We start from the raw sequence: 142,496 nt of genomic DNA, 5'->3' as shown, positions 1-142,496 counted from the left end.
CGAATCAGTTTATGACACAGCGATACCCGGTGCATGACTTCATTGTGTCTGGACTTTCAGCCAATGTTTGCTCAACCTGATTGACTAATAGGTGAGCAAACTGCAGGAGAAAGCAGCATGAAGTGATGCAGAATGCTTGTCTCGGGTGATTTATGAAGCTTTCATTGTGTCGTTTCTTTGAGATGCATCTTCATCTAATAGCTAACGTCACTTCCGAAACTGGAGCTAACTTTGCTCTTAGATATGTCAGCAAAAGTGAAAAAACAGGAACAATTTTCTCCCTGAAAGGATATGCCTACTAATAATTGAATGAAAGAATAAATATGGCAAACAGGAAAAGACGGCAGAGCTTAGAGAGAAAGCATACTGTACATCAAAGTCAGCTTTATTGTCACCTTGCTAGAGACACACGGACAAATTGAAATTTTACTCCTCACGGAGTCACAGAGCAACACACGTCTAAAAGAAAGAACTAGAACAACAAATGCAGGGGTGTTCCCAACATAGGAAGGCATATCAATTTATCTTCTTCATTGAAGACAAAAACGTACCAAGTATTGCTACTTTTGCTAAAAAATAAAATAAAATAAAAATCTTAGTTGTGCCCCCCTGAAACTATTACTGGCCTTATCTGGCCACCTCTATGAACATTTTCTGGGGGTGCAACTGAACAAATGGGCAAAAAAACAACCAAACAAACACATAAAAAATATACATATGGGTGACAGTGATTGAATAAAGAAAGAAGTGAGAAGGAAACAGAAAGACAAGCTCAAAAAGTGCAGTTATTCTAGAAATAGAATAGTAGAACATTGTAGATATATGTCTTATTAGTTCAGTGGGAGCCAGGTGAGAGAGCTGGGAAACAGTTGAACTTCCTCTCACTGTGGATGAGACTGATTGTGGCTCAGAGGTTTCACAGCATCCCAGCAGGCTCTAGACATTTTGGGAAGGGAGGGTAGGGTATGAATGTGGAGGATAACATGAGCAGTGATTATTTTTGATATGGGTGGCATGAGTTTCTGCACTCGGTGAACACACTGGAGAGTGCCACAAGGCCAAACTTAAATAAATTTTAAAAAGTGTTATCAGTGGCTTTTGATGGACTGGTAGCCTCTCCAGGGTTTATGCTGTCTGTTGCTCAACAACCAGTGGGGACATGACCCTGCGAGGGGCAAACGGGTATGGACAGATGGACACATGTTAGCTGTAAGTTGTTTCTTTCATTTGTCTAACTATCTAGATAAACTTATAACAATTTTAATTGTAAATTTAAAAAAATATGTCTTTTGGTGTTTTTTTGGCCAAATTGCTTCACTGAGGGACAACTACTATTAATTTCCATGTAGGCATTTTCAAGACATAAACTTGGCCAACAAACAGGATATGAGTATAATTGTTATATGTAGAAATATTTCACATAAGATATTTATTCCTTATTTGTTTCAACCCATTACATTTTTGCACCAAATTCTAATCATTTGGTTTCCGAATAAGTCTCTTCTAATTGCGCGCTGGAGGAGGTAAACACGCGGACAGTTCGAACATGAATCTGCAATCGAATCATGCTGAAAGCCTACTTTGAAACAGCAGTTTCCTGAACTCTTTGTGAAACCACTGAGAGCAACAAGCTGTACTGCAGGTTGAGAAATGTGACTAAGAAGTCTCGAGATAAGCCCTGATTACACCGAGCAAAGCACACAGCTGATAACGCTAAAACTACTGTCTTTCACAAATCCTCATGTCATGTTCCATCTGAAAATATCACAATCAGGAGACTACACAGAGATGCATTTTATGCTTAAAAATATGAAGCAAACAATTGTTAATAATGATTTTTCTTTAAATAACCAGTGTTTCCAGCTGATTAGAGCACTGACCTTTGAACTTAATAACTGATTAGGTAAGAGCTCCCATTGCTGCCAAGCAGGTTTTCTGCAAGTTTTTTTTTTTTGGTATCACAAATTACTTTCATCATATAGTTGTTGTTTTCTTTTTTTTTGACTGATTATGAATAATTTCAATTTTGTTTTTCAGCTCTTCCGTTTTAATTTTCTGCTTTTATTTTCATCTGAAGCCGCTGCCAGATTTCACAAGCTGATTGCAAAAGATGTGAGCAAATAGATCGGCTGTTTATAAAATCCCCTTGGCCTGATAAAAAAAAAAGCAGAAGCAAAGAGCAGGTTTGCTGCAGTCTTTGAAATCACAACAAAGAAAAAAAGGTCGAATGCTGAAATAAGTCCAAATTTTGATGAAAATAGGTGTTTACTGAAAACGAATAGTGCTTCTGTGCATATATATTTACAGATGTCCTCTGCTTTTGATTTTTTTTGTCACTCTTAAACATTGAACGATTTGTTGTTATACATCAATATTCATTCACCAAGGTTTTTAGTTTTTTTTAAAAGGGGAAATTGTAAAATCCATGATCTGATCAATTTCATCAAAGCAGCTCCAGACATGGACGTTTGTCATGTTTGGCTAGAAGTCTGATGTTCTCAGCTTATGAAATGATGTCATGTTTTATGCCAGATGAACTGAGATAGACAAACAACAAAAATGTGCACTTTGTCACAGAATAAAATATTTTCCAAAGTTTTGGAGATCATAAAGTTGTTGTTTTTTTTTGTGCAAATTTCAGAAAGACTTTGTTCTTTTCGGTCAGCAGTCATTTTTGCCCCATTACTCGTACGTGCACAAATTCCACTACAAAGGTATTTCAGAGAAGGCACTTGCATATTTTCGCATTACTGCAGAGCCGTACCCAGTCCTGTTTCCTTTTGACACTAGAGGTTTTTCTCAGTTCCAAACTGTTCTTCATTTACCAGGGCAAATCCAAACCTCAGTCAGTTCAACTGAACTCCATTCGGGTCAGCAGAGGAAAAAAAGATTGATTGCAAATCCATACTCATGTCTCATAAACATGCTTGCTTACAAAAAATATGCAGCTTTTGATAAAAAAAATAAATAAAAAATATGTTAGTTATAATGTAAATGCTTTGAGCAAGTTTAGACTATATATATAGCAGAGAACAATCAGTAGGAGTAGTGAACAGACCTGCACAACATTAGAATATCATGCACATTGTGAATTCCCAACAGAGGAGAGCGAATTGCTCACTGAATAATTTATCCAGTAAGCAGCATTAGTCTTAGGCACAGTCAGAGCTAAAGAGAAAAGTACATCCTCTTTCTAATATATGGCTCATGTATCAGGACATGATAAACCTGTCAGTGTTAAGTGTGCAATACCTTACACCACACCTTTTCTCACCACACTGCTGCTATTTATCAGCCTTTGCAGTTTATCTATCTATCTATAGCGTACAAGGCTGTGTTTAACACCAAGGCAATGCAAAAAGACATCAGAGAAGCAACTGTTGCTGCCATTCTAACAGAGAAGCAACATAAGATCTTTTCCAAACACACTGAGGCCGATCATCCTGCAGTGTTAAAGATTATTCACCTGATGTAGAAAATTTTAAGCACAGTTGCTAATTTCCCCATGCAAAATCAGTCCAATATCAGCCTGTACAAGAATAGCAAAAGAAAGAGCTTCCTCTCACTGCAGAGACAAATACAAAATTGCTTGGATTTACAAAGCCGCATCTGAATGAACAACAAGCAACAAGTGGAATAGCAAATGTGAGCACATCTGTCTGCTAAAGCTTGACTACAATTTGGAAATTCAAAGAGCAGATGAAAAGTTATATAATAGAAGTTTCTCCACAACAATGTCAGAGTTAGTCAGACAAAAAAAACAAAAAAAAGATTTTTGGTTATTGCTGCTGAAATGGGATTTAATAAGTCATTGAGTCATGAGGTTCTTTCTCTATTACACACTATTTCTACCTTATTGTGTCCTGATAGAGTAAAGTCCCAGATTTAAAAGTCTTTGTTTTTCCCCTCTGACAGTTTGTTAGTTTGCTACTAAGAACTAATATTGTTATTGGAAAAAAAAAATCCTCTTTCTTTACAAATAGTGAACATTTGTCTGTGTCTGCTAAAGGCGAAAAATTTAGTGAAGATTGTGTTGGCAGTCACTGCATCACTCTTTTGTACAGACATCTAAAGATAAAAACGCAACTCATCATTGCATAACATTCAGATTGAGAAACAGAAAAAGTCACCAAAAGAACTAAAAGTAAAGAACTCTGTGACCTCTCAGACATTGCGTGGCCATTTGAAATGTGTATTATAAGACGCAATGAAAGGAACAACTTAACAGTTTTGTGGGGAAAAAAAAAAAAAAGCTGACACAAATAAAACTGTCGTCCCAAATTCTAACAGCAAATCGATGCATGCATGGACTTCTGGGTATTTGTTGATCAAAGTCTCAAAGTTCATCTTCTTACTCCCCAAAAAAAGTTTGGTAAATGTTTTCTCTGTCTTCACTGTTGGCAGTGGAAAAGGAACAACAAGCAGCTGACTCTTGTACCAGAGACAAACGCAGTAAGTACAACATCTGAAATAACTTCTTTTTTGTCTTGATAAGCAATAATTACATTTGAAAGTCTGTGCGTGATTAGTTCTCAAATATCCTTTTAAAAAATGTATGTTAAATGGGTCACAAATGTTAGTGTTTAATATACTAACAACAACACTGATTAGGTAGATCAATAAAAAAAAAAACACTAAATGACCAACTGAATGTAACATAATTAAGAAAATAAATCCAGAGTAATAGTTATTCTTCAGAGGAATGAAGTTATGAAGTTTTTGATAAGATTATATTTTCCCACTAAAGACTGCAGGGACTTTGTGTCTAAATCATGCTTTGATCACAGTGATCACCAATATGTGACCTAATTCAGACTGCAGCATCAACCTGGACAGACTGAACTTTGATTTCTGCAGCAAGACTGACAATTTTTGTTTTTTTTTAAATGCTTCATGGACTAAATCTAGTCTCTGCAGTGTTGCATTACAATATTTCACTAAATCAAATGAAATTCTTTTAATCTAAATAATACAATAGTTAAATAACTTTCATTGACACGAAGCATATTTATCTTTTTGTGTATGCACATTTGAAAAATAGAGAGCACTAAGAATAATTTTAAAGCATAATTTTAAAAAAGCTAGAAGCAACAAATAAAATTAGAGCATTTCAGTAACTTTTAATGTCCTCACAAAGAAAAAAATATATATATCTCATTTAACTCAAATAAATGAGATATATAATAAAATTGATATCTAAAATAAAGTACAAGAAGTACCACTTATCAGTTTTTGTAAGCATGCTTCGATCTACATTCCCAAACCTTTTGCCTTTGTCCCTCCACACAGGAGTGTGCAGTGGACTTTGAGCGTTCAAAGCACTGTCTGTGCTTCGAGGCCCTCTGACAGAGTCCAGGTGTTGGTATAAAACATCCGAGGTGAGACGGAGACATCAGTCTCGACTGAGAACTCACCAACCCGGGAGGAGAGAGCTGCAACGAGCCCGCCATGGGGGTCTCTAAGCTCTGCCTTTTGCTGCTCCTCAGTATATCAGCCTTGGCTAGTGAGTACCTTTCAACACATCTAACATCATAGGTCTATGGTTAAATGTGCTCATATTTAAACAGTAAAATACTTTAACTTGAATTGCAACTATTTAATGAGTTTTTAAAAGTATCCCAGTGTTACTTTAAATTTATGTTCAAAACATTATTTTGCAGATTGCAAGTCTTTCAGTCAAGTCTAAGTCAAGTTCAAAGTCAAATCTTTGATTTCTAAGTCTTAAGTGACTAAATGTAATTTAAATATATAATTTAGATATACTAATACTTTCAAAATATAAATAATTTTGAAAGCATGCTGCCTATTTATTTTCTAGAATAAGGCAGCATGTGCCACTGATCAAAAACAATCAGCGTTTTTGTTACTATGCATTTCATAGTAAATATGAATATTTATTTATTTGGAGCCGTCTCTTATTAACAATGTATTTTTATTAAAAGTACATTTTCTGTAGTAGTATTTTAATCTAAGGTGATGTTTTATTTTAATCTAAAATAAATAAAAATAACAACATAGTTTTTTTTACAATTTTACAAATTGTAATTTAAAAACCATTTAACTTTTTTTTTATTTTATTTTTTATTTTTTTTACCATTTTTTAAAAACTACAATTTTTATTGAGTTAATCTTTTGTTCACTGTTTTCATTTTTTATGAAGTTGACCATAGATAGCTTTGCTGCTTGTGTTGCACAAACTAATCCTTAAACTTAGACTTTTCATCTCCAAAAAGTCTCTGCTCCTTTACTCACTTGCTGACCAACTCAGTTTTGTTATTTAATCTCAATAAACCTTCACTTCAGACAAAATTAAGTACCTTTTGCCAAACATTGACCACGTCTCTCGTATCAATGTTTTCCTTTTTGTATTGGTCTGAGGAAGAACCCTTATGAATGGCTAAATTAAAACTCCCTGAAAAATGTGTTTCCATGCCTAGGATGAAAATAACTTGATATTTGATGACAGATTTTGATATACAGTAAAGCTGGATATTAGTTAGATTAAATGGTTTACAGTATTTGTGATGTAGTCTAATTATTTATAAAATAAATTATGCTTAAGGCCACAAAAATACCAAATCAATTTAAGGTTTAAACTGTTCAACATCTGAAGGCATCACTTTGGACCAGAGGAACTGTGATGACGTCTTTCTGTATTTGCTGACTTTTTGAACACAGACAACCAGTGAATTAATAAAGACTTAAGCCTTATCATTTATAACTGCACTAGTACAAGTCAAGTATACATCATTATTTTGTTACCCCTTCGGGGAAATATTACCCCCAAAAAATGCTAACTAATCTGATTTTCCATTAACAGTTGCCCAAGATGAAATATTTTCAACCTGTCTGCGTAAGTTGCTTCTGGCATTTTGTTCCTTTAGAATGTTCAAACATTCATGATACAGAATCAAGATGCTTCACATCTTTATTTGATCTCCTCTAGTGGCCCAAAGGTACAAGCCCCTGCACAAATATGAATACCGATATGAAGCTGAATCTTTGAATGCCATCAGTGGAGCCTCAGAGCTCAAGAATGGACCCAAGGCCTCCTGCAAGGTAACATTGTTTTATAATCATCCGATTTCTTTTTTTTTCTTTTCCTGTTCATTTTGTATAAGACAGAATAGAAAGCTTTTGTTTGTTTTTTTTACACAGGTTGAGATCGAAGTTCCACAGATGTGCAGTTTCATCTTGCACACCACAGGCTGCAGTCTGAGCGAGGTGGTGGACACGGACGCGAATGGCAACCCCGTGTTCCTTCCAGCCGCCAGCTCTGACAGCTTTGCCGCCGAAATGGAACGGTAAGATAATCCACCTGAAGTACGGATGTTAAAAGGAAGAAATGAAAAACTTCTAAAGAAGAATTGATTTATAAATAAGTAAAAAAAAAAAAACATTACACATTTTCTTTAAGGTATCCTCTAAAGTTTGCTGTTGAGGGTGAGTATGACGTGAAGCTCTTCCCTGCCGATGGCGAAACAACAACTATTCTGAACTTCAAGAGAGGCATTGTCTCCGCCATGGCTGTGCCTCTGCTGGGGGAAGAGAAGAACCGCAACATGGTAGTGGAATTTATTAAGAAAAATGCTAAACTTAATGGCACCCCTTAAAAATGTGCAAAAAGCCTTAAAATAAATAAAAAATAAAACACACAAAAAATAAATAAAAATGCACTTTTTTTTTTCTCCAGGAAATCCTCTGTACCAACATTGCTGGCTCCCCTGCAGCAACTTCCTTTTAGAGATTTTTTATTATTTCCTTCAGATTCATAACTTTACAGAAACGGATGTTGCTGCAGCTGTGATCTTATTAATATAACTATTTATTAAATTTCACGTTTTTACTTATTTTAAAGGCTTTTCACAGAGCCTTACCGAAGCTGCCATTAAGCACGAGGAGCTCTTTAAATGAATGTTTCCAATTTCCATCATGCATTTATCTTCTCTAATTCTCCATCTTTATGTTAGCCCACCATCCATGGCAAGTGCACGACTTCCTACACGAGCAACGCCAGAGAGGACATTGACACTGACATCAGCCTGCACAGGGATCTGTCCACATGTGACAAGTTTGTGCCCATAAAAGATCACAGCAGCCCTCTGGCACTCCTCACTGGCATGGTAAGACTCCCTAAAGTCATGTTGCAAGGAGATCACAGGAAATGCTTTGGCACAAATAAAACATGTGAAAAATAAAAAATTTTATTCTGGACAGATTTAATCTTATTCATGTTTTCTGTGTTGAATCTGTGCTTAAATATGAGATTTAGCAATGCAGTTTCATAAAACCTTGATGTTATGCGACGACACAAAGATTTCTCCTGTGTCTTTTTAAGTGGTCAACGTTACTAACTTCACACTGTCCTAATTCATAGCACTATCCGTTGGCTCAGCTGGTCAGAAGCTCCCAAACATGCAACTACAAATTTGATAATGAGAAAAAACACATGACCTCCGGTTCCTGCACCGAAGAACACCTCGTCATTCCTTTCTCCCACAAGTAAATCAAATCCTTCAAGAGTTTTATCATTTAATGAACGAAGATTCATGATTAGATTTCTGTTCACTTATGTTTATATGTTTTGTTGTTTTTTTTCACAGGGGAAAATATGGATTTACCAATGTTGGAAAGCAGGAGTTGACTCTGGTCCAGGTTTCTTCTCACAATGACAGAGTGTTTGAACGTGGTAAGTCCTTTGTTAAAGGTCGCTTTTCAGAAATCATAAAAAATTTCCAGTCAGAATGTTGTAATTTAGTGACCATGGTAATTTAATTATTATCATTTATATAATAAATAGAAATCATACAGGTAAACGGTAAGAATGGTGTCAAAAATCTACAGAAAATGAAGTTATGTTAGTATATTTGTGATTACTTATATGCATAAACTACCAGCATAAATAAATACACAAAGGATAAACACTTGGTCTGTTGAAGGGTAGGAAATGGGGGTACGCTAGAATGAATTGACCATTTCAATCTATGAAATAGTAGCATGATGTGACTGGCAGCCATTTGTTAGCTGTTTGTTTCAATTTCACAAAAAAGAAATACAACATCCAACCAGGAGACACTCTAAGCGCTATTTTTTTAAATGTTTTTTTGAAGATGTTTTAAGAATATGTTTTTGAACAAGCGCTTCGTCCAACCAAAATGTGACTTAAAAAAATCTGTTGTTCAGTTCAAGTAAACCATGGACATTACCAAGAGTAAATACAAAATGGAACTTTTCCATGATGAATGAAGTGTCAATAAACACATTATTTGAACGGCTGAGTTCAGTCTTACTTGGTTTGTAGATCAAGAAAGTCAGTCTGACAATATGAAGGTCAAAAAGTCTCAGAAGACAAAACATCATATTTTTGATATAAAGGAAACAAGTCGGTAACATTGATCAGTCTGGAAAAGGTTCCAGATCCTTTGGGACTCCAGAGAACTGCAGTGAGTTTCATTATCCTCAAATGGAAATAATATTGTAACAGTGACTTTCCCAGTGGAGGCTGGTCCACTAAAATTACTCCAAAAAGTGCTTTGAAGATTCACTCAGCATGTCAACCAAGAAGCCTGAACAACATCTATAAAATATATTAGATTTATACAACAAGGCTGAGACTGAAAATAGAACAATGTGAGTGGAATGATTACTAAGTAAAAGAAAAGAAACAAAAAAGAAAGACAAATGTGTGGAAATTTTACTTTGACATATAGAGTCAATGTCAAATGTATTTATATAGCACTTTTAAAACAGGTTTAAAACTGCGCCAAAGTGCTGTACAAAAATGATAAAAGTCAAGTGGGTTTGACATGAGAGCATTATTTTGTATTCACTCTGGCTATATTTTGGTCTTGTTGATATTATTCTGATGATATGAAAGTCCTTAAGTGTGAAAGACTCTGAATGCTAAGAAGAAAATATCTGATGTCATGTATTATTTTTAATAATACTTACTGTGGAAAGTTTTGAGGATGGTATTAAACATTTCAAGCAATCTTTTTGGAAACTACATTGCGGTTTGCAGATTATAAGAATTAACACAGATGTCTAATTGTTTTATATTAAGACAATAATGTCAAGGATCTCAACATGGAGATTGTCGAGGACAAGAGCAGCATCCAGGATAAAGACGTGGCTGTGAATCTCATGAGACAACTGGTCAATTTGCCCGAGAACGAAGGAGAGAGGAGGGCACATCTCTTCCACACCCTCATCTCCACAGTCCGTGGAATGAAGACTGAAACCCTGAAGGCTGCCCTTCCTGAGGCCATCGCCTTGTCCCGCTTCCTGACCTACCAGGTTCTGGCCCAGTGTGGAACCCCCGAGTGCAGCAGTGCAATCATGCATATCCTCAGGACGTTCGACACCTCGGACCTCGAGGTCGACGCTGCTGTTTTCGCGTTGGGACTGATGTCCAATCCATCTGCGCTCCTGATTAATGATTTGCTCGAGATGGCCAAATACAAACCTAGTAAGCCCATCATGTATGCTCTGAGCAATGTTGTCAAACGGTAGGTGACCATTTCTTTGTTTTGAGTAAAATTAATCAGAAATACTGCTATTCTACCATGTGTATGATTTTACTCTTCTGCATTTATTATTGTGTCTTTTCTACAGATTTTACAAAGTTGAGAAAAAAACTATTCCAGAGATCCACTCTGTTGCCGAGTTCATGGCTTCCCAGTTGGGCGACTGTACTGGGGCGAAGGACCACACATTCATGACACTCAGGGCAAGTATCACAGCTGCTACCTCAAAATACAAACAAAAAGTCCAGAATGTACTGAATATGTAATGAAAGTAACATGTGGCAGGGGGTATATTTTTATATAAAATCTATTAATTTGAAGTCTACACAAACCATTGTCTTTGCAACAATAACGCTAAAAGATGCATCTTATGTAATACCTAGTTTATTAGAAATCTTTTCATAAACCATCAATTATATTATTGGGACAAAACCGTTAATTAGCACTGACTGGTAGCAGGATTGCTTTCCAAACGCTGACAGATTTTAGGTGTTTTTGGCTTTTTGCATCTTCTCTCCATACACTCAATATGTCCTCCATGTGTCATTGTACTTACACATACATTTATATCGGTATTGGTGCAGATTTTTTATGTGTGGATTACTTCTGTAGTTACTGACAAACAATATGAATTTACATCAGTAAGAGTCATTTGAAATATATTTATTGAGAAAATGCTTAGGTGCTAATTTCCTAAGTTTAAATCTGCATCGCGTAAATTTTGGGCATAAAAGTCTGAGCTGTCAAACTTCAGCACTTCTTCATCTGAATGTGTTTTTAAGAATCTCCAGAGTGAGGTAATCCCAACTGAAAATTGGCTTGAATTTGTTTTCAGGTGATTGGAAATATGGCTCCCGCTGTGATTCCTGTTAGTCCTGCACTACGGACTGCTGTGATCCAGTGTGTGAAGGAGCCTGCAGCCTCCCAAATAGTGCAGCAGGCTGCTATTCAAGTATACAGGCAGATTCCAGTCCCAGATGAGGCAAGCAAAACAACTCTGGTCAGTATTTTTATTTTGTTTGTCAGTATTTCTTTACTAATCTTATTTTTTCACTGACGTCCGTCGATTGCAGACAAGGGACGTGTTTATGCAGGTGCTTTTGGACAACAGCAACCCTGTCCAAGAACGCATTGCTGCATATCTTATAATTATGAAGGACCCACAGCCAAGTGAGCTCACACAGCTGATCAATGCTTTGTCCAGCGAGGCTAACCAACAATTCAGGAGCTTTGTGATCTCCCACATCACCAACATTCTGTCCTCATCTGAACCAGAAACCGAAGAGTAAGATCGAGCAATGCCACAGAATAAAATGCCGGCACATTTATTGTCATTCTTTTAGTAGAGTGTGTTTTCTTCCTACAGCTTGAGGCAGAAGATCCAGAATGCCCTGCAAGGCAATGAAATCGGACCCACAATGGACCCAATCAAGTTTTCGCGCAACTACAAGATTGGATCAGTGCAGGGCAACATGATTTTTGAGGGTGTTAGCTACTTGCCCAAGGAAGTTATGCTTGAAATGACTCTGAGGGCTTTTGGCTTTGAGATTGACATGATGGAGGTGAACACTTTAAACTATTTAGCATCTTTTGTGCCCTAAGGAATTTTGCTAAGATAAAACAGTTTCTTTGGAATAAAAAAAATCTCAATCTTTGCAGATTGGTATGACAGGTGAAGGATTTGAACCAACAATTGAGGCCCTGTTTGGAGAGAATGGTTTTTTCCCCGATACTGCCCTGAAGACAATGTACTTTGTCTCTGAAAACATGCCACAAGCAGTCAATGAGATCCTGGAGAATGCCATACCTGCATTGAAGAGGAACAGGATGAAGAGGGAGGTACTTCAAGCAGCATTCAATACTCACATATATTCATCTCATGTTTTTGGGGAGGTGGGGTGGTTGTGTAGAGCAGGCAATTTTAAGAAATTTTGCACATTTTCATGTAGACCTCCAACAACCTGGTGAGCGAGGTCAGACAAAACCTCGGGAAGCTGGTCAATGATCTGAAGACTGCACAGTCTCCGGAAGCAATGGTTTATCTGAAACTCTTGGGGAATGAGCTGGGATATCTCAGGACTAATGACATCGAGGAGATGACCTACTCTGCGGGCAGGCTGATTGACAAGATGCTCAAGATGTTCCCACAGGAAGTGAGTTCAAAAAAACAGAACCAAGCAGTTCTTGTTGAAAGTTAAGTTTTTGTTAAAAATCCATAAGTAATTTGCTAAATATCCTTTGTGGACGTTTTTTTGGCACAGATACTAAGATCCCTGATGACTAGCCCTGACAACACAATTTTTGCCCACTACATCTTCATGGACAATGAATTCTTCCTTCCAACTGTTACTGGAGTACCTCTACGGATTGCACTGTCTGGTACTTTCACCCCAGGCTTCAAAGGCGGACTTCAGATTGCTCGCGACATGGTGATTATCTATGGCTACGGTAACAGGATGCTTATAACTTTTTCACAGCATCAACTCAAGTCTTGTTGCGTCAATCTTTCTATTGTGTTTACCAACAGAGCACAGCGACTTTCATGCCATTTGGTGGCATTGAGTTTGTCACTCAGGTTGGATCCCACATCCCTGAATATGTCAATTCTGGACTAGAGATGCACACCAACATCTTCCACGAGAGTGGGATGAGAGCCAAGGTCTCAGTGGGACGTGACCACGTTAAGCTGACTATCCCAGCCCCAACAAACCCCGCCAAGCTAATCCAAATAATGTAAGCTATACAAAAAAAAAAAAAAATGCTCAAACATTTTTTTTTTAAGTTTTAAGTTTAAGTTTTAATCTTTCAGGCATACTTAAATTCTTGCTACTTTTGCAATTTAGAAACTCCTTTGTGGCAGTTATCGGATCAGACGTGAAAATGTTACCTCCAGTGGTGAAAGACAAAGTTGAATTAAATAAGTGCACTCCTGCCTTCATTGGCATGAAATACTGCTCTGCTCTGCAGTACGCTGATGCATTCTCTCATGAGACTGCACCCTACTTCCCCCTGACCAGTGACAGCAAGTAAGTTTGAAATTCCTTACTACCAGTAATGTCAAAAATAGCATGTGATGAGCTAACAGGTTCTGTCAACTTAACAACACAGATTTGTTGTGGAGCTCCATCCCACGGGAGAAGTTACGGAGTACACAGCCACTGTTAGATATGAGCTCCTCAAGGAGGGAGACAAGGGCCAGCAGAAGGTTGATGTTTTGAAGTTTATCTTGAGAGCTGAAGGTAGGGATCAGTATAAATGTTGCTTTAATTGGATAAATCAAGAAGGATTAAGTCGCCATTGCATGATCAACAACAGGAGCAGCGCCAACTGAAGCCCAACTGGAGATGAAATACAACAGAGAAAAGAATGTCATCACAGCAGACGTTCAGATCCCTGACTTTGATGTGGAGGCCGGAATCAGGCTCGGCGTCGTTGATGGGAACGCTCAAGTCAAAGGAGCTCATTCCATCTTTCTTGATCTCATCAACAAGAACGTCCCTCAGGTTTCCCTGATTGCACGTGCTAAGTAAGAAATGCAACATGAATACGTAAAATAACAATAACGGGGCCCTAGATTGACTGGCTGATAACATTTTTCAGTTTGAAGGAAAAAAAGGAAGGCATGCTGCAAGTCCAGCTCCTGGTGCCCTCTATCAGCGCTGAATCCACTGTCACTGCTAGTTTGAAACATGATGATCCACTGGAACTGGAGCTTGAGAATGAAATTAAGGTCATGGATGTTTCCTCTGAGCAGAAAATTAAAATGAAATACGGTAATCCCATTTTACTGTCATCTCTTTTTCTTATGTGCAAGAAAGTTTGACTGCAACTAATTCTACTTTGGTGGTTGTCTAATTGGAAATAAATTGACAGCAACTAGTTTGTGGCAGAATGCACCGAACAATTGATTAATTGAGCTAGAAAAGTTCAAATCTCTTTGAACTTTTCCCTTTTCCAAACTCTTTTTAAAACTGAATCATTAATGAATGACAGATGTTTTTAAGGACATAATGCAGGTATTGAATTATGTTTTCAGATGGCAGCAAGATTGAGCTGGAGTTCAAGTCTGATGTGGACACAAAAACCACCTCCTTGCCTAACGGTGACATCATCCAGCAGTATGGCAACGAGATTCTTGACATGCAAGTGGCACAGACCGACATGAAAGTTCGCCATATCTTCAGAAAGTTTGTGGAGGTATACGTCCTTCATCAGAATGTATTTGTCAGAGATGTGAACAAAGCAAAAACAACAACAACAATAATAAAAACGTACCTGTGATTTCTTTAGGCGGCAAACAACTACATGGAAAAGTATGGTGCTGACATACTCCCTTACATGCAAAACTTCAGATTGCCCGACATACCAGATATTTCCTTGCCAGAGAAACTCTTCCTGAAAACGTAAGATTAGTAAATCAAAGCTAATTTTAATAGTATATGTTTACATAATCAAAAACATTTATATATGGGACTTGCTTCTTTTTTTTTAACAGTGATGCAAAGGCTATCTTCTACTTCAACGATGATCGCTTCACATTTGTAATCCCGCTGCCTCTAGGAGGAAAGACACCAGCAGACCTAAATTTCCCACCAGCTCTAACCATTCCTCAGCTGTTTATACCCCAGTTTGGATTGGAAATTCCCGCCAGAAATATCCCGATGCCCGACTTTGCTGTTCCAGACAGCTTCGCTGTGTCTGTTCCTGTGTTTAACAAAGTTGAACTTTCAACCTTGATAAAGAGCAATCTCTATGATGTGGAGGCAACACTTGCAGCTGGAAAAGACATTGTAGAACCACCTAGCTATTCTGCGAAGTTTGATGCAAAAGGAACTTCCCCGATTGACATCCTCTCTGTAGCAGTTGAAGGTATTTTATGATTGTTAAGCATGTTAATCATTTCCGTCATCCTTCATTCAGTGAAGAGATACTTTGGTCTCTTTTGTCAAAATATTCTGGTTAGTTTTTTACTACAACTATTTCTACAGTAATGAAATCATTTGGGATGCTCTGCAACAGACTGGCGACCTGTCCAGGGTGTACCCCGCCTCTCGCCCGGAACGTTAGCTGGAGATAGGCACCAGCATCACTCCCGATCCCACTAAGGGACAAGGGTGTAAAGAAAATGGATGGATGGATTTGGCCACTTTGCATAAGATTATTTTTCCCCTGAGTGTTACCAATATGTCAGTATTTAAGCTGCCAATAACAAAACAGCCTCTTTTTAGAATAACGAATAGAAGTTTCCCAGGAAACTATTTTTAAAGTTTTTGAATTGTCTCGCCTTGAGATATTGTAGAAGTTTTTTTTATATAAGCATACTTAAGGTTAGGAGCTAACCTTAAGTATGCTTAAGGTATGCTTAAGGTTAGCTCGGCCTGACCAGATTAGGCCTGACCAGTTGCTGACATTTTTTTGGGAAAGCAGAGACACTATGCTATACATTTTATGGGGATTTTTTTTTTTTAGAAATTTAATTTGCTTGGTTGTACATAATTATTAGGGCATCATAATTAGTAGGTCATCTTGCTATTCTTCACATATGTTTTTTCTCTTTTCTTTTAGGCTCTGGGATGGTGTCCATAACCGAATCCATCAAGGCTCATTTGAGAAGCTCTTTTACCCATAAATTATTCGAAGCTAGTTTCAGTACTGAAGAAGATGGAGTTATCTCAGACAAATTCACTTTGAAATCAAACACCAAAATCGAAGCCACAAGTCAATTTGGCATTAATGCAAAACTACAGCACACTAGCATGACTGAAATCAACACTCAAGAAGTTCAAGTTGACAACAACTTTGAGGGATTGTTCAAGGCTGGACCAATTTATGGCACAACCACTTCAGTCCAGGCAATTTCTGTGTTCCCATTCAGGTCAGAGGGCACGATTGATTCTAAAATCCAACTTGATTCAACCATTTTTAAAGCCGAGAACCAAATTTCAGGGTCCCTTAGCAATGGTGAATTTTTCGTTAAATCAAACACCAAAGCCCTGGAAGACGTCTTCACACATGTCGCAGAAATTTCTTTCAAAGAGAGTCGGCTGATGATGAAATATGACGCAACGGCTCATGCTCTTGGGCTCAAGATTAGCAACCAGGCTGAAGGCTCTGCTGGTGCTGGTAGAGCCACTATAAGAATTGAGACAAATGGAGACTACTCTGATAATCGCGTTTACTCCATACTTATGTCCACCTTCGATGACAATGGTCTGACAGTAAGCTGCAATGCCAACATAAAGCTTTTTGAGAATGAAGTTACACATGAGGCCAGACTGAAAATGAACAAAGATGGTTTAAGCACAAGTGGAACAACTTCTCTCCAAAGCCCACTCTCTTTAGAAAACACCTTCAATGCTGGAATCGATGCTTCAAGAGCAACTCTGTCCATTACCAACAAGGCTGCAATTCATGATATCAAAGTGGATAATTCTAACACTCTGACCATCACTCTTTCTAGTCTGGACTTCAACTCAAAGGTGGAAGCTGGTGCAAGTGAATATGCCTCTTATAATCACGATATCATCTTTGGCCTGAAGTCTCACACTGCCTCTGGAAAAATTAACAGCCACCTGAAACTTTTGGATGCCAGTTTTGATAATGATGCACAGTTACTGGCAGAACTTTACAAGATTGACTTGACTGGAAAACTGACAGCCCAATATGGAGTAGATGAAATAAAGCACACATACCAGATTAATTTTGCAGATCTAAGTGCAAATGCAAAATACAGCACCACTGGAAAGGTATTTGGTACTCACATGAGCCACAACGCCGAGCTTGAAATTGTTGGCCTTGCTGCACGGTTTAGTAACGATGTCCGCTTTAACTCACAGACTATTCGCTTTGACCACACCATGCGCTGCAATTTTGTTCCTTTTGATTTCAACCTTGATGCCATGTTCAATGGAGACGGGGATATTACCTTCTATAGACAGCACAGTGCCCAACTTTATAGCAAGTCCTCTCTGAGAGCACAACCCCTTGCTTTTGTCAGCTCCCATGAATGTAGAGCATCGGTGACCCAGAAGATAGATAACCGCCTTTCCTTTGAGACCACATATCATAACAACATAAATACTGTTCTAACACCCCAGGAGCAAAAGACAAGTTTTAAAATTAAATCTAAAATGAATCAGCATGAACTTAGTCAAGGCATAGAGATTTATAACACTAAGGAGAGGGTTGGAATTGAGGTTCAAGGCATAATCCTTACAAACATCATGAACACAGACTCCACAGAGAACCAAGATTTCACCATCTCTGGCTTCCTCAAGTATGACAAGAGCACACAAAGTCATATTATTCATGTCCCCTTGATTGAAAGTCTGCCCGTCTTCATGGAGAGCATCAAGAAATTAATTGTGGTTGTAGCAGAATCTCTGCAAAATTTCCTCAACAAAAGTGAGGTGAGGGCAAGACTTGAGACTCTTCCCCAGGAAGTAAGTGAACTTATTGCTCAAATTAACTTAGAAGACAAAGTGAATCGACTGAAACAGCTTTTCAGTGATTTTAGCCAAAGTTTTGCCATCACCAGAGAGAACATGGATGCAGCTTTGAAAAGTCTCAGGAAAGCCATTGAGACAGTTTTCATTAATCTCTCATCTTACATCCAAACCTTCGCAGACCTACTCTATCAAAACTTCAGTCAGGAAATAGAAAATGTTCTGGAACACTTGAATGTGCTCAAAGCTAAAGTTGTTAATGGGATTGAAACTATAAGTGAACTGATCCAACAAATTGACCTAGAAAAACTTAAAGGCAGCAATATTGAATTCCTGTTTGATATCGAAACCCGATTTCAGATCAAAGCTATAGTACAGGCCATCATAACTAACGTTAAAGATAGACTTGACTGGCTTGACTTCTCACACCTAATGATGTCATCTAAACACATGAAAGAGGCAATTGATTTATTTGTTTATGTTATTCCAGTACACATGCTGAATAATACAATGGAAGAGATTAAGAGTAAGATTTATGACTTTGACCTTGCTGGCAAAATTAAGGTAATTTTAACTAAGATGAAAGAGTTAGTTGCATATCTTCAAGTTGACCAAAAGGCTCATGCTGTCTTGGAAAAAGCACAAGACCTTATTAAACAACTGAGAATTCAGGAAACTATCCAGGCTGCTGTAAAAATTGTGAAGAATTCACAAATTTCCAACAGATTTATAGAAATCTTTCAAGCCACTATTAACTACTTAAAAACAACTGAGGTTAACGATATAATTGAACAGTTCAAAATGTATATTGAAACCATTCTCCAAAAGTTAAAGTCCATGAACTACAATGACATTGTGGACAACACTAATCAAATTATTGAAGAGTATAGAAATTACTCAAATGAGATAATTAGGACTCTCAAAATTTCGGAGAAACTTGAGGCGACACGTGAATTTGCCAATGTAGTGCTATCATCTATTCGAGACTTTATAGAGCATCTGAGAGAAATAAAAATTGCAAAAATAGTTAAGTCTGCAACAGACATCTATGAACATGTCATCAAGACATTTGCTGAATACATAAAAGAGGAAATCAGAAATCCTGACATCAGAGAACAACTTAACGCGTTTTTGAATGGGATCAATTTCTTATTCGGAATCGGAATAGATATTATTGTAAACAACATCATTGATGTTATTAATAAAATAAATGAGGTGTTGCCTGATATGAAAATTGTTCGTGAGATTTCGCAGATCATTAAAAGTCTTTTGAATGAAGTGAGACGAGCTGAAATCAATGTGCCATCCTTCACCTTCCCTCTCACAGATCTTGTTGTGCCTTCCACAAAGCTACAGCTCGGTTCTAAGTTTAAGATTCCAGCAGAAATTAACGTGCCCGAGTTTACCATCTTGGGCATGTACACTGTGAAAGCTTTCACTCTTTCATTTGATGACATCAATCAGAAGATCATTGAACTCATTGATTTCATTGTAAACATTGAAATCAAAATGCCTGATCCAGATGCTTTCTTTGGAGATCTGACTTTGAATTACCTCCCGACGCTTCCTGAGATCACCTTGCCAGAAATCCCTCTTTCAGAATTCACATTTCCCAGCATTCCGCAAGTAGATACAGAAAAGTTTGCCAAAGCTCTGGAGATTCCAGAAATAAAGCTGCCAACAATTCCAAATGAGATTATGCTTCCATGCTTTGGTAAACTTTATGGTGAGATTAGATTCCAATCCCCCATGTACACTATAAAGACATCTGCCGAGTTCCAGAACTCCACTGTGAACAACATGTCACCTTTATTCACTGGATCCTTTAGTTCTCAGGGCACATCTCCCACTTCGGAAATCCTTAATTATAAGCTTGACAGCAACACTCGCATCGCAATCCCTAAGATGAACCGTGTTGTCCTTGCAGAAACTTTAACATTCAAACACACTTATCTAGGTGTCGACCATCAGGCATCTGTGACTCTGTATGGTCTTTCAGCTCAAGCAATAGCCCAAGCACAAGCAAAAACCGCAGTTATGGTTGAAACTGCACCCTACTCGGCCAACTTGATTAACACAGCTTTCGTTGCGGTCGCAGGGGGAATGACCTCTACTGTTGACACAACTTACAATCATGTAGTAAATGTACCATTTGCTGATATTTCAAGTAACATTACTGCAAAACAGAAGACAGTTGTGCAGCAAAATGGCTTAACACTAAATTTGGGGGTAGAAAGTACAGGAGAAGGGAAAATGAACAGTCATGATTGCAATCACAAGAGCAAGTTTGAGCTTTCTCTCAACCCCGAGACTGTCAGCCTATCCTTCACCGGTGACACACAGTCTGAAATCCTAAAAATGAAACAGCTCATAACAGTTGAATCTGGCACTTTTAAATTTAATGTTCAGAATGAGGGAAGGGCACTATTCATCAAGAACAGTGTCCTTGAGGCATCAGGTCTTGTCAGTCTTTATGATATGAAGATTGAGATGAAAGCAAAACATGACACTGAACTGTATGGTGCAGATAGTGGAGTGGTCTCTAACACAGCCAATTTCAAAGTCTGCCCTGCTGAAGTTTTCTTTGAAATACAAAACAAAGCAAATGCCAAGGTCAACATTTTCAAATCTCTGAATGCCAAGATAGACCTGCAGAATGATTACTTTGTCAACATAAGACCTGACTTTCAAAAGGTGAATGCAGCCTTTCTGGCTCGCCTCAACCAGTACAAATTGTTCTCCAACTTCACTGCAGACAATACCAGAAATCATGCTGGTGTCTTAATTGAAATGGATGGTCAGACTGATCTGTCCTTCCTGGAATATCCAATTAGCATTCCTGAACTCGACCTACCCTTTGTGGACTTCCATTCTCCACCTATCGATGATTTGAACTTGTTTGAGAAGTCTGGACTCAAAAATATTCTGTCTTCTACTGAGCAGACTTTTAATATGGATGCCAAGATCCTTTACACGAAAAGCACCACTGCCCCAATTATTGATGTGATGGGTCTGATCCAGATACCCTCGATGGGTAGACTGAACTCAGAGTATTCTTTTAAGTCTGTGATTATAAACGTTAATGCTGAGACTTTGCTTTTTGCTGAAGATGATCTTGTGTTCCGCCTAGGAGCTACCACTACATCTGTGTTTGAAGGGCTGAACACAAAACTCAAAGGAACCACCAACCTGAGCATCAAGAGAGGAATTAAGATAGCCAATTCTCTCTCCCTGGAAAATCGTTACATTAAAGGCACACATGACAGTGCTTATAGCATGAACACTGTCTCTGTATCAACATCATCAATTATTGCCCTGCCTATACTCAATCTGGAAGCAAGACAAAATCTGGTTGCAAATCCATATTCCAAACCCAATGCCGAGTCCACTCTAAAGCTAAAGGGTGATTTCAACATTCCCAGTATAAACGCTATTGGAAAGGTTGAGGCAGAGCACACTGTGAAAGTAGAAAGAGACGAAGAGTACCTTTCAGTGGAGTCATCCTTTAAGTCAAACATTGACAGCACAGCATTGGAAAACTATCTAGTTTTAGGTGTTCTGGACAATGAGGCTGTTGTGTACCTAAATACAAACACTGTCCGCTCAACTTGCAAGTTTATTGCCGATGCCAAGCTTAATCATGGCACCACCAAAGTTCTCGGCATAGATGTAAACCAACAGCTGGCTGCTGAAGCCTCAATGGGCCGTCTTTTTGTAGAGCTTACCTATTCAAGCAACAATGGAGCAAACTTGTTAAGTTTCAAAACTGAGGGAAAACACAATGCAAAGGCCATTATTGACTTTGAACCATCATTACTGAAATCTGACATTGAGATTGATATAAAACAGCCAAGCAGCCTGGGTGACCTTGCTTACTTTGTTGTTGTTGCTGTTGTTGAACTGAACCCATCCAAGCAGAAGATTACTTCAAATGTCAAGTTTGCTAGCCCAGTGTACAACACAAACATATTCACTGAAGTGGAGTGTAGTGCTTCTACCGTCAAGATCACGTATAGATCCACTGCCACTTCTCCTATTGAGGATTTGCATTATGGCATAGAAGGTGAGTTGATAAAAAAAATTCTAATATACCCATTACCATCCCATAACTAACACACTGCTGACCTCAGAAGTGAATATTTCTATTCCTTCTCCAAGTTTCCACCACTGTAACGTTTGAGAATGACCTCCTGAACATGGTCAGCAATCTTGTCCTGACTAAGTTTCTCCTCAACTTGGATATCGAATATGCCGCTGTTCAACCTTTGGGGTAATATTTTAAATTTTTTACACATTTTAGATGATAAATAATAACATTCAATATAAGTAATAAATATTAAACTGCTTTTCTGTCCTGTTTAAGGAGGAAACACCAAGCTGATGAAAGGTAAATATTCTTTGCAGATATTCGTGCTGGTATTTGAGAATTTGTTCATATTATTATTATTTTTTTATTAAAATGCTTGTTTTCTCTGACAGTGCTGCCCAACTGAAGTTGAATCTTGGCATCACCAGTCCTATTTTCACTGATCTGAGGCTGCAATATGTTGTAGAAAGAGACCTTGTTAACACCTCTGTTTCTACTCCGTCGTCTGGCTTCTTTGGCCTTCAATTTGATTGCAGAGACCCGTCCCAAATGAGTGCTAGGTTCTATAGCCGTTCTCCTGTAAGTTTTTTACAAAACAACTACCATTTTGAGACTTAAAAAAACTGAGTGATTTAACATCCCTTTTCTCTATGCAGATGTCCTCAGAAATTGACTTTGACGTCTTGCTGATCAAATCCTCTACGACCAACACCAACATTGTGTACATGCAGGCACCTGAGTATCTGATTGCTCACCTGAAGACAAATTTCCCATCAATTATCTCTTCTGTTGAAGAATTTTCTGACAAACACCGAATCACAAGCAGCTTGGAGATGCTCCAGTATTCTGCTACTAACCGTGTCAGCGAAGCCTATAATATCGCAATCAGTTATGATGATCAAATGAGCCAGATATCCATTTTCTTTAAGAACACCACTGAATGATGACTTGACCACTCTTCCCGAACTCCTAAAGAAGCTAACCGGCAGCATTGCTAATAAGATGGAGGCAACCAATTAGTTCATCCATGCAAACGTGAAAGTGTACTATGACTATTTTCTTGAGAAATTTAGCAATCCTGAAGTGCAATTGCCAAGTGGTGAGGTGATTATTGGAAGACAGATGATTGAGCTCAAAGTAAGTATAAAAAAGATATTTGATGACGTCATAGATTTTGTGAAAAATATCGACAGTCTTGACATGATGCTGGAAAAGTTAGATGACACCCTGAAGGCAGTGATTGAGAAAACACAGGAGTTTGTTGATTCTAACAAGTCTGGATATTTAGATCAACTTCAATCAGGTCTACTAGGAGGTTGTAACATGAGTTAAGAAAATAGTTGACCAGACTCCTCCTTTCAACTTGGATGAAATCAGCAAACTGTATGAGCCCATTGTGGACAGGATCATTGAACTAATTCATCATCAATGCAATTTATGGTCTTGTGCAGCAACCTTCAGAGGAAGTACAAACCTGCATGAGGACAAGTAATGGCAAGCTTGAGATTGACCTTCCATTTCATTTCCAGGATTAAATACTGGAAATGAAGTAAAGTCTGCATGTTACAATCTGTTCACCACACATATTTGGAAAGAGGGTGAACAACTCAACTGTATTTATAGGTGTGTTTTATAGAACACCTGTCACATTCTTTTAATTGTAATCGGTTTTTACTGCATAAATTCTGACCTTGTAGCATTTTACGGGAACTCAAACAAAAAAATAAAAGCCAGTATTACAAACTTTAAGTGACTGATTTACTCCATTTGTTTGTACTTGCATGAAGGCCAATAAAACCCTAGGAAAAGATAAATTTTTTTGAATAATTTAATTTAATGAATAATTTTGGGCCGAACTTTACACAGTCTTTTGGGCTTCACGTTGACAGTTCGTTGATTGGAGTCTCTCCTAAAATGCTTGTCATTAATGAAAGATGTTAAAGGACGTTGGTAGGACTTCCTTCAACAGGTGAAGTAGTAGAGTTGTTAGGACTTTTAAAGATGGTTATGTCAGCAGTGATGTCAGAACGCATAAATTCAATATACCACACTTTTTTACTAACAAGTAATCTAACACATTACTATTTTCAAACCAACAATCAGATTAAGATTGTTTATTCAACAAGTGTATTTGCATAATTTATTAATTTTGAAGAAGCAAGACTGTCCTTTATTAAAGAACTCATTTCTTCACATGAAACATAAAATACAAGTAAACTGAACTTAATTTTGTCACATAGACTGTAGGTCAAAAGCATGGGGGGCCATTTTAAGTGTTTGCTCACACACACACTGCTACATGCTCACACACTCACAAGACTGAAATTGCACAAATACACTATTAAAATATCACACACACATAAAATTTTTCTCTCTCAAAAAACACTTTAAAGCTAGGATTATCAGTGCAGCATACTGCACTCATTATTAAGTTATTTCTTCTTCAAAAGTAGAAAAAACAATCTATTTCTCAGATCTATATGAACCTAACAAACATTTTTTTCAAAAATCTGAGGTACTGATAAATGTATCTTCTGCCCTCTAGTGGAAAATTTAAGTAAAAGAAGAATACAGGTACTTTCTGAGAAGCAACGTCTTCTTAATCCATTATTTTTTGTTGTCAGAAAATATTTTAAAATATTTTTAAATAGAGTCTTAAATACATACAACAAGATTTAAAATTTTTTGTTACATTGCGGTACTTAATAATGTCAGTCTTTGTTTAAAAGTTGCAAAAATTATGAAAATCTGATCATTTCATGTTTTTGCAGATTTGAGATTTATGATAAAAATTTCACCAGAGAAAGTAACTTTTTCTTTCATGGATTTGATTATGTGATCCCTGTAGTCAATCAGCTGCAATCAGAAGACAATAAAATTCAAACATCAACGGAACAAAATTTGCTTAGCTTTACCTGGAAATATGAATCATTTATTTCATGTGAAGAAAATAGGGTGCATATGCTTTGTATGATTCACATAATCTCATTCAGTGTTCCGTTCCTCTATCTGTCCTTGATTCTGAAGCAAAATGACTTCCTATAATGAGTATATTGGACATAAGGCTGGAAAACCTCTGCTAAGTTCTGCAAGGCAGCCATTGGCTCTTAGAGATGGAATTAGGTCAACCCCCTTTCCTCAATCATACTAGTATCACTATGACTTGCAATGTGATGTGATATTCACACACACACACACACCCCCACACACACACACACACTGCAGGGTTTCACTGTCACGTCCTGCCAGGGCAACATTAAGCAGTCCTGTCCTCTGTTACAGATCAGCTGCTGCCTCATCGGCGCTGTAACTCACTTAATGGAATTAAATCAATCTGTCTGTATTTCAGCCGGAGTCAGCAGCGGTTTCTCTCCTCTCTATAATGCAAATGGCCCTGACGGGAAATCATTCATCTCCGCTGAAGCAGGATATGATGCCTCAAAGGTGTTAGTTGTGTGTGACTCCCACTTGCATGTTGTATGTGACGTACATCTCAATTTAAGACCTATAGATCTAGTCTTTGAACCGCGTAATGAAGTTACTCCTGCTGTCATCTGTAAGAAGGGCAATATTTTTTATCTTAATCAGAGTTTTGTATCCCCGGAAATCTTCCTTGAAAAACTTAAATATATGCACTGTGAAGAAATATCTGTACTCTTACAAATTTATTCTATCTTTGCTTATGTTTTTGGTGAGCAAAATTCTGTAAAGGGGCAGTATGATATAAAATTGACTTTTTCTTATATCGTGTTACTATGTTATTCCCTTATCAAACACATACCTGGAGTATTGCTTTGATTCTTTCATGCATGAGAAATCCTTTAATATCCCGGCAGTTATTTGGGAATGCCACCTTTTCAACACATCTCCTCCTCGGAGCTGCAGCCAAGTTTCCACCTCACAGAGCTCCAGGTAGATACATATCAACAAATTAACTTTTTTTTTAATGTTCCTCCTTGTTTTTAGCTCAAGTTTTTAGCTTTAGTTTTGTGTTTCTGGGGATTAACTGTAAGGGATGAAATGAAAAGGTTCGCAACATCTTACATGAACACATGATCAAGTGTCGTCTTCAAAAGAACAAACCTTCAGAGGTCATGGTCAGTCTTTTTTAAATGAACCAGGCTAAATGTTTACCTTCATTCGTTTTGTCAAGTCAGGCAGAAATTGTGAGCTGGAAGGACAAATATGAACTCTTGACCTCCACAGCGAGGACATCCAGCCGTAAGTGGGAGAGACCTTTTTGGTATGGTTTAATACTCATCCCTGGGAGAAACAGCATGTTGCAAATCAATACAAAAGCTGTCCTGGATAACCAATCATTTAGGACTCAAGGAAGTTGAATCGTTGACTCAGGGTGGCTGAAATGGACGACACACTTTTTAAATGTTAACAGCCTTTTTCTACTACTTCACAATTGCGCACTACTTTGCGTTGGTGCATCACTAAATAACCATTTAAATGCAATTTTGTGACAGTAATATGTGAAGAAGTTTAAGAAGCATTGCAAATCAGGAGCATAATCTGCTAACTGCACAGATTTGAGCAGCATGGGTGGAACTATATCAGTCAGTTCCTGAATCGATAGCCCAGTAATTTAAAATTTAGTAGCAGATTCTGATCAATTATTCAGCTGAGATGACAAAAATATGAAACAAACCTTTCCACTGGTGAAGAGAAGGCTTAATTTTGTCCATAATAGATATTGTCTTTAACCTTAATATGGATGAAAAGGTGCAATAAAACATAGGGATAGAGATCAGCTAAGAAAATGAAGTTATACTTCATTTAAAAAAAAGACTAGCCAATAGCTAATGCAATCTCTTTCTCAATGGATTATAATAAGGTGAAAGTGCTTTCTTTGCATAGACTTCATAAGTGAAGAAGCAAGTATTTCAAAACGCGATATAACTGATCTCTGATATGAGCCGCTGCTCAAGCTGCCACGGCAACAGCATCAGAACAACCTGCATCCAGCTGACGTGGCTCATAAATTACTGGATCCTTCCGTCTGCCCTGACTTGGCAAAAAATAAAGCCTCTTGAAATGCCACATAGCAGAAACTTGAAATAATCCATGACTGTGAAAAGTTGTGGCTGCAGTCCTGCCAAACAAACTCACTCACGGTAAGTGCTCTCAATTTCAGACTCATTTCCTGGCCCGTGCCCATCTCCTCAAGAGAAAACAAGAGCGTTTGGCCCACCCTGCCCGAGCCTTAACAAAGACACTTTCATATACAAGGACATATTTATTGCTGACACTGCAGTGAAGCAGGATTTCCTCTAGGCAATTGTAACAAGGACACTCAGAAGCACATTTTTATTTAGTACTAACCTTGTGTAAAGTGATTCTAAGGGGTTCATAGCTGTAGGCAGTTAGGAAATCACATTAATCAGAGTTGCCATGAAGTGTGGAAGCACCCAGAATGACTTTCAAAGTCATTTTAGCGCCATTAATGTTGTACTTTGACATTGTGTCTTTTGATATTAGATGGGGACATGTAGTGCAGTAGCAGCGAAAGTAATTTCACCTTCAATGTGCCAATGTGAACTTTTTCCTAAATAAACTGATGAATACGTTGTTTTTTTCTGGATGGGGTTTAAAATTCCAAGATGAGTCACCCCGGTTACTTTGTGATCTTTAATTGAAAATAAGCAACAAAAAGAAAAACTAAAGTATGTTATTCATCTTTAAACACTTTCACATTTGGTGACATTACACACACCTAATTTCAGTTTGTAAGATTTGATGTGATAAGGTGTAACATGTTTGTAGTCAAACTCATTAACGAATCCACCTTATCTTTGGAAGTTTCATCAAAGGCTTTTTATTTTTGCCACTCTTGTAGATTTTTTGGCGTTCATGTCTAGAGGCCGTCGAATCAGAGGACCTCAGCTGCAGATCTATGCAGCTCTTTCACAACATCTTTTTGCTGATTCACTGATTAATACTGTCCTTACCTAGCTTGTCGTACTCCTTTCATTTTTAAGTGATGGATCAATCTGTGCTCTCTGGGATGTCCAAAGCTTGGGACAGTGTTTTATATCCTAACTCTCCACAACTTTTCCCCTGACCTGTGCAGTGACTTTCGTGGCTCTGAATTTTCTCTACCAACCCCAGAAGCCCTCAGAGAGCAGGTTTATTCACATCAAGACAGCATAATAAAACACACTGAAGTTTGTTGCCCTGCAATGGACCGGTGACCTCTCCGGGGTGTAACTGCTTTTCATCCAATCACTGCTGGACACAGACAACAACCCTACAAGGACAAGCGGACGATTAATGGATGAATGGATGGATGTGCTTTTGGTGAAAGCACAAACTTTGAGGGGTATGAACAGTTTTGCACGTGTTGAATCTATGACAAGGCAAGGTTTCGTTTGAAGGAATACGTTTTTAGATGTTTAGGAAGATATAGATAAATCTACAACTGCTATCCATAACCTGCATCAGCACGTTTTCGTCTTCTGTGACAGCCCGTCTCACAAAATCCCTTAGCCGACAGCTTTGGCTCAGTCAACATCCTCTTAAATCCTGCTGTGATCCATCACTAGATGTGAACGGTGTTGAATCAGTCATCCATCAAAAAGTCATCAACAGGCAGCCTTCTCCTCTCGGCCAGCAGGTGATGTATTAGTCAGGATGGTCAGATTTATGTCTTTTATTCACTGTTTTCTCTGTTGACTCAGCGTTTGGCTGCTTTGTTTGTCACACCTCCACCTGCTCCACCCCTCCACCACCACTGTGATTAACCATCTCTCCTGACGAATGACGCGGTGTCACTCTCAGCTAGTGTGTAATCAAGAGGAAGGCTCTTGATTTTTTGAAATCAGAACTTCTCGTGCATTATGGCCAGGTGATCGATCCAGGCGAGAAGCCAGAGGTCCATTAGTGAACATGCTGCACACTGAGAGCCTTAGTGAGATGCTCATAAAGGATTTCCCCTGATATTGTAACTTTTTTTTTATAGCACTACAGGCAAGAGTTAGAATGAAGCCAACTATGCATTGTTTAAATTATGCATGAGCCGTTTTACCATTTTTAATCTGAATAGATTAAAGTGCAGAATGGATGGCGGTGCTGTTTTGTGCAATATATTTTAGTGTAACGAGTGCAGAACTAATTCTTAATCTCATAATTCCGCTAGTAGAATCAAAAGCACAAAGATATTCTGGGTTTGAAACTAATTAAAATGGTTTTCAATATATCTGTATTCAAATTCACGATATTGGTAAGGATTTAATGTCATTTCTTACATTTTCCATATTAAAATTTCAGATTTTTCCAAACTTGTTTTAGAATGAAGTGTGACAAATAGTAACAGCTGTGGTTTTGTTTAAAAGTACCATTTGAGACCTAAACTCTGAAAGTAAAACCAGTATGTTTAAACGTTTCAGGACTTTAACTTGATCATGTTGTTGTATTTCCTTTGTTGTTTTTTACCTTAGAAAAACAAAGCAAAAGAGTCAAAAAAAAAAAAATATATATATATATATATATATATATATATATATACAGACAGATCCCAAAAACAGATCCCAGGAACAACATCAGACATCTCAGTCCAGAAATGTGCAGTTCTAGGCACAGCCAAGATACTGCGCAGAACCCTCAAGCTCCCAGGCCTCTGGTAGAGGAACCGAGCTCAGAGGATGAAACAGACCACCCGCGGAGGGTGAGAAGGGAATTTTTATATATATATATATATATATATATATATATATATATATATATATATATATATATATATAAGGTTTTTTGAAAATATAAACCCTCCCGACCCCACCCAGGGACAAGGGTGCAGGAAAATGGATGGATGGATGGATGAAAATATATGCTGTGGCATTCTACACCAAGCAGGATGTGGCTAACAAAAAGTGTGGTGAGCCTCAACTGCATCCATAAGCTCAAACATAAAAGCAATAAAAAGTGTCTTCAGTGTGAATGTGTGAATGTTACGACTCTTTCTGTCTTGAAGTTTTCGTCTCCATTGTTCATTCACTCACATGTTAAGCACAAATTAACGATGCAGAGAAAACTAAGTTCAGTTTGGGTCCAAAAGACAAAATATCTTCTTTGATTTTATTTGTGCACAAAAAGCAAATAATTAAAGCAACTTTTCTACAATGCAGTGTAAACATTGATTGCTTTATTTCATCTTTTTATATTTATCCTAGTTTAGCAGTTTTTCTTTCAGATTTTATTACCGGGAAGTCTAGCTATGATAGTTGATAATGTGGATAAACAGTAACTACCAATCAAGAACTTTGTTTAATTGTCTTTGGAGCAAGCATATTTTATGGAAATACATCTACAATATGCTGATGTTTGAAAATTAGCTCATTGGCACTGCATATTGATTAACCCATTTTTCCTTGAGCTTTGCCAGGATTCCTGCTCTAAAGTGACTGACCTCACACTTTACTGAGGTAGAGTTTTTATTACCTGATTCTGCGTTCTACCTTAATGTGAGCCAGCCAATATCAAGGCTGCTGAATCTCGATCGTCCTTTTTAAAATGTAAAAACACAGCTGTCAGGTCAAATAATCAGTTTTGTGTGGTTACACATAAGCAGGTCGTAAAAGTAACTAATGTCCTTACCAGAGAAATCTGTCGCTGTGCTGCTGCAAAGTCTGGAGAAAACAGACTTTCTTATAGCTTAATGGCCTTGGTTGTTAGCTTGAAATATTATGTGAAATTATACAGACAAGACTTACGCACTCCTCGTTTTGCTCAAATAAATTGTTTTGTTGTTTTTTTTAAGTTCTGAATAAATCACTGAATTATTTTCTATTTAGAACATATTTCTCATCGAAAATCCAATTTGTGTTGACACCTTTATATGCAAAGGGAACCTCAAATAAATTGTGTTTTGGTAACACTTTATTGTGCAATCAATCTGTTGGCACATCTTCTCAGGCGCCGAGGAACACTCTAAATCAGACCATTACTGTCTCTTAATGACCAGGCTGACCGCTGCTGTTTTAGTCTTTCCTTTGTGGCTTTTCCTGCACTTGTGCTTTCAGGTAGCTTTGCAGACCATCATCCAAGTGCATTCTATCCGGTTTTTTTTTGTCAGATAGCAACACAGAAAAAGCAGATGAAAGTTCAGTGATTTTACAAGGAATGCAGCAAGAGCTGATATATTTAGAAAGATACCATTAATTAGTGAAGTTATTATCATAATCAGTGGTGGGAAGTAACGAAGTACAAGTACTTCGTTACTGTACTTAAGTACAATTTTCGTGTATCTGTTGTTATGTGCTGCGGGCACATTATTATTCTGACTATTTCTTTTCCTTGTTTTCTTATAGATTTTAGTTGAATGACCTTTTGTTAAGCTAGTTTGGAGTTTGGATAAATTCCTTTTTGTTCACGTAATTGTTAATTCGTGGCGCTGTTGGTCCGCCTATAAATAGGCTGGCTTTCGGCATGTTGGGAGCGCCATCATCTTTTCGAGCTCCGCCTTTTCCGCTCGTCCCACTTGCTCCATCCGTGCGGTGCGCGCACGTCCAGTCGCTGTGGGCCGCAGCTGACTCTCCAGACAGCCATGTGGTATTTTTCTTAGCTTTTGTTTGTCTTTTTGGTGATTTTGGCCTGGTGGGACCGGTTGTCCTGTTTTCGATCTTTCTTTTGCTTAGATTCTCTTTTTGCTTTAGTTCGGTACCAGTAGGGGCTTCGACGGCCCTGTATAGGGTTGGCCCCCTGCTGTACCGTTTTGTTCAGTTTGATCGGCTCACCAGGTCCAACTTTAAGTTAATACTTTTGGGGTTTTGTTTTTTCTTTTATTTTGGGAACATGGGATTTGAGGGTTTTAACATTATTTTCTTCACCGAAAATCAGGAAAAGCTGAATTAAGAACATCAACAAGAAGAAAATTTATAAATAAACCTTTTTGTTAAACCCTCACTTTTGTTGTCTCGTGTCCTAAATATGTTGTGTCCTTGGTGGACGTAACACTGTACTTTACTTAAGTAGATTTAATAATGGATACTTTCTACTTTTACTCCACTACATTTTACAGTAAGTATCTGTACTTTCTACTTCACTACATTTCTATAAAACTGTCGTTACTCGTTACATCCAAGTCGCGTTGTGCTTTTTTCCGTTATAATGTGAAGTTCAGGGATTTAAGGTGGCGCCGTAAAATCCAAGCAATAACGTGACTTAGTGTCTGTTGTCATCCATCGCCTCCACCTTTACTCGCACGCGGAGCTCCAAGACATGCGCAGTGGTTTCCTCTGAGCGTCAGTAATATAATAGCGCTGCAGAAATCATACAATAAAATCAGCAGCGCTTCGCTTTCACAGACGGCGGGACTTTGTCCAATTTTTAACGTCACTTGGAAGGAAAGCTTTAAGAAAGGTAAGCTCCGTGGATGTGATGCTAGCAAAGCTAGCTGTATTGACTGAGACGTGTTGCATCTGCGATGAAAAAAATTTGTCACTCATGCGCTGAATTACTGTGTGGAGGTGTTGACTGAGGTGTTGCATATATGGGACAACGCTGTGACCAAAGTGCAATATAGTAATATGACATTCATGGATGATCCGATTCTTCTGGACGGATCTTGACTAAAGTCCTATAGTACTGAAGCCTCACTGAGAGCCGTTCTTTGTTCTTGTAATGCTCTGCGTACACTGCAGTAGCTATTTTATTTCATTAAAATATCTTTATATTTAATTGGCAAATAAATAAAACAAGAACGCAGAGCATGCTCATTGCTCTTTGTTTTCGTCACCTGTCATGGTGGCAGACTTTGCAGCAGGAGGGAGGTTGAGAACAGACACGGTGCTCCTCCTGCTTGGTTACTTCTTGCTTTTTGGGCCTTGGACAGTGTTCATAGTTGAGCGTTGTTAATTGCTATGTTTAATGGTGCAGACAATTATTATTTCTGACATTGGCAATATGGGCAACCGCCCAGGGTTTTATTTTTTTAGGGATGGCAGGAGACCTCTGTGTATTGTGGCACAGAGATGAAAGCAAAACAGAATGAAGAAGAGTTTGATTTGTCACTGGTTAAATTTATTTCACCTCCAAGTATTTAATATCTAGGTGTTTTTATGGGAAAGTGAATCTTTCAGATCAATTTGAGAAGCAATTTTGATAGGTGCACTTAATGTTATTGTCATGTAGCACGGGGTGCTGGTTTTGATTTGGTCTTGGGTTCGGTGGTCTAGACTACAACTCTGCTACGAGGCTCCTTGGTTCCATGTCCTCCTCTGCCAGTTGGATTTCTTTCAAAATAAATGTGTGGCAAAGTGAAGTTCATGCTATGTTAGGACAGGAGACCAGATGTTTCCATCCCTGAAATTATGATGCATAGAATCACATATCTAAGTCTAAACTGTGTTACAGAGTAAACAAAAAAAAAAAAAGCTTTATCTGTGGCTTTGTTCATTAAAATGGCACATTACTGATGTATTAAAATTAAATACGATTGGTACACTTAATGATATTAGTGATTAGGCAATGCATTCTGCAAGTACTTTTACTTTTAATACTTAAGTATTTTTAAAAGCCAGTACTTTTTTACTTTTACTTAAGTAAAATGTTAATGTGGTACTTTGACTTTTACTTAAGTACATTTTTGTCTCTGTATTTGTACTTTTACTTAAGTAAATTTTTTGAGTACTTTCTCCACCACTGATCATAATCAAGGTGAATTATTGTTGGTGAATGGCTTCAGTTGCTTACAAGAGTAGAGAAATCTGATCCAAATGAGGTTTTGTGTTGTCTGTGGAGGCAAGTGAGAGGCGAACTGCACTCCAAATGACGATGATGGAGGAGAACATCTTAAAGGAAGAACTTTCAACAATGCCACTTCATCATGTGGCACCCTGCTCACGTTATTTTTTGAAGACTGTTTAAATTCTTTAAAACTTTAAAGAAACATTAGGTAGTTCAAGAGTTTTTATAGTAGTCCCATTTGTTAATCTTTATATCATAAATATTCAAGCTCACATTTTTTGTATACTATTTTATTTTTAACTGGAGTTAATAATCAAATGTTAAATCCTTATATCGCTATTTATGCAAGTTAAAACTGAACCTGTTTGAAATGTTTTAGTATATTTTGTAGTTAGTTAGTTAGTTAGTTAGTTGGTCACTTTCTCCTAACTGATGTTGAATTTCACTCAGGCTTCTCTGGAATTTAAGATGATTTTTTTTGACAAATTGACTATATTAATCAAAAAGACGGCAGTTACATTTAGGCAAAGAAGATTAAGACAAGATCATCTTAATTAATCACTCTGACAGAATCCTGGTGAATAATTTTGTGGATCATCAGAGTGGAACCAGAAGGTCTGGAGCATGGCTGTTTTATTTCAAATGGAATTGCTCTTGTCTGCTTTTCTGTCCTTTTAAGAGGGACAAATATTATCAAATTAAAGTCAGAATTAGATTTTTTTTTTTAAAGCACCAGGATGAGCAGAAGGGCATTAAGAGGATGCAAGCTGCACAAAAGTAATGGTTGTCCTGCATGCAGGCCTTTTCATGATGTTAATCACCCTGTGGGAAATTTAATTCTCAAATCAGTTGGGTCATTTTGGGTTAATCAAAGTAATTGCTGAGATGCAATCCTGCTAAGCAATGTAGTGGCCAGTTACTCACCAAATAATGTCATTAAGGCTTTGTTAAGTGCTTTTGGACTCACACTGCAGCAGAGTCGATTTCCATTTTAATGTCAATCGACATCACAGAATAACTGATGGTGGAACACAGAAACCTGACCTGCCTTGTCACTACAAACCGGGAGGAAATGAGAGAGAGAGACACGAAGAGGTGGGATCCAAACTGCTCTTCGAAAGAAACTTTTCTGGAATGATGGAGTACTTCGCCTCATTTACTGTTATTACCGTGGTTTATTGGGCGGAGCAACAGATGCATCTGGTCATTTATCTTCATATCTGCAGACAGATTGAGTCACTCTTGAATTACTACTGCGTGATGTTTGTTTGCCTGCGTAAACATTTGCTACAGTATAAAATAAATCTCCATATTTTTCACTCTCACCTCCTACTAGGCAAATTCTGGGGCTTTGCATTTGGTAGGTCCGTATTTTTTAAGCTATTCTTTTAGGCTTGAGGGCAGTTTCTGCAGCGTCCATCTAATCTATGTCGAGTTTATTAGCTGGATGTAAGAATCCATCCGTTTTATTGCCTCTCCATGCCTAACACATCAGCAAAAAAAGTCTATGCGGTCACTCATTTTACGGGCTGCAGTAATGAATATATCAAAATCCTCATAATTCCTTTTTTCATAACTCAACTGGAGCTGAAATAACATCACAGAAATTATGGATTCTGTTTAATTCTCAATTTAAGTGGCGTTTATTGATACGTTGGAAGGCTGAATGGTTATTACTTATCTGCAATTCATAGAACCAGCTGTTAACTTTAACTGCAGGAAAAATCCTGATGCAGCAGCAAATTCTTTAACTAGTCACAGTCCTGCTAGATTTAACGACTAAACGGATGCATTTTATGTTGAAAGAAATGAAATGACAAGTCTAAGTGGGTGCATGAGAGCTTTCTGTGTTTTTCTTCCATGCTTGTGGAATCGCTTTCGCACAGTTCTTTAATAAACCGGAAAAAATAAGTAAATAAAAGTTGAATATTATTTACAGGTGGAATTTGGAGTGTAGCTGGAGAAAGTTTGTTATTCTTATTAATATTATCAGTTGCTACAGGGTCTAAATGCTGATCCAGCTGTTCACAACAAAAGCTTTCACTGCCATTTAAAGCTGGACAGGTAATTTGTCAGAGCTGGAAGAATAACGGGAGCTGTAAACAAGAAACAAAGCGGTGGGGCCATTAAACTCAACCACTCGGCTAAAATGGCTTTGTCACAGTCAGTCAGATCAAGAGATAATCTTTCTTGCAGCAGAAACGTCATCTAAAATGTATGTTTTACACACAAACACACGCACCCCCCCACACACACACACACACACTGGCTCTTAATATTGAGTTATTGATTTCTGTGTTCCATTTTCTAACATTGCATTTAAATCTTGTAAAAATCCAATAATCAGCCAAAGGAGTGAGGCACTCTTTTGCAAATGTGAGCAACAAGTCCATGGTAAATTTAAAACAAAAATGAATACCATTTAACCCATGTATACTTATCAACAATTAACAATGTTATCTGAAAAATGATAGATCAATTTGACTTTGATGTTTCTTTACTTTTAACATTAAAACAATTTAGTTTTGTTTTTTAATGACAGAAAATATCTCCAAACAGCTGATTTTGTCTGTCCTTTAAGCAATGGAAAGATGCTGGAACTTTCGGCAGCTGATCGGCAGTGCACAGCAATACGTGGAGCCGCCTTACTGTAATCTGCATGTGACCAGCAAAAGCTCAGGTCTCTCCTGATCTATTTCCAGCATCAAATCAAAAGATCTTGAATTGTAGGAATGATTGACGTTTTCAAAGTTTAACTAGCCACTAAATAATTTTTTTTGTTGATAAAGTGTCCAAATAGGTTACCTGTGGTTCTTTCTTTATATTTCTGTGCACATTTTGACATTTCCGTGTAAGTTTGTTCAGTTCTGCATTATTTTACCTGAAATCGGCACAGTGGTGTCCTCCTTCGGTTTAAAGGTGCCTGAGCCCTGACCTGTTTGTTTAAAACATTATAGCTTTTATAGCTACCAAATATAAAAGCATCTCACTCAGACAACACATCCTCAACATCTTCACTTCACAAGCTGTGTTTACTTTTGCTATACAGAAAATCAATCATGCCATCCGCTATATGCATAAACTAAGAACTTTTATTTTTATCACGACTTTTTGCTCATTGTTTGTTGCATCAAGAACAGTCTGATAAAACAAATCCAAGAAACATTCTTAAGTCTGGCTTCATAATTTAATAATCCATGCACTGATGTGAAGCACTGATGTGAACCAACTGGGTTTCAGGCTTTACTCATCGCACTGATTCGGATCTCAGACTGATGCTACGTCGGCCATGTTTCTCCACACCCCAAGATGCTCCGACCTGGAAAGTTCATTTAATAATGGAGACAGAAACAACCACTTAGACTGCAGTTGCTTACAGTGCAATACAATACTTTTGTGGAAAACAGGCAGACATTGAATTAGATTTGCTCAGTGCGGTCGGCATTAACCCCTATTATGGCAGTAACCTTGATACGCTTTTTAGATTTTTTTTTTTTTCAGTTTTGTTTCATAACAATGAGCTCAGTGTTCATGTGCATTTAATACTACAGCCTAATGAAAGTCTTTATCAATATCTAGCTCAGCTATGCATTTCTGCACATACACACAGGGCAGGTGGTCATTTTATTCTTCACCCTTATTCTGTCCTGTTTTACTACCATGCTCATCCAATCCTCTTCTGATTCATTAGCAGGACTCTGAGTCCTCTTTGCCCTTTACTGCCTCCATTAAATCTTTGCTCTTTTTATTATAGCTCTCCATGCATGGATAGATAGTGAGTCCGTTAGTTCGTCCAAGCTGAGAATCATGCAGCTGACATTTTTTCACCCTGCCCTTCATTTGTTGTTTGGCGCAGACCTGCCCAACGTGGCTTTCTGTCACTCTGAAATACGTCAGATAAATGTAAATGCAGCTTGTATGAAGCCAATCAGACTGTGACAAACAGATTCAGAAGGTGAAACTGATATACATATGCTTTACTTGTACTGCTGGATTACTGCTTGCAGAGACATTAAAGTGAATAATGGGGCAAAGCTACAATTTTTAAAGTTTTGTGTTCTTAGCGATTTATTTTCAGTTGTTGAGTAAGCAGTGATGGGAAATTTCTGAAGTGACTGCAATATTGCGTTAGTATTTTTTTATAATGTCATGCAAGCCCTTTGGACTTACAGATACTTGAAAGCTAAAAACATTGTGTTAGTTTGATTTTTGCCTTTCAGAACAAATGAATATATGCTCCAGATGATGTGTCTTATGTAAACTTTTCCAACTTAAAGAAAAAGTCTATTCACATAAAATGAAGCAATAAACAAATTTAAATAGAGGACAGTAACATTGGTGATGCTGTTTTACAAATTTGTCATTAACCATGGTGATGTTATCAGAAATCTTGAACTATTCCCCATTTCACCCATCATCATTTTTCTTTTAATAAATCCATTTTGTTTTGAAATTTTCTTGCCATTCAGATTAGTTGATCTTGGAGACTGAAGCTAAAGGTTTGATCTGTGCTCTGCTGTCTTCAAAAAGCAGTTTATATGAATGGTGTTTTACTAATATTTACATGAGGCCGTTAGCAGAGCTCTAATATTTTGAATGGGAAATGGAGGAGAAAGTAGAAATAAAGGCGTTGTACAACTTTACTTTTATATATAAAAGTTACTTTGATCGGAAAAACTTTCTTTTCTGAGTATATTTTACAAAGTAAGATTATTATTGGTTGCCACTTGTATTTCTAGATTATACATGAAAAAGGTCTAATTTGAAAAGAATAACAGTTCAAAGTTCAATGAACCACATTAAAATGTTAAATAGACTCAAAAACAATCATGTTTTTGAGTTTGAGTTGTAATGCGATAGATTTCGATCCCTCTCAGACAAACTGACGACCTCGGGAACCAGCTGATCTAAATTCATACTTAACTACTGACACTTGACATTTTCTTGTAAATTTTCAATATATTTAAGAGTTTTGTCAGAAATATTTTGATATATATACCAAGAACAAGAAGAAGAAGTAAGGAAGTATTAAAACCACTGGTGTTGCCCGCCTGCCGTCCAGCATTTGATCTCAAGCTTGCAGCTACAGGGTAGAATCTGTATGCAGAACATTTATTTATCCCAAGAACAATCAATTGTTGGATGCTGGAAGCTTGAATCAGCCTTTCGTGTTTTACCATCTAAACTTCCCAAACAGAATTGAATCCGCAGGCAAAGGCAAAGAGGTCACAGTGAAGCTGATGCTGCAGTGTGCAGTAAGCTGAGCTGAGTTCTGGTCCCTCTGAGGCGGACACAAGACCACACAGGGGACCCTGGAGTATCGGACTACCTCTCCCTCTATAATGACTGTTTCTGGGCATTAATACAAGAATAGACCAGGCCAATGACCAAAAGGCCTTTCTGAAATGCTTCAATGTTGAAGTGTTTACAATTGGATAAGTCACACTACAGTGTCCCAGGTGAGGTGAAGGTGATTTATGGCCTTTGGTGTGTTTTTTTTTTTTATCGTGTGTTGATAATCTATTTGACATTTCCTTGTTTCTGTGTTGGCCTTTATGAGTACATTGTGCTTTGGCTAGACTGTTTTTAATAAATGTAGTTCACAAATGATGTCGTTTTTAAGCATAGACTTCATCTGCAGAAACTATAACAACACATTCAATATTCTTAAAGTCTTTTCTGATGAGCGTCGACATCTTATCTAGCTATTGATTGCATGTCTTGGATCGGATGGTTAAAATATGAAGAAATAAGACATATAATTTAACATTTTATTCAATTAACAAGCATACCTCAGTAGTATGGCGCAATATTAATGCCAAAATTAAGACTATTATGCAGTGGTTATTTCTTTTTCACAAAAGGCTATAAATATTCAGAAGTCAGTATACTAATCTGATTAATGTACAATTGTTTGTACATTTTAACCCGGACATCTTCAACATAAGTGTCAATAGAGAGTGTGCTGTATATCTATGTGTAATGCATACAATGAAATTATAGGCAGTATTTATCCTCTAAGATCTGGCACTACAAAGTTTGGTACAGCTGCATTTGCTGTTCTTAACATGGAAAGCGTTAGACAACTCTAAACAAAATGAAGAAAATAAAAATAACCCAGTTTATTGAACCTGTCTGGATTAAAGCCACATGATTGAAAAAACAAGAAAACAGAATGCAAATGTATTCAAAGTGGTTCCCTTGTTCTGTGTGATGCAAGCTAAAACCACAAAGATGCTGGTAAAAGCTGAGTGGACGTGACCTGGCCACACTCTGCAGAGAGGAACACCATGTACCAGCTCTGATCCAGCACACTGTGTTAAGAGCTGAAGCTACAGGACATGTCTGGACTGTTTTTCACAAGGAAGGTCTGGAGAAACATATCTTCTAACATATCTCTCCATATAGATCCACATGCTTAATAGCTACTACTCATCCCTGGGAAAACACATCTTTAGCTTGGCGATAAAAGTGTTAACAACTCAGCTTTTAATTTACTAAAGCACATCAATCCTATGAATGAGGTGAAAAGAATAAAAATGGACCAAATTGAACTATTTGGAAAAAAATGTGGATATATCTAAAAGTGATTTTTTTTAAAATCCCATTTCAATGTTGTTTCTGAGATTCAGTGGCTGCTACTCTGAACTAACAGCAACTTGTAGCAAGAAAACCTGAAGCAAATATGTAGAATGCATAAATTAACCAAAAAGTTGACACTATGCACTACAAGACCCTATTTTCCTCATATGCACGTTCATCGTTGCTCACAGTGACCTTTAATTTTGTGTGATGTTCAGAGACCCTCGGGCATTTCTGGACTGCACAAGTTCATAAACCTTACCTTAAAAACAAATGTCAGAAGCTTAACAGAAAAAATAGTTTTCTCCTCAAGCACTTGAGGAGAAAACTCAAGTGGTTGAGTTTTCTCAGGGCACTTTATTCACATGTGGCATGTGAATAAGGTGCCCTGCAAAGGTTTTAATACATTTTAAACATGTTTGCAATTTTGGTCACATTACATCTACAAACTTTAATGTAATTTTGGCATTTCGTGTGATAGACCACACAAAGTAGTGCATAATTGTAAAGTGACAATAAAATAAGATCTGGAAGGCTTTATGATTAAAATCTGAAAAGTGTGGCATGTGTCTTATATTGTCAATATGTTGCACAACCGTTTTCTTACCTCATTTCTTGAGATTATGATGTTTGACATCACACCCAATGTCACAGCATTCCAGTTAACATAGTCAAATATATGGTGACCCCAATAAATGCTGTTTGCCGTACCACTTACCAACGTCATATTAAACTTTACTTTCCATAAGCAAACACCACTTTTAATTTGTTACATTTAGAGTTGCAGGCGCTACATTTAACGTTGATTTTAGACGAACTCTTACGTGCTTGTCTGGTAAAATAATTGTTTCTCCCTCAACATACTGTTGTTCATGTGAGGAGCAGTCATTCTGAAATCTAAAGTCGGTCTTAAAAGTCGGAACTGAGTATAGTTGGAGTTGCTGGGAATATGGAATTTCCAAGTTCTGACCACAACTGGAATGCAGCATAAATCTCTATAAGCTTTGCAGATCTAGAGACTGAATTTCCTCATTTTATGCCCTTAATGATGTACATTTTAAAGAAACAAATGGATTTAAGTCTTGACATTGACTGGGTCGCAGACTTTGTTCTGATATTCTATACACAGTTTTGTAAAGGATTTACAAACTCTGTGTGAATAACAAGGTTCTGGTGACTGACAGAGTAAGTAAATGTAGTATTATACACATAGGGTACTTGTCCATCTTAGATTGCAGAGCACCAGAGGTCGGTAGGGTACTCAAAAATTGCAATTGAGTACTAGTGGCCGACTGTGTCTGTGTGGGTAGAGCAGTCGTCTTGCGCTCAGAAGGTTGTAGGTTTGATTCCAGCTTCCTCCTGACACACGTTAATGTGCCTCTGGGCACTTAACCCCAAATTGCCTACCAATCTGTGTATTGGTGTATAAATGTGTTTGAGTGCAAATGGGTGAATGTGATTCTAGTGTAAAGTGCTTTGAGTGGTCAAAATGACTGGAAAAGCGCTGTATACGTTCAGTCCATTTAGTTCTAATGTACTTATATTGTTTGTGAATTAGATAGAAATGATTCAAAAGCTAGTTCTAAGCTTGTTTATTGTTGTCATACCAACTGCATGGCAAATGCATATCAAGATGGCGGTCAGCTACGAAGTTCTTGGAAGTGTGGTGTCACATGAAAACTATAAATTGTAGCTCTGGCTGCGTCTTTTGTGCTGTGTTCCTTAGTCTTCATGACGCTCATTGTTCATAATGTCATCTAACAAACATCTGAAGGCTTGACAGAACAGCTGAATTTATACCAAGGTGATATTACACACCAGTGGTCTCTATTTACTTGTTACATTTGGTGATTTCTGAAGACAATCTTAAATATAAAGATATATTTTAATATATGTTTACATTGTAAAACATAGGCGAGAAAGGTGTATGAGTAATTTTGCAAGATCCTGTTTGTGAAAAAATATATATATATATACAGTTTTACCGTTATTAACTATTGGGACTTTATGTCAAAATTGTCTGCAGGCTCTGCAGTCATGTGCCTCTTCATGACATCCCTGTAACCTAGATGTAATTACCATCTCTTTTCTGTGTGCAAACATTTCCCATTAAACAAATGTGAAATGGATTGAAAAGCAATTTCTCACATGGGACTAACAAATATAAAAAGACAGCTTAAATAAATGTATTGATTTTTCCCCTTATAAAAGTGATCACAATGTTTCAGACAGGAATCCAATTGTCCAGAGACATCTTATATCCTGGCGCTTTAGTGCTCCACCACATCCAGTCGGTGAGCTTTACAGCTTCATTTTTTTTCCACAAAACTATTGGGGTAAGCAGCTTCGCTTCAGCTGTAATGTAGTAAAAGAGGTTTCATTTCATGGGTTATAAAAAAAAAGGCCAAAAGGTAAAGCACATGAAATAGGAACCTATGCATTCTCTCCGCAGCAACATTTCTGCTGACACGCTTGCTGTGACCTTTACACGTAATTGGTATTTTTCTAATATACTTTAACAACACCACATCTGAAAGCAATCAGCTCACAGGGCTTTGAATAGTGATTAATTAATACAGGGTCAGGTATGCCTACTGGGAAAACTAAATCTGAGTTGTGCTTTTATTGTTAAATTTCATCTACAACTATCCACCCTAAATAATAGCTTTTATGTAAATTGATAACTTTTTGTCACCAATTTTGATGTAATTTTAAACTAGATATTTTGTGTCAAAATGAATGTGTGTGGGTTTTTTTTTTGTTTGTTTGTTTGTTGTTTTTTTTTACATAAAACACATCTAAAATGCCTTTTGGAATGCTAAAGTATCTAGGCACAATGCTTCCTGACAAGAGCACCATTTATTTTCCTTAGTGCTGATTGGCTGTACCCCCAAGAGCAGAGAATTTATGGTCTGAGTTAAATATTGGGGTAATGCAAGAGGCTTTTCAACATAAAAAAAATTATGTGTTTATCACCAAATGAAATCATAGAAACAATGTTTGAGCAATAACTCAAGTGGGGGAGGAATATAGGGGCATCTAAGATTATCCTGTCCTGGGAACAGTCAAAACTGTCTGAAGAAAACCTGTTAGATACTGCAAAATACTTGTCAGGTTTCTATCTATTAAAAACCATTAATCACATTCTAACAGTTACAAAATTGGTGTGAATACTTTTGCATGGCTGTGTATACTGTGAATCCCTGTATGTCAATTTATAGATAGTCAAAAAGTATGTGGATTATTTTCTGTCTGCCAATCTTACTAAAGTCAAGCTAAGACAACTGAACACAAAATGCGAATCAAGCAATATGCTAATCTACAAAGTGATGCACATCTGACAGAAACACCAAGGATCGAAACTCATTTACTAAATTCAATGAATAACCTGGGAGTAATTGGATTTATCTATTTATGTTAGTATGAATGTGAAAAACACAGTGTGCAAGAAGACACCTGCCTATAACCGACATTTATGACCATTTCCTTTTACAGTTTTTTTATATTTACGCATCACTTTATAGCAATATAAAAGAAAACCAATTGAACTTTAATTTCAGACAGAAAATGAAGGCTTCAGGTAACATCTTGCTGTGTCAGAAGATGCTTCAAATCAACTGCATGACTGCACTGAAGCCCCTGCAGAGACCAGATTTTTGGAAATTTCCTTTTGTGGTGCAGCAGATCATCCAAGTGGAAATTACAACAGAGGACAGGCGATCAATACTCTGAAGAGCAGAGAAGGGTGAGCAGATAAATCGAGCTTCTGTGCATCTCAATTGCATTTTGTCAGTTAAATGGGATACTTTTACTTAGATTTGAGAGCATATTTTTTGTCTGAGGGAAAACAAATGAAGGTAAAAATCTGAATCCAGATAAGAATAAAGTTTTATTTCATGCTCACAGGAGCAAAATAACAACCTGTGCTTTAACAGTGCTCTGAGAGAGATGTGCATTATTCTCCCGATCGGCTTTATCTTACTTTTTCATACAAGCATTGTAATAATTTACTTTCCAAAAAATGCATTTCAATTCGGGCCATGCAAACTGCAAACTGCAAACTGTGCTGCTCTCACTCGGGGCTCTCGCATCTGGCAAAGTCTCCGTCTGAACTTTCAGCGAGCAGAGGAAATCAATAAACGACATTACTTTGAAAAACATTAACATTACGGGCTCCTACATGCATCATTGCGGTTTCCTCGAGCAGAAAATGGGCTTTCAAACCTCTGAGGAGGACTCAGATAATTCCCTTTAGATTTTCTAGTTTTAGTCACACAGTGTATTTTACAGGCGCACATACAGATGCGGGGAAAAAAATAAAAGTTGTGGCCCAACATATTTCTCTGTTGAACCTCATGAGGAAGGAAGACGGTAAGGTAAGTGATGGTACTCGCTGTCCCCAGAGGCACAGAGTGACGTGCTGTCATAAAGGGAGTGATGCTCTGTGAAATGTCAGGAATCTCATTTTGCTGGCCCATTTTCACAAGTGTCATTATCACACATCTCAATGTCCTGGAAGCTGGAGGCATCAGTGTCGTCCTCTCTGCTGCTCACACTGTTCCTGAACGCAAGGCTTCCTATGAAGGGGTACACGCTACCCGTGAACAGCTCTTTGATATTATAATGCGGGAGTTCAGGGTCTTGTCTTTCAGGCTTGGTGATGCACCGTACATCCATGGCTTTGTTCCTCTGGTAGTACTTTGAAAACTTATTAAAGATCACGGTGATGGGCAGAGCCACCACCAACAGGCCACAGATGATGCATAAGGTGGCCACCATCTTCCCTGCTGCCGTCACAGGGCATGTGTCACCATAACCCACTGTAGTCATTGTGATCATGGCCCACCACCAACCTGAAGGGATGGTCCCCAAATCCGTGTGCTTTTCCTCCTTCTCCGCAAAGTAGATGAGGGCAGAAAACACGGAGATTCCCACTGAGAGGAAGAGAATGAGCAGACCCACCTCTTGGTAGCTGTGGCGGACGGTTGCACCCAGAGCTCGCAGTCCGATGGAGTGCCGGGCCAATTTGAGGATTCTGAGAACCCTCATGAGTCGAAGAACCTGGACTACCCTCCCCACGTTTTCCAGGTCTTCGCTCTCCTCCATGCTCTCTTCGTCAGATTTCTCCAGGGCTAAAGTGAAGTAAAACGGCAAAATGGAAGCAACGTCGATGATGTTCAGAGGGTTGGCAAGGAACTTCCTTCTGGATGGAGCAACAACGAACCTGATGAAGAACTCTGCGGAAAAGCAGGTGATGCAAATCTCCTCCAGGATGGTGAGGACAGGGTCCTCGATGGGTCGGTCATTGTCGTCCACCCGCTGAAACTCTGGCATGCTGTGGATGCACATGGCAATGATAGAGGTCAACACCACGCTAAGGGAGGCAATGGCGATAATCTTTGAAGCTTTGGAGTGAGCGGGATCCTCCAGTCTGAGCCAGATGTAGCTCCTCACTTCTCCACACCATGCCCCTTTGAACTTAGTCAGGTCCTTGTCAAGAGCGGACAGTTCCTCAAAGGAAGAATCGAAGCTAGGCTCCTGTTCTTCGCTCCGGATGTCCCAGTCTCTGTCCTCGATGTATTCCTTTCTCTCATGGTACCAGGTGTTGCAGCAGGGGCTGAGGTACACCTCATGAATGCCCCAGTACTCGATTTCCTGACTGAAGGAAAAAATGCAGAACTCCTCCATCATGTGGATGCGACCCGTGTGATAGAAGTTGAGCACACAGAGGAAAACGCGAGGATTCCTGTCGAAGTAATACTCCCTCTCGGCCGGGCTGTAGTCATCGCATAGCTCCAAGATGGCGTCCTCACTCGGACAGCGCAGCAGACGTGCCAGGCGTGTCTGAGGGAAGCGGAGCAACATGTCCGGGTCCACTTTGTGGCATACGCCTCCCACGTTGAGGTTGACCTGGTCCTCCTCTTTTCCGTGTTGGTGGAGGATTTGGCCATACCCCATGGTCCTAAAGCATCATGAGAAAAGTATTTGCAGTAAAACTCGGAAGTGGTAAAAGTATTTGCCCTGTTAGACTTTTCTTCTGTTTGTCATCTCATCTTAGTATCAGGCAAACATAATTTCAGAAGATATTAAATAATAATGTCATACATATATTTAGGGGAAAAGACTCATCCAAAGGTGTTAAACTCATTTTCATTTTGGGCCATATCAAGATTATGAATGTGTTTGTGCCAGAAAAAAAAACTGGTTTGATTTTATTGATACAATGGTATTAAAGCCGCAACAGTTTTTTGAAGATTCCCTCTAGAGTTCAGAGGGCCATATAAAACACTGTGGTAAACCAGATTTGGCCCCTTGGTCTTGAGTTTCACACATGTGAACCTGACTCCTTTGTGAAAATACTACTTTCCACCTTGTTAACCACATTATTTGGTTTCATTCGACACACCCAGGCATGACTTCTGCCAGACCTGTGGAACCAAGAAATCCCTAAACAGAACCTGTCTGACAAAATGAAGTAGGCTTAAACATCTCAAAAACCAACATGTCATGTTTTGATCTGAAGAAAGTCAAGAAAAGAGCTGAAACAAAGTTGTTGATTATCAATCACTCTGAAGGGAATGTCTGGTCTGAAGGGAATCACATTAAGAACTATTGTTCTCAAAAGGGGAAATTGGCCAGCAAAATTACTCCAAGTGGGCATTAGTGACTCATTCGTAAAATCACAAAACAAAACAGAAAAACGTCCAAAGCACCACAGGCCTTATTTATTTTATTTTTTTTTTACCTCAGCTAAGCTCAGTGTTCATGATTCATCAATAAGAAAGAAAATAGAGAAATACATGCATTGGAGAGAGCCAAGGCAAAACCCTATGCTGCCTACAAAGAACAAATCGTCGGGACAATTTGTTTGACATTAAACTAACAGTATTTCAGAGTCAACATCACAAAACGTCAAACTTATTGTTGGTGGTGCGACTGTCTATACGGCAGTGCTCGGCTTGAGACCACTTGGATTATGCAGCACAATAATAATCCACGACACACTAGAAATTACTTCCCTAAACAGCTGCTAAAGTATAGATTTAAATCAAATTAAGACACTTCTGCAGGACCCTAAAAAGGGTATTAATGCTCAAAAATCTTACAAAGTAGTTTAATTAAACCTGTTCTGTGAAACACTCATTGACAATGTAATGACAGTTATTGCCACAGGTAACTAGGTTTAAGTGGCGATTACATGTTCACATAGGGGCCAGGTTAGTTTTGGTAGCTTCTTTACCCTAAGAAGTGAATTTCTTACTTTTGTTTTAATCAGCTTTTCTTGGACTGACAATAAAATATGTTTTATGATAGGAAACATTTAAATAAAAAAAAATAATAAATTTGACAGGATGTTTCTTTACTGGGTTACTGGATTATAATGAGACAAGGGGAAAAAACAATCTCAGACAACAGGTTAAAATTAATTACTTTTTTACATCTTTACATGAAATACTATCCTCCAACAGTTCATCCTGCTTCTATCCATGATAAGTTTTTGCTAAAAAAAAAAAAACAGAAAAAAACCCCATCAAATTTAACAGGTTTTCCAACACTTTTCCACTTGAACTAAATGCAAAACAAAAAAGATAAAAACCTACCTGTAGTTTCAGCCTTTCTTTCCATTAAATAACTTTTATACAACTGGTTTTGTTCCCTTGTTCCACTGATTTGGTGCTGTCAGGATGATGTGGGGTGAGAGAAGCAACATGAGGAGAAGCAGCCGGGCAGTACGCTGCCGCAGCCTCACGGACGGGACAGGAGGAGCTGGAGCTGGGACAGCCAAGCGGCAGCAGTTTGTTGCCTTTTACAGGGAGCAGGGAGGGGCAAGAGGACAAGGGAGGAGAGAGAGAGAGCCTGCAAAGATGAAGAGATGCAGAACAGAACAATCTTTGTAGCTTCTTTATAGGCTTTTGATGTTCCTGAATATTGACTGCGCTTTTCCATCTGATAAGGCTGCACCTGCAACCCCTTAATGTTTTATTGTTTAAAAATGTGTCTTGGCTTTTGCTTGAATGCTCTGTAGCAGGAGCTGACATCGGCTTGTGCATGAAGGACAGAGAGAAGTAGTAACATCAGACATTTTAATCCTCTCTGAGAAGGTACTGCTGTCAGGCTGACCGCCAAGCAAAAACCTCAGACTCTATTTGGCAGCAAAAAGGAATTACAGCACACTCCCCGAGAAAGAATAGCTTTAAAGTGACTTCCAGAAGCATTCACATTTGAAAACATTTTTATATAACAAACATTGATTATTTAAGTATGTAAAAATCTCAAAAGTGTGGCATACACATTCTGCTATCTTTTATGTTGATGTCATTGAATTAAAGTCAGCTAGAGGTAGCTTAACTAGTAAACAGAAGAGTGAGTTGATGATATGAAGAAAATAAAAAGAAAATTTGGCCTGCATGCACAATTCAAAACTAGCACTCCACATGACCCTAAAAATATTATCCCGATGGTTGTGGCAGCATCAAGTTCTGGGTTGCTATTTTTTAGTGGGAGCAGGATAAGCTGCCCAGATTTGATGATGTTCTGAACTAAATAAATGTTTATGATAAAAATAAAATTTGTCAAATGATGCAGAGGATTTGAGACTGGGGTGGAGGTTCATGACACATACAGTTACACCGGAATGGCTTAGATCAAAACGTACTCTTTTTGCATGACCCAGTCAAATTCCAGATCAAGTCAATCAATCTTTACACCTAAAACTGGCAAGAACTCCATAGACACTCATCCTTCAGTCTAACTAATCATTAGCTATTTGGCAAAAAAAAAAAAAAAACATATTGCGAAATAGCAATAATTTTCAGTTTCCAGGTGAGCAAATCTGTTTTGTATTTGCTCACATGGAGCCAAATAAATGCATTTATTCCATAAAAGTTAAAATTAGAATCCCAAAGATTCAGAATTTAAAATAAAATAAAAACTCCTTTTAGTATTTTTTAAAAGCTGATGAGCTACAAATATCTAAGCATTTCAAACAACTTGCTTAAGCATTGTTTTGTAAGCGTAGTCTTTGTCTTGGCAGCACTTGATCTTATAGATCAAGGCAAAACGCAGAAACCAGTTGGCAGGAAATCAACATTAGTTCAGGCTGTCCACACAATTATCTCCAAAAGGTTGTAATTGGATCCACCTGTGAGCGGCTGTATCGAGGGACAGGGACGCTCTCCTTAGACTTCCAAAGGGCTTTGACCTGCAGAGTTCCTTTTTCTTGACAAGTTTTTTATGAAGTGGCAAACATAGGAACTCTGAGGTTACCAGTCTCCCACAGACTGCACAATGGGGCATCTGCTTTTATTGAGGTGTGATGGTTTTTCATCGAATCAAACTTGATTCAATGATTTGGTGTTTCATGTTTTTAATTCTTATTCCCAGGTGGATTCTCCTCTTGCTAGTGGCTGCAAGCATAGAGGCTCAACGGAAGCCCCCTATAAGTAAGGCTATCTGTCTTATAGTGGCATATCTTAAGAGATTTGCCAACTCTGCAGGTTTTTCTTGCATGTGTAGCTTTTTTTTCTTCTTTAAATGCAGATATCAAAGCAAAATGCTTGGGGAATATTATGCGTGTGGATGTTGGCCCTCTTGGAGGAAGCCTTTTGGATGTTGCCGTTATCATGAGTAAGCTCCTGCTTGTTTTGGCTCTTGCAAAATCAAAATTTTACACCCAAAACTGAAAGTGTAAATTTTCTTATCCTAGATAACACGGCAATTGTTGTTACACAAAGTATTGCGGCGCAGTGTGGCTTCAGCATGAAGAGTGACTCATTTGGGAATGCCTTAATTTATATCTCCCTCCAAAACTGTTTTGCTCAAAATGTGGTAACAAGACTAAAGCTCTCTAAGCAATAAATGCATTTCCTTAAGCCTCTTTACCTGATGAGACACTCTTTTTGTTTGCAGGATGATGAACTGTTCACAACTGCACTACAACTTCGCCTTCAAAGGAATCAGTTTTCTCAAGAAGAGGTGTATCAGGTGGCTGAAACCTGCCGGTATGATGTCTGGGCCTCCAGAGAAGTCATCTGTGACTATAACTACATGGAAGTGAGTGAACTTAAATCTAGGCCCTGAGCTGAATAAATGTTCCTTGTAGCTAATGGCCTGTTTCTTTCTTTTTTTTTCCTCTAGGTGTCAGTAAAACGTGCAACTACAGAAGACTTTCCTCTGCCTGGACATCCTATCCACCCCTCAAAGCCTTCAAACCCTCGTCGAGCTGCAGAGGTGAACTTTAGAGACTGTCAGACTCTGTGTGGAATTAACTTCTGGATGCCTGAATAAAAGTTGCCCTCTTGTATCCGAGTTGCAGAAACGGTCTATGGATGCAGGATTCGAAGCTACAACCGTTGTGTTTTTCACACCAGAGGGAGAGAAACCTATGAGTGTGACTGCTGCACAGCAATGTGGATATGGCATTGGAAATACTCCTACAAGGCTGGTTTTGAGAAGTCCAATAATTGCACCAGAAACTTTCATGCAGACAGTGAGTAAAAGGCAATTACTGCCTGAGAACCTCTTAATGTGACTTGCTCACAGTAGGTCAATAGATGTGAAGTAAACTACTAACTTCATAGTAGTGCTAGTGGTCTGGATCACTTCTGTTTTCAGCATTTTTTTGTTTGCATCTTTTTTTGTTGCATGTGTTTTCTTGTCTTTGCTGGGTGTTTGCACCTGTTGGCCACCGTAAAATACAGTGGTGAAAGTAAATATACCTTCAAATACTGGCGTCTGTAGGTTCCAGTATTTTTACTGTAAATCTAGTTTTACTACTGCATTCACTTTGAGTAAGCTACTGCAAAGAAAACTTGGCCTTAGTTTTACAATGGAACATTAATACCTGACCCAGTGTAGGCTTCTTAGAAGTGCTACAATAGGTGCAGTTCTAAAATGCATAATCTGAACAATCAGAACTTCACATAACACAAGAGGATGCAATAAGTAACCTTCAGAACAGTAGTTCTTGTGATCATGGGTAGTTACTTAGTTGAGTCTCAAAGACTCAACTGAGTCTTTGAGATGTGCTAACTCAAAGACTCAGTTGGCACATCTTGACTTGTGTAATTATTGTACTGTTGTTCTATGATGTGGTTCATATTTGCTTGTCGCTCAATAATGTTCTATATTTTTGACACCCAGGTAGTAGGGGTTCCCATGAGAATTTTCAAAACTTCAACAATCTTTGAAAAGAAGTGGCTTGCAACACAAATTGATGCTGCAGCTGCTTGTCCAATCCAGGAGGGTAAGCAGACTTTCAATAACATTTGCTTTGTCTAAGGAGTCTTGACATTTTATGGTGTTGAGAGGCTGCTCTATGGCTTCAACATCTATGCCACGGAGTTGCATTATTTGCATACATTTCCAAAGACTCAAATAATGGCAAGCTTAATTGCAGTAAATGGCCAGCTTCTGCTCACAAGGCAAGGACTTGAGCACAGCTTTGTACGTGCCAAAATTAAAACTAACTGTTTGTGTAATGCTCTTAATTGGTCTTGTGCCTAACTTGCAGGTAGTGTCTTCTTCACTCAAAGCACAATCACCTGGTACCTGCCCCAGCAGATGGACCCAATGACTTCTTCTGGACAATTTAATCTGTTGGAGGTGCACTTGGGTATAAATGGCCAAAGGCTAGACACTGTTGAGATGCAGGCCCGAGAATACTCTGTAACACTCAATGACTTCTACATTGTCACTGAACTTCCCATTGGGGGTGTTGGTGGCTACTACAAGGTGACCTGGCTTATGACATTTAATCTATGAAGCATGCTGATGGCAAGTTTCAAATATCCTTAGGCTTGCAAAATGTACTCGGATAGGCAACGCTAGCTAACCTGTCTTTCTTGGCCTTTGCATAAACTGAAACACTCCTGCAGAGCCACGTTCAAGGTGATCTGTACTACGTCTCTTATATGATTGAGCCAATGCTTGAGCTGCTCTGGACAGAGGATGCCACTCATGAACAAACGAGATACAAAGTCTTTTTTCATATCGCAACACATCTGCTACCACGACCCTTAGAACTTATCGACAGTGAGTAACTGGCTATGTATTTCTTTGACCATTTGTTTGCAAGCCTGTCTCATTCCTTTATCTTCCTGCAGATACAGTTCCAGGGGAGAAGATGTTCAGGATGACGCTTGGCCATTTTGCTGCTGATGTGGCTCTAATGAACATTACCTTCTCTGCTGAAATTCTATCCATGCCAGACTGCAGTGCCCGAGGCTTTAACATCTTGGAACACATGTCTCCCAACACCAGCTTGAAGGTCTTTACCCTCCAAGTGCCCTTTGCAGACCCTGCAGTCTTGCAACAGGTAAAGATTTTAGATGGATGAGAAATGTCTTGTTTGGCATGTCTTCTAATGTTACCTCTTGATCAGACTGGAGAGGGAGTCACAGTCTACTCCCTTTACCTGACCTTTGGTCTGCTGATCCTGGATGAGCTTGTCGCATTCTCTCACAAAGCCTACTTGGAAGCTGTCGTCCAGGATACTGGTCTGCATTTATAAAGATTTGAATAATTCAAATTGCACTACTTGAACACTCATGGTTTTTTGTTTGTTTGTTTTTTGACAGTCCTGCCCTCTGTCTCTGGTGGCTGTGATAACCATAACTTCTATGTCCTTGTAAAATATGGAAGCGAAGGCTACAACTTTCAGACCATGGTGGGGAAGCGCTACATGACCCCCAGTTTGGCTCAGCATTATGACTATATGGAGAACAGGACACACTTCAGTTTTGTTGTGCCATTTTCAGCTCCTGATGTTACAGTGGAGGTATGACTCTGAAGGGTTTTAATGTTTAAAGCAGGGGTGCCCAAAGTCGGTCCTCAAGGGCCGGCATCCTGCATGTTTTAGTTCTCTCCCTGGTTTAGTGCACCTGGATCAAATGATGGTTCTTTAGAAGCCCTAAGAGGAACATTGACAAGCTGAAAAGGTTGTTGCTACCACCAGGGAGGGAACTAAAACGTGCAGGATGCCGGGCCTCCAGGACCGACTTTGGGGACCACTAGTTTAAAGGGACAAAGTGTCTAATTTCAAGCAACATTCCTCCTTTCAGGCCATTGAAGCGTCATCCATTAGGAGCAGACTTGATGTAGTTTTAAGTAACCCAGAGACTAATTCTCAAATTCAAGAATTTTCTGTAGCTTGCAATTTTCCTTCAACACTCACAGGTAAGTTACCTTTATATCCACCCTAACATTTGGTGACCTTGTTGAACACTGGTAAACATGTTCTCTTCAAGAATGCTTTCCAAATGGCACAATGACTGCTCTGGCCTTAAAACTGGAATCGGTGCCCTTGCTGAACCCCAGCCAGCTCTCCCTTGCGGATCCTTCCTGTGGCCCCGTCCATAGTGATGACCGCTATGCTTTCTTTGTCTTCGCAGTGAATTCATGTGGTACAACAAGGAAGGTACGTTGGCACTCAATGATTACATGATGTCTTTCTAAAACAGATGAACCTGTAACTTTTTTTTTCAGTTCATGACAAATGCCATGCTCTATGAAAATGAGATCTCACTGCCAGATGAACTTTTAATGAAAAAGAGTCCAACATCAGAGGAACCAGAGTATCAGTAAGACTCGGCTTTAAACACTTAAGAACTGACTGACAACTTGAAGGGTGGGGAATTAAAACTTTGCTTTAAATTCTCAGTTTAAAGATTTCCTGTTTCTACGACATCAACACAAGCCAGGCTGTGGCCTTCAACGCAAGACCTCACAGGAGTGAACCTTATGTAGATAACTCTAAAGGCCAGTTGCAAGTTGTAATGAGGCTTGCTTTGGGTAAGGATTGACTACAACTCGATGTCAGATTTGAGAAGGCAACTGATATAAGGGACTACATGTCATCTTGATCTCTTAGATGACTCCTACCGTGCATTTAAAAACTTTGAAGACTATCCCATAGCAAAATATCTACAACAGCCACTGTACTTTGAGGTGGAGCTGCTGAAATCTACCAACCCTCTGGTTTCACTTGAGTTGGAAAACTGCTGGGCAACACAAGAGGAAGACAGAACATCCCAACCCAGATGGCATCTGATAACTGATGGGTATTTTATCAGTGACACTTGACATAGTTTGTCAAGGTGAAGCTGTTGCAAAATGAAGTATCTAGAGTAGTCTAAGATTCATTAAAAACTTGACACCTTCTGCAGCTGTCCAAACCCAGCTGACCCTTACCAGGTAGTCTATCATCCTGTCTGGACTGATGGCAGGGTTAGGTATCCCTCCCACTTCAAACGCTTTGAGATCCAGATGTTTGCCTTTGCTGATGGCAAAGATGACATGAGTACCAAGGTAGTTTATGTAATTGGGTTGCATGTATAAATCTTGTTGCATTTGAAACGTATAGCTAAATGACATCTTAATCTTGCAGCTTTTTGTGCATTGTGACGTTGTGATCTGCGATTCCAAAAATCCCCTTGGTGGCATTTGTGGAGGACAATGTTCAAACCCAAAGCAGACAAAAGGTGAGATGGAGGATTTCAGCTTTGTGCTACAGCACTCTGAAGACTTCTTCTGTTTGAGGAAAGATTAATCTCGTCTCCTCTTTGCAGGTCGAAAACGTGATGTTTCACAGGTCTATGGCTTTGAGTATGTGTCTCTTGGCCCAATAAGATTTAATTAAACAATTTAAACTGGTTTCAGACTTTTCAATCTACCACAAATTAAGCTGCAAGCTAGTCAATACTTGCTTTCTTTTTGTGAATGTAACTCAGCCATTTAGCTTAGTTACTTTAGAGGACATGACACCTGATGGGTTTTAAGCAGAGATGGTGAAGTTGAATTTAATCACCTTAAACTTGACTGTAAAGCTGAGAATTTTAAAACTCAAGCTATGCCTTTAATGTTACTGCTAGTTCATGGTTTAGACTAGTTTTAGGAAGGATCTTGTAACGTCTAAAAGGTGTATGCAGTAATACCACTTTGAATCAGTGGCTGAGATGACACCCAAGTTTTCAAACTAGACACTGGTATTGACAGTACTCCATAGTTTGGGGTCAGCAGGTACTTGGTTTGAGGGTCATATTGGAAGTCTCCAATTTAATTGAGGGCAGAATTTAGTGCTTTAAACCTTGTTTAATTGTAGAAAATACCCTAAACTGACTTGATTTCCTAAATGGATTAGAAAGTGATACTTTACTTGGATGTGGGCTGTACACTAACGTACAAGGATCATCTTTTGGCTCATTGACCAATTAAAACCATTTAAACTGTTCAAAGGCCATATACATGCCCCTCCCCCTTACATATCAAACTGGAGATGAATGTATGAACTGAACTCACATTTTGCTTGCACACTTAATCTGCAGTTAACCCCTCACATCAAGCACCCAAACAAAATATCACAAAAACTAGGTATAGATATGAAGGTATGCTGAATCCAAGTACCCTTAGTTGGTTCCTGACCGTAGATGTTTCACTGCCCAACAGGTCCTACATCGTTTGCACATACTCCTATGACGGCAAGATAAAATATTTCCCTCCTTACAGATTTTACTTGATCAAATTATATACCAGGAGAAAGGAAAAATCAATTGTAAAAACCAGGATGTTAAGTTGTGTGCATGATTGCTGTGTGGAATTTGACTTCAAGGTGTACCCATACCCCTTGCAAAGGCTAGAGATGGGCAACCCTCCTGTATGGATATAAATTACAATGACTTGTACTAGTATGTTGAACCCTTGGCATTTTATTTCTCAGAATAAAATGTGGCTCATTTGCCTGAAGATTTTAGTTTTGCTCCTATTTGAGAACTCTCCAGATCAAGTTTTTGTTCCCCCACAAGTGCCAGATTTAAATGTCAATAAAATTGCCACTTGGTGGCTAAACCAATAAAAGCTTCAAAGATTAACTATAATAATGGATCAAATTGTCAAAGGCAGGAATATTTTAGAATTTATTGAAAACTATTCAGTGTAATGGGTCCAAAGGAAATCTGCTTGTGGGTTGAGGTTGTGCTTTGTCCTGCAATAGACAACAGGATTAGATGAAGTTACCATTTTAAGAGTATGTCATTTTAACTAGACAAACTTACCCCTTCTCATTTGTGTTGGAGTACCTTTCACAGCAAGATTAGCACATTGGCCTTGGCAGATACCCTCTGCAGGGCTGGTTGTATCACAAATTACCAAGTCACAATGGACATAAACCTGTAAATTAGAGCGTTAGTTTTCTAGTACTCTGATTTTTAATCCTACAGTCAAGTTAAACCAGTGGTGCCTCAAGTTGGCCCTCGAGGGCTTGGCATCCTACATGTTTTAGTTCTTTCCTTGGTGGCAGCAACAACCTTTGAGCATGTCAAGGATGTTAGACCTTCTAATGTGCCATCATTGATCCAGGTGCATCAAAACATGCAGGCTGCCAGCCCTTGAGGATCGACTTTGGGCACCATCGAGTTACACTTACCTCATGCTTCAGAACCTGCTTTTCCTGAATGAAGGCAAACATCTTCATTGAAAAGCGTTTGTAGTGGGAAGGGACAGAAACTCTGTCATCCACTGAGATGGTACTGAAGACTGTTGCATACCCATCGCCGGAGTATGCACAACTGGAGCAGAAAGTAAAGTTACTAGACCACAAATGTAAGGATTTGAAGTTTCTTAGATTGTTTTACCTGGCCACAATAATGTCCCAGCTGGGGAGAGAGGTCCTTTCTTTCTGGAGAGTAGCCCAGCAGTTATCCAAGATCAATGCCAAGTGAGGATCAGTTGACTGCACCAACTCAACTTCAAAGTACAGTGGCTCCCTCAGATATTTCTCCACTGGGTAGTCTTCAGCTTCATAGAACTCTTGATATGAAGAATCTAGAGGGGAGTGTCCATTTTTTTTTATTTAATAGTCAGAAGTCTAGCAGCAAGTAGTTATGACATTTAGATCAAGCATCCTAACCTGTTGCTAGCCTCATTTGGACAGTCATTTGTCCAGAGCTGATCTCTGCTTTTGGTTCATATAGTCTTGACTTGGCATGAAAGGCAATTGTTTGCGTGTCATTGACCATGTAGTAGCAGGAGACAGTTTGCCTACAGAAAGACAAAGTTAGCAAAAATCCCACAGCAGATTAAGATGTCAGTTGGTCTTACCTGTATTCAGGGTCAACAGGTGATGTGTGGGTAAGGCCCTTCTCAGCATTGTACAGGCCAATCTCATTTTCATACATCATGTAGTGGTCGAAGAACTAAGGAAAAATGTATACAAGTTAAGTCTTGGTCTAAGTACCAAGTAGTTAAATATTGACTTACTGTTCTAGTTGTTCCACAGGAGTCGGCACTGAAGGTAAACTGAGCAAAGCGATCATTGCTAGAGACTGGCATGCAGGACTGGTCCTTCAGAGTCAGCCAACTTGGGTCAAGATTGGGTACAGATTCCACTTTCACAGCCAAAGCACTGATTGTTCCATTGGGGTAGCACCCTACAAGGAAAATAGGAAGTTTTAGGTTCACGGCGATAGAATTTAGTAGCCTTCTACATGTACTTACTGGTGGTTGTCAAAGGGAAGTAGCAGGCCAGAAACAAGTCAGAAAGAATCCAGTTGGTAACTGGGTCCCACACAAGCACATCCAGTCTGGCTCGGATTGAATTTGTTGTGATCAACTGGAGGGAGAATAAGCTATTCAGTGTTGCCGTCAGTCTGCTCACCGCACAGTTCAGACTTACCTCAAAAGCGGAGCTGGTAGCTGTATATGGCACTTCAATGCTGCCATGTGTGGCATTGCCTTTGAACTTGTAGGCTTCTGCAAACTCTGGTGTTAAGTCCAGACCACCAACCATTGTGTTGAAGTTGGTCCCTTGGCTGCCATATTTCACAGTAATATAGAACTGATCCTGGTCACAAGTGCCAGAGAGTGTAGGCAGCACTGGAAGTAGTAAAATCATTTAGTTACCCCCCCACCCCCCTTTTAGAGCAGAGGGAAGTTTGTGTGCAGGTTTTACAAGACTTACCAACATCCTGAAGAGATGCCTGCAATTTCACTGCATGGGCAAATGAACTTCCCTCAGGCAGAATGACAAAGCCAAATACTACACTGAGGGTGTAGGTAGTCACCAATACTTGTGGATTCTTAAGGAGGAGAGTTTAGGCTTAATTAAAAATGGACCAATAAGAAAATACCTACAATAGCCAACATACATGTTTGAAGACGACATCAGTATCAAAAGGAACTTTGAGAGACAAGACTGATGATCCATTGGCTTCAACATGCTGCTGAACAGTGAACCCTCTGGCATTGCTCTCCTCTACAGTAAGGACTCCAGTAGCAAAAGTGATGTTCCTCAGCTCCACATCATGAAGGAATGTGCCAACGTAAAGGTTGAATTCCCTCATTTCTGGCACAGTACCTGAGAGACCAGACATGTTAAAAATGTGCAGCATACCACTTTGAGGTTCTTTTTAGCAAAACGTACGGTCATCGGTGTAGGGAGGACGAGGCATTGGTGGGGTTGTGATGGGGAACAAGATCTTATATCTTGTGTTTTGTTGAGTTTGGTCTGCCCTCCAGAAAACTTCCAGCATTGGCTCAATGGTATAGGTGATGTGGTACTGGAAGTCTGGAGCATGGCTCTGCAATTGAACATGCAGATTTAATATTAGAAAGTTACAATATACTTTTATTCAGAGCCAACCACCAACCTTGTAGTAGCCATCAGGTGAGCCAATTGGGATCTCCACAATAATATGGAAGTCTGTAATAGATAGATAGTACCCCCTTGCAGCCATCTGAGTGCTATCCAACCTCAGGCCATCGATTCCCATGTTCATTTCTACAAGTCTAATGCGTCCATCCAACAAAGGAGTCACACGGCGAGGTACATGCCAAGAGATTAGGTCCCCAGTGAACAGGACGCCACCTAGTCATACAACAATAAGTCAGACAATCGATAGTCAAATGTCATGTAAAGCCAGATTTAGAGACTTGCCTGTGGGACAAGCAGCTGCCAAGTTGAAGATATTCAGTCCATCATGAGCCTTGTGGTAAATGCTCACCTTCAGTACTTCCATGGGGACTCCAGCAACCTATGATTATATTTAGTGTCACTTACAGCTCAAGCAACTAATGTCAACAGTTCAACTCTACTTACAGCCTCTGAATAAGTCTCAGCTGTGTTGTAAGGACTCCTTACAACCACACGGGTAGCTGTAGTCATGGCACTGTAACCAGCTTGTTGGGCTTCTTTCAAGACCATTGACATGGGCTCAGGAGTGAAAAATGTCATCTTCCAGATTCCAGACACTTCTTCAGAGGTCTGGGGAGGGAAAAAAAAAAAAAAAAGTTAGCTGGAAAGCTAGGCTTTATGAATGTCTTGCAAAGCCATTTATACTTACACCAGGGATTGTGTTGAGTTGGGAGTTGTCAGCTTGGGGAGCCATGTATGTTGAAACCTACATGAGAAAATAATTTCAAACCATTGTCTAGATTAGCTGTGAAGTCATTTTAAAAATTATGACCCACTTCCATGTAGTTCCTGTCGCAAAGGATCTCTCGGGGGGCCCAACGAGTGTAGCTGCAGGTCTGTGCCACATCGTGACTAACCACATCAGAAGGACTATGTCGGTAGATTTTGAGTTTCAGACCAACACCAAACATCATGTCGTCCTAAAAGCCCAGAGAGTCGTTACACCAAGCCCAGTTATGCTGAAGCCAGTCTTTAGCACTGCACTAAAACAAACCTTATTCTGAACAAAGCACCCCAGCAGAGAAGTGTAGATTCTAGTGTTGCCCCAGGGGTCTGACTCCATACTGTAGCCACACTGAGCAGCTAGACTGGGTGTCAACAAGATGTACTGGGTTTCATCTGGATGGTAGAGACAGTACATGAGTAACTTGTGCCTTGGTTAGAGTCATTGCAGCTGATAAAACCTGAAACTTACTGAGCGCTTCTACTTCAAGCTGATTCCCCACTGCAAGAACCTCATCTAGGGTCAGCCTCATCAGATTAGCAGCACAGTCTGCCTTTAAACCACTGCCTGTCGAGAGAGCTAGTTAAATCACTTGTTAAAAAGCTCATGAGATTGAACAGATGAAAGTCAAGCTTACTTGGCTGAGGACTGATCATGTTTGACCATGCTTGACCCAAGGCACAAAGTGCCACAATCAAGTTCCAGAGCACCCTAAAATTAAAGGAATTTCAAAGATCAAATGAATTATACACATTTAAAAAGGGAAAAAAAAAACTTACAGTTTCTTGGGTTGCCACATGAAGCAATGTAACAGAAGCCAAACAAAAGGCAACTACAGCCAGAGCTGTTTACTGTAAGCACAACAAGCCCACAGGACAAAGCAGCTCTGAGGAAGAGGAGCTGAATGTGATCTGAAGATCCCCAGCACCTGTTTTATAGGCCTACTAATCACAGCCTCACTTGTGACCTAATTAGTGGAAATTCCTTACACCTGAGACTCCCCCCAGAAACAAGCAAGTCTGATCAAGATTATTCACCCAGTTTGTTGTTTTGAATTGACTGCTTTCCATAAAACGAGTGTTTCACTTCTAACACCATAATGAATGTGACTATCAAAAGAGGATGTTGTGCAGACTTATCTATCAGGATGAACATTTGGATTTTATTGTGAATTTTAGTGACATATTTTGCCTAATAAGTTCCTTTTACTGCAAATGCTTTGTGCAGTGGACAGAAGCAGTTATCCTCTATGCATTTGAGGCCTGGTTTGTTGCAATATTTTCATCCCCGACCAAAATAATGACCCAGTTTACCAGTGTGGTAAACCAAAGCTTCACTTTTTGATCTCATCATTCGTCTCCTTATTTATTTGTTGTGATTTTAACAAATAAAAAAAATAATAATAATAAAAAAGAGAAACCACATTTTCCAGTCAGGTTTTCAATTCAATTTATCAATACATCACGGCATGTAACATCACAATGCACTTTACAAGACAAACACATTCAATTTGTATCAATAAATACATGTTTTCATTTCAGTGTCATTAGGATGTAGGATAGCCAGTCCTATCGTACGTCTATAAAAATACAAATTCTGTTGATCGTGTTATGAAAGTTGGCGACAGTTTTCTATTTTTTGATGCCTAGCTGAATGCATTATAATGCAGACTTGGATCACTCACCTTCTGTGATCAACTGAGCTTAAGTCTAGGGTAAGACTGTTTCTACTTATATATTGCCCAAATTTGCCCCAAATTAAGGCATCTTTTCCTCAGTGTTTATTTGACAACAGGTACAGGAAGAAGGGCTTACAATGAAAACATTATACCTAACTGGAACAAGTAGATCTCAAATAAGATTTTTTTTAAATCAGCAATAATAAAACTCAGAAATCAAGCATGAAGTACAACCAGAAAATGATTCCCAAATCTGAAAAAACTGATTAATAATCTGGTTTTTTTTTCACTATCATTCACTGCTTATAAAAATAAATATTTTATCATTTCAGTGTGACAATGTGGAACGAGTGTCAGCATTAAATGTGCCTGTCCAAATGTTCTCAAATATCTGAAAGGACATTCACTAAGTATCTGAGAAATCAGGTTTTCAAGAGGTTACACACAGATGCTTGTGTAAAATCATCAGTATCCTCTGTTTAACTTTTCCTGTTGGTCCAGAAGTGTCTGTTGCAGGCTCCTTTTAGCATCTTCAAAATTAGCATCTAGCTTGAGTGCTTGTTGGAAGTCACTTTTGGCATCTTCAAAAAAGCCTTGAAGAAAACATGAAAACAGCATTAACACATGGTAAGGTTAAGACTAGTGTTGTATTTGCCAAAGTTCTAAACACCATCTAACATAATGACTGTAAACAATCAGCTCCACCTAGTGCCCATTAAAAGGATATTGCAAAGTGATCACGGTTCCAAAAAGTCTTCATGATTGATTTTTTGCTCTTTTGGAAAGTAAGTATCTTCTAGATCAGGGGTGCCCGATACGTCGATCGCGATCGACCGGTCAAGGGAGGGAGGGAGGGAGGGAGGGAGGGGGAGAGAGAGAGAGAGAGGATAGGAGTGGTTTTGAGTTGATCGGATTGTTTTACCTTTGTTTACCTTTGCTGTAGCTCATTACACCCGCTGTAGTTTCTGAACGTTCAATAAACATTCAGAAACGTTTATTGACTAATTACCTCGTTCGTTTGTGAGCATACGTCACAACATCAAATAGGACAAATATATTTCATTAAGTTTTAACAAATTCTACCACGACAATTATGTGAAATTAAATTAATTATATCCCGACTTCAGAAGATTTGCCTTTACCTTTACTGGGCTCTTTGGTTCCTCCTATCTGTCTGTAGTTTCTCACATTGAGGTCAGCAAACCAAATTTCAGATCTACCATGACTGACTGACACCTGCTGGCGTCAGGTTTGCAACCAGCTTCTGACTGAGAAACCAGTAACCAGCTCCCAGTGTCAGAATGTCACTGAGGAAGAAACAGGATTAAGTTTTCTGTCACTTTATTATTTCTGCTATAACTGATGTATATGCGCATATAAAATAAGTCAATAAAGTTTAATTTGCAATTTTTATGTCTTTGTGTCATGAGGTAGATCTCAGGCGGCTGGTGAGAGAAAAAGTAGATCTTGCTCTCAAAAAGTTTGAGAGCAAGTTTGAGGGCACCCCTGTTCTAGATAGACAATGCTTATTATCCAAAAGACATGTAAATTATATTGCACCTGTATGAAATATAAATTTTTAAATTGTTTTTGTCTGTTATGTCATAGATTAAATTATTATTTTAGGAAATGTTGATTGTATGTTTAGAATTTCTATGAAACTGCTTACTGTGATTCCTTATTTCTTTGATTCAGTTGACTGTTCCAAAATCATTATTTACATTTTCACTGTTTCATACTTGTAGATCTTTTTTGGGGAGGGGGGGGGGGATTCCTCGAAACTAGCTGCAGAAGAGGTATGTGAGGATCTGTATGCATGATGATGCTGCAAGTCAAACATCTGAATTGATAGAAATAAGCCCTTGAAATCTAAGTTTCACCATTTGAACTAAATTACTGAAATAAATGAATGCCTTAATGGCATTCTTATGTATATGTTTTGCTCTTACTGAGTTCTTTAGGAGACAAATGAAATATCTGGACGAACTTCTTTTTTTTTTTTTTTTTTTTTTAGCAAATCAGGCTTTTAATTTGAAGAGTCCGACCGGATGAAGGCGATCGTCTTAAGTATTTATTTATTTTTTGGTCCATTTCAGATAATTTGCTCATTGTCAGGGGTGTTTTTTGTTACCTAATCTATAGCGGATGAGTCCTCTGTTGTAGAAAGGGATTGGAACCTGGCAGTCAGTCTGTATAGCGGAGGTGTAGTCCTCCATTGCTTCATAAAAATCCACCCGGAAGTACTTTATCTGACCAAGATTGTTGTAAGCAGTGGCTAGTTTGGAGGCTTCACAGTTCCTGCGCAGATAAAACAGAGACGAAACTCTTTATGGCGATGAATACTAAATCTATACACGGGGAAGATAGAAATAAGCTGGCTTTCGGTAAATGAAATTAATGGTACTAAATTTGACAGGTAACAGTTACAAAACACTACTCATATACTCATATTCTTCTCAGCCGTTAGCTTCTTTAACATGTCTTGAAAGGCAAAATAATACCTGGACTGTAAACAGCAAGCGATAAACCTTGCATACAACTCCTCCGCCTTGTCAAAATTGCGTTTGTTAAACTCAGAATGAGCATTTTCAAGTAGCTGACAATTTTCGTCCTCCATAAAGGTAAAAGGTTGTTGAGGATGTGACGTCATGAAACAGACAGTCCAATCAAATTCTTGTGTCTAAAGACGTGCTGTAACGTAACAGTGTGGAAAAGTGACCAAATATCAATATTGTCAGACCAAATGTCACGTTTTTTTATTATTATTATTATTATTATTATTATTATTATTATTAATAATAATAATAATAATTTTTCACAAAAATTCTACTACCTTTATAGTGGTGTTGTATCAATAAAATATGAATTATACCTTGATTATTCAGTCAGCAGAGGGAAAAAATCTGACATAATGAAAAGACAATCGCATGTGCAGTAGTAGTTTTTTTTTTTTTCATGAATGACACCATCAATGAGACAATTCCTCTGAAACATATACACAATGTACTCTTTGAGCCAATAACACAATTGTGAAATTTTGTGGCACTTGTTCTTACAAATGTTACAAAAGTTCATAAATCAGAAGTGTACTTAAAAGAATCTGATTAGTAAAAAATATTTCAGTACAGATTTGGCCCATCGATTTATTACATTTCTCTTTGTTTCAAACTTTGACGGTGATACCAACTTTAACATCGTTAGCCTGCTGGTTTGTGTTTTTCTTACAACACTTAGATTCTAACAACACACAGGACTTGATTCCTGGACATGCAGGCGGACATATCCGGTGCAATTTAGTTCATTTTTTCAAATGCCCTGATGGATTGACTGTCTTAATGTTGAGTCATATCACCATGTCAAATATAACCACTGCATGTGAAAATGCAATGTAAGCAAAGGATATTCCTCAAGTAAGAAGTTATATTACATAAATAACTTCAAAATAATGATGATTCTCACTAAATAAAAATATACTGTAATAAAAACAGTTTAAAGCATCGGTTAAATTGGTCATGAGATATTTTTTTGGGTCATCTGTACAACAACAAGGAGACATATAGCAGAGAGAAATTCTCAGACAATTTCTAAGGCCAAGAAGTCGCCTGTCGTGGGAAAAAATTACACCTTATGGAGCAAGAGGTCAGTCAGCAGCTTGGTGCTTCCCTGAGCAGCTCATTTATCTCCGGACTGTGTTGACGAGTTGACACAGATCAAACAGAACATGCAGACTGAGAAAGAGATGCTACAAACGGGCTGCTTTTGGAGAAATGGAAATAACATATATTGCTGCAAAGGTTTATGAAAGCTTAACAATGGCACAGCCTCGCCTGGTGGACCGTTCTACAACGTCTAAAAGCGGAAATTGATAGGATTTTGAGGGGAAAAGAAAGATTTGAAGTTACTCCTCAAAAATTACCTCTCCATGTCAGTCAATAAATTTAGAATTTTCTTTTCAAATTATTACAGATCAGTTAAAAATATGGAATTTATCAGTGAGATTTGAAGCAAATATTATGTTCAGAACTTGCCCAACATGAAAGTTGCTGTTTGCTGAGAGAGTTGACACACAAGTGTCCAAATCCATGTTGGACAGGCACCTGACCAGTTAGGTCTGCCTCACTAACAAACCAATAGCGCAAAGGACTGCCAGTATTTTTGACATTTATAGTCTATTCTAAATTGGATTGTTGTTTTTGTCTCGTTTTGTCGGTTGGTTCAGTTGCAGTGTTGAACAGGAGAAATGCTTCATTTCAAGCCACGGATCTGTTGAAAACCACCTGGATTGATCTTAAACACTACATGAAAGTCTTTGCACATAATCAAAACATCTACTGTAAGGTTTAGGAATGGTGTGACTACTGCAATTAAGATTTTTTTATTACAATTTTCAAATCAGAAATCGTATACCAAGTTATAAAAGCAGATGTGTCAATAAAAGCCAGCACCTGCTGAAGATTCCGGTTGTGGCACAGCTTCTGGTAAACCTTCTAAACAGAAAAGCTTTGTGCGTCTTCTCCACTTCTCAGACAACTGTGAGTCCCATTTATCTTTTCTCCTGAAAAGATGAACACACTAAGAGCTACAGCGTGCGTGCGCGTGTGCGTGTGCGTGCGTGTGTATGGTAACCATGATGCAAAACAGCAAACAAACACAAACCAGCTGTCTGGTCAAAAGAGAGAAGAGGATCCAAACCAACCCAGGATTGTTGACTCTGCCTCGCCGCAGACAGGAGACGCTCTGTCCACTGGGCTGTTTTAGGGACATTCCAACGATAACCTGCACCGGTTGTTTTCCTGGATACAGCCGGTCTTAAAAAAAAGGATTTTTTCTTTGTAACAAGTTGTATAAATATATTATGTTAGTCTAGTTGTATTGTATTTTATGTGTGTGGGCTGCAGAGTCAAATGTATGAACATTTTTGAAGAAGTCTCCTGGCATCAGATGTTAGAGTGAACTATGGCACTTTGGTAACAGAAATGTCAGTGCTCTACTATCTTATTTTTCCATACTCACATAGAAAAAGTCAGATATTATTTCTGTCTGAGGTTACATAAGTTTTTGCTGCAGCTTGCAGCAAAAGGAGACACTTATATAAAATTGACTCTAGCTCTTCACTATTTATCTCAGAGTAACTATTTGATCTTTCACTGTATTCCAATCGAGTATAAATTGCATATTATAAACTTGCCAAAAAAAATCCTGACTTGTCAATGTTGGTGTATCAAGTGTATTTGCATTCTTTATATAATTATCTAAAAGTAAACAATAAAAGTACATTTTGGAGATTCTTTGGAGAAATGTTCTGAAGGAAATCATCCTGAAGGAAATCATCAGTTGTAGGTGATTAAATTTACTTGGAACCACCAAAGCTCAAACCCTGCATGATCATGAGACCCCACTGCCAACACAGGGAAGCAAAAGTCACTTTTTTCTGCTCAACTAAAATTTGTGGCAGCAGATGCTTGGAGGAATGAAGGAAAAGCTTTCAAACTTAGAAACACTGTACTAAACTAACGCTGCTAACTTGATCATCGTGCAAGTTAGATCGAATAACTACAAAGCTGATCGTCTTTATTGCTTGATTTATTGCAATCAAACAATTACAGCCTTTTATTGGAGTTGTGGGTCTCACAAAGTTTTAACTGGTAACTTTATTTGTTTGATTGTTTTTGTATTCAACCTGTTCAAGATATTTGTCAAGCTGGATCTTTAGCATAAAACGTCTGGCTTTCAATCTTACTACCACCATCAGATAGCAAGCTTTTACTGTGTTTTTTACTTGTGTTGTGTACAACTGAAACTCAGTCACATTAAACCCTTCTTAAATGTAAAAATTTTATCTGCTCTTGAATACTTTGAAAAATAAACCCAAGAATTAAAATAACAAAGCCAGTTATAAAATACGCATTTATTTCCTGTTAATTTTACATATACATTTTGCTAAACATGTCCCTTCATAACACTCATAATATATAAAACAGAAATGCTTGTTTACGTTTTATGTATAAACCTAGATTAATGCCATTTTAACATATAATGGGTTACTTTTCTTAAAAAATATTTCATCCTTCACTGAGTAAGCATAAAGTGTTCTATGTACATATTTTTTGTACATATACTTCTGCACAAAAACATTTAAAAAATGAGATCTTTAGTACAACTTCAATCATAAAGTTTAATATTAGTTCCATAAACAATAGTTTTTAAACATCACATGTGATGCAAATTGCTGAATTTTGAGTCACAGCTTTAGTTGATGGATAAAATCTGTTCTGATGACGTTGCCGATGATGTCCGTGAACGCAGCAGCCCACAGAAGTCGTCTGCTCCTGGAGAAAACAAAGAAGTAGAAGTTGAAAATGAACACACAGTGGATGACTTTCACCAATGTTTCAAACAAAAACAGATAGTCACTCTAACCAGTGTGCAAAGCTTCATGCACGGCCCAACATGTTCTCCAGATGCTCTATTCTGCCGGATATGTCAGCTAGTTTGAACAGTCAAGGAAAAAGGGGGGGGAAAAAGCAATAAAAGTGCCTGGTCAGCTCAGGTCATACGTGTAGCAGACCGTTTAAAACACTGTCTGCCATTTAAAACAACAGGAAGGATATGCTTGGCTGTGAGCTGCTGGATGGTCGCCTGCGTCTGCCTCTGGAAAACCAGCATGGCCTCGCATTTGCAGGGATCCTCCACCACCTCCGCCCTCGCCTCTTCACCAGGAGAGAGCAGATTTCACATCAGCGTAGCAGCATATGTCCAGCAAAAAAAAAAAAAGGAGTACAGAAAGAACCACCCACACTGTTTTTTTAACTAGTGAGCAAGAAAAAAGCAGAGCAAAAAGAAATGAGAGCATATTTTCACAGCAGGACGAATTGTAAAAAAACTTCCTCATAGTGACATATAGGGGCTCTGCTAAAGCAGAGATAGAAATATGGTGGGTTGAACACAAATGTAGGCTTGATTATTATTATTTGTTTTAGCTGTAAAAATATTCGAATATTTTTTTTACAATACTTTATGATTAGTATTAGTATTAGTATGTGTGTGGAATTAGTATGATTAGTACTTTCTGCTGGTCTGTCACATAAAATTCAGATGAAAGCGGTAACAGCAACATGACAAAATGTAAACAGCCTAATGAGTTATAAACATTTTTGCAAGGCAGAGTAAGGAGCAGTTGGTTGGTATGTTGTGAACCCATGCACTTTTTATACGGATTCCCGAACCTTTAGAGCACCGATAATATCACAAGAAAAACCAAAGATTAAAGGAAGTGAAGATTCAGTAGGTTCTTACGTTTTGGGGAACATGTTTTCTTGTCTGCATTCAAGACGTAACCGCTCTGGCACTTGCAGTAAAAGGATGCATTGCTGTTGATGCAAATGTGCTCGCAGTCATGTCCCATGGCACAGGGGTCCAGACCTGGGTTTGAGGGAAAGTATCAGTACAGATCCATAAACTGGTACAAAGTATTTTTCTTGCTTTGTGCTGAGATGTGCTAACTTGTGCTGGAATTTGCTAGAAAATTAATCTTCATAGCTTCATAATTAAAGGCATTGATAGATGTTTTTCTTTCAGGTTTGCATTTGGTGGGAAACGCCATCATTCAAACACTTTCACCACATCTCAGCCACTTGCTGTGTGTTAGACAACACAGGTAAAAATCACAGAAACACTGGAAGCACACAGACGTGTTACCTGAAAGAGGGACGAACAGTAACACTGAGACAAAACATCTCGTCTTCACAGCAGAACCTCAGCTATTCAAACCACTGGTACAGACATTGTAAAGTTCTTATAACCTTATCAAGATTTCCCTGTACATTAGTCACTTTAAACACAGAGAACATTTAAAAACATAAGGACACTGTGGTTGCAAACATCTAAAAATTCTGACTTTTCTTTGAATTTTTATTTTTTTTAAGTTGAAGCCGAAAGTTTGGGACTGAATAGCCCCAAAACTTTACAGGCAATTAATGCCTCAACAAGCACATTCTGACATCTGCAGTCCATGTGGGGGTTGAGAGCATCTGCAGCTTGATTTTTCCCTCATGATTTCAGAGGTCACTAATAACATTGTAAATAATCCACATTCTTCAGCAACCACCCCTGTAGACTGTAGGTGCCCTGATTGAGGAACTAGACCAGGGTTAACGGAGGGAAAGGTCCTGAAGGCCCTTCTCTGTCCTACCGCACAGGGTTTCCCTGAACTTGGAGGTGAGCTTCTCGATAACGCCGTAGGTCTCCACGTAGAAGACGTGTTCCTCCAGAGGGACGCTGGCCATCAGCTGTAGGGACTGCATGTCTGCACGGTCCACACCCACAGCGTAGATCTCTACGCCCGAGGCCCGGGCCTCAGCGGACACTTCTTCCACCTGGTCTTGAGGCCTCCCATCAGTCACGACGATAGCCACCTTGGAGATGTTCCCGGAGCGAGGTCGAGCTCCAGACTTCTCGGTGAAGGCTTCTTTCATTGCTGTCTTGATGGCGAGGCCGGTCATGGTGCCAGTCGCCAGGGGCTCAATTCGGGCGATGGCTTTCTTCAAGTTAAGTTTGTTGAAGTGGTCCTTGAGCAGGAACTCTATCTTGACTGTACTGGCATAGTTGACCACAGCCACTCTTGTCGCATCAGAGCCCACATCGAGGGTGTCCGCCTGTTGGGTACCAGGTTGTGGGGTCAGATGGTTTTCCTTTTCAGCACCACCAACCACCCAGAAGAGGGCGCCAGTGGGTTGGATCTTGGCAGGAGGGTGTGCTGACAGGCTCTACAGGACACACCTGATTGGCATCATCATCTCCCAGGAGGAGTATAAGAACAGTGGGCTTCCAACACTTCTCTGCCAGAGTGTTGCCTTTAGTGGTACATCAGCCTGCTGAGTTATATCCTCAGAGACGTTTTTTCAAGTTGTTTCTCCTAGTAGCCTTTTTGACCTGTCTCTTGTTACCTTTTTTCCAGGACATCTACAAGGTTCTCTGGGGAAGCCTTCCCCTAGGCCAACTAGCCTTGGATTACCCCTTCCTGTGACTCCTCTAGTTGGAAGCCCTCCGCTGTTCCTCCGAGTCTCCTCAGATCCACCTGTCCGCCCTCCAACGCCATAACCACCGTCGGTCTACCTACGTCCTCTCCACTACTCCCTCTCTTGGCACCCACCCCCCTCCGCTGCACTTTATCTGCTTCCTTCGGTAAGCACAACTTTATCCTGTAGTCAAGTCAATTCCCACCATCTTTATACTCACCATCTCCATTTTGCCTGCAGTCGCCCCCGAGAGTTTCCTGGACCCAACCTTCCTTCCTGTGGCAATCTATCTCCTTGTACATGTTGTAAATAAATTATTGCACTTACTGATCTCTTCGTGTGTGTTCCTGCATGTGGGTTCGAAACCTCAAATCCACCATGACAGAACACTCTGGCCAGACCGAGAACCCCGCAGAAACCATTCGGAGAGCCCTTCAGCAGCAACAAGACTCAATCCAGAAACATGAGTCTGCCCTTCTTGAACTGGGTAACCGTCAAAATGAAACCAACCGCCAATTAGCTGAACTAACCAGTTTTCTTCGTGATCGTTTTCAACAGCCTTCTGCAGCCTCCTCAGCCCGAGAACCGGCAGCACAGTCAGCCCCGAATCCCGCTCCTCGAGCTCCGATCCAGTCCACCTCTTCCGACTATCCTCTTCCAAGTCCGCCCAGGTTTGACGGGGACCCCCGGAGGTTCAGGGGGTTCCTCATGCAATGCAATATCCAATTCAATCACACTCCTCATAGATTTGTACAGGATTCTTCCAAGATTTCATTTATAATTGCACATCTCACTGATCGAGCTCTGGATTGGGCAGAAGTTAAATTCTCCTCTTCCACACAGTACGACTGCACCTTTGATGAATTTTTATCTGAGTTCAAACAAGCCTTCAACCAAGACGTGGATAAAGCGCTGTCTTCTCGCGATCTATTAAAGTTGAGGCAGGGACAACGAACCATAGCAGAGTTTTCTATTGACTTTCGTATTCAAGCTGCAGCTTCCGGGTGGAACAGTACCGCCCTCAAGAGCGTGTATGTAAACGCGTTGAATGACCAAATCAAAGACGAACTAGCTACCCTAGATGAGCCGGCGTCGCTAGAGGATTTGATCAAATTATCGATTCGCTTGGATAACAGAGTTCGATCCCGAGCAAAGGAAAGAAGTGGAAGAGGTCCTCCATCTCGGTGGTCATCTGTCTCTAACCGTGCCTCCTCAGCCGAGACTTCCCCGCTCAGTTCATCTGAACCCGAACCGATGCAGATTGGTCACACTCGGTTAACGCCGGAGGAAAGACAACGCAGACTGCGGGCTAAGCTTTGTCTCTACTGTGGGGAGGCCGGGCACCTGATCGCCCAATGCCCCACACTGTCAAAAGCCCAGGTCCGCCAGTAACGGCGAGGGCACTCGCGGACCATCAGGTAATTACCGACTCACCTCGCCTGCTCATTCCAGCCTCCCTCCTGGTTAAGAACCAGTCTATTATTTTGTCGGCTTTAGTAGATTCCGGTTGTGAATGTAATTTGATAGACGCCAGTTTTTGTCGACAGATGGACATAGAGACTGTTCCTCTCCTCGCTCCTCTGCGTGTTTCCGCTCTTGACGGCAAGACGCTGCCTCTGATTACACATCAGACTAAAAGCCTACAACTCATTGTCTCAGGAAATCACACAGAGTCCGCTGCATTTTACGTTTTTCCTTCGTCTAGCTCGTCGTTGGTTTTAGGGTTTGATTGGCTCCAGAGACACAATCCTAATATAAACTGGTCTGACAGGCGCATTGAATCTTGGTCGCTAAACTGTCATTCCTCCTGCCTACGTTCCGCCGTCCCGTCTAACCAGTCACCGGCAGGTCGCCATGAAGCAGACCCCCCAGAGCTCTCCACCGTACCGGTCGAATACCGCGATTTGGCTCAAGTCTTTAGCAAAATAAAAGCGTTGGCCTTGCCCCCTCACAGGCCGTACGATTGTGCCATAGACTTACTACCTGGAGCCCCCTTACCCAACAGTCGTCTTTACAACATATCTAAACCAGAAAGGGAAACCATGGAAAGATACATACAGGAGTCCGTCGCCGCAGGCTTAATTCGACCCTCGTCATCCCCTTTAGGGGCAGGTTTCTTTTTTGTTGGAAAGAAGGATGGCTCTCTGAGGCCATGCATCGACTATAGAGGTCTAAACCAGATTACCATTAAGAACAAGTACCCATTGCCACTCTTATCCTCTGCATTCGAACCAGTTCATGGGGCCACTGTGTTTACTAAGCTTGACTTGAGAAACGCTTACCACCTACTTCGTATCAGGGAGGGAGACGAGTGGAAAACGGCTTTCAAGACACCTATGGGTCAGTTTGAGTATTTGGTTATGCCTTTCGGGTTAACTAATGCCCCGGCCTACTTCCAGGCACTGGTGAATGATGTTTTAAGGGATTTTTTGAATGTTTTTGTCTTTGTCTACCTTGACGACATCCTGATTTATTCTAAGGATCTGTCCGAACACAAGAAACATGTCCGCCTGGTCCTTCAGCGCCTCCTTGAGAATAAGCTATTTGTAAAAGCCGAGAAATGTGAATTCCATCAACCCTCGGTCACCTTTCTGGGCTACATCCTTGAGGGCGGACAGGTAAGACCTACTGAGGAGAAGATCAAGGTGGTTTTGGAATGGCCGACTCCTGAGACCAGAAAACAATTACAGAGGTTTCTAGGTTTCGCTAACTTTTACCGACGTTTCATACGCAATTACAGCCAGACTGCTCAACCTTTAACTGCATTGACCTCCACCAAGACCCCATACAGCTGGTCTCCAGAGGCTGAAGTAGCTTTCAACAGATTGAAGACTCTTTTCGCTACTGCTCCTGTCCTTATCCAGCCAGATCCCTCTAAACAATTTATTGTCGAAGTGGATGCCTCGGACTCGGGGGTGGGGGCTGTGCTTTCTCAACTCTCTGATCAAGATCATAAAACCCATCCCTGTGCCTTCTTTTCCCGCAGACTTTCCCCGGCAGAGAGAAACTATGACGTCGGGGACCGTGAGCTGCTGGCCATAAAGCTTGCACTGGAGGAATGGAGACACTGGCTGGAGGGAGCGGAACACCCAGTTGTCGTTTGGACAGACCACAAGAACTTGGCCTACCTGCAGTCTGCTAAGAGGTTAAACCCTCGTCAATCCCGGTGGTCTCTATTCTTTTCTCGTTTCAATCTGTCCATCTCCTTTCGTCCGGGCTCCAAGAATGTTAAGCCTGATGCCTTATCTAGGTTATACTCACCGGATGACTCTGAACTTCCAGCACCCATCCTTCCCCCCAGCTGTTCTGTGGCCGTGGTGACCTGGGAGATTGAGGATCTGGTTAAACAAGCACAGCAGTCTGAGCCAGATCCTGGTACAGGTCCCCCGGCAGAAGCTATGTTCCCACTGCTATGCGAGCTCGCGTTATCACTTGGCTGCATTCCTCCAAATTTTCGGCCCACCCCGGCATTAGCAGAACCATAGCCTTAGCTTCTCGCCGTTTTTGGTGGCCGTCCCTTCACAAGGATGTGAGGGAGTTTGTCTTGGCATGTTCTGTTTGTGCCCGTTGTAAACCCACCCATCAGTCTCCAGCAGGTCTGCTGCAACCGTTGCCCGTACCTAAACGGCCTTGGTCCCATGTAGCAGTGGATTTCGTCACCGGCCTCCCATCCTCTAAGGGGATGACCACCATCCTCACCATTATTGATCGGTTTTCTAAGGCCTGTCATTTGGTTCCTCTTAGAAAATTGCCGTCAGCTCTCCAAACTGCTAAGCTCTTGATCAAACATGTGTTCCGTTTACATGGTATTCCCTGTGACATCCTGTCAGACCGAGGTCCACAATTCTCGGCGCAAGTGTGGAGACATTTCTGTTCAGCGTTGGGGGCCAGGGCCTCGCTTTCATCTGGTTATCATCCACAGACTAACGGCCAGGTCGAGCGCATGAACCAGGAGATGGAGGCCACTCTCAGGTGTCTTACTGTGTCCAACCCCTCTGACTGGAGCTGTTACCTACCCTGGGTAGAGTATGCCCACAATTCTCACACCTCTGCTGCTACTGGTCTGACCCCCTTTGAGATCTCTCTAGGCTATCAACCTCCTCTATTTCCGGCTGAGGAGGCGGACATCGCTGTCACGTCGGTGCAACATCATGTCCGCCGATGCAAGGCCATCTGGGACAAGACTGTCGCTGCCCTTCATCGCACAGCCGAGCAGAATCGTCGCTGGGCCGATTGCAAGAGGAGGGCTGCTCCTACCTACGAACAAGGTCAGAAGGTCTGGCTTTCCACTAAGGACATTCATTTAAAATCTGTCTCCAGGAAGTTGGCCCCCCGCTTCATCGGTCCATATGTTATTGAGAGGGTCATTGGTCCATCTGCCGTCCGCCTGCGCCTGCCGACTTCCCTCCGTGTTCATCCGACCTTCCACGTTTCCCAAGTTAAGCCAGTTTGCTCCAGCCAGTTGTGCCCACCTGAGGAGCCTCCCCCTCCCCGCGAGATTGACGGCCACCCTGTGTATACGGTCCGCCGTATTGTGGATTCTCGCCGGCGTGGGCGGGGCTGGCAATACCTAGTAGACTGGGAGGGCTACGGCCCTGAGGACCGGCAATGGGTGCCTGGCTCGTTTATTTTGGATCCCTCCCTTATTTCTGATTTTCGCTCCTCCCAACCTTCTGGTTCCTCTGGACCGCCGGGTGGCGGTCGTTGAGGGGGGGGTACTGTTGGGTACCAGGTTGTGGGGTCAGATGGTTTTCCTTTTCAGCACCACCAACCACCCAGAAGAGGGCGCCAGTGGGTTGGATCTTGGCAGGAGGGTGTGCTGACAGGCTCTACAGGACACACCTGATTGGCATCATCATCTCCCAGGAGGAGTATAAGAACAGTGGGCTTCCAACACTTCTCTGCCAGAGTGTTGCCTTTAGTGGTACATCAGCCTGCTGCGTTATATCCTCAGACGTTTTTTCAAGTTGTTTCTCCTAGTAGCCTTTTTGACCTGTCTCTTGTTACCTTTTTTCCAGGACATCTACAAGGTTCTCTGGGGAAGCCTTCCCCTAGGCCAACTAGCCTTGGATTACCCCTTCCTGTGACTCCTCTAGTTGGAAGCCCTCCGCTGTTCCTCCGAGTCTCCTCAGATCCACCTGTCCGCCCTCCAACGCCATAACCACCGTCGGTCTACCTACGTCCTCTCCACTACTCCCTCTCTTGGCACCCACCCCCCTCCGCTGCACTTTATCTGCTTCCTTCGGTAAGCACAACTTTATCCTGTAGTCAAGTCAATTCCCACCATCTTTATACTCACCATCTCCATTTTGCCTGCAGTCGCCCCCGAGAGTTTCCTGGACCCAACCTTCCTTCCTGTGGCAATCTATCTCCTTGTACATGTTGTAAATAAATTATTGCACTTACTGATCTCTTCGTGTGTGTTCCTGCATGTGGGTTCGAAACCTCAAATCCACCATGACACCGCCATGTTGGCCAGGAAGATTCTGACCTTCTCGAACTCGGCAGGACGAACACTGCGAGAGCTGTCAATGATGAAGACCAGGTCCAGGGGGCGACTCCTGCATGGAGAATCTGTCTCTGGTGATCAACCAAACCATGGCAAGAATAAGTCCATTTAATAGTAAATTAAAAACACTAAAGTTTGGTTTTAGTGGTGAAAAAAAATAATCATCCAAAACAGAACAGTTTGAGATGTACGGCATGTTCCCAAAGGAACTAAATGAAACGATAGTGCATCTCTTGTTTGGTTGAACAGAAATGACAGTGTATGCTGAGTAACATACAATGCATCATTTCAGAGTTGCAGCAACCCATCTCACTTTCCTTTAAGGAAAATATGCACAACATTAAAAGAGACATCACACCTGAACGAGAAGACATAAGTGTTAGCATTCCTTTCTGAACAATATCATGCACATTATACAACAAACTGTGTAGCTCATCAGTCAGATCCTCTCTACTTTTCATTTTAGTTAACCTGGAAGTCAGTGGAAGATCTCTTCACATTTTTCTACTACAGTGCCATGAAAAATAGGATTTTCCCCTTTACAGATTTCTTCTGCTTTTTTTCTAGTTTTGTTATATTTTAATGTTTCAGACCACCAAACAAATTTAAAAACAAGACATGGAACCTGATTAAATAGAAGGAGCAATCTTCAAATTAGAATTTCAGCATATTAACTTAAAAACTGTAGTGTACAAAAAAGGAAAAAATAAAATAAAATTAGTAAGGGGCAAAGACATTTTTGTTTTATTTAAAATACAGCACCGTATGCGTTTAAGAGAGATTGTTAGTTGTCATCTCAGTATGCGTGCGTCCTTGAGAGAGCAGCACCAGTGTTGTTGTCTAACTCCTAGGTAAGAGGACAGGTCTACCGCTGACCAAAAGTTGCAAAAATACATCTGACCTCGAAAGTACGGAGGAGAATTGGTTGGGTTGGAAAGCGATCCTGACTGGTAATATTCTACCTGTCTCCACAGGACTGATGGTGGTGATGAGGCCGCTTTGGGTACTGACCGGTTGCTTCCAAAGAGCAGGGGTCTCCACTGGTGACGCAGTGGTCACGATGAATGTCACTGGTGTCTCTGTAGCTGCAGGGAACGTTGGCCTCACCGTATGTCTTGGCAGAGTGGGGAGGACTAAAATAGCTGCCACTGGTGCTGACCTTGTAGGGCACGGACCTCTCGGTTTGTACGGCCATGGGCCTTTGACTCTGTGTTGGGGCTGTGGTTGAGCAACTGGTGGAGATAAACCTCTGTATGTGTGATGCAGGTGTGGTGCAGCTGGCCCATTGAACCGGTGGTGATAGGGCAGCATGGGGAGCGGGGGCCTGTGGTAAGTCACTGGTGGAGATAGAGGAAGAGGTCGATACACTACCGGTGGAGGGATCCTTGGTGGCTGGTAGTGGTAGTGATACCTTCCTCTATACGTGTAATCACTTCTGTGATCTACAGGCCCACCAGAAAGGAGAAGTGATAGAGAACATTAGAAGGATGAAGGAAGGCAAACATGAAGGTTTTGTAAGTTGACATTTTAGTTAACGCTAGTTACATTAACAACAATCAGACATTGTTTTATTGTCCACAGGAACACAGACACATGATTAGTAAAAAATTAAATATTCAATCATTGGAGATGTTTCAAACAAGCAGGGATTTTTTTTATGGCAGCTTGTGAAACCCTCTAGTGAAGACTTATCACCATGCTTACAAAAAGTGTAAAATGCAGTTGTTAAAACACTTGATTGTGGGTGAAATATTCATCCATTGTAGCCTTTTAACGTGCTTCACTTTACAAAAGTATTCACACCGCTCATTTTAATGTTGTCATCTTTTAAGAAAGATCTAACCAAGGACTGGGTTTGCAAATGAACCTGTGGCTAGAAAACAAAATGCTGTTTTATTCGCTGCCTTTGATGAGATGAATTTGAATTGAATTAAGCTCATCTTTTCACTTTTTTGACTAGTCATATCTAAAAAGCTCATTTTATTAGCATTTTATGTTGCAGAGCATCACAACATAGCACATAATACCAATGCTTTTTAGAAATAAAAATCTGAAAAATGTGAACAAAAATGTTCAGTAAGATGAGTGGATAGTTGACTACATTTTTTTAACTATCTAAAACTACATTACTATTAAAATGTATATCTCTTGCAGAAGCACAACATTTTTTTCCTGCTAAAGCTTTAGAAGTAACAAACACAATTTATGCTTTATGACAAAACAAAACCTCTACCATCTAAAAGTATATTTTCTGAATAAGAAACTGGATTTTTAATTAACTTACTTGCTGGATTCAGGGTCCTGAGTACTGGTTGAGCATTGTGTCTGGTCTGAGCATAACTTTGTGCGGTTTTCAGTCGTGAATCTCCTGCTTTGAGGTGGTAGGTTGCATGTGCAACATCAGAAAACAGCAGCGAAACACAAAAGAGAAGGCTGCAGGGAAAAGGCTTCATCTTTAGATCATTTAGCAGAGCCAGGTCTGTGTGTCTTTTCAGGATCGGGGTTTCTGGAGTATCCTGCTCCGCTCTGCAGGGGATCGCCCACCTTCACATATGAGAAGATCTGAAGAGAGACGCGTCAGACTGCCCACCCAATCCAGAGGGTTTGTAGGATAGGGAGAACAAATATTTGTCAAGGAGGGTCAAAAGAGGCTGCTTTTCCTCAAGTGTGATTCCTTTAAGCCATGGTTAATGTATTTGCTCATGCTTTTATTTATTTTTTTCCCCTTCTCATGTATATTTTCCTTTAAAATCTTTCCTCTAAAGGAAAGCCGTTCATTTTTTCCTTTTCAGTTTGACAATAAACAGTAGAAATCTGTAGTTCTACAACAAACATTATGTTCATACTTTCATACGGTTTTTATTTTTGGTCCTGCATTAGACGTTTTCATCACTAAACAAAAACCTTCTAAAAATAAAAATAAAAAACAAAGGCAGGTCAATGTGGCATCTGGAAATGCAGCATGCATTTCTAAAAATCTGATTTTCCAAGTTAAATTCTTCAGTTTAATAAAAAAATAAAATAAATTATTCATTCTTTAATCTTAATCCCCAACATCAATGAGAAAAATCTACATCTGTTGGACTGCATGGAGAGATTATGTGAGCAGTCTTTACCAGTCATTAGCTGGGTTTGGATTTTTACTAGTTTCCTCCTTGTATTTGTTCAAAAACAAACAAAAAATATCCCAACAACATGACCATCCTGGTTCACAATGAGAATTAGTATTTGTTTGACTGGAAACTAAGAAGTTGAATTTTGTTCTCTTCTGACCGGACCGTCTTCTACCACTTATTACGTCTCAACTAGCCAGTTTTCCATAAAAACCAGATTTGCGGAGTGTATGTTGAGATTAAACAAAAGATTGTTACATGTCAGTTTAAGAGATGGATTTAAGGGAATGGCATAAAACAAAACTAGAAAAATATGAGGTAAGAAAGTTGAGCCTTTGGGACATAAGTGGGGTGCAGAAAGAAAAGTCAAAAGATCTTCACATTGTTCTGACACATTTATTTAAGTCAACTGTTTTTTTTTTTCCACAGGGATTTAAATCATTACCAATAAAGCAATGGGAGGATTGCGTTGATAAGCATGCAACAACTAATGCTCACAAGACTAGCCGTTAATCTCCACAGGTCAGGCGAGAAAGAGGGAGAGAAAAAACAATCAGTGTTCTTCTCTCCTTCAGTTCCAGCTGGGTAAAAAAACAAACAAAAGAAAACTAAGCAGCTTTGCTCAAACGCCACTGCAGCAAAGCGGTGATGACGCTGTGAACCATACTACTGCGAAGCTAAATAAATACAGACAAAAAAAAAGTGCTAAAGACTCAAATCAGGGGAGAGGTGGAATATTTTAGGTCTTAAACAGCAGAAAACTGGAATACAACTTAACAATAAGAGCTCTAAGAAGCAGATTGTCATAGTTTAACAATTCTTTAGTACTTCATATATTGATCTATCAATAAAATGGTGCTGGATTGATGAGCAAATCTCAAGCAATTTTTTTTTTCACATATCCCTTTTACTAAGACTTAAAAAAGGGCTGAGGGCTTAGGGTGGAAAGGGTAGAGGGGGTTCCTTCCAATGCTTTTTCAAACACCACATTCATCCATTCATTATCACATACATTTTAATTTTCCCACATTTTTTCCCCCCCATCACATCTCCAGGATGCTCTATAAACACTAAAAGAAATACAGTGGAGAGATTTAACAGAACATTTTTAAAGGACTCACACAGACACAGAGGGTTCAGAGGGGGCATAAGGGCTTCATGGTGTTCAGAAATGGGTTAGACCGGGGGGGGAATGTAGGAATGCATATGATGGCTGGGTGTGCATGTGCGTGTCCTGGTGACACAGCTGGTGATTAGGCTGGCATGTAAGGGGGAGGAGGGTCTTTCTCTGGCATCTTCATCGCCATCTCATAGGTGGGCAGAATGTACTGTACAGGAAAAGCAAAGGAAGACGTTAGATTCATTAAGTGTCCACTAAAAACAGCAAATATTTTTTAAAATATTAATGTATACTCTAGAAAACCTGATTCACTTTCTAAATGTAGTAGCTAAACAAACACACACAACCAATAAATATGGATTCAGGAAAATACAATAAAAACATCCAACTTTCAACATTTTAAGCTTAAAAAAAATAAAGAAAACGTGGATATTATGTCTCTTCTGAACCATTATTAACAATTACTAACTTTTCAAATGTAATTATAATTTCAGGGAAAAACATGACTGCCTTTGTAATGCATTATAAACTGAAAATTGTTGCTTTTAGTTGCCTTCAAACGTGGGGAATTTCACGTATTTGGAAATGGAAAATCAACAAAAAAATATTTTTTTTTCCATCTATTGAGAGTCTTTAACATGATTTGAAGATGTGTGCAGTTACTTACACTCTACATGCGTTTGTAAAAATGTACTTTTCAAAACTAACCGGTGCTTTTATAGTCTTTAAGTGTAGATAAGTAAATGTATTTGCTTTTTCCAAAAACTGAGAACCTATGTAGCTGCCACAACACCATTAACATAAAAATGTATATTATTTTGAAGTAATATTAACATTGACAGTCAGAGCAGCCTTTCTAAAGCATTATTTGTGACAACCCAAACCGTTTCTCAACATGACAAACATCCTGAATGTGCTTTGTGAGCCACCTGCTGGCTCGACTTTGACATTACACCTATGAAATCTCGTACCAGGACGCCATCATATCAGCAAATTAAGTGTCCATAAATATTGACTGCGACTCACGCATACCTGGGGAGGGGTCTCAAAAGCCGGGTACACAGCAATCTCTGGCATGTTCCTGTTGTTGATGTACTTGTAGCAGTTCCACACACAGTTGATCAAGTAAGCCTGGAAGCCATTTACAAAGAGCTACACTTACACATGTACATTAGCAGGTTTTTTTATGCTTGTAAATACAAAAACCTAAAACTTGTTCACTTCAACAGCCAGATAACACTCGCCAACATGCTGATTGGTTGGATGATATACCGAAGGCCATAATCTGGATCAAATCTTGACAAGCAGGCTGACTGCTTTACCTTGAGAATGATCAGGAAGGCAAAGAAGACCAGCACAAAGAGGAGGAGGCAGCTTGAGTTCAGAGACAGAAGATAATCCTTGTATGGGAAATCCGGCTGAGGAGCAGAAAAAAAAACAGTTTTTTGAAGCTGTGCTATATGAATTTAATTGACACAGAAAAGACTGAAACTCTGTTGTGACAGGTGGATGGCACTCATTTGTAGACAAATTGAATAAATGCAAAGATAATACTTTAATATCATCTTTCTGTTGGTGTAACATTGCAGAATCATAAATATTCCTTTTAACAGTATGTTCCGTTAGGAGCACAGTTTGTGTGCATGGAAGCAAAGATTTCTCAGGTCATTTAAATAATTCTGTTTTTAATGACCCCCCAAGGCCTGATTATGTAAACTGCTTTCAATTAAAAACAGTTGCTTGGTGCAGCTAAATCTCACACTTATCCATTTGTCAACGACAACAATGCGAAATTGCCTGATTTATTAAAGCATCCTCCACAGTGCCTGGTAAAACTATTGAGACGGTGAAGTTTATTTATTTTTTTTTTATTTATTTATTTTTTTACATTTTGTGATGTTAGACTCAAATGTAGAAGTGTAGCATGCATTTTTTTACCCTATTTGCCTTAATACACCCAAATACAATCCGGTGTAATCATTTGCCCTAAGAAGTCATTTAATATCTCAGTATAAATGCAGCTGTTTGGTGAAGACCAAAGAGGTTTGCACATTAGTGAATACCAGAAACTCTCACCTATCTCCACTTTATTTATTTATTTTTTTAATGGTGGTGTCATCATAATACTATGGGACAAGTAATCTAATCAGAGCTGCTCAGAAAACTGATGGAGAAACATTTAAAAGGTTCCCAAGAACTTGACACTGGGACAGAGCTTCACTGTAACAGGATGCAGCTTTAAGATGCTTCTTGTCTCCAGCACACCTGATTTCATTGAACGGCTTGAATGACATCCTGATGAGACAATTCAGCCATTTTACTCAGGTGTGCTTCAGCAGGGAGGCATCTACAGCTACGTTCACACAGCAGGCAGGTCTTAATGCTCAAATCCAATGTTTTTTTCTGAAACCTTTTTTTTTTGTGGAGAATCAAATGCAACCATATCAGATTTAGTACGCAAGAAGCACAAAGGCACAAATCAGGTGAAAAGATCAGAACTGGGGTCGGATATGGGTCACATGTGGGCAAAAAAGCTGATTTGGGTCACATTTGCCAGCTGTGTGAATGTAGCTTCGATGTTGCAGAATAGTAGCTCTTGATGATTGGACGTAGGCACTGCAAGTTTATATTAAAAATTTACAGCTGCACTACAGAGAGAAATGTAACTTTCAGTCTGCAGATGTGAAAATCTAGTGGAGATATAATCAAACAGCTTTGCAAAAGTAGCAGCAGCTAATGTGAGATTCTACAAAGTGCTGAGGGTCTTAAGATTCATGCATGAAAGACTATTTAACTTATGTGTAACAAATTATTTAAAAACTATATTTCTCTATCCTTTAAGATATGCACAACTTTGTGCTAAGCTGTTTTACGTAATCCTAATAAAACACACTGAAAACGGCAGCTGTAACATCACAACATTTGAAAATGTTTCCATCAATAAGAGAACCATACAGTCACAGAAAATTGATTCTCTCATACAAGTCATGCATTTTTTTCCCCCAAGGAAATACAAGTGATGAACTGTGAGCGCTGCGCAATGATGTCGACTTCCTGTTTACCAATGAGTGAAACATGCTGTGTGGCTAAAGCAGGAAATGCTGAACGAGTCAAACAGTCCAACAGCAAAATCATAAAAATCCAGTAAGTGAAAGCAAACATAAGATGACTACAGGTGGAACCCGACAGTGAAATGGGACTGACCAGCTGCTCCAGGTAGTCCCGGATCCTGGGAAGGTAAGTGAGAGAACTGATGGCCACCAGGCAGCTCAGAGCAAAGTCAAACAGCTGGTAGCAGAAAAACGGGATGAGCCATCCATCACGGTGCTGAAGAAGGCAGACACAGTTGGAAAATAGAAGATTAAACGATAACGTGGACACATCTTTACTGAATTTGGACGGACCAGAATGCTTAATTTCATACGACATCTAGATTAATAAAATAACATTGTAGAAATTATTAAAATGAACAAACTTTAAGTCCATTCCTAGGTGTCTTGGTTAAGAGTTTTTTTTTTCTTCTAAGGAATATAGATTAGGTTCATATGATGCTAGAAGACATCAAATTAAAATAAGCAAGGTGGTCCTTCCTTTAGTAACTAAGCAGTTTGGATTTTACTTCAAAATAATAGTAAAAAACACTAAGGATGGGACCTACTTCATTAGAACTAACATTATATTCCTAACATTATTTTTCAAATCTGGAGACAACTGCCACGCTATACCAGAAGGTTTTCTACAACACTTTATTGGAAAGTTGTCGTAGCGCAGCTAAGGTACGACTTTTGGACAATCTGCATATGCCTCCTGTTCCCAGTTCGCAGATAGGAGTCGTACTTTAACTGTGCAAACGAATCTAGCAGTTTAATGAAGGTTCATGTGACAAAGCTACCAAACCTGTCCTCCTTGTTGCCATCAGGCAGGCCTGCGAGGTAAACACGACACGCAGTGAAAACACAGCATGGTGTGGAACAAACCTGATACATCACAATTCCTTTCAACAACCACTTATAAAAGCTTTATTTTGTGCCAACTTTCACAGGGGGGGGGGGGGAAATGAAGCTGAATTTCTTCCACGGATTATATATTCGCACAGAAAACCCAAGACAAACCTTTTAAAATGTTAATTCTGCCACGACTTACAGTGATTGCTCCGTACACCATCATGGCACTGATAGTGAGCATCAGCAGAGAGATGGCAAATCCAACACAGGCATTTTCTACAAAAGAGCAAGAGATACAATCGGTGAATTCTGGCCACAGTAAGGCCTTGGTGCATGGTAGAGGCCAAGAGTCGAGATTAAGTGTATATTTGCCTGTGCTTTAAAAGAGGCAGCTGGGATTTGCATACTCAATAAGACGGCCAACTCACTCAGCTTTAACAGAGTAGCTCTGGGGAACATTAAGTCGATCTCTTTCAGCAGAGTCAGTAAATATGAACGACACCGTCTGAGATAATGAAATGGTCTACCTTTCATATCCTCTTTTCTCTCATCACTTATCCTCTCACTTTGTTAACTCTTGCCCTGCGGTGACTCGTGCCAGAGCTGCTGCAGTAATGCAGTCTGCATCAACCCTTTGTTATTCTGTAGCTCAGATAAAACAATCTGTGTATCAGTTTGACCCCATCTGACACTTCTAATGTCAGATGGGGACAAAAAGCACCGTCTACTGGAGCTGATAACTTGGAACTACAGTATGAATAGGCTTAGCATTAGAATTAAAAAGCATGAATGTGGGGGGGAGGGAAAGGGGGCTGACTTTAAATTGGTCTTAAATTCAAAGTTTACTCGGCAGGGTTAGAGAGCATTCAGTATTTTTGGAAAATTCCAGATAGTGACCTCAATGGTGCTTATATAAGCAGCTTCAGTACAGAGTTCTATGTCAAAGTCCATTCTTTCCCAGGTCCTAACATTCCAAAGTACTCCAAACAATAAACACAAAAGTTTACTATCAAACTATTACTCAAATTTCCACATTTAATGAATTCAGTTTATTTAAATAGCTCTGATTTAAAACGCATGTCTAAAGGCACTTTCCAAAAAAAAAAAAAAAAAATCCTAACTTATATACAGAAATATATAGTCAATAAATTCCAATTCAAATCCACCAGTTTGCACACAGAGCAGATATCAAATTATTATATTTTTGCTTACCGGACATCCTGTCGGAAGCAAAGTAATGGTCAATGACCTCATACTGCAGGTCGATAGTCGGTACGTTCTCTGGGTGCGTCACAGCCACGGTCAGCAGGATTCCCATCAACAGGTTGACCACCTGAATACAGGTAAGTACAGAGTAACGCTTGAGTTCAATTTAAATTAACTTGGGGCTAATCTGAATTCGCTTTCAAAGCTGCATGAAGTTCAAGCTGCAGATAATGCATGAAGAAAAAACATGAGCTTAAAAAAAGGCAAAAAGCACCGTTGTTGAAAGCAGAGAACACTAAGAAATTATGACACACAGGAGACTAGGCAAAAGGAAAAAAGGGTTTATGTGTTGTTGTTTTTTTATATGAATGATGAGATGTAAATTTAATCCGATATAAAAGTAATGCTTGACTGGCCCTTTAAATAAGAAGGAGGCTCTAGAGTGCTTGGGAGAAAATTTAAGAAACTAGATTAATTCTACATGTAATAAAAAAAATGTAAATATTTCATCACAGCAGCTCCTGGAAAACATTTTTAGTTCAGTTTAGTAAGCAGATATTAAAGTTTGAAAATGTAAACATGCCATCCTGCTTATAGCAGTTAATCCAATGAACATAAACATATATATGTCAGCATACAACAGTCTAGGCAAAGTAACAAAAATACCAGCTAAAGTTCTGGTAACTACACAATCCCCCCCATGCCCTCCCTCCATCATCTGCAGATAACAGGATGACTAAACTGAGTTCAGATGTAATCTGTTAACTGGAAGAACAAAAAACTCAGGAACAAACATGTTCTTTCAATTGACATAATATTGCAGATTATGACAAAGATCCACACTACACACGCAGATCATGCACCTCACTAGGCTTTCAGAATAACTAATAGGGAATAAATAAAACAAATCTTGGGGTTCATCTTAAAAGCAATGAACTGCTAACTACACACCTCAGGCAGCACAAGCACAATATGGCAATATATAAATATGGCTTCTGCAACAAAACCTTCCACTAGTTAGCCAAGGCAGGTCTGGAAGATAGTTTGAAAGGACAAATTATAGTAGTGAAACAACATAGGCAAAATGACAACAGTACTGAAAAACAGATGAATAAATAAACGAATATATGGATTAAGGGTTGAAGGACATATAGATAAATACATAAGCGGGAGAAAGTCTATTTTTCCGGTATTTAAAATTGCTAATATTTTTCATTATTATATGTGCTTCTGCTGATTCTTATTTATCTTATCTTATTATCTGACGATCGTCATGCAGAAGTTAGCGGAATATCGGCTATTTAAGCCCAATGTCACAGGTTTGACACATTTAGATCTCACACAAATACTTCCAACAAGCATGCACGGACACCAAAAAAAAAAGTTCTTGAATTTTACGTTTAATATTATACTTGAGCAGGCTCATCCACGAGAAACGCCACATAAGTTAGCTAGCTATAGCTAACATTAGCATCCCGTTAGCGTCACTTCGACATACAACAGGCTTTTCACGCTCGAATGCTGAGGCTATAAATTATTTAAATACACATGAACAGCCACAATAACAATCAGAACTGAGCAGTAATCTTAAATAAACTGCAAGGTTAACGTAACTCCTTAATTATGTAAACTTAACAGGCGAACGACGCAGGCTAACGCTGGCTAACGCTGGCGTATTGACCGTTATCGAGAACCATCTTACGCACCATATACCATGTTCCCAGGATGATAGTCCCGGTCCGAACATGGCAACATCCACAGCACCGGGTGGTGTACAGTCTGTCTCGGCTTGGCTTGAAGTGATGCATGTCCTCTACGAGTGTAGGGAGAAACATCTGGAGAGTTGGCAGGAAACGTCGGAAAAAATCTTCTCAGCATCAACAGTCAGCTAACGACCGCGGAGAAACGCCCACCACCAGCCCCGGCGATCTGCGGCTGCGCACAAGGTAGATTTAAAAACAAACCATCTATCGTAACGTGAGTCTACGTTCCCCCATCAATGTTCTTAGCTTTTAAACTTCAGTAACAATTTAAATAATACAATGCAAACTGTAGCGGAATTTTATGTCAAAATTTAAAGCATAAACGACATCAATGGTACAAGGGAGGCTAGATAAATTTCAGAAGTGTACTATTTACAATGTCCTGGAAAAACTGTCATTTAAAAGGGGTAATTTTAATTGATTATGTAGAAGAGTGTCTATTCGAGAGAATAAATAAATATGTCCTCTTTATGAACCAACTGTTGTGATTTTGTTGATTAATTATATTCTCTATGTGAAATAAATGCCTTGTCTCCCCAAAACTGCGCTCTCATATGCTTATGTTCCCACATCTTATCTGCTTTGAATAAAACACCCAGAGAAGAATCAGTTGGCTTCCATCTTCCTTAAATAAAAGCATGTGGAAACTTTTTATTACTTGACAGTAGTTGTGGATCATCTGACCTCTTGTAAAGTTAATATTAAAAAAGGTTATAAAAATTCAATATTGAAAATGTGAAAATGCAGTGATCCCTAAGGCTCTGGTAGTTTATGCAACATTAAAAATACATAAACAATTCAAATAAACAAATTCATTAAATTCCTTTTTTTTAAAAAAAAAGGAAATAAGCATTTTATTGTCTAAAGTGCAATAATGTACCATTCTTTTGGTATACATGTTATCATTTGTTGCAAAGGATGTATTTGCAGCTACAAAAATACTTTTAACGTCAACATGTGAAAAGCTCAGTCCAGTCTGCTTGATTTATCCATTCAGTTTAAGGCTAATCTGTTGACAATTCTTTGGATTAGCCAAAAAATTGAATAATGCAAAACATGTAGGAAATTTTATTTTAGGCTCTCTAGGGAGCACATATTTACATATGAAGAAGGTTTTTCAACTTATATGCAAAATATATAGATGTTTTTGTGAAGTTCTAGCTCAGTATCCACTCCGACTGTGTTGTTTTTTTAAAAAACTGTATTTTCAAAGTCTGTATTGTCCAGTTAAAAATTACTTTACATTTTTAAATGGACTCAAATTAATTGATGATTACTTCAATAATTGAGTCATCATCATCATAATCATCATCATCATCATCATCATCATCATCATCATCATCATCATCATCATCGTCTCTCTCATTAATTGTTTCAGCCCTGGTCTTCATGACCTCTCCCATTACACAATCATCATTTGGAGCTACTATTCGTTCATGTGGAATGACTATCCATGTTTTGACAAAATGAACATCTGAGGTAGGACTGGGAAGTTTTGAAGCTGAACCAGGAAGTGATGATGCAGTGAAATTTCCCCCCTGCGCATAGTGATGATCCAGCAAGGCAGTGGCTGCATTGATCTTGTTCTTTCTGCGAGATCGGTACTTCGCTCTTTGGTATCTGTTGTAACAAGAAGGAAACGGGAATCATTCTCAAATTAAGGCACAATAACAATAAATGGATGACGTATCTAAAATAATGCATTACCATCATGACACTGTGATCTGGATTTATTTTGGGGGTATTTACTTGTATTATACATTTTGTTAATTATGAATCAATAATTACAATCACAGAACAAAAACTTTTTCCCTGAGTATCGTTAATCAAATTGCCATTACCACATAATCTGATTGCAAAAGCAAATCATGTACCTTTTCAAATTGGCTTCAGAGAGTCTCCTTCTTAGTTCAATTTCCTCGGGAGTTGCTTCTTTGGTCAGCTTCAAGGTAGGGGCCCAATCTGGGTTGGATCTGTCGTACAAGTCTGCAGGTCTGCCTACAAAGTAGAGTTTTTCCACAGCAACTAGTTTAATACTGACTGACAGCATTGGCAATATGGTTATTTTCAGAAACAGTTTTAAAATGTCCTTACCACTAATAAAGTGATCAGAGCAAATCCGTGATGTACTGGACGGTTGATCTTTCCTCCGGATATTAGCTAGCCACACTCGACGACGCTCGATGCTAAGTCGCAAAGTTTGCTCACCTTCTGTCGTCCTGACTTTGGGGATGTAGTGAAAACTCCTCTTCACTTTTTTGTCTCCTCTGTTCTTACACCCTTTAACCCAACAATACACCACCATCGTGGTTCTCTTCGTGCGGTCAATGTAGTGGAATGCTTCTTCTTCTTCTTCTTCTTGATTTTTATTGGCGGTTGGAAAGAAACGTCGTGGAATGCTGATTACTGGTTCTTCGTACTATCGCAATGGCGCCGGGGTATCCGTGTGTAATGTTGTGGGAAACGTAGTAAAACTCCTCCTTTTCCTGCTGAAGTGCATTGTGGGATTAGTTGTTCTTATACCAGACTCATGTAGTTCAGTCGTGGGTGGACGACCAACAACAATATAAGGACGAATAACTTTATATTAAGCTTGATGAACAATGATTTTCTGAATAATAAAGATTAATATAAAGAAGTCATGTTAAATCTGTAGATGGAAAACTCTGTAAAGTATCTCAAATTAATTTGATTTGTAAATTACCTAAACGCTCAGTACCAGTGCTGCTTTCCAGGCTTTTATCAGCTGTAAAATATCTTTTGAAAATAACTTTTAAGAAAGTATTGAACATATTTCTTCATTAAGTTCACATTTCTGTATTAAAAATGTTTGCTTTTTTTAGTATGATGTGATACTCTATCATAATCACCAGGTTTTATCTGTAAGAAAACATGAAATATGTTTCACTTTCTGAACTGAATGCCTGATTTTTGATTTATTAAATATAACAACATTAAATTGCATGATATGATCTTCTTGGTTCTAAGGGCACTTGGTCCTGAGAAACAGTTACACAGACTGTTTTTTTTTTTGAAAGTCTTAACAGTTTTCTCAAGAGATATTTACTATTCTTTTTTTTTAAGTCCAGTCCAGGTATCTGACCATTTCCAGAAGAATCCAATTTTGCTTGGATGGACTCACAACACACAGTCAATCCCAAGAGTTCATAATTCAAGTGATGAACTTGAAAAACAACTTTAAGCATCTTAAGACAAGATTTGTTCCCATTTCTTTAAGTGCAAACAAAAATGTGAGAGAAAAATGATCACATATAGTTTTAATTCTAATAAGTTTTCATCCAATATATTAAGACATATCATGTAATTAAATCATACACACTAAGAGAGACATTATGCAGGAAGTAGTACATTATAAAACACAAAAAATCCAGTTATATTGAAGACTTTTTAACTTATATTGTATAATTTAGCAAAATAAAGGGTAAGGGTGAACATTTTTGCACTGCCCTTTTAGCACTGGATCAGCCCATACACAACTGTACATAAAATGCATAGAATCAAACAACTACCAATTAGTTCTGACTTTTAATGACACCATAATTTTATTTTTATAAGTGACAGAAAGCAAACAAAAATACATAAAACCAACATCCTGAACGTGCAAAAAGAGCACTGAGATTTCACTAGAAATCAAGGTATTACTATTTCTCAGGAATCTCAGTGACGACACAAACTAATCAACATTTTAATGTAGTAAAAACCTAAAAGGCTCTGAAAAAGAGATACAAGCTGCCACAAGTCCCCCCCATTTTTCCTTTACGCTTTATATTGTGCTACAAAAAGAATGGAAATTGCTACTGACTGATAAGTCAAATCGTGCATTGCATCTCATTTCAAACCGATGTAAAGGAATATACAGAACAAAATCCAGGATAAATAGTCAAAGCTTAGCTTAGCAGTTATTGATCTTTATACTTCTAATGAAAACTATACACATATTAAATATTTCTAAAACAGAGGCAGAATGAGGTCCTTGAAACATTTTTAATCACGTTTTATCACAGACATAACGTTAAATTAACAGAGACAGTCCGCCCAGGAAGTATTCACACCCCTTCATTTTCCACTTACAATACAGTCTGATCCCAAAATAGATTTTTATTTTTTTATGGAAAATTTGCACAAAAATAATTCACATTTTTAAGGCGTTTTTGTAAAAAAGAAAATCTAAAAATGTTATTATTGTAACTGATCTCGATGCATCTTCACCTTTGCTAGATTTAATATATCGGACATGATTTGGAAATGAACAATCTCGCATAAAAAGGTCTCGAGGTTGGCAATTCGTATAGCAGAACTCAACCAACAAAGTCAAAGGAAAGGTCAGTAGACCTCTGAGATTGTGTTGAGGCAAAAATCCGGGAAAGGATGTAAAAATCTAGGATCTTGAATACTCAAAAACTATCTTAGAATGAAAACTGTTAATATAGGAGAAAGTGAAAGGGTGTGAACACTTTCTGGTGAAAAATTAGAATTAAGTGCAAGAAAGACAAAAAAAAAAAACATTGATAATTTTCTCCTTTGAGAAAATTCATTAATAGCAGCTCTCCACAATCAGGAAGGCGGAGACACCCCATGGTGCTTAAAGATTTCAATCCAACGTGGATGTGAGAGTTAAATAAAAGTTACTTCCTGAGTCGGTTTGTGGTATTCTTCATTTGAAGCCTTGTTCTGAATAAGTTCTTCTTTGCGTTTCTTCCTCCATTTGTAAATCAGGAACGCTGACAGTAGAACTCCTATTATTGCTCCAGTTACTCCCCCCGCAATGGCAGCTGTGGACGCAAACCAAGCAAACTGAGCTAAATTCAAATTCACAGTTTACAGCTTTATTGCTTTCGGTGTGCATGCATCCCGCAGTACCTGCAACGATCTCTTTGTTTTCCAGTAAGCTGTTGCTGTTTGAGATAACAACCAATTCCGTTGCAGCTTCTCCGTCACGCCTGTGTGATCTCCCCACATTCAACACTGACGAGCTCTAAAGCAAAAGAGAAAGACATTGCATTATTTCCTGCATAATCAACCACATCAAATGCAATGAAGCAGGATATATATTTTTTTTTTCTTTTTTTTTTAAATGGGTCATACTTTGGCAGAATTTGTGTTTCCCTTTACAGGGTTTGGTACAATATCTGGGTCAGGATTGTTGTTGTTGCCTTCTTTGGAGATGTGTAATTTCATCAGGCGAGAAAACAAATAAGAAACAAGGACAAACGTGATTTGAGGATATTCAGGGAAAGAAATGAAAGTGATTATTTATAATAGTCGGTCAAAGGAAGAGCTTGAATATACCTTGTTCTGGATCATCTCCGGAACCAGAACCATCCAGGTCATATCCAGATCCCTCCCAGTCCTCTGGAGGTCTAGAAAGCTTATTTCATGGAAGAAAAAAAAAAGAATATTGTTAGCATATAAGCAAGTCACTGAATAATACAAGGTTATAAGGAAGATAACAAAGCAATAAGGAAATGAATACTGCCAAGGAGTCAAACTTCCCCTGACAATCCCATAATGATCCAGATAGTCACCACCAGTAAACACTCATGAGCAGATAACAACGGGTGATTGCATAACTCCACCCATTTAAGTTTGCAACAATTTTGGGGGGTTTTGCAAATTAATTTGTAAACCAGAAGCAAATATAATTGTAGATGTTTAAATATTGTTTATAAGTGGTCAGTAAAGAACTGATAAATGGAGAAATGCATATCATAAAACTGTAAGAGCAGCACATACTTATCAGGAAAATACCATAGGACGTCATGATCTGTGTCAGACTTCCCACACCCACTAACAGCTCTACAATAAACCTAGAGAAGCTACAGTAACTGCTTATAACTATAGTGCAGTTCCAAACTAGCCGCACCCCTTTACATCTTCCAAACTTGCACATATTTCATTGGGATTTATTTGTGACGCACCAACACAAAGTATTGCACGATGTAGAATGAAAACTGAGCCTGCACATCAACCTGGACACACCGGGGTGACGGCAGCATCATGCTATGGGGATACTTTTCTTTAGCAGGGATAAGGAAGTTGCAAGTTGGTTAATACTGATGAGAATATGGATGGAGTTAAATACATTAACAATCCTGGAGGTAAAAAAAAACGGTTTGAGGCTGCAAAGATCAAACTGGAGCATTAAGAGAATGACCGTAAACAACCAGAGTTTTGAAAGAACTGCTTAGATTTAAGCACCTTCTTATGTTAGGATGCCCTGGTTAAAATTCAGATGTAATTGCAATTGAAAGGCAATACTGAAAAAAAATAAAAAAAATTTTTCAAAGATGCTTTGAATATGTGTTACTTTGTGCTGGTCTGTCATATAAAATCCTAATAAAATAGACTGAAGATTGAGGCCGAAACATGGAAAAAAAACATCCCTGTAAGCACACAATTTTCCGTTTTGCTTTAAGTTACAATTCAAAGCATAGCAAAGAAAATGTGACCAAACATCTTCTTTCAGTTTTGTGGCCATAACTTAAGAAACAAATCTATGACTTGTGAGAGGTCAGCCATTTCTAACTGGCGCGTTGTGGCAACAAAAAACTAAACAAATAAACCTTGAATTTCCTCAATTCAAAGTTTCTTAAAACTTTAAAGTGAAGTGAACTATTTAGGTTTAAAAACATATGATTAGTAAAACATCTAACAGATGTATATCTCTATGTCTTGCATTCACATTTTTGCAAGTCCTGTGAATTAAATATTAAGGTGCGTCAGGACAGCATTCTTTTGAGTTCTAAAAATATATAAGTGCATACCTTAAATTTGTTAGCATAGCTACCTTTATCAGGGAAATATAGGGCTTCATGACGTTGTCATATTGTACCACATCCAATAAACAGGTCAATAACACACCTATATTTGTGTTATTTGTGTTACACCTGTATTTGTAGGTACTTGCAAATACAGAACTAAAAAAAAAAAAAAGTTTTCTCACATATTTATTTAATTGCACTTCATTAAAAATATGTGATCAATCGTTTTTGGTCCATAAAATGTCTGTGAAATTAATACATAAATATTTTTCTGTAAATTAGATTTTTTTTTATAATATTTATTTGCCCACGATCTTTGTTTTTTTGTTTTTAAGCCTGGCCCGTGAACAAATAGCATTATATGAGTCAGGACATCAACTTTCTCAAATAATAATAATAATAATAATAATAATAATAATAATAATAATAATAATAATAATAATAGTATAAAAAAACAGCATAAGTCGTAAAAGTAGATTTGAATAAGCCAATGAGTGCCTTCAGTCACTGAAATGTAGCTTTAGTTGGGAAGTTTAAAACCTCCAAACTGTTTTGACATATTTTTGGCTCGAAGTTATTGCTGAACAGGAAGTGAGCGAGGTGACCGCGAGACTAAAGTAACCACCATGTCTCCTCTGCTTAATAAGATTTAAAGGCAGAAGGTGACTTACCGACACCCTTTCAGGAAGGATTAATCCCAGTGCTAAAACCACGGACACAGTCAGGGATAACCGCATCTTTAGGCTGAGGTAGAGTCCCCTTTGTTAACGCGTCTCTCTCCTCCTTACTCAGAAGAACTATGATTGAAAAACAAAACAAACAAAAAAAACCCAACCTGTCTACTGATCCAGCTGGTTTCGACCTCATAAACCCCACCCACCGTGAAAATGATCGCACACTGTACCTGATGGGAGGAGACTGTTTTAATAAAGGTTGGCTGTAAGCCAAGAAGCAGCGCCTTGTACAATTTACTGACACACAGATGGGCTTAAAATAACGTCAGCAGAACCATAATACTCTACTTTTCTTTCTGGAGCAAAAAAAAAAAAAAAAAAAATCACTCTTTATTCTGAGAACTTCGGTTACATCCCGCATTAAGTAATTAACTTTGATTAAAATCACTTGCACAAAAGCTGTGGGCAATTGTCGGTGCATGTTTTGGACCATTATCTGGCTCAAAGGCATGAGAACCTTTGTAAGTTCACTGCTTTTTTAAAATATAAAGAATGTGTAGTATTTTAAAGAGTTTCTGCTGTAGTGCAGTCTAACAGTTGTTCTTTAGAGCAACATCCCCACACATCCTCCATTATTACTATGCTAATCGATGTGCATTAAGTGTTTTTCCCCTAGTCAGGTTTTTATTTTACCTTCCTTGATGTGTGGTAGATGTTCCAGTTATTCAAAGCTTTTTAATCTAAGGCTGTTATAAATATGAGGAAGATGATCCACATGAGAACAAATCTGTATTACCTGAATGCTATGTAAACATGACTTCCCAATTTTGAGAAATGGCCATAGGACAGAGGTCTGAAAGCTTTACCGTTCAAAGCTCCATTTCTGCCGGCAGTTCACCTAAATGAAATGTTTGGAGTTGCAAATGTAACATGGTCGTTTGAAAGATTACAACTTACATTTTTGATAATTATCTCCTACATATATAACTGTTTTATTCCTGTTTAAGCTTCAAAATAAAGAAACTTTTACAAAAGAAGAGGATGGATACATTTTCCTTTATGGGATATTTAAAAAAGGCATCGTCAAGAAATGCTTGCTGCATAGACACAACTTTAATGAATAGAAGTGCCTAAGTCTGTTTCTGGACAAAAAGATATTAGTTGTCCTGTTGGCTATAAAATTAAAAAGCAGTGAAAACAGTCTAAGGAAAGAAATACATTGTTGCAACTAACATTTTCTATTAAGTTTTTAAAATAGCCAGTGCCTTTTTTGAGAAGAAAGTATCAAAGAAAATCTGCTCCCTCTGTTGGCATATCACATTTTTTTTTACCAGTCTTTAATTGCAGTCCAGAGACGCACATTATTACGGTCACAAATGGCCCACATGCCGCATTTTGAACCCCTTTTCCCCCCGCAACTCAAAAACTGAAGAACCACAACAAATGGATTGAAATGTTAGAAGAACAATTTAATCATACATAGTCACAATTCTGCTTCCAAAAAAAAATGAGTTTGTTTTCTTCATCTAACATCTGGAAATGTACATAAGGCCACCTGAAAATGTACATGACTGACAGTGTGACAAAAACTCATATGTTCATATTTATATAATTGACAATATTTTACATTGCTTTTGCTTACAAGGTTGTGGCTGTTCCAAAACACAGCACTCATCTGTACAAAAATAATTCTCGTCATATCTTGTGAAGTTTCCATGGTAGCAGAGAGGACTAAATGCAACCTCGATTTTAGTAGACTGTCACAAATTAGAGACAAACGGTTGATGTTTCAGCTTCAGTACAAATAGAGGCTGGCCTTTCCATAACAGATTTAAAAAACAAAACAAAAAAAAATCATGCCAGATTGCAAAGCCATATTTTTTTTTTCCTTTAAAATACCACTTGATCAAATAAAACTGTATACATTATATTCAAGGGGAAAGGAGTGATGAATATACACACACATATCTAAATGCACAATTTTTGCTTCTTTTTTTTTTTCCTCCCCTCAAAAAGTGTAAAAGACATCCCATTTACAGCATCAACGTTTACAAATGTACAACTGTACAGACGAAATAAAAGCATCACTACAAATTTAGAGCAAGGCCTGTCAAAAAAACACCACAGCTAAACATATTTTTGATTTAACTAATAATCTTACACTTATTAACTGCACATATACTACATGTAATCTACAATTCATAAGAAGCAAAGAAGCCATCACTACGAGCATTACAGGTGAATTGTATAAGTCTTGATGGCCTTCGCCGGCCTCCACCGCTGCACTTGCAAACCCAACCAAATGAAAAAAAAACAACCTATTTATATATATTTATATATTAAAAAGGAAAAAAAAAAAAGATACAAAAAGTTCTTTAAACATCCCTTTCCTTAAATCATCTCACTACTTCTAGTTCATTTCACCTCAGACAAAAAGATGGGATGAGCTCCACATCACTTTTTTTTTTATCCCCTTCCCGTCTTTTGGACTCTGCTCTGACCTTCTAATCGGTGGGAGTTTCATCCTCACTGCAAGCCGCCTCCGTCCCACCAAATAAGCAACAATATTACTCGTACATAAAGATGCTATACGTCGCTCAACTACTTCTACGCAAGAGATGATTATTCAGTACGTAAATATACTGTTTTCTAGGGCAGTAATCATCTCCAACTACGAGACAGATGTTACACAAAACATGATAAAAAAGGGGGCGGGGGAAGAAACAACAAAACAAAATCATTCCAAGGATTAAAACCCGTCAAGGCATGCGAACGCATTTCCTGCCCCCCAACCCTGCTATCCCCTAGGTAAAAGCTCTCGTTAAGAATAAACCTGCTGTACAACCAAACCTCATGCTCCACTTCTTCTTTATTTATTTTTTTATCAATTTGTAGCTCTTTTATTTATTTTTTTACTTTCATTAACCCCAGAACAACAAACTGCATGAGGGTAAGAAGAACGGCTCAAAAGAACGGGGGCTCCATGAATGCAGCAGCTCGGACTACTTGCCCATAGTACCGGAACGCGAGGCCGACTCGGAGCTGCTGGCGTAAACACGCGGCTCCCCCGACAAAGTCTGGAGGCGAGAAAAAGCCACAAGTGGAACATGAACCCAAGACTAAAGCACCAATCCCCAACGGCGAGCTGAAGAAAAAAAGGTCTGGAGGACCTCAGGGCGACTGTGGCACACACTGCTCACCCCCCAAAAAAATCCATAATCTTTAGTGCCGTTTGAAAACTAACTCATTTAGCTGCTTTGGCATGTGAAAACACACTTGTACTGTGCGTGGGATATTATACAAATATAAAATTCAATCACCTAGAGCTCCATCAGGACAGCTGACATATTAATTCTGGCTAGAAAAACAATAGGAATTGTGTTTCAAAAGAATCACTCAGTTTTGCTTTATAAAGTCACTTGCTGGTGTTAATTGTAAGAATTGTAAATTTCAGCAAATGTGTAATAATTTTTTTTCTACAGAGAATTTACAAGGTAAAAAAAAAATTAAATGTACAATATGAAAACCAGTCAAATACATCGATTACATCATTAACAACGTGCTTGTGCTTTACCCAGGAAACAAAATAAAATAAACAAAACAAATCAGAAGGTAGCCTGCTGACTGTGCAGCCCCTGGGTACTTTTTCAGGGGTGGCAGAGTGGCAGGGGTCAGTTGTCACAGCATTCTTAGGTGAAATTGACTTGTCTTTTTGTTTTTTGTCGTTTTTGGTAAATAGCCCCCCAACCCATAGAAGAAAAGGGATGACCGATCACATCAAAGGCCTATGGCTAAAGGAGCAAGGTCTCACAGGACAGGGGTTTGGGCTTCACACTCCTCCGCTTCTTCAGGGGACCCAGACTGTCGATTACATCAGTCCGTTTGTGGGGCCGCCGATGGGGCCGAGTTCAGAGCCGCCGCTCTTCATGTAGTACTTTTCTAGTTTAGCCAGAATGTGCTTCCCGTATGTGTACTTGCGCAAAGTGGCAATGTGAGGCCGGATCTAAGACAAGGAGACAAAAGAAAACGCATTAGAAATAAAATAAAATAATTCAACTTCAAAACAAGACAGAAATGGGGAAAAATACAAGACATTTCTGATAAACATCAGAGCGTTTTGGCTTTGTAAATGCTAACTTTCTTTCTTATTCATTTTTATTTCCGTAGACTGAGATGGAATAATAAATTAGAAAAAAGTTGAATAAATAAATCATAATTACTACTTCCTTGAATCATTTGCAGACATAAATTTCACAAACCCTTCAAACTTTTCCCAACTCTAAAAATGAATCACCGATTAGCTTTGTGGACACAGATTTATTACACTTTATTCACAACAATTTATTTGACTATTGCTTCAAAGGAGAAAAAAAAAAAAAAAAAAAAGGTGTCATGTTTTGCCTTTACTTGTTGGAAAAAAAAGGAGTGGCACAGAACAGCAGATGATTGCGAACGACGGTTAAGATCTCTTAAGCTTTTGAGAATGTAGCTTAAAAGGTGAGGGGAACCGAGTCATGAGCAGCTGCCCTGCTGCGGTAGCTCTGGCTGCTTTGGATGACTGACATCACGTTGTCATGACGTCATGCACTGCTCACACGCTGCGCTTACCTTGTGCATGATGATTTTCCGCTGAGCAGGCTCTGCCATGTCAATCATTCTCTGGACAACGTAGTTGGCGTACTGGTCCTTCATCATGGTGTACAAGGCGCTGTGGGGCCCGTCTTTCTGGCAGCACACCTCGTCTATCAGAAGGGCCCTCTCTGCACGCGAGGAGTGGATCACACACTTCTCCACGACGTTACTGGGGACACATGAGGTACTGTTACACACAAATCAACGCCTGAGCGAGGGCACGGTTTAAGTGTAAAGCTGAAATCTGGTCTGGATGTCTTCCTTCCCCGATTTGTGGTCAATACAATTTACAGAGATCCAACAAAGTGTTTCACCTTTGTGTCTTATTGCAGATTATCAATTAGATAAACCTATTTAGCAAATGATTACTGCTCTTTGTAGGACTACCGAGTGCAAACTTCACTTCTACCAACTTCAGAACCTCCAAGAAAGTTTGACTGCAAGAAACTCTGATGCTCCTGCGTATTTGGCCCCCACTAAATCACTTCTTCCCCGCTGCCTTCCTGACTGTCCCATCACTACATGCGTCATACCTGCACTATAAACATCTCATTATGGAGTTTCCATGCAAATAATTGCAATCAAGCACTGAAGTCTGTGCAGAGCTTCCAACAAGTGCAGTTAAACGCAACCATGCGCATAAAATCCAACAGCTGTTTTTCATCAATCAGGCCTAGTTGAGCTGCGACTCTTAAAAGTGCAATGGCTCACTTTCCCTCCCCCCTGTCAGTAGTCTGATAAATCCAACTCCACAACTGATTTGCAGCCTAAAGAGCATGATTTCCTTTGGTGGACGGGGCTATATGCAATTTGGAGGTGTGGTCGCTGCTCCACCTATCCCATGAGTCCCGCTCGTAGCACCTCATTTATCTGAATAAAGATTGTGGATTATTCATTTCAGCTGCTTGGAGAGATTCCTTTTGCACTGCAAAGAATGTTACATTAAATTACAATGAGCGCTCTCGGCCAAGTGTAGGCTGATCTGACCCAGATATGTTGCCGCCACCATAATTATCCACCACAATCTAACCACAGCAGGTTTTCAGAAACTCAAAATAGTCAAAGAGCTCTCACGGCTCATCCTACATAATGAGAGACAGGATGAGTTCTTGATTCACCCTAGAAGACCTCATCAGGACTCTACAGAGACCTAGTTTGTTTTTAATGTGATTAAGTTCACTGTAAAGGGCTCAGATGTTTATCAATTCAATACATTTTTTTATGAAGATTTTATTTTAAAGAAATTGGGATTTGGGAATACCAAGTTTGTGGGAGGTTCATTGTAATTTAAAAAAATTCAACATTTACTATCAAAGTAATTCACAGATATAACAATTGAATGCAGTATAAACTAGAAGCACTTCAAGCATTCATAGTATTTTTTTTTTTTAAACGGTGAAATCATTTAAATATTGCTGAAAATGTAACCAGAAATACCTTAAATTAAAACTAATGGCTCTGGGTTTTTCTTTGTTCCCACTTACCTCGCAAATTTATGTTGGCTCAGGACTAAAACCTTTCCTCGAACCTCTGCCACTATCTTGCTCTTGTCCTCTGGTCTGCCGTGCTCCAACACATGCTGAATGACGTAGTTACCGTACTGATCCTGCAGGAGGCAGCGGAGACGTGAGCACAAGCAGAGCAGTTTACAACGGAATTACTCAAAACGAGAAACAGAAAAAAAATCATAGAGATACGATTTTAATTTCAATTCACAATCATGCAAAAAATATTTTCACCACTGGTTTCAACTGGTGAGTAATAATCATGCATTTCTACAGGCTGGCGAATGAGTGACACCCCCATTTGTAGTATGTCGAATACTACATCACTGCGGAAGGTCAGACAAAATAGATGCTGCTGGTTTGGAGGGTTGCTGACCAGACAATGCAACCAATAGCATCTTTGCCCCTTCAGAAATAGGTGATAGTCAGTTATGGGTGTGATTTTAGTGGAAAGATGGGAGACAAAAACTCACCCTCACCAAGCAATAAACAAAGACTCAATTGCCAGTTTTATTAAAGCAGCCATTTGCTGGGAAGCCACAGTAGTCTCCAACTTGATTTTTATTTTATTTTATTTTTTTGCCCTCACATTCATTTCTGGATCAATCTGTTTAAATACGTTTGTGTTGCTTCTTTTTGGAAATTTAGAGCTTTGATGTTTTCAGGAAACTCCAATAAGGTAATTTCAACAAATCAAAACAAAGAGAAGAAAACAGATTGATCAGAATGTGCTGCGGGCAAAATGCGGGGAGACAGACATGAGAGCAAGAAGGGAGGAAGCAAAAGACAATAAAAATGCTGTTCAGTGGGTTAAAAAGAGGTTTGTGAAAGTTGAGAGTTTGATAACTAAATGTTAACATTTTTGGAGAATATATGGGAAAAACAAAAGGAGGAAACGGGAGAGGAGAATGGGGACATCCGCAAGAGAGGCAAATTGCTCTGACCTTGAACAGTGCATCACGGGACACTGTATAATATGTTTTGGGTGTCATCTCCAATGAAACGCCTTGATATTTCTAGATGGAATAAGTGAGGGGGGGCAGGGTGGATGTTTAAATAATCACATCAAGATGTCATGACAGCTAACAGTTCAATTACATTCATCTTTAGACTTTTACACGTATCAAACCACAATGACAGTGAAATGCTCAAACATGGAGGAGACATGCAGAGACCACAGGACACATCTGACGTCGCACCTTGCAAACAAACGGTTACAGCTTCCAGGTGTGATTCTGAAACTACGGAGTGGATGTGCTCACCTGGCCCAGCTGTTCAGAGTGCTGATGCAGCTCCTCCAGGATGGGCAGAGTTTGCTCCTGAGTGCAGTGCTCCAAAATCCTTTGGATCACTCGGCACCCATAAGGATGTGTGGAAAGAACAAAAACCTTCAAAACAAAACAAAACAAAACAAACAAACAAAAAAAAAAGAACATGATCAAGACTGATTTTATTAATTGGGGTCTGAGTGACTAACTGTTCTCACTCTCCATTCATCAGTGGCCACCTAAAAATGAAGCTGAATATGCAGGATTTTGATCATTTGAGATAATTCCTGGCTCTTTGCCCAATTAAATTAAACATAATTCTAAAATAAAATTAAATATCAAGTGTGGCATTGATATTAAAAACATTGAACATACCCAACGGGGGCAGAACTTTTGTTGATGCTGATAAACTTGTATAAAAATAATAAAATAGCAATCATGCTACCTGTCCCTGAAAGGCATCAATGATGAACTGCAGAGCCTGAGGCTGGACGCATTCAATGCATTTCTGCACCACATGGTTCCCGTTCTGGTCCTTCACACATTTTAACACGTGGCCGTCCAACTCCCGAACAATGTCACTCTGAGGGGAGAAAAATAAACAAAAACACAAACCAAGAGGAGATATCATGGTTAAATTGAAGTTAAAGTCTGTGAAAAGATACATAAATTAAATAGAAAAACTGTTAGAAGAGTAAAGCTCACTTACAATTACCTGCTGGTCTGAGGAAATGGACTCCAAGGCTTTCTGAATGACTCTGCAGCCGTACATCTGCAGAGCCAGGGGGAGGACATGCCCCCGAATGCGTGTTGCCAAAGCCAGCTTCTGGTCTGCACTTCCAAACTGTGAAGAATAAAAAAACCATTACAATAGATATATTATGCAAAATGATAAAACTTCATTGTAGTAGTGATAAAACAAAAAAAAACAAAACAAAAAAAAAGAAACCCCCTAAGATAATGTTTCCAAACCTCAAAGAACTTCTGGATGACATAATTTCCAAACACATCAGTCATTAGTTGATACGCTGCTTGAAGAATCTCTCCAAACACCATCTGCCTCTCAGCAGGCGTGGCCCTCTCCAGCTTCTGCTGAATAAACCTAGTAGCAACACAATAATCAGAAGTAATGGTCACATTGTTTGGTTCCCTTTTCAACAACAAAAAATTAAAGTTAAAAACTTAAAAGTTTTAGTCAGTCACCTGGATCCGTGCTGGTCTTGAGAGAACTCCACCATGTGTCCCGGTAAGTCACGGAGCTGGAGGTTCGGGAAACGGTTGTTCCTGAAATCTTCGAGGAGGCGGCTGCGTCCAGAAGGCATGACATCAGAGCGGCTGTAGCGGGGTCGAGAGGGCGGGAACAGCTGGCTGCTGGAGTTGAACAGGCTGGACGTGCTGCCAGCGCTGCGATATTTGGCCTCGGCTCCTGGAGCAGCAGAAATGTAACGCCCGCTGCCGTTTGTCAAGCCACCTAAAATATTTAAAAAGGTTGTTTTTTGTTTTTTTGCTGAAATGCAAAATGTATGTACACTTCATACAATTTTGGCTTAATTAATGTTCAGAGTCTGTTGTTTCTTTAGCAAATGGTCCTTTTTGAGTCAGTATAGTCCAGCTAATGATTAATCAATTACTAAATTAGTTGGAAATGATTTTAATCGATTAATCACGTTTCAGCTCTACAAAAATTTGAGACAAAAACATCTGCAGAGCATCCGTATGCTTACCTAGGTGAAGGCTGGAGGATGACCCGTGAGAAGAGGGCAGGGAGGGTGGAGGAGTGAGCGGGGAGTGACCTGGTGTTAAGCCAATCGGACTGGGTGAAGAGGAGTAACCCAGGCTGTTGTAAAATGGTTGACCAATAGGGGTTAAACTGCTGCCACCACGCTTGTACAAGTCAGAACTCGCCAACAGAGAGTCCCTGCGTGACACACTGCTACTGGTTGAACTGGACACTGGTGGGAAAAAAAAAACAACAACACAGGACCAAAGTTAGAAACCTTGACCTAAAACAAAACTAAATGCAATGCCACTGATAAATTGCAGATAAATCATTAAGATGGTGATTTTTGTGCTTGTTGTTCATCCACTGACCTGAAGAGCCAAAACCTCCGAGAGCAGAGCCCAGACCCACACCGAGCGAGCCACCTGTGCTGCTGAAGCCCAGGGAGGAACTGGGCGGCGCACCAGAGGTATGAGAAAAAAGAGAGCTGCTCTGGGAGGTGTTGGGGACCGATCCAGAACCGTAGAACGAGCTGGAGGTCAGGCCGCTGCTGGGTGGGGGGGCTTGCTGCTGCTGCGGCTGAGGCTGAGGTTGAGGCATGGAGCGGTATAGACCGTTGGCTGGGGGTCCAGACATGTTGTTACCAGAGCCGGATGCAGATACGGCTGCTGCCGATAAACGTTGGTGTTAGTTGGATTCATTTCATGAAACACAAAAACTCTGCCCGCCAACATCGATAGCAGAGGAGAACACGCTCTTACCAGCCTGCGCTGCTGCTGGGTTAATGAGGAGGGGGGTTTGTACGAGACGAACCGGGCCGCCCAGACCAGTCCGAGCTCCAGGGCCCATCACCAAGGCTCCAGTTTGGTCGTAATAGGCGGCAGGGGCCAACACCTGGTAGCCTGGGCAGAAAATAAAATAAAAATAAAAGATTAATGTTGGCATGAATTAAATTTAAGGCCTTAAATGTGCTGCTCTTTTAGAATCACAAAGAGAGAACAAATGGCTATTAAAGATGGCCAGACTGTGCCTGCCTGAGTAAAGCCCTGTACTAACCAGGCATTCCTGCGTAAGCTAGGGCCGGGTTTGCAGCAGCAGCTGCAGCTAACGACTCCTGCTGACTTTGTTGACCTTGTCCCGGTGTAAGAGGTCGCTGGTTGGTTCCTGTGCGCATCACCTGGAGGAGATAAGAGAAAAATTTTTAATGATTTTTTTTTCCCACTAACTCAGTCATGTGTTAGTGGCAACTTACTCCTTGAAATGCAAATCTTCACTTTTCTGTCCATTTAAAAAAAAATTAACTTTTAATCACATAAGTGGTTGAAAGGTTGAATTGAAATTATTTAATAAGGGACAGTGCATATTAATCAACATATTTAGCCACAAGAGCGAATTTTCATCTGTAGACCGCTGGCAGGTTGGTAGTTAAAGGAAAGAAAAATAAAAAAAGCACAAAATAACAATTGACACTAGGCCTGTCACGATAACAAATTTTGCTGGACGATTGTCTAAAAAATTATTGCCATAAACGATAATATTGTTTCAAGACCTTTTGACACTGATTTAATGGAAATGACTAATAATGCATGCGATTTTCTGCCATAGATACACTTTATTTTCAAAAGAACACATAACACTGGAACTCATGAACTAAATAAATCAACCAAAAACAAAAATAAAATGGTTTCTCAGTCTCCATTAACAAAAAACGTACTTGAATAAAAACTAAACAACATAAATTCAAAGTGGAAATAAATAATGCATTCATCCAAGAGTGCAGATTATGAAGTCTGTATACTATATTGCCCTTCAGTAATCACTAGATTTAAATAGAGAAGATGGGCACAACCCACTACCTAATGCAATAGTTCACACTACACCATTTTTTGCCCCTATTTTCCCCTTACAACAATCTTAGATCGGCCAACAATCTAAGGACATTACACTAAGGAAATGAGGAAGGGAAGGTCAGTGGAGAGCACCGGAGTTTAGCCTTTTTTCATTCAGTGTCATCAACAGAAAGAAAAAACGGCAGGAAGAGACGATAAAGCCGATAATTAAAATGAGGTCGATAGGTTTGATTTATCGTGTGATTAACTGATTTATTGTTTATCGCGACAGACCTAATTGACACCCACATTGAGGTAAGTCATACCCATAAAAACAAACATCAAACATTTGTTATTTTAAAATGTGTTATTTTGAAACATGAATACAGTTTAGAGATGAAGTCTGTGTGCTTGACCCAGAATATCAGGTTTTCAGACAGCTCTGACAGTTTCCAGGAAACAGTTGTTGATTTTTTTCACATTTCACATAATTATGTGGAAGAAAATATAAAAATGGTTTGATGATGCTTTACCAAGTGTTTTTTTTTTTTTGTCATCATCATTTGAGCCCCAAGAGTAAATCTTTTGTCGAAACACCTTTTGCTCAGTCCTGCAAGTCTTTTAAGGACATGTCTCTGTCAGCTTTGTACAGCTAAGCAGCAAAATACAGTCCTTCCGTAGACGATGTTAGACTTTGACTAGGCCATTTTTACATGGATATGCTTTTAACCTCACTAACCAATGTGGCTCTGGGTGTACAGGTCCTTCTCAAAAAATTTGCATATTGTGATAAAGTTCATTATTTTCCATAATGTAATGATAAAAATTAAACTGTCATATTTTAGATTCATTGCACACCAACTGAAATATCATCAGTAAAATCATCAGTATTAAAACAATAAAAGACCTGAAATATTTCAGTTGGTGTGATATGAATCTAAAATATATGACAGTTTAATTTTTATCATTACATTATAAAAACTAATTAACTTTATTACAATATGCTAATGTTTTGAGAAGGACCTGTATATTTAGAGGTCAACCTCTGCCCAGGCCATGTGACGAATGGTTTGCCACATTAAATTGCAACATGCAGGTTGCATGCAGGCAATGGATACAACAATAATCACTTATGAGTCCTCAGAATATTATAATTAAAAGTTTAAATCTTGAACTTGTGTCAATATTCCAATGATAATACTTTGCAGCAGTACAGTTTGTATCAAGAAGCACTGATTAGAAAAGCCAAAAGTCAATGTGAAAAAATACCATAAAAGATTTCAGATTTTTTGCACTTCAGATAACAAAAAGCGTTTTCTTTTTATAAAAACAAGAAATGTGTAGTTTAGACAGTGAATTCGTCTCTATAGTGTATAATAATTTTTCATTGGGGTAATAAAAAACAAAAAATCTTTCTGAAACTTTTAACAAAATCTGTCTGTTCTTTTTGGTCAAAACAAAAAAACACTCCCTACGAAAAGCTGTAATCACCCTACTATCCAAATTCTGAGTAGAAAAAGTGTGCCTTGAATCAAAAATGTTTAAAACAGGAAGTAGAACTCCTTTCTTACCTGTGGCTGGCCTGGTCCTGGTCCCTGGTTGGATGCTTGCTGATTAGCCGAGTGATTGGCAGTTGATGCTGCCTGCTGCTGGAAAAGATTGGCTGGATACACACCCCAAGGAACACCGTAGTACTGTGGTGGGACAACTGTGGGGCCTGGGGGGGGGGGGGGGGGAATTTAAATTTTAAAGTTTGCATTAAAGTTCCATTCATGGAAAATATCTGAGGAATTTTAAAACAAGCTGAAGCTAATATGGGATGAATGTGGCCTGACTGATCACCTGCTAGAGTGGCTGCTGCTGCCAGGCCGGCGGCTGTGTACGGGTCGGCTCCGGGCGGCGCAGCATTAATGATGTAGGGATTTGGCACAAATGCAGGAGCGAGTCCAGCTGGGAGATAAGGAAGAGTGATGTTGCTGATGTTTCCACATAAAACCTCATTTGGAACACTTTGCAACCGAGACAAATTAAAGCACAAAGTAGCTGAAGTGTGCATAATTACGTAGACACTGAGCTGAGCAGCCCATCGTACCGAGATGCTGCTGTTGAGCTGCGGCCAGGGCATATTGTTGTTGCTGAGCTGCAGTGAGCTGCTGAACTGTCAGGGGATTTGATCTCTGGAACAACTGAAAACAACCCAGACATGTAACAGATTGTTATCTGCTGAGCACACAGCTGGACACATCTTAGAAAGCCGCTCCGCTCCGAGACGGACCTGCTGCTGAGAGCTGTAGTCGAACAATCCCATTGGAGTTCCTGACGAGTCGACCTGGATCTGGTTCCCAGCGTAGTCAAACTGTAAAGACTCGACGCCAGCCCCCTGCTCCATGCCGCCCATGTTCTGGGCCTCCTGGCTCTGGAAGTCCTCAGTAGGAAGCTTGTTCTGGGCTGGGTTTTGTTGTTGGAGGACATGCGGATGGTGCTGCCCCATCATTTCCAAACCCGTCTGAGTGGGACCCATTCTCTCCACAGCCTCAGTGGGGGAAGATTGACGGCTCCCGGGGGTTGGACTGCGAAAGCAAAGCAAAAAGTAGCCATGACATTAAAGATGTTTTTATGTAGAAAACAGAAATTGTTCCGTAATTCCACCAAAAAACTGTTTTAAACTGGTTTTTTTTATCCACACACAAGCCTACTATTACTTTGACACTTTTTTTTAAGAAAGTTGTCTGGTCGGTTATCTGGGTGTGACATGTTTGTTTTAGAAGAGACAGGAGAAACAGGGGTGGAGAGACACAGCCCACACCAGACAACAGAGACAATCAGATAACTCAAACAGGCTTGACGATATGGGTTCAACTTCTAGAGTGGGTCTAGAATGGGTCCAAGTTCTAGAGTAACATCTAGATTTTATGTTCCGTGTTCTGTGTCAAAGCAGTGACACCTAAGACATCCTGCTGTTGTTCTAATCCCATTTGTAATAACACTTGGCCCAAACAGAAGAAAAAGTTTAATGGTGTTAAAGACAATAGATAAAAGCACTTATCACTAGAACATCAAGGTTATTTTGATATCAATTGGTGCACCATTAGTAGACCATACAGAATCAGTTTGGAACAACTTAAGTTATGAAACTTTGGTTTCTAGAATTGCTGTATTCTGGCTATAGCTAGGTTCTGATTTCAATAGTTTATTATGACTAGGCCGTACTGAGCTCCACAATGCTGGCATTGAGTGAAGAAGACTGAAAGCTAGATATTTTAGCCTCACTGAGGTCGCCTAGATGGAAAAAGAAAACTGTTTTAGCTGAGTAAAGGTTCTCAATTAATTAGTTTAACCTCACTTTTTAAAATAATAAAACAACCTCATTTTACAGACTTCTTTTACTAACACCTTTGCTTCCAATATAAATAATTGACTGCTCAAGACAGGGAGGCTAAGATAAAAAAATATGCTACTGACGTTCTAATGTCTTGTATGATAGTTTTAAAAACTGAGCTGAAATCTGTGCTGGCAAAATAAAACTTTGTGAATCAGACATGAGCTTCAGAAATCAGACTGATGCATTTCTAATTTAAATGCTTTGAAATTTTTCAAAAGGAAAACAACTTCTACAAACTGCTGTAGGATCCTGTTAAGGCAAGAAGACCTACTTGAAGTCTTTGCAGTCTCTATCCATGCCGTTTAGCAGACCTCTTCCGTTGGATTTAGCTGGATCGTTCTCCTCTCCCACCTTCATCTCAGGGCTTTTGTCTTCCTCAAAAGGTGACACTTTCTCTTGTACGTCGCTTTTCTCTCTTCCATCTTGATCAGTATCTCCTCCACCCTGTGATTGAAGATTCAGTTTAGAATCATTTCACAGACAAAATAAAATGATAATTAAAAAAAACAAAAAAAAACAAAAGTGGCAACTTACGTAGCCGCCGTTCCTGTAGCGACCTTCCATTTTGTCACCAGGGGAGGAGCTCAGGACATACTCTACCATGCTCACACCCAGACCTCCACCTTCTGAGCGAGGCGAAAGCACAGAATTTGTATCACCGTTCCCATGGAAACCCTGCCCAGGCCGCCGCTGTACCATGATTGGCTGGGACACTGAATGATCTGGAAAAAGGTCCAGAAATGAGAAGAATGATAGAGAAAATTGGATTTTCTAGAACTAAGCAAAGTAATTTTTTTTTAATCTGCTTTCAGGTAGCCAGAAAGAATAAAGCTTCATGTTAAAGCTTCAGTATCACATTTATGATAAACAGTTAATTATAAATCATTCCTTGTGAATCCATTTTAGCTCTTTAGTTTGTGCATTTAGAAAAAAAAAGATACATTAATCGTTACATCTACTTCTACAATAACAATGATGTTAGTTAGCTGCTGCTGGAATAATTTTTGCATCGTTAAGGATATAAAAGCCACTTACGAGACGATCCCCATGCATTCTCCCTCCATTCTTCACCAAGAAGCATCCCTTTCCGCCCATCCTTGGCTAGCTCATCAGAATCCCAGATCTTTTTTGTTGGCAAAAGCTTAAAGAAAGACAGAAAACATTTTTCTCCACTGTTGATAAATAACTAAAGCAAGAAGGAATCTGCAATGTGTGTGAATATATACAGAGATCTCACAAAAAGGTTAATAGCTTCCTCCATTGGAACAACTTTTAATCCAATTATAGAGTACCCTCTGTATTAATTTGTGTACCAATAATTAATGTTTTAACAACACCACAAATCCTTGCATCAGCTACAGCACGAAGAGGAAGAAGAAAAAAAAAAAAACAACTTGTAGAGCTGGGCTGAATGAGCAGAAATTGTTTTTACAATAGTAGGATGGGGAAATTCACACTTAATTTTCAACAGAGGTCAAAACAATTTGTTTTCCCAAGTGATGCTGATTATGGAAGTATTCTTGACCGCTGTAGAGGATCAGAAGTTAGTCTCTCTTTGGGGATAAAATGAATTAGATGATCCTGAAGGGATAACGGATCTAATTTAAAATGCCTTACCTCTCCCATTCCTCTCGACTCCAGAGCAAGAGCTTGAAAGTCATAATTCATTTCATCTACAGTTCGAACCTAATGTAAAAAAAAACAAAAAAAAAACAGTTTTGTAAGAAAACATTTATTTTGCTGTTATATCACAAAAAAATATATTTTCAAGTTTTACATTCAGTTTTTTGTTTCACACTAATCTAAGAAACTATTGCAAAAAAAATTGATAATTGTGTTGCATTGAAGTACATGTAAAATATTTTTTTTAAATAAACTAAATGCCAGATATTTTCTGGTCATAAAATAGACGATTTATGTTGAACTCTAGAAACTTCTTTCATTTAGGAATCAATCGCAGAGGATCAATTTTACATGCGTTTATTCAAGGATCTTAGTTCCTACAATTGGACACGATGAGCAAAATGTCCTAACTATATGTTCAAATTTGTTTGATACATAGTTAACTCAGTGTTATGTGTTCATTGAAACTGTAAAAAGGAACCAGGGAAAAACTCATGAGTAGAAATCCATGCCACAATGACGTCCAAACTGTAAATCATGTATTCCAGTCACTCGAACTATAGATTTGATCTTTTGCTTTTAAGACAAAATCTCCTTTACGAGATCTACAGTTCCACAACATCAATTTTATTTATTTTTATCCACATTGGTTTTTTTTAACTAAATTTAAAAGCACTTTATTCCTTTAATATAAAAATAATGAGTTTAGAAATAAAAATGCAAATTAGAAGTTAAAAAAGGAAAAGAAGGGGGTGGGGGGTATTTACCAGCCTATGTCCATGTAATAAAGAGAAGATCAGTACATTACTAGTTACGATTTACCTGATCAACATGATTAGCATCTCCAGTTGGCCAACGGTGCTTGTTAGGAGTGCAACCCACAAGTTGCTCTCCTGGTTGTCTCTGAAAGAAGTATCCAACTGTGGCGTCGTCCTGAGATCTTCCGCTGAGCGGAGGCTGCGGCGTACCTGGGGTAAGGTTAGAACTTCTATCCATACCCTGTAAATGTGGCCCCCCAGGAGCCTGTCCACCACCAACAACCGCAGTCAGGGGCCCGCCGCCATGAACCCGGACACCCCCTGATTCAGGAGCACCATTTGCATGCAGCATCCCACCTCTCGTCTCCTGCCAACCCACGTCATTCATGCCTAGGATGCTGCATGGAATGCTCATTCCACGAGAAAGCCTAAGAAAAACGCAACATGTGAAAGGTCAGACTGTTGCACCCTCGTGTTCTCGGATAGTCAAATGGAAACAATTTCTTGTCTTGATGTGCTTAACTGTACATTCTTCCAAGAAAAATATATTGGAAATGTACTGTTGTCGTCATATACCAAGATTTTTGAGATGTTGGTTAGGAAAAAAAAAAGTTCCCAATGTTACTGATTTTGTGACTTTTGTTTAGATCGTCAGAGGAGCTTTATGGAGCATAAATAAGTCAGCAGCAACTTTCTCCCTCACAAAAAAAAGAGAGAAAAGTCATGGTATGGAAATTAAAGGAGTGCTACCAATCTCTCTCAAGAAGGTAAAGCTGTTTTTAGAGCCATTTATAAGAAGTCAGTTAAGCAGCTGGCTGCAGTATGGCTAACGGAGTAGATAGCCTGACAAACCAGATTTTGCTACAAAACAATGTTTATTCTTTACTTAAATGCTTGTATGAAAATAAATAAATGCCATAATAAGTAATCAATATATTCCACATCTCAGGAGCAGAAAAAAACCTCAGCTTTTACTTTGCTTTTCAGTTTTGTTAACGTGTTGTCATAAAAATCCTGACAGTTGGAGACACATCAAAGTTCTCATAGTGGGTCTGATGTTTTGCTCATTTGAATTAGCTTCTCTTAAGTTGTACAGCCACACTACTGCTGCGGGTAAATTTTGACCTTATTGACAAGGAGAAAATGGTAACAGTTGATAAAGAAGGGTCACAGCAAGATATTTTTAAAGCTGAAATAACATTAAAGAAATAACTAGAGGTAAATTAATATGAAAAATATCAAGCCCTTCAAAATTAGAAATGGGGAAAAATCCCAAGGTGGCATCAACTTTACATGCAATAGCACTGTTATTCCAGAAGCCATTGCACAAACAAGACAGACTATATTGATGCTCATTCACAAATTAAAGATGTAAAAAAATTTTAAATAAACATTACAATCATCACTTGTAGGCACTTCATTAACACTTTAGACAACCCAGGGTTTGTTGGGGGATGATGCATTCTAAACAATGTTAAATGTAGAGGGTAATTTCATTGTATTCGCTGGGTTCAGACTAATTCCTGACATGCTAACTCTAAGCCATGAATGTTTATATTTTTTATGTCATTTATTGTGGTTCCTGCACACCAGGAAACTGGTTTTATTTTGAGAGTGTGATGTGGCAGACATGGGGAATGCATATCATAAGAAACAAAAGCAGGAAAAAAAACTATATAGTGTAACCAAGCTTCCATTTAGCTATTGCTAAGCTAACACTGCGCTACCACTATATTGCGGTAGTGGTTAAATATTCTAAGAGTTGGAGACATTATATATGGTAAATGTTAACCTAAATGTAACTTTAATGCACAAAAAGTCTAATTACACTCACCATTTTGTTATCATTGATATGATAAATAAAACCAGAAGCTTATATTAAGTTAGGTAGCAAGCCCGTTGCTAATATCAAAGCCAGCTTAGTAGTTTTGACGGGTTTTATTGGGGATTTCCGTTGAAAATGCCCAAATGTCGAGCTGTTAAGATCTCTATTGTATATAATAAGTATATAATAACGTAATAGAGGAATGTTTAATATCTGAAATGGAGCACGACTGACGTTAAATTGTGTTGGTAACGGGGGTTAGCATTAGCAACATTAACGGCTAACGAACCGATGCTAAATGCCGCGGGCCTGCTTGTGTTTATTATTGGTTTGTACCGCTAAATTTTTATGTTAAAATCGCGAATTCAACAATGGTCAATTGTTAACATTGACGCTGTCACAAGTGACGACAACAAATGTTATTGGTGTGATTGTACAGTAACGTTTAGCGTTATTAGCAAGCAATTTAAAACCAACGACAGCTATCAAGAGAGCTAATTGCCAACTTGCTGTTGTCTGAGCTTAAACATCAGCCAAACACTCAACAACATGGCCCCCCTTCAAGTCTCAAACAGAGGGGCCTTAACCGCTAAACAAAAGAGAAATACCCACACCGCGGCTTAGAACCGCCATCGATTACCTTAATTTGCGAGATTTCTGCTTCAATTATACTTAAATATGGTTAAAAATACTCACGCCTTGTCGTGTCGATGGAGCCTCTGTGCTTGTAGCCGTCAACCCTACTCTATATTGTTTTGTTGCCGTGGAGAGAACGGTGATTTTTTAGCAAGGCTTGTTCAGAGCTAAGAGTTTGCCTACGCTGGTGCCCCCTCCCTGTAAATAGCGTGAACTACGTAGACCTACGTCCAACATCAAAGTGTGCTTTCCCAAACACTATCCAGGGCCAAAGTGCTACAATCCGATAGCTAATTTGTTGAAACATTTTTACATACAAAATTAAACTGTGAAGTGTCAAAATAATCAATTAAAACATTCATTTATTTTGAGATTAAATTATACAGGGGTATTTTTTTAACATTTGATTAAGGTAAGTTAATATTTAATTTGTTCTTGTTTGTTATTTTAAAAAAATAGCTGACTTCCTCATCAAACACCGTAAATCATATTGATGACTAAAAAGCATTAAGCAAACTAATCACCTCATCCATATAATGGTACTCTTGAGAAAAGTTAAAATAAAATAAAAAAATTAAATAGGAACTAACATCAAATGGCAACACAATGTTTAATCATGGATTTGATCAATTATACTAAGGATAGGTAAACAAATATGTAAATGCTTTTATTTATTTATCGTCTCTTTTTTGTTCAGTTTAAATAGTAATACTCGAACATATAATTCTGTTTAGCGCCTTTTTAGTGTATTAATTGTCACTTTTGCCCTTTATAGCAATTTATCTAAGTTATAATGTGAATAGCAGCATCCCATAAATATGCAACATGTCCAATTGAAAATCTTTCTAATATTGCTTTGAGAAAAACATATTTTTAGTCTTGATAAAAAATTAATATGATAAATTTTGTCTTCTTTTTTTTTTTTTCAAAACTGTGACTAACTTAACTGATAAATAAACGACACCCTAACAATATAGTTCGGTCACCTGGGTGGATCCTTGCGGATTCTGTCCCTCCTCTCTTCAATAGAAACCAATGAGATCCAATCAGGTTTTCCTCTACAAACTATGATCTCACCTCCTTATTTCCGATTGGATCGTTATATTTAGGAAACCAGCCCCGCTTTATAAAGACAAGGCCGTTGTTTCTCTAAACGCTGTGGAGTTTGGAGAGGACATTTTCTGGCAGAACCAGCCTAATAAGTCTCCTGGACGAGTTTAAAAGCAGAGCCGAAGCGCGAGACTGTCCAGACGTTATTTTGGATGCCGCGTTTAAAGAAAACCCAAGAAGCGACCCAAATGGCTGTCCAGCGAAAGAAACTTGTGGTTGTCGGGGACGGCGCGTGTGGGAAAACGTGTCTACTGATCGTTTTCAGCAAGGACGAGTTTCCCGAGGTCTACGTCCCGACTGTGTTTGAAACCTACGTGGCCGACATAGAGGTTGACAACCAGCAGGTCCAGCTGGCTCTGTGGGACACGGCCGGACAGGAGGACTACGACCGACTGCGCCCACTCTCCTACCCGGACACTGATGTCATCCTCATGTGCTACTCTGTGGACAGCCCGGACTCGTTGGGGAACATCTCCGAAAAGTGGGTCCCCGAGGTCAAGCACTTTTGTCCGAACGTGCCAATCATTTTGGTGGCCAACAAGAAAGATCTGCGCAACGACGAGAACACGAAGAACGACCTCTCCCGAATGAAACTAGAGCCCGTGAAGGCGGAGGACGGTCGTGCGATGGCCATGCGCATCGGCGCGTACGACTACTTGGAGTGCTCCGCCAGGACCAAAGAGGGCATCTGGGAGGTGTTCGAGACCGCAACACGGGCTACCCTCCAGAAACGCTCCGCACCGGGGGATTGTTTCAAATGCTGTGTGATGCTGTGAGTCAACTGTGGATTACAAGGTCTGGAGGACCTTTGCGGCATACAAGACGTTTCCTGCCGCTGGGGGTCTGTGTTTGGACATGCTGTCAGCCGCACCAAAACCAGTGACTGCGAACACATTGTTCAGAGCACGCTTGCATGTGGGTGTTGGTGTTTTAATGCACTGGTTTGATCATCTTCGTTCTGGGTCACATGATCCTAATCTGTTCGAAAAATCGACAAACCAACAAATTGTTTCATTACATTTGAAGAAGTTTATCCTCTGCTCACTGAGTGTGGCCTTACCTGAGACTGTTTCAAAGTATTATTATTATTTTTTTAACATTAACTGTTTCACCGAAAATCTGCACTCTAATTTATGTTTGAACTGTGTTGCAACATATCTATCGAGTTTGTGAAATTGCATTTCACCGTAAACATTATAATTCAAAGAAATTAATATGAAATTCTGTATAGTGTTTTTATGTCGGTTTGGGTCCCCCCCCCAACTAAAATCAGTGTTTTTGATATAGGGAGTTGCCCAGGGTGACTGTATGACAGTGTGGGTGAGGCACACAAGCACCAGATAAAAGCCTTTTCTGCTGCTTTTATGTTGACGAAGGATTAGCATGTCTTGCTGCTGAGAATAGGTAGACTGTTTTACGTGATTTGTGCAGAACTACACTGCATTTTGCCCCAGAATTTAGGGTTGTTTCACATAGCTTAAGCAGCTTTGGGGTCAACTGTAACACCTACATTTTCTAAAGAGTTAATAGATTTTTATTTTTTTTACTTTTCATAAAATTGTGGTTCTTAGTGGTCATATTGACCAGTTTGTACTCCTCTTGGGTGTATTAGAGTGCATAGCCAAGTTTTGTGGTACTAAACAAAAATGTTTAACACTATCAAACTGAAATCTAAAATGTACTTGCTAGCCAGCTCATAACTAGTTTGTCTTTCCTGCAAGTATGAGAAAATGTACAGTAACCTTGCTTTCAGCCAGCTGAGCAGGAGTTTGTAGAAAAACATGTAAGGTAGGGACAGCTTTGCATTACTCTTGGTTTTACACAGCCAGTGCACTTTGTCTGAAATCAATTCAAGAGGACTTTGAATTATAGGAAAGTACTGACAAATTTTGGTGGGTTCAGGTGTGTGTGTTATTTATTTTTAATTTTTTTAATACATCAGTAATTGACCCATGCTTAGTTAAACAAGTATTGCCTTACAGCTTACTTTATCAAAGGTCTTTTAAAGCATACAGTATATAAAGGAGCTGCTTCAGAGGGTTTCATGTCTGTTCACCCCTCCATAGCTTTGTATTTATTGTTCGGTTCCATTCTACTTCAATTAAATTTAGACAAATGTCATATTTCTAAGGACTTTGTCACACCACGTTTCCATTAATTCTGGTTCTGATATGCATTTGTTCTGACTGACTAATGAAATGTGACAGATTATGATGCCTGATCAGATCAAAACACCACAAAGTGACTTCATGTGAGTAGAATTAATTTATTTAGGTTGAGTAAGCATCTTTTGTCTAAGTAAATCATAATAGTGTCAACTTTTTAATTAGAGCTTGACAGTGTGTTGTATTGCAATTGTGATCGCATTATCAGTGTGTGCGATGGTGTTTAGATAAACTATTTGGCAGGCAGTATAATTTCAGGTGCCAAGTATTTATGTTGCGCTTTTTGATGAGCGTTTTTTTTAATTGGATAGCTTGAATTGACTTTTTATTCTTGCACTGCACAAAGATCTTAATAACTCAGACACTGAAGCTTTAGAGGTTGGAGGTGATGATGGGGAAACAAAGTGGAAAGTGAGAAAAATGTGTTTCTGTGTTCCTTTATTGATTTCAGATGTACCTATTGCTATGAAGCTCTACTTTAAATTGTTAGTTGCCAAAGCAGGTACGATGGACACTCCTGGCATGTTTATCTAATAGTTATTTTGCAACATGGTAGGAAAAAAACTATTTCATCATGTTCCTGAAAAAAGGGGCAAAATACCTGACTCTTTCCAAGGTCTGTTCTGTAAAGGGCTAGTGTCTAGTTTACAGTAATGCCTTCAGATTTTGGTCATATTGATTAGTCTGTACATAATCCTGTTACTTTACAGCACAATTCAACCAAGTTATGTATACAGTAGCTAAAGCCAAACATTTCAGAGTGATTATTCTGTTACTTTCCTATTTAGAAACTATGATGATTTGGCATCTTGTATAGGGCACTTTTTTTTTTTTTAATAGTCACAGAAATCCAGTTTTGTTTTGTTTGTTTTTTTCGTGGGGGGAGGGTTCAGATAAATAGTACTTTACATTAACAAAGCACTTCAGTGTATCAGTTTGTGTTTTTCAAGACTGATATTTTCTCTGGTAACACCAGCCTGTACAAAGGTGTCAAAATTAAATGTGAATCATGAACCTGCTGTAACAACTTAAACTGCATCAGGAGTATTTTAAGCCACTAAACAGAAATCTAAATATCTTCCGTTGCGACTATGAATGTACCTTAAATTGACTTGGTCAGAAAGCTCGTGGGATAGAATTTAATGTATCTGAGTTAACCTTCGGTTGTTGTGAAATAAGTTCAACTCATCTGTTGCTCCACATGTTGTGTAACTGTCCTCTTGTGTGGCCGTGGGAGTGCTTGTTCAAATAAAAGCTTTTTACATTGATTACTGACACTGTTGCTGTTCTGGTGATTCAGGAAATTTCTCTTCGTGTTTTTTTTATTTTTAACAATCTATTTAGGCGGAGAAAACTTGTGACACGCATCCCATTTCTGTTGCTGAGAAATAACCAGCATGTCCCAGGGTTTAAGCAGTGAGTGTTTTCTGAATCTACCCAGAGACACAATAGTGTAAAAGTCACATTCCCCGCTGTCTTCCGTTGCTGGGCTTTCTGCTGACCTACACAACAGGAATGCATTGTGCTGAACTGCTTGATTTTCCCACAATGGCCCCCTTGATGTGCCTCTGATTTACAGCAACGTTAACACAGATTGAATGCTGCAGGTTTTTCTCATCTTTATTTTTGCTCAAATGTGGAGAAGGACAACATTGAATGTGCGAGACGTTTATTAATGGGTATTTGTTGTACTAGAATGGTACGTTGGATATATTGTAAGGAGAAAATGGTGCCTGTTAAGAAGGAAAGAGTGGAAATCTAAATAAAGTGATTTTTCATGAACTTTTGAATTTGACTTCTTTGAATCATGTTACTTACACATACATCAACATTGCTTTATATACTGAAACATACAAAGAACTGTTTGATTTATTGAATTTTGTATCGATTGATATATTTTGACTATTTCCTACTTGGGATTATTAGCTTAAATATTGTAAATATGACTGGGGGGGAAGAAACTTTCAAACTTTGGAAAAAAAAAAGTAATTAATTGGGTACGGTTACACCCTTTACACAATCTACATAACAAGATAGACCTGAGAAGCAAAACATAGTTTCACAATATGTTTATTCTATTACTACTAATGTGAAATGCATAAAAGAATAATTTAATTTACCTTTCAAATATAGTGCAAATAGTTCATTCTTTTGCTTGTTTTCCATTAGAAGTCTCCAAGGAGACGCTGTGCATGTCTTTCTTCCACTTTGTTTCACGAGAAGAACTATGAATGCCACAGATACTATTTTAGTCTTGACTAAATATAGACCTGAGCATAGGGGCATCATAAAGGACAAGTGGCTGGAGTGTACTGTAGACTCTGATTTATGATATCCAAAACAAAACCCGTTTTAGTTTTACAGTTGCAACAAGTTAAAATTTCTCAACAAAAGTCTTGCAAAAGTCTTCATACATTGCACATTTTATCATGTTGCAACTGCATACTTGTGATTTCAATATACGGTTATGTCATAGTAGGCAAATACACATAGTAGCACACAATTATGAAGTGTAAAGAAAATGGTACATAATTTTCTGAACCCACACTTTTCCCCTGTAATGACAGCTGTGCATATTCTGGGTTTTTCTTCACCCGTTTTGCACTACTAGAGACTTTTGTTTGACCATGTGTTCTCTTATCACATTTTGGGTGATGTTCACAGACAAAAGGTCTTTCAATTATTAACGCAGATTCTCAGTTGGATAGGTCTGGGGTTTGTAACACTTGACTATACTTTAATCTAAAGCTGTCTTTTGTAGCTCTGGCTGTGTTACGGTGATTATCCTGCTGGATCTCTGCCTCCCTCTTAAGTCTTTAAAATCCTATTACAGGTTTTCTTCCAGAATTTTCCACATAATTCATAATGGGACTTTTAAGGTGAATAATTGTGACAGATTTTCTTTTGTGGAATCTGAGTTTATAAGAAAAGCTTAGAAAACAATGTATTCTTTCTTCATTTCAACATGCAATTACAGGCAACGATGTGCTGGTCTATTGTAGAATATTTTCCAGTTTGTGATTGTAAATTGGTTAAATATGAAAAGATTCAAGGGATATCCATGCCTTTGTCTGAGACTGCATATTGTCAGAAAAGATACTACCGACCCACTGCTTCTGTGTTTAGACTTCCTTCCTGAAAACAGTTTTATTTTTGTTTCCTAGCAAAAGCACTCCGGGCTCTGATTCTGTTATTTCTGTGATCACTTTCTGTTCTGTTAACCATCAGACAGTTTGCATAAGCTGATACCAAGGCTATGTCTGCTGGATGTTTCTTCCTGTTAAAAGGCAGGAGTTTCTCTTCAGATGGTTGCTCAGTATGACAACACAGTCAGTGTCAGAGTAATAGACTGGGCTTCTGCATGCAATTTTTTTTATCCATTGGCTTTTTATGATCAACTGAATCTGACTTTATTGTTCTAAAATTTGAATGAAATGTCTGTGGATTTGAATCTATCTGCATGATTACCGTATTTTCCGCACTATAAGGCGCACCGGATTATAAGGCGCACCTTCAATGAATGGCCTATTTTAAAACTTTTTTCATATATAAGGCGCACCGCATTATGAGGTACATAGAATAGACGCTACAGTAGAGGCTGGAGTTAGGTTATGCATCCACTAGATGGAGCTACTCTACTCTAAAGTGAATGTCAACAAAACAGTCGACTCTGGTTGACGAGAAGAGCCTTCCCCGACTGGACCGGGGCGTGGCCGGACGATGGTCACCCTTCTCCGTTCGCGCACAGCATGTTCGTGGAGAACGTGATGCTAAATGACCTGCAGACGACCTGCTTCTAGACGGTTGGTAGGTGGATAGGTCAATCAAACTTTATTAATAGATTACAAACCAGCGTTCTGACAACTATCCCAGCATGCACCGTGCTCTTCTTCTTCTACGGATTATAAGGCGCACTGTCGGCATTTGAGGAAATTGAAGGTTTTTAGGTGCGCCTTATAGTGCGGAAAATATGGTAGGTTATATTTGAAACAAACTGGATGGACATGACTTGGTGCTTTAGACATAAGCTGAATTAAAAAGATTATTCGCAGTGCATGGTCTAAGAAATGCTCAGAGATATATGCAGTACAAACAGTTTATTGGTGGCCACATAGGGTTTAAATAGTACTAGACACAAAGGATGCACAGTTGGATCAGAAAAATTGTTAGTCCACCATGAAAAAAACACAATTATGCAGAAAAACAGCACAAAGACTCATACTAAAAACAGACATCCATATGACTGTAGAGTTTAGCTTTTTTATGACAATAAATTAACTATTGAGTTGGTTGGTTGTGATAGAAAGGTAGTTAATTCAAATACTTTCTTATGGGTTTTGTTGGATTGGTGAGTTAGTTGAATTTGGCAACAAATGGTAAAGGAATGTCAACCTCTATCTGTCTGTCACTTACTCTCACATATGATTCAACATTCTTGCTTTTTTCTTTGAGGGTCCTAATGACACTGTTTTGGAAAGTGTTGATGCGTTTAACGGAGAGGTCAATCCAGGACTGGATGTCTGTTCTAAGCTGTGAAGTTGACATATCAGCCATGATGCTGTGGATTTTATCAATCACAGTTTTGAGATATTCCTTAATGATTATGTGCAGCTCATCTACCCGTTTGGCAACACTGGCCAGGAAACCGGATTTCTTGGCATCACGGTATGCATCCATCACAAAGCTGGAGATGTTCTCAACATTTGGGGCTTTTAGAGTTTGGAAAAACTTTTCACTTTGTTCAACAATAAATTGCATGAATTCTGAGGATTTCCTAATGATGTCGTCCAGTTGGATGTCTCCAAGTTTCCTTATGCTAACAATCAGCTGTTTCTGAATTTTCCTCAAAGCAGTCATCAAGTCATCGAAAAGTTCTTGACCAGTGACAATGCTGTTAGAGCCAGGGATGGTGAATTCTACGGCTTGGATGTGATCAAAGACTGATGCAAAGATGGTGACAAAGTACTCAGGGAACTTCTCAACGACCTCTTCAGATACATCAGCAACAAAAGTGCTGAATTCATGGTAGACCTCAAGTCCAGAGAGCCTTCGGTCATAGCCAGGAATCTGGAACTTGGTGTGTCTCAAGAATTTAATCACAGCCTCAAGAACAAGCTCAACTTTCTTCTGGGACTCTTTGAGAATCAGAACGGTCCTATCTGTGACAGTTGTCATAAAGTCAGAAGAAGTAACATCAGACAGTTTTTCAACAGCCTTCTTGAACACTGCTTTACCCTGCCTTCTTAACTTTTCAAATGATCCCTTGAGACTCCTAACAAGCCTGTTGATCTTGTTGTTCATCTTAACAGCGGCATCGGAGACCATTTCCAAGGATACTGGCACCTGTTTCTTCAACCCCAGCATCACCTCATATGGTATCTCCATATTCCAGGTCGTCTGAAGATTCAGCTTCTCGGAGTCCATTACAGACATTTTGAGACCCCAGATGTTGATGTCTGTTGTTGGTTCAGTCTGTTGAGAGGACAAGCATGAACAAAAACATAAAATTAGAAAAGAAAAAAATAAACATGTATCTTAGATTAACAGAAAATAAGCTTTTATTAATGAGCAAATGTACACATGTTCTCTTACCGGGTAGCGACCGTAGAGTCTAGCTTTTACTTGTGCTGGCCGCTTGGTCTGCATCTGTACACCAATGAGTCCTGCAGATGGTGTGGACATGGAGACAACAAGGCCATCTACTGGATTTCCCTTAATTTCCTGTTTGATTTCCATAGTGAGTGAAGGCAAATTGATCTTTGCTGCATTGCTCACAGATGTTTCTACATTTTCATAACTCAAGATGATGGTGCTCTCGTGGTTTCCTTCTAGCATTGAGTGCTGTACAGAAAGAAGAGAGGCCACCTTAAATTCTCCCTCTGTGTTAACATTGGTGTTGGCTTCAATCTTTCCAGTCAGAATTTCAAACCCAGACATTGAGGAGGCATCAAATTTGGCCTTGAGGCCATCCTGGTTGAGGATGCTGGCATCAGTTTTAAGTGTGATCACTTCTGTTACCATTGAGAACTCATAAGTCAGATCACCCATCACTGGGATCTTGATGCTCTGAACCTTGGGCAGAGTGATTTTTGGAACAGTCAGCTTGCTGATTGCAGATGGGATGTGCAGCAAGGGCATTGTGACAAGTGTGACATCAGGCAGGGGAATTGTGAAGGAGGACATGTCAAAATTCATCACTGGGACTTTGTAGGCAGGGATTAAAATGGTTTTTGGCAACTCAATGCTGTATTTTTCATACTCTGACATTGCTTTGTCATAAGATGAAGCGAGAATGGTGGCAGCCTTATCCTTGCCTATGAGCATTTTCTTGTGCAGGGCCCTCATGTTGGAATTAATGGCCCGGATGACTGGATCCAGATTAATGTTAATTGTGATCATCTCAGGGTTCTTAACATATTTGAGTTTGGAGTTGATGTCCAGAGTCTGCTGAGTTGTGGTTAGGATGTTGCTCAGGCCAGTGTCTTCCCACAGAGAAAAGCTCTCCACTCTCTGTGTCCTCATGTCAAGGAATGGCAGAGTTATTTCAGGAATAGTGATGGGTTCTTTCAGCATTTCAAGATCTGCCTCGGCATTGATTTCTGATTGGATCATAATTGCACTGTCAACATTGTCCATGGAGAACAAATGTGAGTATTTGTACTGATTAAACCTGCCCAGACTGGTCCAGCTTGCTCTGTGAATTTCCGAGCTCAGAGTAAAAGCAATATCATTCTGGAGGTCAATTTTTCCAGAGAGCTTGAATGGAAGAACAATCTTGGCCTTTCCTTTGTTCTTAGTATCAAATGTAAACTCTGTGGCTGAGATCAGAGTCAGTATAGAGTTTGAAAGGGTTCCTTCAATTTTGCCAACCAGTTCTGCATTGTGAGATGCAGTGAAATCAATTTTCATGTCTTCAGTCTTAGCATGAAGCTTAAGCTCTGCCACACTGCCCTTAATGAAAGGTGTATCAGTCTCCAACTTGGCATCAATCAGGATATGTCGGAAAATACTGATGTCAGCATCAAAACTTTCTTTAACATTTAAAAAACTGCTACTGGTGTCACCAGTGAGAGTCACTTTGGTGTTCTGGAGATCCATTTCTATCTTGATGTCACTCTTGTGTTTTGCTTCATCTGAGAAATCCCAAATTCTATAGTTTTCATTGAGCAAGTTATTAAAGGTAAGATGAATGCTGCCATCTTCAAGTCCAAAGACAGTCTTTTGATCAATCATCATTTCACTGAGGATGTTGAGGGGTGGAAACTTGAAATCATGTTTGTAGGCAGTGTCCATTTTGGCAGAAAATCCATTTTCCAGAGCAAAGAATCCACTGTTGACAAGCTGTGCCACATAGAGCTCTGTTGTCGCTTTTGCTGTGGTTTCACCAGAGGCTTGAGCTGATAAGCCATAAAAATTCATTGCGCCCTTGTGGTCAAGAGTGAAAGATGACTGCTGAACATTAATGGATTCCGAGATGGTCAAACGGCTCATTTTGGGAGCAGCAAAATGTGCAGAAGCAACTGCAGTGAAGTCTAGCACTTTGAGAGTAGAAGCAGCCCATGAGTTCAGGCTTACTTTAAACTCTGGGGTGGCCGGTGCAGTTGTGGTGTTCTCCAGCTCAGCCGTGGTCATGAGGTTGTAATGAGGGGAAGTAACTTTGAACCCACCATACAGTTTCCCAAAGCAAGGAATCTTGGTCATCTCTGCCACTTTGTCTTTCAATTCCACCACAAGAGAATCATAATCAAAGGACTTAATTTTCTCGATCGTTCTTGTGAAAAAGTCACTCAAATCATCAATAAACAGTTTGAAGTCAAAGGAATAAAGCTCATTCAAAAGTTCTTTTGCAGGCACCATAAACTTGTTAAGCAGAGGCTGGATGTCAACTGATCTGAGAGCATCAAATGTTTGTTGAAACTTCTCTCTGACCTGAAACTGCTTCATCATTTTTACAACCTCATCCATGATGGCCCCAATTATTTTTTCAATCTCATAGTTGGAGAGGAACTCTTCTATTTTGTTATAAATTGCATTAACCCTTGTAGGAATGTCATATTTCTTCAGTTCAGCTCCAACAGTATCCTTGATAGATGTCAGCAGATTAATAACTTTGTCAGTAGGGAGCTGGTCTGTTAGTCTGATGATTAAATTTCCCACTGATGCTATAAACTCTTTCAGGTCTTGGACAAAGAGGTTAAAGTCAAAACTGTCAACTGCTCCCTTTAGTTCTTCAATTTTGGCCTGAAACTTAGCACTGATCTCATACTTGGTGTTGACCTCTGTGATCATCTCAATACTGATGTCCATTAGCTTAATCATTGTGCTTTTCATGTTCTCAATAACTGTGGGAAGGTGCTCAATAAATGGGATCTGAATGAAGTGGCTGTCACTGTTCTTGTCATACTTCACAAATCCAGAGATGGCGTAATCTTGGCTGGCCTCGCTGAAGAGAGGGGTTGAGACTTCTCCCTTCATATCAACAGCAATTCTCTCTGCATTGTTAGAGGCACTCAACATCTGTCTGAAGGTGTGTTCGTTTACAGTGGACGTCAACTCCAATGTGACCACTTGTTGTTCCAGGTTTAGTAAGCTGTTGAGTTTGTTGTTCACGTTGGTCTTCACGGTAGGTCTGTCTGTAACTTCATGGCTGGTTGAGGCTCTGTATTCAAGTGATTGTGCAAACTCTGTTGGTTCTGCTTTCAGGAGGAATTTGCTGTACAGTTCGCCACTATGTTTTCCAAAGAGGAACACCTCACCATTTGAGTTGAAAATGGCATCAATATTGAGTGTGAAGGGTGCTGCAGTGGTTTTAACTGTGCTGTCCACACGAAGAGATGGTGAGTTGAAGTTGGCCACATTACTGAACTTGATAGTCAGACCGTTAACTTCCAAGTCAGTGGTATGTGTCATGTGTGATCCCAGGAGTTTTCCATTGGTATTGCACTTTGCAGACAGGACTAAGTCAACAAACTTGATTTCATAGATGTGCTTGAGCTCTTCTTCTGAGAAGCTTCCCTTCAGTGTCCCAGCCAGCTCCACATTGTAGGGTTCTGCCTTGAATCTGGCATCATTCTCAAAGTTGACTCCGATCACTTTCAGTTCATTTTTCACCATAGCTGAGGCTGTAAAACCTTCCATGTTGACTGTGATGTCATGCATGTAGGAGTTGCTCTTGTCAAGGAAGTTGTCTGTTTTGGTTTGTAGGGTGAAAGATCTTAATGTTAGAGACAGGGAATGGGCATTTTCGGTCCTAATCTCCCTAAAAGATCCAACCATGTTGTTAGAGAAGACCAGCCCATCTTCGTTCAGCCTGAGGTTCACTCTGTTCCGCCCACTGATGTCAAAGAGGCTGCCTTCATACATGCTGTTGAGATATACTTCTGTGCTTGAAAGCTTTCCCTCAACATTGAGCTCAGCCATGTTGTCTTGAATGGTACCCTTTGTTTTAAGAGACAGCGTGGCACCTGGCGCGCCAATTCCACCATGGAAAATATTCTCAAATGTGAATGGACTGTGCTGGGCGGTTGTTGTGCAGCTGGTGGTCAAGCCATTTGTGTTCAATGACAAGGTCGCTTTGTGAGAAGCAAGGCTAGAGAAGATCTTCATGGAGGCATCAGCATTGATCTCCAAACCAGACGGGTTCATTGTTCCAGTAAGCAAGGAGTACACACGGTTCTGCGTGTCTTCAGCTTGGTTCTCAATTCTAAGGGAAGCTTGTCCGTCAGACATGGAGAACGCCATCTGGTTACGAATCATCCTCTCAAGAGCCCTGGTCACAGAGTCAGACTGGATGGTAAGTTTGACATCCTTGTAGTTAACATTGAATTTTGTGGTGTGCTCAACCGGGTCAAAATCCATGCTGGTGGTTGATTCAAACAGAAATTCGTCATTTTCATAAGTTGATTTTATCTTGTGAGAGAGCTTCATTGGGCCAGATTTTACCATCAGCGCAATGTCCATTTTTGCTTTTTTCTTGGCTGGCTCAATAGAGAAGGTGTGGAGATAACTTGTGGTGGCGATGTTTGACCCAATGGAGATACTGCCATCTGTATTAACATCTCCAAGGAAAGTGTTTGAGTCAAGAGTGAACTGGGTGGTAATAGTCAAAGATGTGTCAAGACCCACTGGAGCAGCATTAGCAGAGATGCTGTACTGACCTGTTGTCAGTACATTGTCTTTGACAGAAATGCTTTCCAGCACACTGAAATGTGTGTTTATGAGCATGTGTGACAGGGATCCATCGAGTGTGACTTCAATAGTTTCCCTTTTTGTGTCTGTGATTTTGGTGGCACCTAAAACAAAGCAAATTGGTAAAGAAGTAGTTAGTTAAGAGTCACCCTTAATGCTGGTTCTATAAAATTAGCCAATGTTTTATTTATTTTTATTTAAGAAGAAAACATGTTAATTACCCTCAGTTGAGAAGGAGAGCAGTTTGATTGGACTTTCAGCCATGACACTGAACCTAGCCACGTATTCAGGAGACTCAGAAGTGTTATTGCCAGCTGTAATCAGTCCCTCCCAGTCATAATAGTTGCTGTTGACCTTGGCAGAGGCTTCAAACAGTCCCATCAGAGGCAGAGTGAGATCATGTTCAGACGGGATGGTGAAACTTGGAATTTGGATCTCCCGAGGGTCAACCTCCAGTTGCAGCTGAGGTACAAAAAAGCCTGGGATTCTGACAACAAGTGGAAGGCCTAATTCCTCAGAAGATTTTCCACCGAGAGGCAGAGGGATGGTCATCATGAAACGGTTCAGGTTGAACTGGTATCTGAGTTTGCTTTCACTGGTGAAACATTAAAAACAGGATACATGTTAAACCACAAGCATACATAGGCAGGCTACTTTTATTTATTCAAGACAATGCAGATGCAGGTATCGTCTGTTGCACTTAAATGTTTCTGATCATCAAGTAAATTGTAATATCAGACAAAGACGACCTCAGGAAATACAAAAAGCTAATTTCAGAGTGCCACAATATTGACATTTGTTCTTAAATTTCTTGAACTAGACAATGAGCCTTCTTCCTGTTGTCAGACATGTTCTATTTAAAAGTTTTAATGATTCTACAGCTCTGGCAGTAATCAGACCTAAATCATAAAAAACTCCTCTTGCCTCTTAATAAATAAAATAAAATGAAAATTACATTTATCATTCATATCAGATTATCTCTGGTTTGATAATCTAAGACTGATAGGTGTGACAAAAGAGCAAGACCCAAAAAATGCAAAAGGAACACAATACTTTTTTTATGACACTGTATTTGTGAACATGCTCATGTAAAGTTACTTACAAATTCATGAATAAGACTTCAGGCACTGATGGCATTTCCAGACTGCCAATGTTGTTCATCAGAGTCTTCATGTAAATACAATCCTCAGACATTTTGTCAATCCAGATGTTGGTGGCCTATTCAAAACACATACAAAGCAAAGATTAAAGTCAATATATAGACATTACATAGAAACTTGAAGCAAGCAAACTATAGTAGGATTTTATTCTTTTCACCTCAATTCCTTTGTTGACAATATGACGGAGTTTCATGTCGGTCTTCACAACCTTCTTTTCCAAGAGGTCCTCAGCAACCAAATTGAGCCAAGATTGGAGGGCTTTAGCATACTGCACTGGGATCTTTGTGTCAGCATTCACATTGGATGTCAAATAGGCCTCAGTTTCCTTCTCACCTAAAATACAAAAGTAGTTTTGCATTCAAATTTAGGATTGCAATCTGAAATTACCTTTCTCTGACTATGACCGGTGCTTTTTTCTTTTTTTTTTTTTACCATATTTGAAGGTGACCGCCTGCATGGAAGAAATCTCTGGGAGCTTAATATCACTCTTGATCTGCATGGTGAGACCATCTGCTTTGGTTACAGTAGCTCCAAGGGTGGCATCAATCTTCAGCGCTGGCACAAGAAGTTGAACCTGGAGCAACCCATCATCCATGGCCTGAAGTCTGCAAAGAGTAATAAAAACAAAAATTTGTCACACGTGCACATCAAAATGAAAATCAATGTTGTGAATGTTTGGAGGTTGGGTTTGCTCACTTGGCACGACTAATCAGGGATAGCTGTGGCACATTCTTGTTGGAGAACTCGATGGTGAGGGATTTGCCTTCTGCACTGCTGTCTGCCAAGCCAATCTTAAACCCAGCCTCAACATCAATGTCAGGTATCTGGATTTGAGTGGTGAAGACATTCCTGTTCCGGTTGTATTTCATGGTAGCTGTAGCCTCTGCGGGCTTAGCACCTGAAGTTATAAAAAATATATATTCTCTTTATTTTTGATTGGTGCAAATATGCAGAATCTCATGTAAAATCTTAAACAAAATAATCATACCCTCAGCTCTCAGGGTCATCTTCAAGGAATCCACGCTCTGGCTGCCGTCCGTTCCTTCACGGAGAAGTTTATAGGCAATGCTGGCTGTGTACTCAGAGATATCTTCAGCAGGCTCAATGTCAAGGGCAAACCTAAAACAGAAACAATCATAAAAAACAAATTTTAGGTATTGTGGTATGCGAATGCAAATGATAAACACGGGTTGTCCAAACTGTGTCTTACGCTGTCTCTCCATTCAGGGGGAAGTAGGGAGCAGCGTTCATGTCACGGGGGTTGGAGTAAAGCATGTTGGTGCAGTATTTGATTCCAGAGAAGAGAGTTCTGCACTTTGATCCGCCCTGTCTGTATGGAATCCTTGTGGCCTTGTTAGCATCCACAATCACAACTTTATTGCTACAAAATAAGAAAACCAACAGGAAAGGTTCAATCACCTAAAACAATGACCTGGAATGTATCACTTGGTGACATGGTACACGTAATACTAACTTGTATAGTTTAAAATGCTTAAATCATCAATTTTATTTATTAACTATGACGGTCACCTGATTCTGAAGAGCTTTGTGGTGTCCTTTGGAGCTGGTATGGAGAGCTTCAGCTCATTCTGCTCCATGGTGATCTTGGCTTTGAGGGAGCTCTCGTGGAACATGTTGGTGTGCAGCTCGACACTAGAGGCAACATATTCAGGGAAGTGGATTCCCATTCGGGTCATGAACTCAACTCCAACAGAGGGACTGAAGACCAGCTCCTTCTGTGAATGGAAGAAGATAGTATAACATTTCCTAGCATGGGCTTGTTTGTAACCACAACCATAGTGAACTTTAATAGTATGTTTAAGATGTTGTTGAGAGGGTTCCTCATTCTGTATTTCATCGTTTGGTATTTTGTATCTTTTCAATGTTGGAAATGAAATGCTGTCATTTACATCAAGACATTTCATGCCAACCATGTGCCAGTTTGAAATATGTTATAACAAGCCAATGACTTAAAGTTACTTTCCTAGAGTCTAGTCCTAATCTACTCTAATAAATGATCATTTTTAAGAGATTTGAACACATTTACATCCACAGCTCATTAAAATATGTAACAACAAATATGCTACAGTTGAAGTATGCGGGTGCTAAATGAAAATAAGAAGAGATGAAATGGCAATGAAAAGAAGTATATTTTGGAGGACAGGGATTAAAAGCATTACCATGTTTGGGGCGATGTGAAGACCTCCTTTGGCACCAGGAGCAAAAGTGCCTGACAGAGCGAATGTCATGGGCAAACCAGATGCTGTTGGCAAGGTGAATTTACTGTCCATGAAGATGTAGTGTGCAAACATCTCTGTGTCAAAGTTCGACAACCTATTAAGGTTAAACTGAAAGGAAGAACAAACCGTTTTAGAGCTCTAGAATTGTTGTGTTTAGGAGCAAACCTAAACCTATGTTAGAAAATATTGAAAACTGTTGTACAAAACAATACCTTGGAATGGTGCATGAACGTTCTTGCATTGATGATTGCATTTTCAATAATGAACTTGAAATCATTGCCCTTGATGTAACCCAGTTCAGTTCCCATGATGTTCAGGTAGGCCATAGCCTCTGGAGACTCTTGACTCTGCAGATTGCTCAGCAGCTTGTTGAAGTTGCGAGCAATTTCGCCCACAAGGTTTTCTGGAACCTTAGGAAGAAAAGCAACTCTGTTACACACTGTGCTTCAGGCAAACTGAGCTAGCAGCAAATGCTGAACACAAATAAGTACATACGTTTTGTTTTCCTGATTTGAAGGGGGCAACCCATTTTTCCAGAACTTCTTGAACCTCTGGTGGCATCTTCCCCTCAGCCCAGTACAGAGCTTTAGAAATGGTGTCAGGGAAAAACCCATTCTCGCCAAACAGAGCCTCGATGGTTGGCTCAAAGCCTTTTCCCTCCATGCCAAACTATGTGAAAGACAAATTTATGTCCGGGTGAATGGGTATTGATTGTTCAAAAATGTCCAACACGGGTCAGGGAGCTATACTTACCTCCCAAATATCCAAGCTGTATCCAAAAGCTTTCAGCGTTGTTTCCAACAGGACTTCCCTTGGCAACTGGTTATTGGGATCAAAAATGACATTGCCCTGAATACTGGCCTCCGTGTTCTCATTTGCAATGCCCAGTTTGTAGTTGCGAGACTTTGTGGTGTAGTCATGGTGTGTGGAAATGTCGGTATCTCCCAAAGCTTGGAGGATTCTGTCACCAAGTCTAAGAAAAAAAGAATTTACATTGTAGTTATTTTACTTAGCAAAGCACTTCATGGTACCTCAGTAAAATAAAACACAGAATAAGAAAATCTCACTTTTTTGTCTCTGATTCAGTTGAGCTAATGATGTTGTGGATGTGGGTGGACACAAAAGCCTTGATCTGCGTGTTCTGCTCCTGGGTTAGCAGCTTCTTCACCATGTCAAAGTCGCTGTCCTGAGGATCCCTCATCAGGATGAGGTAAGCCGCCAGGCGTTTCTGCACGGCGCCCTTGGGGTACTGGCTGACCCTTTGGATGTTGGAGCGGACCTGGACAAAAACAACAGCAGGTGGTTAATTTTCAAAGTAGCTGTATTTTTTTTAGTCACCACAAAATTGGAAATGCTGAGAAATGTTGGTGTTACCTCATCTGTCACGGACATGCGCCTGAAGGCCTGGATGGCTGCCAGTTGCACGGACAAAGTGGTAGCCGGCTGTCTCATGCACTTCAGCAGGATGTTCTTAATTTCAGGGTTAGCTGCCTCCATTGCATCTCCCATGTTACCAACAACCTGGATGGAACAGCATGAGTAAATGTTCGTTTTTATATTTAAGATCTTTATTTTGACAGGTATGTCCATAGTTGGTTACCTACCCTGAGGGTTAGGAAGGTCATCTCTTTCTCGTCTGCACAGTCTGCGCCCAGGAGGGACGCCATGTACTCATAAACAGCTGCGATCTCTGGGGTGACTCCCTCAGCTTTGTACAGTCTACAGAAACATGAAGAAGTAGCTGATTAGCTACTAATTCACAGCATAAATTACAACTTGAGTGTTCCGCCTCTCCCACATACCTCTTGACTGCATTGCTCAGAGCATACATGATGGGTTTGCTCTGTTTGTACTGAGCCATTGCCAGCATGTCTTGCACCATCAGGCGGGAGGGGTTTGAAAGCATTCCCAGGGCATAGACGAAAGCATCTACGTCATATGCAGCATGGTCGAAGTTTCTGAGTATTTTCAGCATGCCGCTGGTGCATTCTGGGGTGCCACACTGAACCAGAGCTTGCCAGGTAAGAGAACCGGAGACTGTCATCATCTCATTCACACTGGAGGTCAGGACGTCGGCGTTCAGGCCACGCAGTTCAGACACCAGCTTGTGGAAGAGACTGGCACGCTCCTCGCCCTCATTGGTCTCAGACAGCGTGTGCAGCTTCTGCACTGTGGTAATAACGGCATCCTTGGTCTGCACTGGGGACTTGTCATTAGTGACATCCATGGGCAGGAGTTTGAAAGCTTCATCTGGGTAAGTTTATAACCGAATTGATTAAAATACTACAGAAACGTGACTATGGTTGGTAAATTGTTTAAATTAATGCTCTGGACAACGGAGCACTTACTGTGGTCAAAGATTCTGTCGTTGATCTTGGAGGTTTCTCTCAACGTCACAGTCTGGCTCACTACTGCTGAAATTCCATATTCTTTCCTTTATCCAGCAATGGTAAAAATGAAAAAGAAAAGAAAAGAATGAATTACTTAATCAAATGTGGAAAGTATTTTTTGAATAATTTTCTAAGCTATGTATTTTTAAATCTGTCATCCATTACAGTAAAAGGAGCAAGGCAACAGGAAAACCTACTTGTAAGAGAAGGGCAGGAAGATGTGCTTCTCTGTGCAGGATCCACTAGTCATGTGCTTCTTCTGGTTGTCAAATTTGTAGTTACAGGTCTGAGTGCTGCTGATCAGTTTGGACAGAGGGTAGCTCTGAAAGCAAAAGACATTAAACAGATCAAAACTAGTGCTTTAGGCACAGTTTACGTAGCCGATATAGACATTAGCTAGTGGCAGCAGGAGCTCTCACCATGCCAGAGATGAGGGCCAGAGGGCTGGTGTTCTGTCTGCGGGCTACAAAGCCATCACACTTGGACAGATCCCTGCTGATGGTCACTTCACTTGTGGCGTCCGATCCGAGGTTGATGGTGAAGTCGGAGGAGCACACTCCATGTACGGTGGGCTGAAAAAACAACAAGAGGCTTTGTGAGGATTCAAAAACAAAGTTGCCAGTTTAATTGCAACTGTTCCCTCTGTCCCTAAATCAGATAATCAATGAACCTGAACGATTATGGAAGCAGGTGATGCCGAAAAGGCGATAGCTTATCTCGGACTTTGACCTGCATTTGGAGATTGTCACTGTAAGGACACGATATTACAGGGCAGGATTTATCACCCCCAGTTGGGGCGCCTTATCAACCCATTGTGCAACTTGTTTATCTTTACGTGACTCCACGTCACAAGCTTCATGAACTCCACTTGGCATAAAATAATTGGAAGCTATAAAGAGTGAAATATTAAATAAGGGGAGAAAAAGGAAGAAGTCTATGTACCATTTCTTTGGTCTCCTCCTTGTTAATTTCAGGCACCATGAGAGTGGAGATGATTCCCCTCTTGATGTTCAGGATGTTGACAGGCTCTCCCTCTTCAGGGAACAGCTTCACATCGGTGTGCCCTTCCGCTGCAACCTTCAAGATGTTCCTGGCAACACATACAGGTTTTAAGTTCCACCCTGGCATTTGGGTCATCAGCTTATTTTTAATCTTTTGGTGACTGTGCCAAGACGTTGAACCCAAGAACACAGACAATAAAACAAATCTTTCCTGGACAGATAACAACTGTACTTACTTTGCCATTGCAGCTTTGAAATCCTCTGTACCAGCAGCGGGACGATACACTGGGTTCCCCTCCTGGTCCACATCAGTGATTTCGCTCAGAGAACAATCTGTTGTTCTGACGATGAAGCGACACGTCTGGGGCACATCGATCTCAACCTGTGCAGCAAATTAAACGTTTTGTTGTTACTTCTGTTACACGTTAAAAGCAATATGAGTTTCCGGACTTTCCAATTATAACTACAAGTTTTCAGACTTACTGTACAGGAGACTCTGGGTCCACTCTTGTTGTCTGATGCTCCATTTACACTGTTGAGGGTCTCGGCTTCGTAGTTGTACACAAACCGTCCAAAGTTCTTGTATCGCTTGGCCACTGAAAGCAGTTCAAATGACCCAGTTAGAAGATTTTAGTGTTGTTTTATACACAAAATCATTCATGAACATATTTTGTTCTAGTCTAAAACTAGGATTTGGTGAAATTAAAACAAATTTACATTACAAGTTTTGGAAAAAAATATATGAAATTACGTATTTTTATACTCCCTTCTTATCTGTATCTTAGTGCACTGTAGCATGTTCCAATATGCAGACTAAAATCTACTTTTTTTTGCTCTTAATGATTTTCTACGTAGAGGTAAACTTCATAAATTACAGTAAAAAGAACTAAACCTAGAAATTTTATTAAATTAGGATTTTTGTAAAAGTTTCAGATAACAAAACGCAACATTTCTGTAATGAAGCTTATGTGCAGTAATAAAACAATTTTATATTTCTATTTGCATACATTCAGTAAAAACTAGCCAGTTATCTAAATTATACTGCACATTATTTAGTACATTATAATCAGCTTGACTTCTTAAAATAATGTAGGGAAAGCAAAAAGTGCATTTATTTTTACCCATAATAATTTTCTTGATGGTTAAATAATATGATGTTTAAGTTTAATAATAACAAAATATTTGTTTTCTATATAATATAATATAATATAATATAATATAATATAATATAATATAATATAATATAATATAATATAATATAATATAATGTAATGTAATGTAATATATTATAATATACACACAGATGCACCCATCAAAGCTTTCACCCTTTTGTCGGTTCGATAAGTCGGTTACATCTCATCACAAAACTGATTAAACAAACAAAAAAGTAAGACAACTCACAAAAGCAAACTGGAGACTGTTCTTCCAAACCTCCTACATTTTGCTCTGAAAACAAAGACAGGAGTTCAGCTTGGCAAGCAAGGTCAACAATCTAATTTTTAACACTAAAATTATTTTCTTAGTTATGTGTTTGTTGGAAAAATAGATGCCTGTTGAATTGTTAAGTTGACCTTAACAATTTAGCAGCAAACCCTGTGGTCATAAAATTTTTAAAAACAACAATAATAAAATTTAGCCAATATTTTTTATTTCAATTTTATCTACCGATGGATGATACATTTCAGTCATTATTAAACGCGACATGAGCGCGGCGTACTCACGGGCTAGGGTAGAGGTGCCCAGAAGCAGCAAAAGGCAGAGCTTATTACCCCACATGATGGGCTTTAGCTCCGACAGAATGTGGAGAGTCTCCCTCTTTCTCTGAAGACTAATCATTATGTCTGCATCTGTGGGCTTTTATAATCCCTAGTCTTACAGTATATGACTGCTTGGGACTTGCAGATATGCTGCCCTGGTTCCAAAGTCTGAGCCGTCCTTGTGGCAGGCCAAAGGTAAAGCAGACTTGTCTGTCAGCATTGGGTGGGGGGTTTTCAGTATTACTGTGTGAAATCCCTCCTTTTTCATTATTTTTAGTTCTAGATTATATAGGGCTTGTTAATAGAGAATGTCGGATTATTTATATATATATTATTTTCTTAGAAATGTGTCAGCAAATCGTTTCCATTTGCCCCAAAATTAAATGAAAGGAATCAGAACATCATGTAATCAGATCAGTGTCATATCATGGCTAATTTATTATCAATCCCTAACTTTTATTGCTTGTTTTCCTCAAAGTACAGCACACAAATAGATTTATCAGATATTAATTTTATAATTTCGTTGTTCATTTTAAAGTCGCAGAGATTGCCTTCAGGTAGAGGGGTCTTGAACCTTTGAAAGCAGATGTTCAAGAAACTCCTTCAGCAAACCCTGAAACTAACCAAACTTTGCATTTTTTTTTCCTGAAGATTCATAGGTCAAATACAATGTGATTATATTGATAGTTGACATTTCCGAAAACAACAAAGAAGGTTTTCTTACAGAAAGGGATGATAACCTTTGACCTACCTAACAGTCTGAAGCACACTGACGGAGAATCGAAACCTGAGTCACAATCTGTCGCACGGAGAGGGATTTTAGCATGCAGTAGAGCACATTTTGTGGGTTCATCCTGACTGATTGTTATGCTAGCAGTGAAAGTTTAGCTGAACCAATACAGGACTTCTTTTCTACACGGAGTTGATGGCGGGTTAAATACAGACTCATCCTAGAAGAAACACAAGTTAGAAGCTGCTAAATACGTGAGACTGTTATGAAGGTTTAAAGCATATCCATGTGAATCTGATTTTACATTTTTGTCTTCAAATCTAATGTTTAGACACACTTTCCATTAAATTTGATTTGAGCTTATGTTTTTTTTGTCTTGGCAAAGCAGAAAATGCGGGAAAAAAAATTGAGTTTCTAAACGGTTAAAGCTGGAAAACATGCCCCAAAAAACTTGCAGCAGGATGAAGGTGGTTTTGCATATACATGCTATATTTCCAGCTTTTATTTGTAAACATGTTTAAATCAATATGTTTTTCTCCACACTTTCTAATCATTATTCTAACTTCTAATTATGCAATACTTTGTGTTGATTTACCGCAGGAAATCTGCAAATCCCAATGACATACTTGGAAAACGTTAGAATATGAATATTTTTCAAGTTTCTTGCTCTTGTAAAGAAAACGTACATTGCATTGTTATACATATAATTAAAGAAGCAAATATTTTATCTCTTTAGAAGACATTTACATAAATAGTTCAAATAGTTTCTTATATTTGGGGTATTAATTAAATATTTGGCTTAAAAGAACCAGATTTTATCATAAATTATAATTCAGGAGGTTCCTCTTGCATCATCTGGATCGAACAGAACCTTATCAAATCATCAGCTTGCTGGCTGAGACTTGCACACAGCTGGGCGATCTAAAACACAAAGCAACACTGGGTTTGGAAAGGATAAGCTCCTGGAATGACCTGAACCTCAACCGGACTAAAAACTGTGGAATCGACTTAAAAGCTGGATCAAACGTGGGAAAACAACCACTGAGAAAATTGGTTGGTGTCTGGCTAGAAATATGGCAAAACCTTGTTAAATAAGAAGACTCCCAAAAAACAAACCAAGACTTATTTTTAAACAGTAGAGGTATAAAAGAGTTGTGTTCATTTAAGATCACTTTTCGCCAAACAAAGAGGAAGAGAGGACAAACCTTCAATTAGAAGATATTTCTATGCTCAGATTTTCCTCTTTTATTTAGTTTAAATCTAGTTTATTAAGCAGTTAAAACTTCTTAATAAACAAGCAGTTTTAACTGCTAGTTTATTAGCAGCTTAGACTGCTTAGACCATTACTTATGGTCTAAGCAGGTTGATGGAGAACGATGCAAAACTCAACAGTTGGGAAAAACTTTGAGATTTTGAAGGTTTCATGCCTTCACGCTTCTGTCACTTTAACATTTAAATAGTAAACGTTTTAGGAGTTGGATTGTTATCACTTATCCTACTGTTGAAACATAAGTTATTGTAGCAGAGATTACTTTCTTTTTCTTTATTCTGGTTCCTTCTACCTCATAGCTATAAAATATTTTGTGTTGATCTATTACATCGGATCCCGATTAAAAACCACCGAAGCATGCGGTTGTTGCGTGACATGGGATGCGAGTGCTTTTTAAGAAATTGTATAAATTAACAAATCTTTAAAAATAAGGGTTAGGCTTTCGGGTTTAAAAGGACGTAATTGAACTTTAACCTCAAAAGAAAAAAAAAACTGTCTGCTGTGAGATCAGGTTTACTGCAAAACTGAACCCAAGATAAGTTAATCAGCACAGAAGGACTGTCTGTCTGTCTGTTGTTGCACAAGAGTGACTTCAGCACTGAGCACTGTAAAAACCGATTACACTATGCATCATAGAAGGAAGCCCACATTAGTAACATTGAAACTTTGAATTACAGATAAAGTTTGGCTGATTACTTTAAGTCTGGTGTACACATAAGAGCATCCACAGCTCATAAGAACAGCCTCAACCCCACCCAACCCGCAGCTAAGCCTCAAAGTGGCGTTCAAAATGTCTGCAGGAGTTGTGCATGAGTAAACAAATTTATTTGGGTGAGACATCAATAAAGTTCACAGAGTTGATTGAGGTTTCATTGTGTGGCCAGTGCAAATTAGTGTTGGATTCCACTGAAAACAGGGGTTCGTTAAAGTTTTGCATTCCCTAAAAGAGAAAGGCGAGTACATTAGTTACATAGATTTGACTATATCTACATGCTAGCTCAGCAAAATTTTCTCAAAGGATAAATACCTCATAGGTTTTGACTGTTCTGTGCATTACTCACCACATGACCTTTCATAAACTGGCAGAGTTTACACATGATATTAAGGAAACTTTGTCGCTAAAATATATCATATCCCACCAGAATATGGACCAAGATGATCTGAGAGGCATATTGGGATGGCAGTACCAGCAGAACCAGGTAGTAGACTCCTATACTGAGGGAGTCTGGAAACCAGCTGAACAGATGAAAAGGTTCATTTTGAGACTTAAACTTATAACTGCTGCTGTAAAGGAGGTGTGTTGCTCTCTGGTGTGACTGATGAGTGGAAACTAGAAAGAATCAAATCCTAGAAAAAACAAATCATTCTGAAAGGTGCAAAAGAGAGAAATATACATTTATATAAAGCTTTTCTTTAGGACATGTGTTTTCATCACAAATGTCAGGAAAAATATAGGATTTTTAAATGTAGCCTAATGGCACAGCGGAAGTTCAACACCATTTGAGGACTAACTACTCTCATTGATCCTTGCTTACTAAAAAGCCATGAAGATCTCAATGCATCTTAATGATGGTATAAAAACTCATTTTCATCTCAGGCCCATAACAAGACCATGAAAATCCTTAAAGGCCCGGTTGTGGCAGGAAGTATTGATAAAACTACTCATTTAAGTTTTGAATTATTAATAAATAGCTGTTGGTGTATGGAGCTAGATTGGTGCCATAAAGCTGACTGGATTTTTTTTTTAAGCGGGGGAAAAAAAAACCTTGAAACTTTAAAGTAACATTGAACTTCAAACTTTTTTTTTTCCATTTTCAAAATAGTTTTTCAGTTTAACATTTTTTGTCAGTTTCAAAAATAATGCCTTGATTCCACATTGGTTCATTCAGGGAGTCCTTCTTAAAATGAAATACTTCTCAACATCTTTTGACTTTGGTGTAATTTGGCAGCATGCAGATAAAATTACTTCGATTTGATTGATAAAATAATACCAAATAATAATAACCATAAAAAAAAACTTATGGCTGGTCGGATTAAAACCCCAGAAGATTTGAAACATTTTGGCAAAAAAAAAAAAAAAAAGCGTTCAGAAGAAATCCATAAGGGACTTAAAATATTTCTTACAGCACCTCAGATAACTGAAATAGGTTGAAAAGTCTACCAAAATTAAATAAAATTGTGACGGACTTTTATGGGACTAGTGGGTTTTATCCAACAGTAGCTGGGCAGGAAAAAGGGCAGCGCGAGAAGGAGAAGACATACGGGAAACGGCCTTTGGTCAGGAATCTGAGACAACTGCGTCGAGGACTTTAGCCTCTATATATGGCGGCCCTATTGGTTGAAATTTAAGTTTATCAGTGTACTTTCCCTGTAATTTCATTTAAATCTGGGCTACTTAGGTTGTTCTTTTGCAGTTTTTCCAAATATTCCCAAAAGTGCAAAACTTAACAGCACTGAATGTGTGCACAACTTTCTTTCTTGAGAATAAATGCACCAGATCAATTATATATAAAGACAAAAAAAAACAGTCCACATCTGGAGAAACAAGATCTTGCAGCAACAATGTCCTCAATTTATGACAAAAAACAAATGGCCTTCTCTGGACAATAGACTTTTTAATATATATTTTCAATTTACCATAATAAAGCCAACATGATTATTCTTTATATTACCAAGATCATTGCAAATGCTGTATCATAAATATCTAGTTTTTTTGTACATTTTCATTTCAAAAAGGTCCATTATAGAAATTTTAAAAATAAAGTGTAGAACGAACGAATAATCTGGGAAAATTTTGATATTGAGCCCATTCTAGTTTTTACATTCAAGCCCTTCAAAGTTTAGTCAAACGGGCTCCAGCTGATAAAAGGACAGATTAAACTGATCTTGTTTCTTAATAGTTTCGTTCACACGATGCAAATGCAAAATAATTTGATGCATTTGTAATTAAATAAAAAGATATAAAAAGGCAATATTGGCAAAAGCGCAGACACTGTGTTAAGTGCGTCTTACAAAAAAATAAACTCTTGAGTATTTAGACGTTGTATCTGAGCATGTGGAGTGTGACAGCCAGGCTGATGGTGTGAAGCTGGAAAACAGTCAGAGAGTTTTGGTCAAAAAAAAAAAAAACAGTGTAAAGATTAACAGGAAGACATTAAAACCAAAGTTTTTGTGCTTGTTCTGCCTATTTGCAGGCAGCACTTTGTTTTTTTGTTTTTTTTTAACCCTTTCATCCATTTGTTCATCTCTGCATGCAGTTTGCATAATATTCCCCTGCTCTGAGGTTCTTCTCCCTGTTTTGTTCATACTCAGTGCCAGTCTTCATCATCGTCGTCCTCGCCTTCGGACGAGTCCTCCTGGCTGCTGATCTCCCCCTGCTGTGCAGCTCCATGCGTCTCTCCTCTCTCATGCCCCTCTCCTCCCTCATGCCCCTCTCCTCCCTGATGAGCCGCCGCCGCAGCTGCTGCTGCTGCTGCTGCTGCTGCTGCTGCCGCTGCCTTCCTGGCTCGAGCCTGAGCTGCTGCTTTCTCCTCCTCTTCTTTCTGCCGCAGAGCCGCAGCCTTCTTCTCCTGCTCCGCGTGGCTCTTCATGTGGGCACTTCTACTCTTCACTTTATGGAACACCCTACATGGAAATATGATCCCGTAAAATTGTGAAAAGCTGGACAATCCACATCTTTAACGCAATTTGCAGACAAAAGTCCTGACGTTTCAGGTAAACACCAAAACATTAAGGCTTCCATTACTTAGCTTGTACTTTACCTTTAATAGACTGGCATAAAGTGAACTTATAAAGTAATTTACTTTGTAAGCATAAAAAAGCTGTGCAGACCATTAAAATTATTTCTGTTAATTCTGATTATTATAATAGCAATATAGTGACATTTTTGCATTGAAATATATTCTTATGAAATATTCCAACTTTCTGACAAACTGAATTTTGGGTTTCCATTACCTGTTGCAATTAATCAGCAAAATATCACAGTGTGTAATGAATTTAAATTGTAGTCGAACAACTTTAACCGACTTAATGATATAACTTTTCAGTGATATTCATTTTATTTTAAGGTGATGCATTTGCATGAAAAGGAGTATGTAACATCAAAATATAAAAGAGCGAGACTTAATGTAGAAACTACAAATTCATTCTATTATTATGCTCTTGGACTTGAAATTGTTTTAATTTTCTAATGACTTGAGTTTCATCCCAGTCGGTTGCTGCTCTGGAGTGACACCTAGTGGTTGTCAGAAGTAGCAGCGTAGATACAAATTTATTTACACATCTTGGCAGGTGATTTTCCAAAGTGAAAAACTAAAATTCATTTAGCGGTTTGCATGTAAGCCCTCCTTGATATCAAACTAATGATGCAGACCCCAATGAAAAAGTGCACATACACCTCTAAATTACACGTGCAGGTTGTTGCTAACTGAGCAGAGGAAATTCAAAAGTGTAATATATCTGTTCAACTTTTAAAGAGAATACTTTGAATGGTCTCAATCCTCCTGACGGTTGATGAATTTTAAATAGTTGCATCGCATCTCTTAAAAAAACAACTTCAGGTTTCAGAGCTCAGGTGTGATCAGTGAAAATCTGATTTAAAATGATTGATGATAAGATGGCATGCTCTGGGTTACAGTAAGTTGTACAGAAACCCCTCCCACCTGCATCCTTTCACACTAATAAGGTGATAAAAAAAAGGGTCTCCTCCAAACTAAAAGTGAAACTGAGTGAGGGGGGTGCAGAAACCTCATATCTAGAAGGAAA

General features: G+C 39.1%; 10 protein-coding genes across 11 annotated transcripts in view; 2 read left to right on the top strand and 8 right to left on the bottom strand.

Moving 5' to 3' along the window:
- Positions 1-4,343: 4,343 nt before the first annotated feature.
- On the top strand, positions 4,344-23,182 carry apobb.1 (apolipoprotein Bb, tandem duplicate 1). Its single transcript, XM_008397579.3, has 30 exons — positions 4,344-4,452; positions 5,290-5,503; positions 6,821-6,853; positions 6,947-7,059; positions 7,159-7,304; positions 7,418-7,565; positions 7,971-8,123; positions 8,378-8,502; positions 8,604-8,689; positions 10,064-10,508; positions 10,615-10,729; positions 11,362-11,508; positions 11,600-11,811; positions 11,893-12,088; positions 12,186-12,365; positions 12,476-12,679; positions 12,788-12,955; positions 13,054-13,259; positions 13,370-13,552; positions 13,635-13,765; positions 13,842-14,052; positions 14,127-14,299; positions 14,563-14,723; positions 14,817-14,929; positions 15,022-15,395; positions 16,092-22,034; positions 22,130-22,241; positions 22,335-22,358; positions 22,451-22,637; positions 22,715-23,182. The coding sequence occupies exons 2-30, from the start codon at positions 5,449-5,451 to the stop codon at positions 23,000-23,002; spliced, it is 10,632 nt and encodes a 3,543-aa protein (XP_008395801.1). The 5' UTR covers positions 4,344-4,452; positions 5,290-5,448; the 3' UTR covers positions 23,003-23,182.
- Positions 23,183-44,198: 21,016 nt separating this feature from the next.
- Positions 44,199-49,093, bottom strand: LOC103457444 (delayed-rectifier potassium channel regulatory subunit KCNS3). Its single transcript, XM_008397576.2, has 2 exons — positions 47,930-49,093; positions 44,199-46,290 (listed from the first exon to the last, which is right to left on the bottom strand). Exon 2 carries the CDS (start codon positions 46,284-46,286, stop codon positions 44,790-44,792), a length of 1,497 nt encoding a protein of 498 aa, XP_008395798.1. The 5' UTR covers positions 46,287-46,290; positions 47,930-49,093; the 3' UTR covers positions 44,199-44,789.
- A 261-nt stretch (positions 49,094-49,354) lies between these two features.
- Positions 49,355-54,980, top strand: LOC103457445 (uncharacterized). Its single transcript, XM_008397577.2, has 21 exons — positions 49,355-49,639; positions 49,713-49,771; positions 49,869-49,955; positions 50,035-50,156; positions 50,238-50,381; positions 50,466-50,558; positions 50,644-50,817; positions 51,471-51,573; positions 51,841-52,061; positions 52,205-52,361; positions 52,433-52,644; positions 52,711-52,825; positions 52,907-53,106; positions 53,390-53,504; positions 53,576-53,745; positions 53,814-53,908; positions 53,989-54,119; positions 54,199-54,388; positions 54,494-54,635; positions 54,715-54,808; positions 54,896-54,980. Exons 1-21 carry the CDS (start codon positions 49,617-49,619, stop codon positions 54,964-54,966), a joined length of 2,718 nt encoding a protein of 905 aa, XP_008395799.1. The 5' UTR covers positions 49,355-49,616; the 3' UTR covers positions 54,967-54,980.
- A 1,246-nt stretch (positions 54,981-56,226) lies between these two features.
- On the bottom strand, positions 56,227-60,664 carry zpax1 (zona pellucida protein AX 1). Of its 2 annotated transcripts, none has more exons than XM_008397573.3 (21): positions 60,517-60,664; positions 60,375-60,448; positions 60,209-60,304; positions 60,008-60,132; positions 59,790-59,933; positions 59,663-59,719; positions 59,419-59,583; positions 59,257-59,353; positions 58,970-59,187; positions 58,744-58,900; positions 58,469-58,677; positions 58,282-58,399; positions 57,997-58,196; positions 57,819-57,933; positions 57,582-57,751; positions 57,423-57,517; positions 57,232-57,362; positions 56,957-57,146; positions 56,749-56,911; positions 56,378-56,492; positions 56,227-56,307 (listed from the first exon to the last, which is right to left on the bottom strand). In XM_008397573.3, exons 1-21 carry the CDS (start codon positions 60,534-60,536, stop codon positions 56,240-56,242), a joined length of 2,727 nt encoding a protein of 908 aa, XP_008395795.1. In that variant the 5' UTR covers positions 60,537-60,664; the 3' UTR covers positions 56,227-56,239. The 2 variants fall into 2 exon arrangements, with proteins under 2 accessions (XP_008395795.1, XP_008395796.1); XM_008397574.3 differs by having other exon boundaries at positions 56,749-56,890.
- Positions 60,665-61,169: 505 nt separating this feature from the next.
- On the bottom strand, positions 61,170-64,080 carry ttc32 (tetratricopeptide repeat domain 32). Its single transcript, XM_008397572.3, has 3 exons — positions 63,917-64,080; positions 63,547-63,713; positions 61,170-62,008 (listed from the first exon to the last, which is right to left on the bottom strand). The coding sequence occupies exons 1-3, from the start codon at positions 64,063-64,065 to the stop codon at positions 61,881-61,883; spliced, it is 444 nt and encodes a 147-aa protein (XP_008395794.1). The 5' UTR covers positions 64,066-64,080; the 3' UTR covers positions 61,170-61,880.
- Positions 64,081-67,304: 3,224 nt separating this feature from the next.
- On the bottom strand, positions 67,305-79,336 carry matn3a (matrilin 3a). Its single transcript, XM_081602409.1, has 8 exons — positions 78,226-79,336; positions 76,904-77,383; positions 75,900-76,012; positions 69,607-70,069; positions 68,712-68,837; positions 68,028-68,125; positions 67,836-67,906; positions 67,305-67,744 (listed from the first exon to the last, which is right to left on the bottom strand). The coding sequence occupies exons 1-7, from the start codon at positions 78,392-78,394 to the stop codon at positions 67,850-67,852; spliced, it is 1,506 nt and encodes a 501-aa protein (XP_081458535.1). The 5' UTR covers positions 78,395-79,336; the 3' UTR covers positions 67,305-67,744; positions 67,836-67,849.
- Positions 79,337-79,434: 98 nt separating this feature from the next.
- On the bottom strand, positions 79,435-87,262 carry laptm4a (lysosomal protein transmembrane 4 alpha). Its single transcript, XM_008397565.3, has 7 exons — positions 87,031-87,262; positions 85,331-85,451; positions 84,318-84,394; positions 83,379-83,501; positions 81,497-81,592; positions 81,207-81,305; positions 79,435-80,382 (listed from the first exon to the last, which is right to left on the bottom strand). Exons 1-7 carry the CDS (start codon positions 87,157-87,159, stop codon positions 80,308-80,310), a joined length of 720 nt encoding a protein of 239 aa, XP_008395787.1. The 5' UTR covers positions 87,160-87,262; the 3' UTR covers positions 79,435-80,307.
- A 435-nt stretch (positions 87,263-87,697) lies between these two features.
- On the bottom strand, positions 87,698-94,919 carry LOC103457438 (uncharacterized). Its single transcript, XM_008397563.2, has 7 exons — positions 94,541-94,919; positions 92,398-92,476; positions 92,194-92,264; positions 91,969-92,083; positions 89,182-91,880; positions 88,962-89,085; positions 87,698-88,707 (listed from the first exon to the last, which is right to left on the bottom strand). The coding sequence occupies exons 1-5, from the start codon at positions 94,604-94,606 to the stop codon at positions 91,723-91,725; spliced, it is 489 nt and encodes a 162-aa protein (XP_008395785.1). The 5' UTR covers positions 94,607-94,919; the 3' UTR covers positions 87,698-88,707; positions 88,962-89,085; positions 89,182-91,722.
- A 1,072-nt stretch (positions 94,920-95,991) lies between these two features.
- LOC103457434 (apolipoprotein B-100-like) lies at positions 95,992-135,872 on the bottom strand. The gene is given in 49 exon segments (XM_081602805.1): positions 95,992-98,546; positions 99,152-99,344; positions 100,660-100,781; positions 101,625-101,696; positions 101,943-102,068; positions 102,394-102,531; positions 102,658-102,792; positions 102,921-103,050; positions 103,152-103,419; positions 103,673-103,900; positions 104,040-104,336; positions 104,430-104,570; positions 104,725-104,845; positions 107,069-107,214; positions 107,340-107,447; positions 107,590-107,683; positions 107,773-108,067; positions 109,151-109,323; positions 109,414-109,601; positions 109,915-110,020; positions 110,497-110,565; positions 111,325-111,688; positions 114,997-115,612; positions 121,352-122,468; positions 122,589-127,288; positions 127,406-127,779; positions 128,287-128,402; positions 128,502-128,677; positions 128,777-128,949; positions 129,041-129,242; positions 129,333-129,463; positions 129,555-129,725; positions 129,875-130,080; positions 130,525-130,692; positions 130,797-130,994; positions 131,080-131,253; positions 131,338-131,557; positions 131,652-131,863; positions 131,959-132,105; positions 132,189-132,303; positions 132,387-132,834; positions 132,933-133,018; positions 133,172-133,296; positions 133,394-133,546; positions 133,917-134,064; positions 134,212-134,357; positions 134,459-134,571; positions 135,377-135,421; positions 135,697-135,872. Coding segments are annotated over 49 exon segments (14,244 nt in total). The 5' UTR covers positions 135,812-135,872; the 3' UTR covers positions 95,992-98,411.
- A 3,224-nt stretch (positions 135,873-139,096) lies between these two features.
- Positions 139,097-142,496, bottom strand: part of mideasa (mitotic deacetylase associated SANT domain protein a) — a 13,720-nt gene continuing 10,320 nt past the window's right edge. Inside the window, exon 13 of the mRNA XM_008397548.2 lies at positions 139,097-141,356. Within this exon, the coding sequence (XP_008395770.1) occupies positions 141,041-141,356 (316 nt within the window). The 3' untranslated portion in view covers positions 139,097-141,040. The remainder of the gene's footprint in view (positions 141,357-142,496) is intronic.

This window comes from Poecilia reticulata, chromosome 21 (assembly GCF_904066995.2).
Source record: "Poecilia reticulata chromosome 21, P_reticulata-male-v2, whole genome shotgun sequence".
Taxonomy (NCBI): domain Eukaryota; kingdom Metazoa; phylum Chordata; class Actinopteri; order Cyprinodontiformes; family Poeciliidae; genus Poecilia; species Poecilia reticulata.
This window is presented reverse-complemented; position numbering and strand designations above follow the sequence as displayed.

Bases quoted from the DNA above. Each gene is read 5' to 3' on its own strand.
- apobb.1 (XM_008397579.3), top strand. From the start codon at position 5,449: ATGGGGGTCTCTAAGCTCTGCCTTTTGCTGCTCCTCAGTATATCAGCC. The intron at 12,680-12,787 runs GTGAGTTCAAAA...TTTTTGGCACAG, and splicing joins TCAAGATGTTCCCACAGGAA to ATACTAAGATCCCTGATGAC. The intron at 13,553-13,634 runs GTAAGTTTGAAA...TTAACAACACAG, and splicing joins CCCCTGACCAGTGACAGCAA to ATTTGTTGTGGAGCTCCATC.
- LOC103457444 (XM_008397576.2), bottom strand. From the start codon at position 46,286: ATGGGGTATGGCCAAATCCTCCACCAACACGGAAAAGAGGAGGACCAG.
- LOC103457445 (XM_008397577.2), top strand. From the start codon at position 49,617: ATGGGGCATCTGCTTTTATTGAG. The intron at 51,574-51,840 runs GTAAGCAGACTT...CCTAACTTGCAG, and splicing joins TGCTTGTCCAATCCAGGAGG to GTAGTGTCTTCTTCACTCAA. The intron at 53,107-53,389 runs GTATGACTCTGA...TCCTCCTTTCAG, and splicing joins CTCCTGATGTTACAGTGGAG to GCCATTGAAGCGTCATCCAT.
- zpax1 (XM_008397573.3), bottom strand. From the start codon at position 60,536: ATGTGGCAACCCAAGAAACT. The intron at 59,584-59,662 runs GTAAGTATAAAT...TTCCCTCCCCAG, and splicing joins AACTCAACACAATCCCTGGT to ACCTCTGAAGAAGTGTCTGG. The intron at 58,400-58,468 runs GTATGTTGGCTA...CTCCTCCTTAAG, and splicing joins CTGATGTCGTCTTCAAACAT to AATCCACAAGTATTGGTGAC.
- ttc32 (XM_008397572.3), bottom strand. From the start codon at position 64,065: ATGACGTCACATCCTCAACAACCTTTTACCTTTATGGAGGACGAAAAT. The intron at 63,714-63,916 runs GTATTATTTTGC...TTATCTGCGCAG, and splicing joins GCTTGCTGTTTACAGTCCAG to GAACTGTGAAGCCTCCAAAC. The intron at 62,009-63,546 runs GTAACAAAAAAC...GTTTTCTTCAAG, and splicing joins ACTCATCCGCTATAGATTAG to GCTTTTTTGAAGATGCCAAA.
- matn3a (XM_081602409.1), bottom strand. From the start codon at position 78,394: ATGAAGCCTTTTCCCTGCAGCCTTCTCTTTTGTGTTTCGCTGCTGTTT. The intron at 70,070-75,899 runs GCGGTGTCATGG...GGTACCCAACAG, and splicing joins GAATCTTCCTGGCCAACATG to GCGGACACCCTCGATGTGGG. The intron at 68,126-68,711 runs GTAAGAACCTAC...CTCCTGGTGAAG, and splicing joins GAAAACATGTTCCCCAAAAC to AGGCGAGGGCGGAGGTGGTG.
- laptm4a (XM_008397565.3), bottom strand. From the start codon at position 87,159: ATGTTTCTCCCTACACTCGTAGAGGACATGCATCACTTCAAGCCAAGC. The intron at 85,452-87,030 runs GTGCGTAAGATG...ACCTGTATTCAG, and splicing joins TCCTGGGAACATGGTATATG to GTGGTCAACCTGTTGATGGG. The intron at 83,502-84,317 runs GTAAGTCGTGGC...TGCCTTCTTCAG, and splicing joins TGGTGTACGGAGCAATCACT to CACCGTGATGGATGGCTCAT.
- LOC103457438 (XM_008397563.2), bottom strand. From the start codon at position 94,606: ATGCGGTTATCCCTGACTGTGTCCGTGGTTTTAGCACTGGGATTAATC. The intron at 92,477-94,540 runs GTAAGTCACCTT...CCATGAAATAAG, and splicing joins TCCTTCCTGAAAGGGTGTCG to CTTTCTAGACCTCCAGAGGA. The intron at 92,084-92,193 runs GTATGACCCATT...CTTTTGCTTTAG, and splicing joins GAAACACAAATTCTGCCAAA to AGCTCGTCAGTGTTGAATGT.